This window comes from Oncorhynchus gorbuscha, linkage group LG02, assembly GCF_021184085.1.
Source record: "Oncorhynchus gorbuscha isolate QuinsamMale2020 ecotype Even-year linkage group LG02, OgorEven_v1.0, whole genome shotgun sequence".
NCBI classification, from domain to species: Eukaryota; Metazoa; Chordata; class Actinopteri; order Salmoniformes; family Salmonidae; genus Oncorhynchus; species Oncorhynchus gorbuscha.
In genome coordinates this window covers 67,097,080-67,241,258 of record NC_060174.1, presented here as the reverse complement: position 1 = coordinate 67,241,258, position 144,179 = coordinate 67,097,080, and the positions used below count along the sequence as shown (strand labels likewise).

General features: G+C 44.5%; 5 protein-coding genes and 1 long non-coding RNA gene across 12 annotated transcripts; 3 read left to right on the top strand and 3 right to left on the bottom strand.

Annotated features, from left to right (window-relative positions):
* The first annotated feature begins 38,947 nt into the window (after window positions 1-38,947).
* Window positions 38,948-63,262, top strand: LOC124007930 (lysine-specific demethylase 6B-like). 6 transcript variants are annotated; one of them, XM_046318840.1, is made up of 21 exons: window positions 38,948-39,103; window positions 40,395-40,641; window positions 48,480-48,636; window positions 52,455-52,578; window positions 52,668-52,718; window positions 52,844-53,075; window positions 53,205-53,465; window positions 53,733-53,888; window positions 53,979-57,124; window positions 57,212-57,338; window positions 57,546-57,651; window positions 58,090-58,295; window positions 58,390-58,628; window positions 58,743-58,811; window positions 58,904-59,052; window positions 59,140-59,254; window positions 59,416-59,603; window positions 60,697-60,838; window positions 61,003-61,129; window positions 61,274-61,450; window positions 61,548-63,262. In XM_046318840.1, exons 4-21 carry the CDS (start codon window positions 52,460-52,462, stop codon window positions 61,569-61,571), a joined length of 5,634 nt encoding a protein of 1,877 aa, XP_046174796.1. In that variant the 5' UTR covers window positions 38,948-39,103; window positions 40,395-40,641; window positions 48,480-48,636; window positions 52,455-52,459; the 3' UTR covers window positions 61,572-63,262. The 6 variants fall into 6 exon arrangements, with proteins under 6 accessions (XP_046174796.1, XP_046174788.1, XP_046174780.1 ...); XM_046318832.1 differs by having other exon boundaries at window positions 48,477-48,636; XM_046318824.1 differs by lacking the exons at window positions 38,948-39,103; window positions 40,395-40,641 and adding an exon at window positions 42,627-42,785.
* Window positions 63,263-65,046: 1,784 nt separating this feature from the next.
* On the top strand, window positions 65,047-67,901 carry LOC123994013 (transmembrane protein 88-like). The gene is made up of 3 exons (XM_046296495.1): window positions 65,047-65,581; window positions 66,586-66,971; window positions 67,132-67,901. The coding sequence occupies exons 2-3, from the start codon at window positions 66,597-66,599 to the stop codon at window positions 67,408-67,410; spliced, it is 654 nt and encodes a 217-aa protein (XP_046152451.1). The 5' UTR covers window positions 65,047-65,581; window positions 66,586-66,596; the 3' UTR covers window positions 67,411-67,901.
* A 3,156-nt stretch (window positions 67,902-71,057) lies between these two features.
* On the top strand, window positions 71,058-83,549 carry LOC123994008. Its single transcript, XR_006831558.1, has 3 exons — window positions 71,058-71,239; window positions 76,726-76,835; window positions 82,453-83,549. It is a non-coding gene; the product is annotated as an uncharacterized LOC123994008 (long non-coding RNA).
* Window positions 83,550-92,768: 9,219 nt separating this feature from the next.
* Window positions 92,769-97,755, bottom strand: LOC123993996 (procollagen C-endopeptidase enhancer 2-like). The gene is made up of 9 exons (XM_046296481.1): window positions 97,542-97,755; window positions 95,467-95,575; window positions 95,109-95,367; window positions 94,816-94,940; window positions 94,479-94,615; window positions 93,945-94,321; window positions 93,764-93,841; window positions 93,393-93,563; window positions 92,769-93,206 (listed from the first exon to the last, which is right to left on the bottom strand). Exons 1-9 carry the CDS (start codon window positions 97,649-97,651, stop codon window positions 93,076-93,078), a joined length of 1,497 nt encoding a protein of 498 aa, XP_046152437.1. The 5' UTR covers window positions 97,652-97,755; the 3' UTR covers window positions 92,769-93,075.
* A 6,951-nt stretch (window positions 97,756-104,706) lies between these two features.
* Window positions 104,707-113,542, bottom strand: LOC124007917 (period circadian protein homolog 1-like). 2 transcript variants are annotated; one of them, XM_046318804.1, is made up of 17 exons: window positions 113,326-113,542; window positions 111,769-112,378; window positions 111,384-111,637; window positions 111,130-111,251; window positions 110,829-111,030; window positions 110,328-110,708; window positions 110,055-110,208; window positions 109,665-109,908; window positions 109,406-109,520; window positions 109,023-109,292; window positions 108,756-108,914; window positions 108,326-108,652; window positions 107,131-108,185; window positions 106,864-107,020; window positions 106,564-106,747; window positions 106,166-106,316; window positions 104,707-105,998 (listed from the first exon to the last, which is right to left on the bottom strand). In XM_046318804.1, exons 2-17 carry the CDS (start codon window positions 112,068-112,070, stop codon window positions 105,576-105,578), a joined length of 4,500 nt encoding a protein of 1,499 aa, XP_046174760.1. In that variant the 5' UTR covers window positions 112,071-112,378; window positions 113,326-113,542; the 3' UTR covers window positions 104,707-105,575. The 2 variants fall into 2 exon arrangements, with proteins under 2 accessions (XP_046174760.1, XP_046174751.1); XM_046318795.1 differs by having other exon boundaries at window positions 111,769-112,375.
* Window positions 113,543-115,086: 1,544 nt separating this feature from the next.
* Window positions 115,087-125,221, bottom strand: LOC124007913 (vesicle-associated membrane protein 2). The gene is made up of 5 exons (XM_046318781.1): window positions 124,898-125,221; window positions 120,479-120,581; window positions 120,074-120,232; window positions 119,751-119,802; window positions 115,087-119,606 (listed from the first exon to the last, which is right to left on the bottom strand). Coding segments are annotated over exons 1-5 (333 nt in total). The 5' UTR covers window positions 124,900-125,221; the 3' UTR covers window positions 115,087-119,589.
* Between the last annotated feature and the right edge of the window lie 18,958 nt (window positions 125,222-144,179).

The following is a 144,179-nucleotide window of genomic DNA, read 5'->3' as shown; positions in this document are numbered from 1 at the left end:
CACACACACACACACACACACACACACACACACACGTTTAGGGATGAATCACAGCTGAGTAGAAGGATATGGGACCTGAGTGAGTGCAGCTCTGATGTTGGGTCTGGTCCCATGCTAAGAGAGGGAATGTTTAAGCATGCAGGTCCACACAGGGGTCCAGTGGGTCTGAGGCTCTATGTGTGTCTGCTGTGGTCCTAGCAGCTCCCCCTTCCTCACCCCTCCTCAGCCCTCCTCACCCCTCACCAGCCCATCTCTCCGTCACCTCAGGATAGAGCTGCAGGGATGAAACGCAGCCGAAGCGTTTGAAAAAAAGGGATTTTGAAATACAAAGGTCTCGGCAGACGTGTTTGAAAAATGTAGTTTGAAATGGAAAATGGAAAGAAGGATGGGTTATTCCTGCTCACAGACACAGAGTATCCTGGTCTTCCACAAGGGACTCCTATAAGCCCTGGACAATCAATCATTTAGATATTTATCAACTGCTAAACCAGATCTGATGGTTTGTTTGAAAGCAGGAAGGGGCTCTGTGAATCTCAATCAGCCACAATGGTCATCAAAGAACCACCATAAAGAGAGTTAGATATGAGTTCAACAGTCCTATAGCAGACTGTGTTTCTGCTGCAGGACAGAGCAGTCTTGATGAAATCCCACAGAAGGAACAGTGAGTACCTTTCTGATGGGTGCCGCCTCAAGGTTTCTGTTTTTCGGAAATATCCTCAGCCTCAAGAGATTTCCTTTGCTTTACGTCCTGAACCATGAAACAGTTCCCTTTAGCCTGGGGAAGGGTTGCACTGCGAAAAAGCAACAGGTGTGACGGGTGTCACAGGTATCAGATTGGTACATTAGGCTGATATTAGATCTTCAGACTGCAGTGGAGGCTGCTGAGGGGAGGACGGGTCAAAAAATATTTGCTGAAACGAGCGAATGGATTGACATGAAACACTTGGAAACCATGTGTTTGATACTTTTCTATTTACCTGTATAGTGTATGTGGACACCCCTTCAAATTAGTGGACTCGGGTCTTTCAGCCACACCCGTTGCTAACAGGTGTATAAAAAGCAAGCACACCTCCATGCAATCTCCATAGACAAACATTGACAATAGAATGACTTTACTTGTCACACGGAATGACGCTGGGGAGGCGAAGCAGGTACGGGGAGTAAAACATTTAATTATAACGGACAGAGACTAGACAGGAACAGCGTCAGAAACAAATTTAAAAGACAAAAACAATACAATGCAGCAGGGGGGAACAGAGCAGGGAACTGACAAATATAGAGGAGGAAATAATAAGTGATAAGTGAGTCCAGGTGAGTCCAATAACGCTGAAGCGATTGACGAGGGAGGGCAGGTGTGAGTGATGATGGCAGGAGCGTGTGATGCAGGGTAATCTGGCGCCCTCAAGCGCCAGGGGAAGGGTGGAGCGGGAGCAGACGTGACATTACTGAAGAGCTCAGTGACTTTCAACGTGGCACAGTCACAGTCAGTCTGTCAAATTTCGTCCCTGCTAGAGCTGCCCCGGTCAACTGTAAGTGATGTTATTGTAAAGTGGAAACGTCTAGGAGCAACAACAGCTCGGCTGCAAAGTGTTAGGCCACACAAGTTCACAGAACAGGACTATTGAGTGCTGTAGTGCTGAAAAATGGTTTGTCCTCAGTTGCAACACTCACTACCGAGTTCCAAACTGCCTTTGGAAGCAACGTCAGCACAATAAATGTTGGACCAGAGCTTCATGAAATGGGTTTCCATAGCGGAGCAGCCGCACATACGCAATGCCAAACATCGGCTGGAGTGGTGTAAAGCTTGCCGCCATTGGACTCAGGAGCAGCAGAAAAAGCGTTCTCTGGAGTGATGAATCACGCTTCACCTTCTGGTAGTCCGATGAATAAATATGGGTTTGGCGGATGCTAGAAGAACGCTACCTGCCCCAATACATAGTGCCATCTGTAAAGTTTTGTGGAGCTCTTTTTCATGGTTCGGGCTAGCTCCCTTAGTTCCAGTGAAGGGAAATCTTAATGCTACAGCATACAATAACATTCTTGACGATTCTGTGCTTCCAACTTTGTGGCAACAGTTTGAGGGAATACCCTTTCCTGTTTCAGCATGACATTACATAGCCCATTTAAATCTCATCCAATGTCTTCAGTCTTTCTAGTGAGGGTGATCAGGCCTCACCAGGAAGTCAGAACAGAGGTCATAGGTCAGTCAGCCCTATTAAGTATTTTCTTTCCCTGTTCTTCCAAAACCATTAAAACCATTTTTATCATTCTGCTTATCTGGTTTAGAAACAAATTTTAAAAAGACTACACAATAATTAAAAACACCCCCACAATAAAGTAAACATGGTATTAACACATCTATTAGTTTACATCTTCTATGATGGTTACTTCTTGTGCCTCTCTCAATGGTATCCAGAGTTTAGATATCCTCACACATGGTTTTAATATATGCCGATTTGATCAATTTCACAAGGTAGTGATACCCACTTCCCTGGAGAGTAGTTATGGTGTTTGTGTCTTTTAATTGGTCATGGCAAGCAATACTTTCAACATGTCAACCCATGAAAATCATATGGTCCATACGGCGTCAGCAGCAAGGCACTTCAGGCATACGCAGACCAACTCAGATTACCGTTCCAGAAGCTGTTCCAGCTGTCGCTGGACAGTAAGATGATTCCAGATGTATGGAAAAAGTCACTGATTGTCCAAGTACCAAATAACGATTTACACCCTGTAGCCCTGATACTTGTACCTATGAAATGCTTCGAAAAAATGATTAATAAACAAATTCCCTCTGGTCTTTCATCACAGCTAGATCCAAACCAATGTGCCTACCATGCCTCCAATGGGTATTGATGTTGTGTTACTGGTCATGCTGAACAATACCTATGAACCTAGTGAAAATTGTATTCAGTTCAACACTATCCAACCCCACCTACTGATGGATAAGATGGTGAATTTGGGTGTCAACTCTCTACTGATCAAGTGGATTAATAATTTCCTTGTGAACTGTACTCAACAAGTGAAGTTTAACTCTACCATCTCTACATCTAGAATGGTGAGTATATGAAGCCACGCAAGGTTGCATACTTTCAACAATACTGTACACACTGTACACAAACAATTATCAAATCTCTGACTCAACCCACAAATTCTTTAACTAGAAACTAGAAAATGTCACAATCAAATGCCGACCGTAATATCTCCCAATAGAATTCTCTTCAGTTATTGCCACAGCCGTATATCTCCCTCCTCAAGCCAATACTACAAATACTACAACAGTCCTCAAGGAACTTCACTGGACTTTAAGCAAACTGGAAACCATATATCCTGAGGCTGCATTTATTGTAGCAGGGATTTTAACAAAGCAAATTTGAGTAAGAGGCTTCTTAAATTCTATCAGCATATCGACTGTAGCACTCACGCTGGAAAAACACTCGACCATTGCTATTCCAATTTCCGGGATGCATACAAGGCCCTCCCCTGCCCTCCTTTTGGGCAAATCTGACCACAACTCCCTTTTGCTCCTCTCTTCCTATAGGCAGAAACTAAAACAGGAAGTACCAGTGCTAAGGACTATTCAAAGCTGGTCTTACCAATCGGAATCCACGCTTCAAGATTGTTTTGATCACGCGGACTGGGATATGTTCCAGGTAGCTTCGGAGAATAATATTGGCGTGAACACCGAGACCTACCCCAACCAGAAACTATAGATGGCAGCATTCTCGCTAAACTGAAAGCCCGAAACACCCCATTTAACCATGGCAGGGTGACTGGGAATATGGCAGAATACAAAATAGAGTGATTATTCCCTCAGTAAGGCAATCAAACAGGCGAAATGTCAGTATAGAGACAAAGTGGAGTTGCAATTCAACAGGTCAGACACGAGACGTATGTGGCAGGGTCTACAGACAATCACGGACTACAAAAGGAAAACCAGTCCGCTTTGAGGATAACAGTGCCACCGTCGTGGCCAGCTGCCAAGGACTGTGGGTTTACCGGTCCCCCTAGACCCACTTCAATTTGCTTACCACCCCAATAGGTCCACAGACGACGCAATCGCCATCACACTGCCCTATCCCATCTGGACAAGAGGAATACCTATGTAAGATTGCTGTTCATTGACAATAACTCAGCATTCAACACCATAGTACCCTCCAAGCTCATCATTAAGCTTGAGGCCCTAGGTCTCAACCACACCCTGTGCATTTGGGTCCTGGACTTCCTGACTGGCCACCCACAGGTGGTGAACGTAGGTAACAACATCTCCACTTTGCTGATCCTCAACACTGGGGCCCCACAAGGGTGCGTGCTCAGCCCTCTCCTGTACTCCTTGTTCACCCATGACTGAGTGGCCATGCTCACCTCCAACTCAAGCATCAAGTTTGCAGACGACACAACAGTAGTAGACTTGATTACCAACAACGACGAGACAGCCTAAAGGGAGTAGGTGAGGGCACTCAGAGTGTGGTGTCAGGAAAACAACCTCTCACTCAATGTCAACTAAACCACTGAGATGATTGTGGACTTAAGGAAACCCCCCTATCCACATCGATGGGACAGCAGTGGAGAAGGTGGAAAGTTTTAAGTTCCTACGCATACACATCATGGACAAAATTAAATGGTCCACCCACACAAAGAAATTTGGCTTGTCACCTAAAGCCCTCACAAACTTCTACAGATGCACAATCGAGAGCATCCTTTAGGGCTGTATCACCACCTGGTACGGCAACTGCACCGCCCACTACCGCAGGGCTCTCCAGAGGTGGTCTGCACAACGCATCACTGAGGGAAAACTACCTGCCCTCCAGGACACCTATAGCACCCGATGTCACAGGAAGGCCAAAAAGATCCTCAAGGACAACACCCGCCCACGCCACTGCCTGTTCACCCCGTTATCATCAGGAATACGAGGTCAGTACAGGTGCATCAAAGCTGGGACCGAGAGACTGAAAAACAGCTTCTATCTCAAGGCCATCAGAATGTTAAATAGCCATCACTAGCACTGAGAGACTGCAGCCTACATACACAGCCACTTAAATAAATGGAACACTAGTCAATTTAATAATGCCACTTTAATAATGTTTACATATCTTGCATTACTCATTTCATATGTATATACTGTATTCTATACTATCTACTGTATCTCAGTCTATGCCGCTCTGACATTGCTCGTCTACATATTTATATATTCTAAATTCCGTTCCTTTACTTACATTTGTGTGTATTGGGTAGTTGTTGTGAAATTGTTAGATATTACTTGTTAGATATTGCTGCACATCAGCTAAACACGTGTATGTGACCAATTTGATTTGATTTGAATTAATTATGTAGTATACAGTGCCTTTGGAAAGTATTCAGACCCCTTGACTTTTTCCACATTTTCACATGTTACAGCCTTATTCTAAAATGGATGACAGTCTGCTTGGAGTTTGCCAAAATTAACCTAAAGACTCTCAAACCATGAGAAATCAAGCGTCACGTCTGGAGGAAACCTGGCACCATCCCTACGGTGAAGCATGATGGTGGCAGCATCATGCTCTGGGTATGTTTTCAGCAGCAGGGATTGGGAGACTAGTCAGGATCGAGGCAAAGATGAACGGAGTAAAGTACATAGAGATCCTTGATGAAAACACGCTCCTGAAGGCTCAGAACCTAAGACCGGGGCAAAGGTTCACCTTCCAACAGGACAAAAACCCTAAGCTCACAGCCAAGACAACTCAGGAGTGGCTTCAGGACAAGTTTCTGTTCTGAATTTCCTTGAGTGGCCCAGCCAGAGCCCGGGCTTGAACCCCATCAAACATCTCTGGAGAGACCTGAAAATAGCTGTGCAGTGACGATCCCCATCCAACCTGGCAGAGCTTGAGAGGATCTGCAGAGAAGAATGGGAGAAACTCCCCAAATACAGGTGTACCAAGCTTGTAGCGTCATACCCAAGAAGAGTTGAGGCTGTAATCACTGCCAAAGGTGCTTCAACAAAGTAAAGGGTCTGAATACTGAATATGTAAATGTGATATTTCTGTATAAAAAATGTATACATTTCTAAAAATAAAAAAAATGTTTTTGCTTTGTCATTATGGGGTATTGTGTGTAGATTGATAAGAGAAAAAATAGAATAAGACAAAATGTGGAAAAAGTCAAGGGGTCTGAATCATTTCCGAATGCACTGTAGACAGCACAGGTGAGAGGCAGGTAGGGTAGACAGAGAAAGTGTTTGGTGGTTGCAGTCCTGTTCCAACCCTTTATGTTAATTTATTCAAATGTAAATGCACCCAGTATGTTTATGCAAATGAGGCACATACAGTACTAGTCAAAAGTTTGTACACACCTACTCATTCCTGGGTATTTCTTTATTTTTATTATTTTCTGTGTGTCAACTTTTGACTGGTACTGTATAATTGTCTTTGTTTTAACATAATTACAGTTTTAATAACCTGCTACAATAAGAAAATGTATATATGAGTGCATTTTAAAAGGGAAATTTGACAGTAGATTAAATACCTGAATACCCACCAAAATCTCTGAACTCAATATTTGTCAGTGCCATTAAAATGTTTTATGTGCTATAATTCAGTCAATATCTGATGGATTATAAAACATTTTAAAGGTTTGCAGTATCTTCATCCATTGTCCAGCTGAGGAATTTATTATAATTGTTTTTAAAACCTTTTAAAATCAATGACCGTTGCTAACCACATTAGTGCCATGGTTACAGGAAGAGCCTTATAACACTTTAAAGGTCATAACTGCAATGACCTACTGTCCTGTTACACTGGAGATCTCTGAGGGGAGCAGGTTCATACTGCTTCTTGTTTACTTTTCATTGGTAATACTTACTCAGAGTATCCCTAATATGGCCTGTAGTCAGGTTATGCTCCATTTGTTTTATACATCATACACAAAAGGGAGAGGGGTTTGTGGGTAAGCAGAGAGCTTTTTGTCCCATTTTTGTTTGCGGATTTGGAATGTAACTTCAAAATGAGTTTATGTGAGTTCATACAAAGCCCAAATGAAACCAAAAAACATTTATAACTGTTTGGATCAGCATCAGAAACACACTCACCACTTCCCCTCTAGAGATGTCTGCATATTACAGAAACACTAATGGGCTGGGGTCACAAGGTCAAGTATTGACCATATTTCAGAGGTGGTCGCCTGCTCCCTGCACTATCCGCCTGCTACACTTTGACCATCTCCTCCGTCTGCTACTCTTTGACCCACTTCGACCCTCTCCTCTCCTCTTCTCTACTCTCCCCTAATTTTCTCTCTTCTCCCATCCCCCTCCTCCTTCTCCTTCTCTAGATTAGGAGTCTGTCAGAGGAAGTCTCTAAACCTTGGCTGTGTGGGCTTCATTCCATCTGATGAGGAAGGAGGTGCAGTATGCAGGTCAGTAAAAGGTCACACAGTGTGGCAGAACACGAGTTAAGAGACATCTGTCGTGATTCCTGAGTCCAATGACTCTCAGACTGCACCTCCTCTCTGTCTCTAAGCCTCTTCAGACACCTCAGCCTCTTCAGGTTTTCTCATTTTAATTTCTCCCCAATTAAAAAACTTCAACTTGTTTTTCCGTAATTATAAAGTTGAGCACCATCTTCTCTCTGGCTATCCAATTACCCCAGCCAAGCCAGCATAAGCCACTTGCACTGGTTACGAGAAATCATCTTCCTAAGGCTGTCTGCTGATTAGTTTACTCTTAAACTGATAAACAGCTGTTTCCATAACCACACCTCAAAGGCTAAGGACTTAAAGACACAATAGTTATGGTATCGTATTGCTGTGTTACCGTATATAGGCTGACATGGCTCAAAACATGAATATCTAACACGATATCCATCATTGCGTAACACATCAAAACACTAGAACTACCTATTGTTCACCTAATACCTTTTTTGCACTGTTGGTTAGAGCCTGTAAGTAAGCATTTCACTGTAAGGTCTACACCTGTTGTATTCGGCGCACGTGACAAATCAACTTTGATTTGATTTGAACTAATCACTAGAACTAGATCCATCGGATCAAGTTGTCAGTATTTGTCAGGCCACTGATCCCCATGTTTTTCTTGATGAGAGATTTCCACAGTGCATCATAGTGACTGGCTTTACTCTCCCCTCTACAGACATACAGGAACATGTATACAGTGGAATTGATTTTGTGTGATTGCTGGGGACCCCCACAACAGCTACGCTCCTAAGACCACTCTCACCGTGTCAACATGAACAACTCCAGGGAAATACAATACATGCCTGCAGACCCTTACACAGGCATGGTCTACTACCCACTGCACCAACTACCAACCCTCCTTCTACACACAAAGACACCACTCACATGATCCTGTGCTATGCGTGTAAAACAAGGGTTAGTAGGCGGTCAGGTGGGGGGAATATTGTGGAGGGGGATGGCCAGGTTGATTACGGAAGCATATTATTCCTAGAGTGAGACTGTGACGCCTCCACAAGTGTGAGATGTTAGGCACATACATATATATGTCTGGTGTAAAGTTAAAAACTTAAACTTTTATGTGTCTTTTCATTTCCATGCTGTTATATTATGTATGGGTGTTATTTGCACTGGCAAATAAATCTAAGATGTCCGCCATTGCTATTTTGGTGGCTCAACCCTTTAAAGAGTGCATGTCCCTTTAAGAAAGGAAGTGTTCTGGGAAACATGGTGGTGTATACCTGGCTAAGGTTTTATTGCTGTTCAAAAGCCTTTTGCAGTCTAGAACAAACCATTAAATTAATATACCTTGCAAATGTGTATTATTTCTCACCCAACAAAGGAATATTATTTTTGTTGGTTTTAAAGGATTCCATGAACATTGAGCCATTCTGAGGAAATCTCTACAAGGTCGGATTTCTACTTTCTTCTATAGTCCGGTGAGATTTATCCTGTGAATGTATTTTTTCACACTCGTTATTGGATATATATATATATATTAGATACATATATTTGTGCATTTCTTGCTTTGGGATTGACTTTTTTTAAATTGGACATTGTGACTTTTGCGTTCGGATTCTAATTGGGTTTTGGACTTTGTCAACTTTATTTTGGAACTATTTGAAAGGAAGATTTTTATTTTTTATTTAAATCTAATTGGTAACTATGCGTTTCTTCTGCTCACTTGATATAATGCTGTCTGCCTTGAACTTTAATATTGCAACTTAGTTTGAGATCCAAGCTGATTGTTACAAGACCTACATACCCAGTGTTAAATAGTGTACCAAGTTCATATACACCTAACTAACAGAGAGAATGTCTGAGAGAACCATTAGGAGTAGAGGATGAACGAGTTTTAACCCTTTAACTGTCTCTTAAAAACAGTGTAGAACAATTATTTCACCTTAAATTCCTAGTTCTAACAACTCAAATAAGAACTCCCAATAGCATTTACAAATGTATGTTTATTTAGGAAATTACAGAGCTCTATCAGGTGGTTGAGTTGTCAAAAGAGGGTCATACCAGCAATGCCATATTAGAATGGCTATTTGCATAGCATTTTTACTAATCTCAAGAATATTACATAAATTACTTTGAATCTGCTTGAATGGCTTTTATAGGTAGGTTAGCATTGTTAAATGAGGACAGATGTCAAATTTAACCAAATGATTGTAACTTTGTGTCCAAATAATATTCAGATGCATTGAAAATAATGCATTTTCAGTTGGTCTAATGTTCCAGGTTTTTCCACCTGTTCAGACTACCTTTTAAGATAATATATGACTAAGTGCAATTTTTTTATTACTATTAAGGGCATTATTTTATAGTCAGAATATGAATTTATTGGCCCTATGGGGCATGAAATGTGGTTTAAGAAATGTGTTGCATAATTGTGTGTTGTCAACAATTCAATCAAATGTTTCACCAAAATAAATAAGATTTTATATATATATACACACACATCATTCTTTTTACTGACATCAACCACCTGGTTGAGCATATTTCATTTTTTAAATTCTAGCTTTTTTACATTTGAACATTGTATTTACATATTTCTACTCTTCAAGGTTTTCTACTAACAGGAATGGTGCAATTTTCACTCTTCACCAACTGAATTCCTGCCTTTTATCCCTTCTCTTTGATGGCTGATTTTGACCTACAGCCCTCTGAACGGGCAAAGTTAGTGCCACAACACTGCAGCAAACCGAAAGGATAAGCATTATGTAAATGAGTGTAGTTCATGTGAAGATCTTTTTTTCATATCCACTTTTAAATCCACTGTCAATTGAGAAAACAGTAAGAGTTCAACTGTCATAGCCATTATTAAGTCTCTTCTCTGAGAACTGTACTGCGGAAACTTAATAAGCAGATCTGTCACTTGATCCTAATCAGAGCATCAGCAGTGACTTAAAGCATTTTTGATGTGCTCGGAGAGTCAAAACAGACATTGAGCCCTAAGTTGTACAGGATGTAATTGTGCATTTGGAAAGTATTCAGACCCCTTCGATTCTTCCACATTTTGTTTCGTTACAGCCTTGTCCTAAAAGGGTTTACATAGTTTTCCCCGCTCATCACTCTACACACATTACCCCATAATGACAAAGCAAAAACAGGTTTTTAGAAATTGAAGGTAATAATATAAAAATGAATAACACATATCACATTTACATTACTATTCAGGCCCTTTGCTCAGTACTTCGTTGAAGCACCTTTGGCAGCGTTTACAGCCTTGAGTATTGTTGTGTATGACGCTACGAGGTTGGTACACCTGTATTTGGGGAGTTTCTCCCATTCTCCCATCTCTCCAGAAATGTTCAATCCGGTTCAAGTCCAGGCTCTGGCTGGGCCACTGAAGGACATTCAGATACTTGTCCCGAAGCCACTCCTGAGTTTTCTCGGCTGTATGCTTAGGGTCGTTGTCCTGTTGGAAGGTGAACCTTTGCCCCAGTCTGATGAGGTCCTGAGCGCTCTGGAGCAGGTTTTCATCAATCTTTCCCTCGATTCAGACTAGACTCCTATTTCCTGCCGCTGAAAGAAATCCCCACAGCATGATGCTTCCACCACTATACTTCACTGTAGGGATGGTATTGGCCAGTTGATGAGTGGAGCCTGGTTTCCTCCAGACGTGACACTTGGCATTCAGGCCAAAGATTTCAATCTTGGCTTCATCAGAGAGTCTTGATCTGAGAGTCCTTTAAGTTCCTTTTGGCAAACTCCGTGCAGGCTGTCATATGCCTTTTACTGAGGGGTGGCTTCTGTCTGGCCACTCTTCCATAAAGGCCTGAGTGCTGCAGAGATGGTAAGAATGACCATCTTGGTCACCTCCTTGACCAAAGCCCTTCTCCCCTGATTGCTCAGTTTGGCCGGGACGCCAGCTCTAGGAAGAGCCTAGGTGGCTCTAAACATCTTCCGTTTAAGAATGAACGAGGCCACTATGTTCTTGGGGACATTCATTTTTTGATACCCTTTCCTCGACACAATCCTGTCTCGGAGCTCTATGGACAATTCCTTCAATCTCATGGCTTGATTTTTGCTCTGACATGCACTGTCAACTGTGGGACCAGATATAGACAGGTGTGTGCCTTTCCAAATCATGTCCAATCAATTGAATTTACCACAGGTGGACTCCAATAAAGTTGTAGAAACATCTGAAGGATTATCAATGGAAACAGGATGCACCTGAGCTCAATTTCGAGACTCTTAGCAAGGGGTCTGAATACTTATGTAAATAAGGTATCTGTTTTATAAATTTGCAAACATTGTCAAAAACCTGTTTTTGCTTTGCCGTTAAGAAAATATATATATATATATATATACAGTTGAAGTCGGAAGTTTACATACATTTAGGTTGGAATCATTAAAACTAGTTTTTCAACCACTCCACAAATTTCTTGTTAACAAACTATAGTTTTGGCAAGTAGGTTAGGACATCTATTTTGTTCATGACACAAGTCATTTTTCAACAATTGTTTACAAACAGATTATTTCACTTATAATTCACTGTATCGCAATTCCAGGGGGGGTCAGAAGTTTACATACACTAAGTTGACTGTGACTTTAAACAGCTTGGAAAATTCCAGAAAATTATGTCATGGCGTTCGAATATCCTGAGACGCTAATTGACATAATTTGAGTCAATTGGAGATGTACCTGTGGATGTATTTCAAGCCCTACCTTCAAACTCAGTGGCTTTTTGCTTGACATCATGGTAAAATCAAAAGAAATCAGCTAAGACTTCAGAAAAACAATTGTAGACTGGTCTAGTCTGGTTCATCCTTGAGAGCAATTTCCAAAGGCCGGAAGGTACCACGTTCATCTGTATAAACAATTGTACGCAAGTATAAACACCATGGGACCACGCAGCCGTCATACCGCTCAGGTTGGAGACGCGTTCTGTGAACGCAGTATGAACGTACTTTGGCGCGAAAAGTACAAATCAATCCGAGAACAACAGCAAAGGACATTGTGAAGATGCTGGAGGAAACGGGTACAAAAATATTTATATTCACAGTAAAATTATGTCCTATATTGACATAACCTGAAAGGCCGCTCAGCAAGGAAGAAGCCACTGCTCCAAAGCTGCCATATTAAAATCTAGACTACGGTTTGCAACTGCACATGGGGACAAAGATCGTACTTTTTGTAGAAATGTCCTCTGGTCTGATGAAACAAAAATAGAACTGTTTGGCCATAATGACCATCGTTATGTTTTCAGGAAAAAGGAGGAGGCTTGCAAGCCGAAGAACATCATCCCAACCGTGAAGCACGGAGGTAGCAGAATCATGTTGTGGGGGTGTTTTGCTGCAAGGGGGACTGGTGCACTTCACAAAATTGATGGCATCATGAAGGCAGGAAAATTATGTGGATACATTGAAGCAACATCTCAAGACATCAGTCAGGAAGTTAAAACTTGGTTGCAAATGGGTCTTCCAAATGGACAATGACCCCAAGCATTCTTCCAAAGATGTGGCAAAATGGCTTAAGGACAACAAAGTCAAGGTATTGGAGTGGCCATCACAAAGCCCTGACCTCAAGCCCATAGAAAATCGGTGGCCAGAACTGAAAAGCCTGTGTGAGCAAGGAGGCCTACAAACCTGACTCAGTTACACCAGTTCTGTCAGGAGGAATGGGCCAAAATTCAGCCAACTTATTGTGGGAGGCTTGTGGAAGGCTACCTGAAATGTTTAACCCAAGTTGAACAATTTAAAGGCAATGCTACCAAACTTCTGACTCACTGGGAATGTGATGAAAGAAATAAAAGCTGAAATAAATCATTATCTCTTCTAGTGTTCTGACATTTCACATTCTTTAAAATAAAGTGGTGATCCTAACTGACCTAAGACAGGGAATAAGGCTGTTGTTGGTTCCACTTTTCTAGTAACACGGCGCCAACAGAGAGGGCTGCCTCGCTTCTAGTCCTTAGGAAACTTTGCAGTGTTTTGTTTTTTTATGTATTATTTCTTACATTGTTAGCACAAAAAATCTTAAATGTTATTAGATACAGCTGGGAAGAGCTATTGGATATCAGAACGACGTCAATTTACCAGCACTACAACCAGGAAAATGACTTTCCCGGAGCGGATCCTTTGTCCGAACCATCCAGGGCAAGAGGTAGACAGAGCAGTCTTCTGGTCAAACTTCAGAGGCACGCACACCACCCACCGCTTCCGAGTATATTTCTCGCTAATGTCCAGTCTCTAGATAACAAGATAGACGAAATTAGGACAAGGGCTGCTTTCCAGAGAGACATCAGGGATTGTAGCATACTGTGTTTCACAGAAACATGGCTCTCTCGGGGTATGCTGTCGGAGTCGGTACAGCCACCTGGATTCTTTGTGCGTCGCGCTGACAGGAATAAACATCTCTCCGGGAAGAAGAAGGGCGGGGTGTATGTTTCATGATTAATGACTCATGATGCAATTGTAACAACATACAGGAACTCAAGTCCTTTTGTTCATCTGACCTAGAATTCCTCACAATCCAATGCCGACCGTATTATCTCCAAAGGGAATTCTCCTTGGTTATTGTCACAGCCGTGTATATCCCCCCCTCAAGCCGATACTACAACTGCCCTCAGGGAACTTCACTGGACTTTATGCAACCTGGAAACCATATATCCTGAGGCTGCATTTATTGTAGCTGTAGATTTTAACAAAGCAAATTTGAGAACAAGGCTACCCAAATTCTATCAGCATATTGACTGTAGCTGCTACTCTAACTACCACAATGTCTACAAGGCCTTCCACTGCCCTCCTTTCAGCAAATCTGACCACGACTCCATTTTGCTCCTCCCTTCCTATAGGCAGAAACTCAAACAGGATGTACCCGAGCTTAGGACTATTCAATGCTGGCTGACCAATCGAAATCCACGCTTCAAGGTTGATTTGTAGAAGCACGGATGGCCCAAGATGGCAAAGGTAACTGAACTAAATGAATGCCACGTAGCCAGTCAAGGATCATATCAACTCCACCTTACCAGTCACCCTACACCCACTTCAATTTGCTTACAGCCCCAATAGGTCCATAGACGATGCCATCGCTATCACACTGCACACTGCCCTATCCCATCTGGACAAGAGGAATACCTATGCAAGAATGCTGTTCATTGACTACAGCTCAGAATTCAACACCATAGTACCCTCCAAGCTCATCATCAGCTTGAGGCCCTGGGTCTGAACCCCACCCTGTGCATTTGGGTCCTGGACTTCCTGACTGGCCACCCCCAGGTGGTGAATGTAGGATACAACATCTCCACTTTGCTGATCCTCACACTTCGCTGATCCTCAACACTGGGGCCCCACAAGGGTGCGTGTTCAGCGCAGGGAGAAGGTGAGGGCACTCGGAGTGTGGTGTCGGGAAAACAACCTCTCACTCAACGTCAACAAAACAAAGGAGATGATCGTGGACTTCAGGAAACGTCAGAGGGAGCACCTCCCTATCCACATCGACAGGACAGCAGTGGAGAAGGTGGAAGGTTTTAAGTTCCTCGGCGCAACAGCACCTCTTCAACCTCAGGAGACTGATGCACAATTGAGAGCATCCTGTCAGTCTGTATCAACGCCTGGCACGGCAACTACACCGTCCACAACCGCAAGGGTCTCCAGAGGGTGGTACGGTCTACACAATGCATCACTGGAGGCAAACTACCTGCCCTCCAGGACACCTACAGCACCCGATATCACAGGAAGGCCAAAAAGATCATCAAGGAAAACAACCACCCGAGCCACTGCAGGTTCACCCGGCTACCATCCAGAAGGCAAGGTGAGTACAGGTGCATCAAAGCTGGGATAGAGAGACTGAAAAACAGCTTCTATCTCGAGGCCATCAGACTGTTAAACAGCCATCACTAACACAGAGAGACTGCTGCCTACTTACACTCTTTAAATCTTTGACCACTTTAATAAATGGATCACTAATCACTTGAATGCCACTTTAATAATGTTTACATATCTTGCATTACTCATCTCATATGTATATGCTGTATTTTATAACATCCATATATTTCTATGTATATTTTAGATTTGTGTGTATTAGGTAGTATTAGGTAGTTGTGGAATTGTTATATGTTAGATATTTCTGCACTGTCGGAACTAGAAGCACAAGCATTTTGCTACACTCACAATAACATCTGCTAACCATGTGTATGTGACCAATAAAATATGATTTGATTTAACTAAATGTGGAAAAAGTGAAGGGGTCTGATTACTTAACGAATGCACTGTAGGTGTGTGTGCGTGTGTGCATACAGTACGTGCATGCGTGTATGTGGTGGACATTGTGTTCCTCCTCAGTGCCCCATCCATGACCTCCCTCCCTTTATTCACTCTATTCCACTCCTCCCAGGCAGTTAACTAATTGCAGATCTACTGTGAAGTTATCACGTAGCTCACCCAGTTGATGACCTGAAAAAAAGCAATTACCGTAGATGCAGAACTATAGACTGACTGTGTGGCATCCTTCCTCTATCCATCCTTCACTCACCCTCTCTCTGATTCCTCCTCTTTGTGTTCTCAGAGCGGTTGGGATTTTGCCACTCACTCAGAAGGATCACGTTTTAAAAGCAGACCCAAACCATGTGCTAGGGCCCAGTGGAGGCCGCTGAGGGAGGACGGCTCATAATAATATGGATCATATTAATAATAATGGAGTCAATGGAGTGGTAACAACCACATGGAAAGCAGGTGTTTGATGTGTCTGATACCATTCCATTTCAGCCATTATTGTGGTTGGAATTCCAGCCAATATATATATATACACTGAGTGTAGAAAAAACATTATGAACATGCTCTTTCCATAGTATAGACTGACCATGTGAATCCATGTGAAAGCCATGTTCCCTTAGAGGTCACCTGTTAAATCCACTTCAATCAGTGTAGTTGAAGGGGAGGATACAGATTCAAGAAGGATTTTTAATTCTTGAGGCAATTCAAATCAAATCAATCAAATTAAATGTTATTTGTCACATGTGCCGAATACAACAGGTGTAGTAGACCCTACAGTGAAATGCTTACTGACAAGCCCCTAACCAACAATGCAGTTTTAAGAAAAATAAGTATTCAGTAAAAAAATTAAAATAATAATAATAAAAGTAACAAGTAATTAAAGAGCAGCTGTAAAATAACAATAGCCAGGCTATCTATATACAGGTGGTACCGGTACGGAGTCAATGTGCTGGGGCACCGGTTAGTCAAGGTAATTAATGCAATATGTACATGTAGGTAGAGTTAAAGGGACTATGGATAGATAATAAACAGAGAGCAGCAGCAGCGCAAGGGGGGGGGGCAATGCAAATAGTCTTCTTATGGCTTGGGGGTAGAAGCTGTTAAGAAGACTTTTGGACCTAGACTTGGCGCTCTGGTATCCCTTGCTGTGGAGTCTTTGACAATTTTTAGGGCTTTCCTCTGACATAGTCTGGTATAGAGGTCCTGGATGGCAGGAAGCTTGACCACAGTGATATACTGGGCCGTACGCACTACCCTCTGCAGTGCCTGGAGTTCGGAGGCCGAGCAGTTGCCATACCAGGCAGTGATGAAACCGGTCAGGATGCTCTCGATGGTGCAGCTGTATAACTTTTTGCGGATCTGAGGACCCTTGCCAAATCTTTTTAGTCTCCTGAGGGGGAATAGGCTGTGTCGTGCCCTCTTCATGACTGGCTTGGTCTGTTTGGACCATGATAGTTTGTTGGTGATGTGGACACCAAGGAACTTGAAGCTCTCAACCCGCTACACTACAGCCCCGTCGATGAGAATGGTGTCGGTTCTCCTTTTCTTGTAGTCCACAATCATCTCCTTTGTCTTAATGATGTTTAGGGAGAGGTTGTTGTTCTGGCACCACAGGGGTAAGTGTCTGACCTCCTCCCTATAGGCTGTATCATCCTTGTCAGTGATCAGGCCTACTGTAGGACACTGTTGTGTCATCGGCAAACTTAATGATGATGTTGGAGTCGTGCCTGGCTATGCAGTCATGAGTGAACAGGGAGTACAGAAGGGGACTGAGCACGCACCCCTGAGGGGCCCCCGTGTTGAGGATCTGCATGGCGGCTGTGTTGTTACCTACCCTTACCACCTGGCGGCGGCCCATCAGGAAGTCCAGGATCCAGTTGCAGAGGGAGGTGTTTAGTACCAGGGTCCTTAGCTTAGTGATGAGCTTTGAGGGAATTATGGTGTTGAACTCTGAGCTTTAGGCAGGTTACCTTAGTGTTCTTGGGCACAGGAACTATGGTGGTCTACTTGAAACATGTTGGTAATTACAGACTCAGTCAGGGACAGGTTGAAAATATCAGTGAAGACACTTGCCAGTTGGTCAGTGCATGCTCCGTGTACATGTCCTGGTAATCTGTCTGGCCCTACGTCCTTGTGAATGTTGACCTGTTTAAAGGTCTTACTTACATCAGCTACAGAGAACATGATCACACACTCAGTCCGGAACAGCTGATGCTCTCATGCATGTTTCAGTGTTACTTGCCTCGAAGCGAGCATAGAAGTAATTTAGCTTGTCTGGTAGGCTGGTGTCACTGGGCAGCTCGGGGCTGTGCTTCCCTTTGTAGTTTGTAATAGTTTGCAAGCCCTGCCACATTCGACGAGCGTCGGAGCCGGTGTAGTACAATTCAATCTTTGTCCTGTATTGATGCTTTGCCTGTTTGATGATTTGTCTGGGGACATAGCAGAATTTCTTATAAGCTTCCTGGTTAGAGTTCCTCTCCTTGAAAGCGGCAGCTCTGCCCTTTAGCTCAGTGCGGCTGTTGCCTGTAATTCATGGCTTCTGGTATGTACATACAGTCACTGTAGGGACGATGTCATCGCTGCACTTATTGATGAAGCCAGTGACTGATGTGGTATACTCAATGCCATCAGAAGAATCCCGGAACATATTCTGTGTTAGCAAAACAGTCCTGTAGCTTAGCATCTGCTCCATCTGACCACTTTTTTATTGACTGAGGCACTGGTGCTTCCTGATTTAGTTTTTGCTTGTTAGCAGGAATCAGGTGGATAGAATTATGGTCAGATTTGCCAAGTGAAGGGTGAATGAAAGCTTTGTACGCATCTCTGTGTGTGGAGTAAAGGTGGTCTAGAGTTTAGTTGTTTTTCCTCTGGTTGCACATTTAACATGCTGGTAGAAATGAGGTATGACGGATTTAAGTTTCCCTGCGTTAAAGTCCCCGGCCACTAGAAGCACCGCCTCTGGATGAGTGTTTTCCTATTTGCTTACGGACGTATACAGCTCATTGAGTGAGGTCTTAGTGCCAGCATCGGCTTGTGGTGGTAAATAGACAGATACGAAGAATATAGATGAAAACTCTCTTGGTAAATAGTGTGGTCTACAGCTTATCATGAGACATGGATTGTGTATATGTGCCATTCAGAGGGTGAATGGGCAAGACAAAATATTTAAGTGCCTTTGAACGGGGTATGGTAGTAGGTACCAGGCACACTGGTTTGGGTGTGTCAAGAACTGCAACGCTGCTGGGTTTTTCACGCTCAACAGTTTCCTGTGTGTATCAAGAATGGCCCACCACCCAAAGGACATCCAACCAACTTAACACAACTGTAGGAAACATTGGAGTCAACATGGGCCAGCATTCCTATGGAACACTTTCGACACCTTGTATATGTTTTGTACAGGGATGCTGGCCCAAAAAAATGTTTTGCAGATGGATACACTGCTGCCATGAAGGAATGCACCTGATTGGCAATAATGTCCAGATATCCTGTTGCATTCAAACATTGCTCCACTTTTATCAAGGGGCCCAATGTGTGCATGAAAACACACCACACACCACCACCAGTTTGCAGTATCGACATGCGGCCCAATGTGTGCATGAAAACACACCACACACCACCACCAGTTTGCAGTATCGACACGCGGCCCAATGTGTGCATGAAAACACACCAAACACCACCACCAGTTTGCAGTATCGACACGCGGCCCAATGTGTGCATGAAAACACACCACACACCACCACCAGTTTGCAGTATCGACACGCGGCACAATGTGTGCACGTACTTGTGGTTTTCTCCATACTCTTTCGTTCCTTACCCCACTGCAATCACACTTTATTGTTTTTAAGCTGAAAGAAGTGGAACTCTTTAGGGTCATCGTCCCTATTTGTGCCAAGGTACGACGAGTTCTTTCTTTTGGGCACCAATGTTGTACTGGACTGTCAGTTGACTAACTGTAGCCCGTCTGTTGCTCCGCACAATTCGTGTCAGCCTCCTTTGTCCTCTTTCATCAATGACCCGTTTTCCGACCACTGGCCTCCCATTGGCTGGATGTCCTTTGGGTGGTGGAACATTCTTGATACACACGGGAAACTGTTGAGTGTGTAGAACCCAGCAGCGTTGCAGGGCTTGACACACTCAAACGGGTGCGCCTTAAACCCTTTTCTTTCCCATTCACCCTCTGAATGGCACTCATAGACAAGCCATGTCTCAATAGTCTCAAGGCATAAAAATACTTCTAGAACCCGTCTCCTCCCCTTCATTTACACTGACTGAAGTGGAGTTAACAGATCAATAACATCAATAAGGGATCGTAGCTTTCACCCGGATTCACCTGGTCAGTCTGTCATGGAAAGCGCAGGTGTTCCTCTGAATAGGCCTGTTGACAGTCCTCTCACGTCAGAGTTCTTAGAGATCACATTATGGTGTCCAGATGTTTTCAATCTCATTCCAAGAAATGAATCATCGTGCTGTTCGTGAAGTGCCCGCCAACTAATTGTGTTCATCTCTCTTCGTATGTCACCCAGAACAGACAGTGTGACAGCTTCATAGATTTTCTCAACGAATCCATTTACTGGATCTCTTGTTCTCTGCATAATTGAGCCTTTGTAACTCCGTGTGGCACTGAGGGGTTCAACGTAGATCCATCCCACAGTCATTCAGCTCTCAAAGGGTGTTCAGTCACCGTGAAGCCTCTGTCAGAGCCCCGAGGAGTTGACAGACTAGCAGGATGAATACTCTCCGAAAGATGCATTGTTTAAGTTGCGTCTTTGATTCAATCTGACAGTTGGATGAGATGACCGAGGCAATGTCATGTGTCCACACCGTTAGCGGGACCTGAACAGGAGTGCAGTTTCCTGCCGCTGTGCCCGTCCATCTGTCTCCGAGCATCCGTCCTCAAGCACGCACCCAAAGGACACTCACCCAACCATCAAGGCTTTGTCCTCGACTGTTTATTCATGGGCCAAAACCAGTCAGCGACACGGCAACTGTCCCTCTTCCAACAATGACAGAACAGGTCACTGTTTTTTTTTTCTCCCCGTGTGCGTGCGCTGCGTGTGAATGTGTTTGTGTGTGTGATCGATTCATAGTTTGAAGTCGGGTGTTATTGCTTCATTTGGTTTCTGCAGTTACACAGGGTTTCCATGAGTGCCTCTGTAGCATCTAAAAGTAGACTGTGTAGACATTCCTTGGTCCATACCACTGCAGTAGCCTATACATATTGTAAACATTTTCAAGTTTTTGTCAAGGATTTTTCAAGGATTTTCTTTTTAAAATGAAAAGTTTGTGAGGATGTTGTGATTTTGGAATGTGACCTCTCCTCTGTCATAGTCTGGCTTATTTCCACTATAATCATCTGTCTATTACTATAACATGAAGATACATTGCATTCAGAAAGTATTCAGACCCCTTGACGTTTTCCACATTATGTTACATTACAGCCTTATTCTAAAATGTATTCAATTGTATCCTTCCCTCATCAATCTACACACAATACCCCATAATGGCATCACAATACCCCCTAATGACAAAGCAAAAACAGGTTTTTAGAATTTTTTTTACACATTTCTCAAAATAAAAACGGAAATATCACATTTTACAAAAGAATTCAGACCCTTTACTTAGGACTTTGTTGAAGCACCTTTGGCAGTGATTACAGCCTCAAGTCTTCTTGGGTATGACGCTACAAGCTTGGTACACCTGTATTTGGGGAGTTTCTCCCATTCTTCTCTGCAGATCCTCTCAAGCTCTGCCAGGTTGGATGGGGAGCGTCGTTGCACAGCTATTTTCAGCTCTCCAGAGATGTTCGATCAGGTTCAAGCCCGGGCTCTGGCTGGGCCCTTCAAGGACATTCAGAGACTTGTCCCGAAGCCATTCCTGCATTGTCTTGGCTGTGTGCTTAGGGTGGTTGTCCTGTTGCAAGGTGAACCTTTGCCCCAGTCTGAGGTCTTGAGCACTCTGGAGCAGGTTTTCATCAAGGATCTCTCTGTACTTTGCTCTGTTCATCTTTCCCTCGATCCTGACTAGCCTTCCAGTCCCTGCCATTGAAAAACATCCACACAGCATGATACAACCACCACTATGCTTCACCGTAGGCATGGTGCCATGTTTCCTCCCGACGTGACGCTTGGCATTCTGGAAAAACGTTCAATCTTGATTTCATCAGACCAGAGAATCTTGTTTCTCATGGTCTGAAACCTTTAGGTGCTTTTTTGGCAAACTCCAAGCAGGCTGTCATGTGTCTTTTAAGGCCTGATTGGTGGTGTGGCAGAGATGGTTGGCCTTCCGGAAGGTTCTGTCACACCCTGACCTTAGAGAGCCATTTTATTTCTCTATTTGGTTAGGTCAGGGTGTGATGTGGGGTAGGCATTCTATGTTTTGTTTTTCTATGATTTTGTATTTCTATGTTTTGGCCGGGCATGGTCCTCAATCAGGGACAGCTGTCTATCGTTGTCTCTGATTGGGAACCATACTTAGGTAGCCATTTTCCCTCCTTTCTTTGTGGGAAGTTAACTTTGTTTGTTGCACATAGCCCTTAAGCTTCCCAGTCATTTTGTATTGTTTATTGTTTTTGTCGACATCATCCTAAATAAAAGGAATATGTACGCTGACCACACTGTGCATTGGTCTTCTTCATTCGACGTCCGTGACAGGTTCTCCCATCTCCACAAAAGAACTCTGGAGCTCTGTCAGAGTGACCATCGGGTTCTTGGTTACCTCCCTGACCAAGGCACTTCTCACCAGATTGCTCAATATGACTGGGCGGCCAGCTCTAGGAAGAGTCTTGATGGTTCTAATGCAATTGAGCTCAATTTTAAGTCTCATAGCAAAGGGTCTGAATACCTATGTAAATCAGGTATTTCTGTTTTTTTTTTTATACATTTGCAAAAATGTCTAAAAACCTATTTTTGTTTGTCATTATGGGGTACTGTGTGTAGATTGAGATTATTATTTTTTATTTAATCCATTTTAGAATAAGGCTGTAACGTAACAAAATGTGGAAAAAGTCACAGGGTCTGAATACTTTCTGAATGCACTGTATGATATCAGCATTATCTCATTCTATGAAGCCATTTGTCAAGAATCACGTTAATGGATACCCTGTGTCCTAAAACATCAGACCTAAAGTCTCCCTGTGATTCACAGTACTAGCATTGTGCTGTACTTTGAAGCACTATTTGGTGCTTAAATAATAGATCCTGTTGTTCATTGAAGCAGTAACTCTAAGATAAGGGATTGAGACAACAACGACCGTTGAGAGCTCCCCCAAGTTAGAAGTTGCTACCAGCTACATTCCAGGGATGTTTCAAGGGGTGTGTTATCTCACTAATTGGCAGATAAAGCTACCAGACATGTTGTTCTCTAGACCCAACTCTCTCTCTCTATCGCTCTGTATCTCTCAATCCCTATTCCCATTTCTCTTTTTCTGCACAACCCTTATCCATCATTCTCCTTCATCCATCTCTCATTCTCCTAGTTAGATAAAGGTTCAATAAAAAATATAAAAAATCTACCTTTCTCTCTTTGTCGCCGTATTCCTCGTTTTGGGCATGGTTGTCTTTGCACTGATTTATTTAATAACGTGACAACATCCTCGAATACTAAAAGCCTATAGGATTCTGTTCTACACACACAAATGCAGTCATACATTCACACGAATGAATCACGCACCAACACACGTACACACGCTCACACACTACCAGGTGCAGACCATCAAATGTTGACTACAGTGGCAGCCATGTGTCACATACTTGCAGGACTCCTTGTTAGGTTAATTCAGGCGGGTGGCAGTCTGTGGTGATGTCATAGAGAAAGAGAGAGAGAGAGAGAGAGAGAGAGAGAGAGAGAGAGAGAGAGAGAGAGAGAGAGAGAGAGAGAGAGAGAGAGAGAGAGAGAGAGAGAGAGAGAGAGAGAGAGAGAGAGAGAGAGAGAGAGAGAGAGAGAGAGAAAAGGCATTCTGTAAAGTAGTAATCCCAGAGTTGGATGAGCGACAGTGCAAGGTAATCTTCCCTGGACTGGGCGTGATACCAACCTGGACTGGGCGTGATACCAACCTGGACTGGGCGTGATACCAACCCGGACTGGGCGTGATACCAACCCGGACTGGGCGTGATACCAACCCGGACTGGGCGTGATACCAACCCGGACTGGGCGTGATACCAACCCGGACTGGGCGTGATACCAACCCGGACTGGGCGTGATACCAACCCGGACTGGGCGTGATACCAACCCGAAATAGATCTGAACCCAAATCCAAATTCCATTAATTACACTTGGATTGAGTCACATTGGATCATTAAATGTGGGGAACCGCAAGTCTTTCTGATTCATAATAACTCACAAGGGCATTTGACACTATTACAAAAAAAGAGGGATGGACAACTGGACAGCTATTCATTGAGTGGGCCTCTCTTTCTCACAAAATACACAGTATGCAAATCACCTGGCCGATGTCTTGCATACTAAACATCGCTCCTTTTCATTAAAAGGGGTTACACACCTGGACAAATAATATCTTTGTGTGTTTGCTTCTGAGAGGGGTGTACAGCTGTGGGAATTCAACATCTGTGTGTGGAGCTAAAAGAGTGTGTATCAGAGTGTCCTGTGCAGTGGGTATGATGCACAGAGTTTAGCGTTTGGATCAGGGCCGGCTCCAAGCATACCGACATAAGCAGTTGCTTAGGGCCCCCAGCGCTCTTTTTTTTGCAAGTTCGAAATTGAGTTGTGCATCAGCTTTTGTTAATCTTGTTATGTCATCCACTCAGTTAGCCATGTTAGCTAACAATTTTTTTTATTGTTAAATTATTCTAGCCAGCTATCTAAACTTATAGTAATCATGGCCGAATACCTTCACGCAGGACCCGTGCCCAGGGGCCCTGATTCCCAGGAGGCCCCCATTTGATTTTGTTAGTCACTCTCACTCGGATATCATTAACATGGCATAAGTCGTGGCAAAATGTGTAGAATTGCAGGAATTTAAAACTGAAACAATTTCTCTCCACCCCATGGCAAAATTAGTGGAATTGCAGGAAATGTACTTTTAAAGGGTACATTTGTCTCTCCGCCGTCAAGAGGGGGAGCCACTAAAATGTTTTACCTGCGAGGTGGGATGGCCCCAACCAAATCTCGCTTAGGGCCCCCAAAAGGCTATATCGGCCCTGGTTTGGATGTGGAGAGCACGCTAAAGCCCTGGCCTCTGACTGTTTCCAATCCACTGCAGTTTCCCCTGTACGCCATTGCAGGTAGGCCTGGGCCAGACAGGCAAGTCAATACCAAACGTCAGCTCCAAATAAGCCTGGCACTAGACATAATCCATTGTCACACTGGCTCACCACCACTCTCTCACCATGCTTTCATTTTCATATTTCTCCCGGTATTTGTCTTTCCCTCATATCTGCCAATTTCTTTTTCTGCCTGCCTCGGGGTGTATTTTCTGCGTCTCTGTTTGTGCCCATCTGCCTTTCTGACTTCCTCCAATTGATTCCTGTCTTTTCATTTCCAGTCTAAGAGGGTTTATATTTGCTGAGGTTTCAATAATGGGGATTTGTTGGATTATCTCCCCTGAAGGCCGAGTTAGAGGCTGTGGCCTCCCATATTAATATATCTGATGCAATCCTGGCCACTCACAAATGGGATGCAGCCTCTCCGTCGTAGATATTCAAAGGAACATTTAAGACGGTTTAGACAATCTTCCAAATTCCAGGGCGTCGGCTATTCAATTCTATTCACTTCCAAGGCGTATGCTATCCAATTCAATTCAATTCCAGGGCGTCTGCTATTCAATTCCATTCAATTCCATGGTGTCTGCTATTCAATTCCAGGGCGTCTGCTATTCAATTCCATTCAATTCCTGGGCATCTCCTATTCAATTCCAGGGCGTCTGCTATTCAATTCCAGGGCGCCTGCTATTCAATTCCAGGGCGTCTGCTATTCAATTCCAGGGTGTCTGCTATTCAATTCCATTCAATTCCAGGGTGTCTGCTATTCAATTCCAGGGCGTCTGCTATTCAATTCCATTCAATTCCTGGGCGTCTCCTATTCAATTCCAGGGCGTCTGCTATTCAATTCCAGGGCGCCTGCTATTCAATTCCAGGGCGTCTGCTATTCAATTCCAGGGTGTCTGATATTCAATTCCATTCAATTCCTGGGCGTCTGCTATTCAATTCCAGGGCGTCTGCTATTCAATTCCAGGGCGTCTGCTATTCAATTCCAGGGCGTCTACTATTCAATTCCAGAGCATCTGCTATTCAATTCCAGGGCGTCTACTATTCAATTCCAAAGCATCTGCTATTAAATTCCAGGACGTCTGCTATTCAATTCCAGGGCGTCGGCTATTCAATTCCATTCAATTCCAGGGCGTCTGCTATTAAATTCCATTCAATTCCTGGGTGTCTGCTATTCAATTCCAGGGCATCTTCCATTCAATTCCAGGGCGTCTGCTATTCAATTCCAGAGCATCTGCTATTCAATTCCAGGGCATCTACTATTCAATTCCAAAGCATCTGCTATTCAATTCCAGGACGTCTGCTATTCAATTCCAGGGCGTCGGCTATTCAATTCCATTCAATTCCAGGACGTCTGCTATTCAATTCCAGGGCGTTGGCTATTCAATTCCATTCAATTCCAGGGCGTCTGCTATTAAATTCCATTCAATTCCTGGGTGTCTGCTATTCAATTCCAGGGCGTCTTCCATTCAATTCCAGGGCGTCTGCTATTCAATTCCATTCAATTCCAGGGCGTCTGCTATTCAAATCCATTCAATTCCAGGGAATCTGGTATTCAATTCCAGGCTGAATAGAAGGAGCTGCTGTTGGAGAGCAGGGGAGGAGTCTTCCCTCAGCCTGCAATGAAACTGTCAGTATCTGGCTTGGAAAAATTGTTTAAGGGGAGCGGGAGCCTGAGTGTGTCTCTGGGTGAATGGCAGCCAGCAGCATTCATATGGCAACTGGTCCAATGAGTCTGACCCAGGGAGACAGTTGTGCACATCAAGCATTCCCTTTCCTATATATTCAAGCCAAATGTTGGTTTATGGTTTTACAGCAGGCTCATTCAAGGTCAGGCCCTCGTCTCGTCTCCCAAACCCACAGGAGCTCTGTTAGGAGCCTTGGATCCAGCCGAGTTCCAGCATGAGTTTCAAACCACCGCCTTGGAGATGATGACCACACAGAGCACCAGGGAGCATGAGCTTGACCTTCTAAAATGCTAATACGAACACATGAGCGTCTACAGGAAAGCATTGACATGTGGAAGTGCACGTTCATATGCTTCTCCTTATTCTATGAGAGAATGATCTCAACCATGCGTTTTGGCAATTGAGCATAATCCATGCCACAAGATATCACGTTCTGTTAGAAAAATAGATATCCTGTCAAAATGTTGCACGAGCCAACAGCTTGGAAACAACGTGAACATGATCATCTCCTTCGCAAGGGTCAGAGAGCTGTGAGCATGAGAGAAAGGCTGAGGGATGAGTAAGAATATGAAATATTGCCAGTTGTATCATACGTTGCTCTTCAAAGCACTGGAGCTCTCAAATAGAAAACAGTGAAAGCATATGTATTTGCTTCAGTGTTTAACATGGCGCATAAGGGTTTCCAGGAAATGTCCCAACCAATCAGCAGCAAGGACTTTCACAAGAGCAACACAAAGACTGTGACCTCAACATCTACAGTCAGAGAAAAGGCCAATACGAAACAGCCACAGCAGACAGACACAGCCATAGTGTTCTGTCCAGGAGCCAAGCCCAGTTCAAATTCCTGTCATCACTAACGGCCCAAACTGACTGTCGCTGTAATTGATGTATTCAAGGATTGGATCTACTGTCTAATTCAGACATAACTTTCACGTGTTCTCTTTGTGCTACTGGGGTAAGAGAAGATTCAAGGTGAGCTGTCAAAGCATTCTAAGAACACTGAGGCAACGCTGGTGGAAGAATCCCTGCATAAATACCGAGACACACTCGCTCATAATAATGGATGATCATCATGTTGATGGTGATTGAGGAGGAGGATGAAGGTGCAACAGTAATGGGTTTCTATGGGTTTTTGCATTCCTTGATCTTTCTATGATGGTCGCTTTCTACGAGGCATAAACTTCCAAACTGAGTATGCCACAAATGATACACTTTCCCTGACAGGCCAACTGCCGTCTCCTCAAAGTGTAATATCGCCCCCCGGTGTTTAGAATGAGCACTGCATGGCAGGCCTAGATTTGGACAACGGCATTTTATTTCACATCATCAACCACATTTTGACCGTCCATAATATATCTGCTGTATAAGAGTGTGTGTTTGACCAACGTACACTGTTAGTATAGTGAGACCTTGGGACGAGAAGGTTCTATTTGACATTTTTTGTTGTTGTCAAAAATGAGTTATTTACATATAATTGATCTTAAGATGGTTCTTCATATGTCGGTGAAGTATTTTGCAAAATAGAAAGTCATGTTTGCATCAACCCATTTGAGCTATAAGGTTCAATATGCAATCCAATCTGAACAAATACATCTCCCTTTAAGTATGTTTTAGGCTAGTCTAGCCAGCAGTAATGACACACACCGTCAGAAATCTTAAAGGAAGCTATGTTGCCACATCGTTGTTCCGTGATGACAGCATTTCATCTGATGATCATAATGTATTTCTTAATATAGTTGAAGATGTGTTCTGACTCTTATCTTGATAAAATAGTTTCAGTCTATCATTGATGCGTTCAAATAGCTACAGTTTTCTTAACTGAACACGTCTAGTTCCGAAGTGTCAGACAGAACCTTATAGTTGAACCCAGATTGACATTTCAGAGCCATAAGATTCTATCTGTGATTGCACGCCCCTAAAAAAATGGATTTACAAATGCCTCAGCATTTTGATACTCTGCACTTCAGGTATCCTTAAGGTGAGAACCTTAATGGGATATGAAAGAACAATTCAAAACAGTTCTGAGATCTGCGATGTGAAAAGTCTTATGCTCAATATCTCAGAACTATGCTTTGTGCAGATAGAACCTTATAGTCCCAAGGTCATGATACCAGTGTGAATGTGACTATATGCAGTGTGCTGTCAAACTCTATATGGGTGTGTGTGTGTGTGTGTGTGTGTGTGTGTGTGTGTGTGTGTGTGTGTGTGTGTGTGTGTGTGTGTGTGTGTGTGTGTGTGTGTGTGTGTGTGTGTGTGTGTGTGTGTGTGTGTGTGTGTGTGTGTGTGTGTGTGTGTGTGTGTGTGTGTGTGTGTGTGTGAGGTTTGCATGTGACATTCTCAGGTTAGATAACATGTAACACGTGAAGCTCTGCATGTTGTCTTCATCAAGGTCTCTTCTCCCTATGTATGAGTTGTTTGCCTGTGTGAATGTGTGATTAATAACCCCTCGTCTGTGCTGGAGGTCAAGAGTGTGTCTCTATGCTGAAGAGGCTGTTTCTCTCATTTCCTGAAGCATTTGGTATTCTCCCTCCACACACTGCCATGACAACGGCAGCCCTCCAGGCAGCCAGATAATAATGCTTCAGTATCTCACTATATGAACCCACTGCTAGCGTCTTGACCTCCGCTACTCAAACAGAACACTCTCAACATGTTACATGCAAATGAGGCCATTATTAGGCTAAACTAATTTCCTCTAAAGTGTTCCACTTATCCCTGAGCACAGTCCTCCTTGGACAATCAAATGTGCTCTCAGACTGTCGTGTCAGACAGTTGATCATTTGGAAAGTTACGTCAAAGATACTGGCAACTAACCCAAGATACACCACCGGTGTTGTTTCCAATAGAGAGCAAATGGAGCATAGTGGGCAGAACAAGCAAGGATGTGGGCACAGCCAAGAATGAGCAGGCGAGATCCCATTGGTGCGTCCTAGCATACATTTGCATTTTTCCATTAGGGAAGGCCTACTCTGTGAAGTGTGCAATAACTAAATTCACCCTTGCACTCCTAAACAATGACATTTTTAAAAGCTTTTATAAAAGTAAAAGTCAATTCTGTAACAGAATGTAGTTTTGGGAACAGAAAACAGTATTGAGATCTTATGTTTCATTGATTAGAAAATGAGTAGAATGTCGGCCAAAGTTAATCTAGCTCCATCTCCTCCTACCTCCCGCAATGGACTTCCTCTCATCACCATATTTGGTGGTGACAAGAAGTTCCAAACGTGGTTATGTTCTGCTGTCTGGGCTGCAACAGAATGAATGTACAGTATGTACAAGTCTTGACTGAGCATTTACTGTTGTCATGTCAAGATGTTGGTATGATGTGGTATCCTGGATACAAACTTCCCTTGTATGATGGAACCTTGAATACTAATAACTGAGCGAGTCATGTCATGATGGCATTTTCAGGTTATTTCAAACCTGCTTTGCATCTACAGTATATGTACTCCTTTATGGACTATGACATATTGAATTTGAATAAGTTTCAATTGGAAGGACAATTGAGAAGGGAATAAAGCAATGTGCTGTGACAGGATTTGTGTGTAATCCTTCTCTAGAGGGAAAAATACATCTTAGAATGTCGATTGAAATTGAGGAATCTTATGAATAAGGGAAAATTACTTCAAAGTGAAGTGACCTGAATCCCATTTGAATTAATTGACCTTGAGATAGAAATGGAAATGACTGAATTTGAATGACTGGTATCATGAGACAGCACATTATTATTTTGGCAAATCAAGTCAATCAGGAAATTAATAGGCAACATTTTGTAACATTATACTCTTGCAATCAGACATTTGATTGAGTTTCCCTTCTAATTCAAACACCAACATACTAGATAGCAGATAGGCCTAGAGCTGTACTCAATCCTGGTCCTGGGGACCCAAAGGCTGCGTTTACACATGCAGCCCAATTCAGATTTTCTTTCAAACGAATTTGTCTTTTGCCCTATCTGATCAGAATTGGACTGTCTGTGTAAACGCAGTCAAATGGGTGCATATTCTTTATTTTGCCCTAGCACTCACAAACTTTGTTCAAATAATCAACTCTAGGGCAGAAACTAAAATGTTCACCCCTTTGGGCCCCTAGGACCAGGGTTGAGAAACAAAAAGTACTGTAACAGCGTGGAGGTACCATTATTAGAGTAAATTAATTTGAGGTTGGTCAAAGTCCAGTTCTCGAAGTCTAGCCTCTTAGTCAGGGTTTGGTCAACAGTAGAGATTCTTCCAATTAAGTGTTTGTTGTCAATCAAAGACAGACGACTAGTTTTCATACACATTTTAGTTCATGTAAAATTGCACGACTAAGACAACAGCTACATTTTCAAAATGAATTACAGATTTCTTGATTTATCTTAGTTAAATTCAGACTATTTTAAGGAACTGTACTTGTTAGTACGGCGTCTCAAAAGGGACAAACAATAATATGGGCACTTTTTTCAAGCAAAGGTATTTTAAGGGAGTTTGCAAGCACAGATGTTCACTTTGCCGAGCCGAGTTCGGAGTAGTTCGAACCTGTGTATGCGGACCGCTCAACCCTAACCTTAGCCATAACCCTTACCTTAACCGTTTTAAATCTCAACTTCAATGGGTTGACTTCAGAGTTGGAACTTCCCAAGCATACTGTTTTCCATTTTAATGTAGTCAATTTTATTCTTCTTTTGTGTTTGAAAAAAGTGTGAAGCTAATTTTAGTGATTTTCAACCACATGCAGCACTGGAATCCTGAACCAAATTTTGTCATTCATTTATTATGGCCACTAGATGGCGGCAGTAATAGTTTAAAGCAGATTACAAACCACAAGACACAATTTGAAGAAGATAATGTTCTTCGAAGAAGGAGACAGCCAGCAAATGTATTTGTGTTTTGTTGTGTATTTGTACAAAGGTCTGCATAAGCACTTTAGTCTTTGATATTTATCCCTACTTACGTATTGTGTGAGGTTTGCCGTGCCTACCATTAAAGAGCACCTGCCGTTTAAAAACAACTTCTCACTTTGAAAATAGCTATGTGGCATCGATATGAGTCATAAACATTTATTGTAGTGTCAAAATGTACTACAGTGTAAATAGGATAATTTTGTTCATAAAGTCAGTCTCTTCCAAAACTGAAATTTGCGAGATGATAAAGGAAATTATGTCACGGAATTCCAGTTTTCCTTGGATTGGGATTATTTCAAACCTGCCTACAAACCCACAGCTGGCAGCACCCAAGTAAACAGTTCAGCTGCATGTCACCCGATTGCAAATGCACGTAGGAAATTTGGTTTGATTTTGGATATCCCCATGGGGCTAGTTGGGGACCATAAGTAAATTACACAATGTACATGGGACAATCTTAAAATTCCAATAGCTCCAATTTTAGTGACTTAAAACCCTCAACCAACTACAAATTGTATAAATTAATATACAAATATTGAAAGAAGTTTATGAGAAATCTAAAAGGTGTGCAAAATGAAAATATATTCTAATTTACATTGTGTAATTTATTGACGGTCCCTAACTAGCTGGCTGAGGCGAATTGGCAAAGAAATTTGGCTAGCTCTTCGCACCTGTGAACACACACAAGACACGCATATCACACCTCATCCAGAAACAAATTCGCGTTTAAATTCAGTCATGGCGCTAGCATTTCTAAATGACCGCTCTTTAAGATTTGCTTGGCCTTTTGAGATACAATGTTTACTTGAGATTTGAATATTGCACGTGAACACAGAATTGCTGCCTTTGTCCTGAAGACTTGATATCCACTATTAATCACCTTTTCATGGTCATCTACATATTCCAAGCACACGCGCTACGGCCCTAATTTAATCTGAATTCTTTGTAATAAAATCTATACTTTGTGACGATAACCATGTGTTGTGAGTGCCTGTAGTACTCAGTTCAAGTCTTAATTTACTCAACCCTATCAAGCCTGTGTGTGTACACAGGCAGCCCAATTCAGACAGAGAATCTGATAATATGACTTCGAATTTATACCACCTCCATATGAATTTGTTTACACAGACAGCCCAATCCTGATCTTTTACCCAATTATTGGCAAAAGATCTGATCTGGTTGGTCAAAAAACCAACAGTTGGGCAAAAGATCAGAATTGGGCTGCCTGGGTAAACGCAGCCTTTGTGGATTTAAATCATGATACAAACCCAATCCTCCATATGTCACTATCTGTCTGGATGCTCAGATCAGATTTGTTTTTACTCTAGAGTGTTTTTTTTGTTTTTGCACATGACCTTTCCAGTGGTGGAAAAAGTATCAAATTGTCATACTTGATACCTTAATAGAAAATGACTCAAGTAAAAGTAAAAGTCACCCAGTAAAATCATGCTTAAGTATAAAAAAGTATTTGGTTTTGAATATATTTAATTATCAAAAGTCAATATAATTGCTAAAATATACTTAAGTATTAAAAGTCAAATTAAAAGTATAAATTATTTCAACTTCCTTATATTAAGCAAACCAGATGGCATGATTTTTTAATTTTTTAATTTTATTTACGGATACCTAGTGGCACACTCCAACACTCAGACATCATTTAAAAACAAAGCATTTGTGTTAAGTGAGTCCACCAGATCGGATGCGGTAGTAGTGGTGGAAAAAGTACTCAATTGTAATACTTGAGTAATAAAAAAAAGTACAGATACCTTAATAGAAAATTACTCATGTAAAAGTGAAATATTACTTGAATAAAAGTCAAAGAACTTGGTTTTAAATATAATCAAGTTTCAAAAGTAAATGGAATTGCTCAAATGTACTTAAGTATCAAAAGTAAAAGTATAAATAATTTACACTTCCTTATATTAAGCAAACCAGACAGCACAATGTTCTTATTTCTTTTTCTTTTTTTACATTTATGGAGTAGAAAAAGTAGATTATTTTCTTTAGGAATGTAGTGAAGTAAAAGGAAAAGTTACTAAAAATATAAATAGTAAAGTACAGACACCCCCAAAAATGAAGTTCTTTACACCACTGTGCAGTAGGGATGACCAGGGATTTTCAAAATGTAACAAGTACTTTTGGGTGTCAGGGAAAATGTATGGAGTAGAAAGTACATTATTTTCTTCATGAATGTAGTGGAGTAAAAGTTGTCAAATATAAATAGTTTAGTAAAGTACAGATACCCCAAAAAACAACTTAAGTAATACTTTAAAGTATTTTTACTACTTTACACCACTGGCCATAATCATGACAACCACCCCAAAATTTAAAGGAACAGAGACAGGAAATGAGCATTTGTGTCTGTGTACTACTTCAGTGTGAATACCCAAATCTGATATGAGTTATTTGAAACTGATCTTGGACAGTCAGAAAAAAACATTTGGGTAGAGAAAGAAAATCAAATTTGGGTTCTTAGGGTGGCTGCATAAACACAGCCGTAGAACCTTTGGGTGTTACAGTTATGTGTATTAAGTATCTGGATACATGGGCCTCCCCTCAGTCTGGTTCCTCTAGAGCAGGGATCATCAACTAGATTCAGCCTGATTTTCTTCTTGAGTGGATGGTCGGGGAGCCGGAACATAATTACATATAATTTGTAGACTGCAAATTGACAGCAAGAATCCCAAAACATGCACTACCGTTCAAAAGTTTGGGGTCACTTAGAAATGTCCTTGTTTTTTAAAGAAAAGCAAAAAAAATTGTCCATTACAATAACATCAAACTGATCAGAAACACAGTGTAGAAATTGTTAATGTTGTAAATAACTATTTTAGGTGGAAGCTGGACATTTTTTATGGAATATCTATATAGGCATAAATAATACATACATACATAAAATACATACAGTTGAAGTCGGAAGTTTACATACACCTTAGCCAAATGCATTTAAACTCAGTTCTTCACAATTCCTGACATTTAATCCTAGTAAAAATGCCCTGTTTTAGGTCAGTTAGGATCACCACTTTATTTTAAGAATGTGAAATACCAGAATAATAGTAGACATAATGATTTATTTCAGCTTTTATTTCTTTCATCACATTCCCAGTGGGTCAGAAGATTACATACACTCAATAAGCATTTGGTAGCCTTGCCTTTAAATTGTTTAACTTGGGTCAAACGTTTTGGGTAGCCTTCCACAAGCTTCTCACAATAAGTTGGGTGAATTTTGGCCCATTCCTCCTGACAGAGCTGGTGTAACTGAGTCAGGTTCGTAGGCCTCCCCGCTCATACATGCTTTTTCAGATCTGCCCACACATTTTCTATAGGATTGAGGTCAGGGCTCTGTGATGGCCACTCCAATACCTTGACTTTGTTGTCCTTATGCCATTTTTCCACAACTTTGGAAGTATGCTTGGGGTCATTGTCCATTTGGAAGACCCATTTGTGACAAAGATTTAACTTCATGACTGATGTCTTGAGATGTTGCTTCAATATATCCACATAATTTTCCTTTCTGATGATGCCATCTATTTTGTGAAGCGCACCAGTCCCCCTGCAGCAAAGCACCCCCACAACATGACGCTGCCACCTCCGTGCTTCACGGTTGGGATGGTGTTCTTTGGCTTGCAAGCATTCTCCTTTTTCCTCCAAACATAACAATGGTCATTATGCCCAGAGAGTTATATTTTTGTTTCATCAGACCAGAGGTCATTTCTCCAAAATGTACGATCTTTGTCCCGATGTGCAGGTGCAAACCGTAGTCTGTCTTTTTCATGGCGGTTTTGGAGCAGTGGCTTCTTGCTTGCTGAGCGGCCTTTCAGGTTATGTCGATATAGGACTTGTTTTACTGTGGATATAGATACTGTACTTTTGTACCTGTTTCCTGCAGCATCTTCACAAGGTCCTTTGCTGTTGTTTTGGGATTGATTTGCATTTTTCGCACCAAAGTACATTCATCTCTATCTAGGAGACAGAACGCGTCTCCTTCCTGAGCGGTATGATGGCTGCGTGGTTCCATGGTGTTTATACTTGCGTACTATTGTTTGTACAGATGAACGTGGTACCTTCAGGCATTTGAAAATTGCTCCCAAGAATGAACCAGACTTGTGGAGGTCTACAGTTTGTTTGCTGAGGTCTTGGCTGATTTCGTTTTATTTTGCCATGATGTCGAGCAAAGAGGCACTGAGTTTGAAGGTAGGTCTTGAAATACATCCATAGGTACACCTCCAATTCACTCAAATGATGTCAATTGTAGTTTTGCTCCCAGACAAACTAAACAACTTCTTTGCTCGCTTTGAGGACAACACAGTGCCACTGACACGGCCCGCTACAAAAACCTGTGGGCTCTCCTTCACTGCAGCCAACGTGAGTAAAACATTTAAACGTATTAACTCTCGCAAGGTTGCCGGCCCAGACGGCATCCCCAGCTGCATCCTCAGAGCATGCGCAGACCAGCTGGCTGGTGTGTTTACGGACATATTCAATCAATCCTTATCCCATTCTGCTGTTCCCACATGCTTCAGTGTTCTTGTTCCCAAGAAAGCGAAGGTAACTGAGCTAAATGACTATCACCCCGTTGCACTCACTTCCGTCATCATGAAGTGCTTTGAGAGACTAGTCAAGGACCGTATCACCTCCACCCTACCTGACACCCTAGACCCACTCCAATTTGCTTACCACCCCATTAAGTCCACAGACGACGCAATCGCAATCACACTGCACACTGCACATTGCCATAACCCATCTGGACAAGAGGAATACCTATGTAAGAATGCTGTTCATCGACTACAGCTCAACATTTAACACCATAGTATCCTCCGAGCTCGTCATTAAGCTCGAGACCCTGGGCCTCGACCCCGCCCTGTGTAACTGGGTCCTGGACTTCCTGACGGGCCGCCCCCAGGTGGTCAGGGTAGGTAACAACATCTCCACACCGCTGATCCTCAACACTGGGGCCCCACAAGGGTGCGTTCTCAGCCCTCTCCTGTACTCCCTGTTCACCAATGACTGCGTGGCCATGAACGCCTCCAACTTAATCATCAAGTTTGCAGACGACACTACAGTGGTAGGCTTGATTACCAACAACGACGAGACGGACTACAGGGAGGAGGTGAGGGCCCTCGGAGTGTGGCGTCAAGAAAATAATCTCACACTCAATGTCAACAAAACAAGGGAGATGATCGTGGACTTCAGGAAACAGCAGAGGGTGCAGCCCCCTATTCACATCGACGGGACAGTAGTGGAGAAGGTGGAAAGTTTTAAGTTCCTCGGCGTACACATCACGGATAAATTTAAATGGTCCACCCACACAGACAGCGTGGTGAAGAAGGCACAGCAGCGCCTCTTCAACCTCAGGAGGCTGAAGAAATTCAGCTTGTCACCAAAAACACTCACAAACTTTCACAGATGCACAATTGAGAGCATCCTGTTGAGCTGCATCACCGCCTGGTACGGCAACTGCTCTGCCCACAACCGTAAGGCTCTCCAGAGGGTAGTGCACAACGCATCACCGGAGGCAAACTACCTGCCTTCCAGGACACCTACACCAACCGATGTCACAGGAAGGCCAAAAAGATCATCAAGGACAACAACCACCCGAGCCACTGCCTGTTCACAAAGTAGATGTTCCAACTGACTTGCCAAAACTATAGTATGTTAACAAGAAATTTGTGGAGTGGTTGAAAACGAGTTTTAATGATTCCAACCTAAGTGTATGTAAACTTCCGACTTCAACTGTAGACGTACAGAGGCCCATTATCAGCAACCATCACTCCTATGTTCCAATGGCACGTTGTGTTAGCTAATCCAAGTTTATAATTTTAAAAGGCTAATTGATCATTAGAAAACCCTATTGCAATTATGTTAGCATAGCTGAAAACTTTTGTCACTAATTAAAGAAGGAATCAAACTGGCCTTTAAACTAGTTGAGTATCTGGAGCATCAGCATTTGTGGGTTCGATTACAGGCTCAGATGACCAGAAACAAAGACCTTTCTTCTGAAACTCGTCAGTCTATTTTTGTTTTGAGAAATGAAGGCTATTCCGTCCGAGAAATTGCAAAGAAACTGAAGATCTCGTACAATGCTGTGTCCTACTCCCTTCACGTCAACAGTGAAGAGGCGACTCCGGGATGCTGGCCTTCTAGGCAGAGTTCCTCTGTCCAGTGTCTGTGTTCTTTTGCCCATCTTAATCTTTTATTTTTATTGGCCAGTCTGAGATATGGCTTTATCTTTGCAACTCTGGCTGGAAGGCCAGCATCCCGGAGTCGCCTCTTCACTGTTGACGTTGAGACTGGTGTTTTGTGGGTACTATTTCATGAAGCTGTCAGTTGAGGACTTGTGACTTCTGTTTCTCAAACTAGACACTCTAGTGTACTTGTCCTCTTGCTGAGTTGTGCACCGGGGCCTCCATCTCCTCTTTCTATTCTGGTTAGAGACAGTTTGCGCTGTTCTGTGAAGGTAGTACACAGCACTGTACAAGATCTTCAGTTTCTTGGCAATTTCTTGCACGAAATAGCCTTCATTTCTCAGAACAAGAATAGACTGACAAGTTTCAAAAGAAAGTTATTTGTTTCTGGCTATTTTGAGCCTGTAATCGAACCCACAAATGCTGATGCTCCAGATACTCAACTAGTCTAAAGAAGGCCAGTTTTATTGCATATTTGATCAGGACAGCAGTTTTCAGCTGTGCTAACATAATTGCAATAGGGTTTTCTAATGATCAATTAGCCTTTTAAAATAATCAACTTAAATTAGCTAACACAACGTGCCATTGGAGCACAGGAGTGATGGTTGCTGATAATGGGCCTCTGTACATCTATGTAGATATTCCATTAAAATCAGCCATATCCAGCTACAATAGTAATTTATAACATTAACAGTATCTACACTGTATTTCTGATAAATTTGATGTTATTTAAATGGACACAAATTGTGCTTTTCTTTGCAAAACAAGGACATTTCTAAGTGACCCCAAACTTTTGAACGGTAGAGTATAATGTTTGACTAACACAAACTCATTTGAAACCTTGCTTACATTTGTATATAATCAAGTTATGTCTCTCTATTAGGTGCTGGGATACTTAGGAACAGATTTCGTCAATTAAAATCCCTTGGAGCGGATTTCCTGTTTTTATTTATTTGTCTTATGTCCAACAATGAACGTTCCACACACTAAAGTACTTAAGGGGCCAAATAAATTCGCCCGCGGGCCATCAGTTTGGGAACCCTGTTCTAAAGGTTTCGTCCTTTCGTTTTTCCTTGGCACTGCTGTTAAGGGACCTCCGCCTAGTTGTTGTAAAGCCCTTTGTGACAACTGTAATGATAACATTTGTTTAACTTTGTCTCATCTGTGGACACGTGAAGCGCCACAGTCCTTATTTGGGAAATTTGACAACATCACCGCATGTCTTCTTCAAAATTCCGTGGCCCCATTTGTTCTGTTTCCTTAAGAGTGACAGTGCCAGCGTGCATCGTGGCGCGAGCTGTATCTCGTCCACTGAAGACCGGAGGAGTAGGTGAATTCTGCGCCATAGACGGAGACGTTCGTATTGAGTGGCTCCCATCATTGGCTTTACAACTGCGCAATAGGAAAGCTGAATCACTCATCCCGACTGTTTCGCTACTCAAATGTTTTCCATCTTCGTTTGTCAGAGGTAAGCTGGAGGGACAGTTATCGATAGCTATACTCTGCCAGGCTGTTTGTTTGAAAGGCTATTTGTTGTCTATTTAAGCGACGGACCTTGTTAGTAAACATTCTAATTCAGAAGCTTCTCTCTGTGCCATAACTTGATTATTGAAAAGCTTACATAATGCCGTTGAAAAGCCAACGATCAATCACATTTCACTCTTAATGTGCATGAGAAGGGATATATAGGTATCTACAATCAAGCTATAGAAATGTAGCCTACTTATTCAAGTTACATAAAACTATTAATTTAGACTATAATGCACATGTTATTGTAGGCTACTGGGCGATCCACCCTTGTGGGTTTATTTTAGTATGTGAATTTAGTTAACCAAGTTCCCCCCAAAAATATAACTTTTAGAGGACGTTTCCATAGGTGGTCATGCTATAGTGTTTTTTCTTTAATAAATTAGTTGGTTATTACTTACTCATTTTATGAATCATTACCATTCTCAAAATGTCCACTTGGTTGTGTAAATATGGTGTCGCATTATCACGTTTAAATGCCACGTGAAGTTGCGGCGGGAATTGGGAAATTAACTGAATGCGGAATTGGCATATTCCCACTCAATCTCACACACACACACTATTCCCAATTTGTTTCACTAGTTTCTGTGACGCAATATGGATTGTTGTCCACAAGGTGGCGATATCTGTGCATGTATATATGCCATATATATATATATATATATATATATATATATATATATATATATATATATATGCCATTTATATATATATGGATGATATAACTGCCTACTTTTGTGTGGAGGTCTATGATTATTTTTCGTACAGTTACACGTAGGTCTGTTTAGTGCAGATGATTGAATGTGATTATTGTCTAATGTAGATTATTACATATTTATTCTCAATTAGTGGTTGTACTTCACTAGTAATTAACTACATTTCTCAGGGTTTGGTTATTGGCCAGTTGAGCCATAATTAATTTTCCAAATAAGATACTAGATCATATAACTTCTGTCAGTACCAATCTACTCAGGTCTCAATTTAGTACTTCTCTATTTGTTTGTCATATAAAATGGGATCCGGGGAGGTGATCAGTGGGGTTACAGAACGTTCAAAATGAATGGTACATGGAACAGACATGATGATTCTGTCATGTAGGAAGTGTGCCCTCCTTAACATGAGCCAGCTCTCAATCTGTGTTACTCTCTGATTGAAATGATCAATGTAGTGTTTGCTCTAGTCAGTTGCATGCTATTAACACATGCTAATCGCTTTTTCATTTCTCTTGACAGTGGGTGGTGGCAGGTAACGAGAGGTGAAAAATGGCACCGCCTTTGTAGACACCCTATCAGACACCTACAATTGAGTAAGCACTTTCTGTGGGCCAATAGCAGAGAGCGATGCATCCACACCTAGGACAAGGGTGGGCCATAGGAGAAGAGGACAGAAGATGAGATGTCAGCTCTAGCCAATGGAAGACATGGTTTGATTGACTTGCAGAAGATGAAGTCCAACTAAGCCAATAGCCTCCAAGATGAGGTGCGTTTCCAAATCTGCTCAGCCAATGGGAAGGGAAATGTCATCACACGTTAAAGAGATAGCTCAACCAAATTATGAATAATTCAAATAGTCTTTGAGCGCGAAGAGATTGTCTGGTCCACATTCCTGTATACATAGCTACAGCCACTGTTTGCATCCTTTAGCATAGATAACCAAAATAAAGGGACCCATGATAGTAAATCGAACATGCTCTTATTGGCATTCACAAATCATCTCTTGCTGCAAGTCTCAATGCTTTGATTACAATCGATTCCCCGCCACAGGTTCTTAATGTTGTGTCTGGATGCACAGCACCGTACCATCCACATTATGCAGCCATAGCACACACCATGGCTGCCATTATGTTGTATGCAGTATGTATAGCTTATACAAATAAGTAGGCAGTGATTTGCTTTTCAAGATGCCCCAGTGGTAGACAGGGGCACACAGCATTCAAGCTGTGTGTATGTGTGAGAGAGAGCCTTGGGTGAGTGTCCATGTTACACGACTCGTACATGGAGGGTGTAATGTTCAGTTTCCATGGTGAAAATGGAATCCAGCCTCTGTGGCAGTGCCTGCTGATTGGCCCATATGGCCACATGGGGTTGTGCTGTGAGCAGATGGTTGGCCAATGGGGTAGAGGCAGCATTGGGGCTGTTGCTAAGGAGAGTCAGCTGGACTCTTTTCTCTCTCTCTCTCTCTCTCTCTCTCTCTCTCTCTCTCTCTCTCTCTCTCTCTCTCTCTCTCTCTCTCTCTCTCTCTCTCTCTCTCTCTCTCTCTCTCTCTCTCTCTCTCTCTCTCTCTCTCTCAGATCTGTCCTTCAGACTGTCTGTGTCTATCCACTGTCTCTGGTGTATTGGTTGATTAAGGGTGAAGAGGGGGCCAGTGAGAAGCAGCTCTACTGGGTGTGGGCTTTATGTCACGTAGGCAAGACCCTCCCCACATAAACCCAATGCCCCCTGCCCCACCTTCCCCGGCCCATGTAGCAGCCAGCTGACGTCCTGTGGGTCCAATGCTGGAGTCCAGTGCTACTGGCCTGGTTAGTCGTCCTCTACGACCCTTTGGTCATCCCTCATTCGAATGCCTGTCTGTCAGAGCCTCGCACATAATCACCACTGTCCTGATTAATCACACAGACATAAATTATTACACACATCAGGGCAGCATCCTACTTTACCATTATGACTCTATATTCCTCCAATATATTATATTAAGAGGATACAGTCTGACAGGTTTATGTCTGTTTTCTGCAAATGACTTATCACACATGTAATGTCTTACCCTCTGACATAATTGAAATCCCAGTCATTCCATAGCACTACTTGTGGTGCTTTTAAATTGCAGGTTTTGTGAGCTCTTGCCAAATACAGGGCATGTGAGTTTAATGTCTGAAACAAAGTGCTTGTCTCATACAGTATGGAAGGAGAGAGTCAGTCCGCCTGATTGGATTACAATGCAACTGATTCCAACATTTTGAATACGGTAAGGGAGTATTTAGTAGGAGTATTACTGTCAGTGCTAGAGGGCAAGTTCATAACTATCAAGCCATTCATGGAAACCTATACAGTTGCCAGTACTAAGTATGGAGGATGCAGTACGATTTGGGGAATATCTGCCACAGAGAAAATGGAGTCTTTGCTACCTCACTGTGGTGGTTTAAAAATAGCTGCTAGTTCTGTTGGCTTTATTCCAACACACACACACACACACACACACACACACACACACACACACACACACACACACACACACACACACACACACACACACACACACACACACACACACACACACACACACACACACACACACACACACAGAGAGGGGGGTGTCTCTATCTTTCACTCTGTCCTTGTCCCCTCCTCCTGTTTAGCATAGGAGGATTGGCATGAGACCCTCCTCCCTTATTGGCTGGTGTGAATTAAATGGCGGTGTGGGGGCCCGCCCCTTAGGTCTCTGCACGTGGATCAGTCTGCTGTTAGAGCCTGAGTATCAGAGAGGAGAGGAAACCAGGAGCAGAGGAGAGGGAAGAGAGGAAGAGGAGAGGATTGGGGGAGGAGAGAGGAAAGAGGAAAGGGAGAGGAGCCAAGGGGTGTGTGGAGCAGAAAGAACGAGTAAAAGAAGAGAACAAAAGGAGAGTGCAGGTAAAACAAGGAGTGTGTCTTGTCTGTTTCTTTGTGTTACTGTACAGAAGGGGTGCAATTGTGTACACATTTGTGCAAATATTGTTTTGGGTCATATATCGGTGCATGTTAGGACATGTCTTTTGTGTTGATATATTACCACTGCACATACTGTACTATTACTATGCTGTATGTCTGCAGATTGTGTGGCACAGTTATGCACTACGAGCACACACACACACACACACACACACACACACACACACACACACACACACACACACACACACACACACACACACACACACACACACACACACACACACACACACACACACACACACACACACACACACACACACACACACACACACTGTACATAAACACAGTCAGCTGACTTGTGCTGAAAGAATTTTAGAGTAATGGTTATTCCTGTCGTGTTAGTCTCTTTAAGCCTCTGTTTAGACTCAGGCTTTAACTTTGTGCTTTACAGCAACGCAGGGTTTGGTCCGTGTTGATGTGTGTGGTTTGGTTGCTGTGATACAGTAGTAAAACAGAGCGTAACCTTACATTTCCGTGCTGGAGAGAGTCCAGTGATTGCAGCGCGTGACCTTGTGTAGGTATTGATAAACATTGTGTTAATAGAAAGTTTCCCGATAGGGAGTGCAGCTTGTCAGTTTATTGCTGAAAGATGTTATTGTATTCCAAATTTTTTTTTTTTATGTATTGGATAAACCCAGTGTATTGTTCCGAATTTCTATGAAAATGCAGGCCTTTTTGATTTAAGCTTGCCAGGGGTTTTCCTAGTGTGCAGATCCCAAACAGGGAGCCTGGTAGTGGGCTAACTTGTCCTCCTTGTGCTAAAAATGGCCGAGCATTTTTGACCCACATTTAGTGCTGTATTTATACACTACAGTGACTCACTCTGGCAGCTGCAAATAGAAGGAGTAAGGAACAGCCTTGTTTGCCCTTGCTAAGTTACAATAACACACCCATGTGGATACAAACACATACTAACACCCTAACACACACACACTCTGGGCATCAGGGTGTATTTCTTCTCTGGTTTTTAACATTTTATTTCACCTTTATTTAACCAGGTAGGCTAGTTGAGAACACCTTTATTTAACCAGGTAGGCTAGTTGAGAACACCTTTATTTAACCAGGTAGGCTAGTTGAGAACACCTTTATTTAACCAGGTAGGCTAGTTGAGAACACCTTTATTTAACCAGGTAGGCTAGTTGAGAACACCTTTATTTAACCAGGTAGGCTAGTTGAGAACACCTTTATTTAACCAGGTAGGCTAGTTGAGAACACCTTTATTTAACCAGGTAGGCTAGTTGAGAACACCTTTATTTAACCAGGTAGGCTAGTTGAGAACACCTTTATTTAACCAGGTAGGAACACCTTTATTTAACCTAGGTTGAGAACACCTTTATTTAACCAGGTAGGCTAGTTGAGAACACCTTTATTTAACCAGGTAGGCTAGTTGAGAACACCTTTATTTAACCAGGTAGGCTAGTTGAGAACACCTTTATTTAACCAGGTAGGCTAGTTGAGAACACCTTTATTTAACCAGGTAGGCTAGTTGAGAACACCTTTATTTAACCAGGTAGGAACACCTTTATTTAACCTAGTTGAGAACACCTTTATTTAACCAGGTAGGCTAGTTGAGAACACCTTTATTTAACCAGGTAGGCTAGTTGAGAACACCTTTATTTAACCAGGTAGGCTAGTTGAGAACATATTCTCATTTGCAACTGCGACCTGGCCTCTTCAACTCTTCTGTGGTTCACCACTGGTCACCAACCAGTACATCCAACCACTTGACCATGCTGATTCTATGATGAGGTTAATATTCAGTACACCCAACCACTTGACCATGCTGATTCTATGATGAGGTTAATATTCAGTACACCCAACCACTTGACCATGCTGATTCTATGATGAGGTTAATATTCAGTACATCCAACCACTTGACCATGCTGATTCTATGATGAGGTTAATATTCAGTACATCCAACCACTTGACCATGCTGATTCTATGATGAGGTTAATATTCAGTACACCCAACCACTTGACCATGCTGATTCTATGATGAGGTTAATATTCAGTACACCCAACCACTTGACCATACTGATTCTATGATGAGGTTAATATTCAGTACACTCAGCAGCTGCCTGTTTTCCTCCCAAATAGGTTCCAGGTGGTCGGATTGGTCCGTGTGTTTCATTCATTTAGTGGTAAATATTTCTTTGTTATGAGAGACTCAGCAGTAGGCCAGGGTTAGAGGTCAGGGGTGAGGGGTCAGTGTGACAGCTTTCTGATGAGGTCCCTGCCCCTCTACTACCGCCCTGCGGGGTCACAGATCATAAAGTTCCTGCCCTGCTGATGCACTTGCCTAGTGATGATCTCCATGACAACCAGTCCTCTGCACATACTAGCACAGGCAGGCTCTCTCTGACACACATTACCGCACACACACGCAGACACACACTCACACTCATTTACTAACACACACACACACACACACACACACACACACACACACACACACACACACACACACACACACACACACACACACACACACACACACACACACACACACACACACACACACACACACACACACACACACTCCTTCATTGCTGTCGTCTTTGAAATGCCACCTGGTCTGTCGGTATCGTTTGCAAGAAAAGATGCCCCCCTCGAGCCCCCCTGTTCCAAGCCTGCAGTGGTACATTCCAGTACTTGTCTGAGGTCTGTGCTTTCTGGAGCATACAGAGGGAGAAGCCTCCATTTTGGAGAGAAAGAGAAGGTAGATGTGGGAGAGGAGGGGAGGGAGAGCGGGGCTGTGAGGTTATAAAAAGTTATTTTTAGAAAAGCTATATATATGAATCTCATACGTTCTGCTTGGTGTCAACTCAGGTCAGCATTTTACATTGTCTTACAGACATTGAGTACTTACAGTAGGCTACATACGCATCAGTGTCTCTGCCTGTTAACCTGTGGATGGGAGGCTGTATGTGTCAGTATCCGTTTGTCTGCTTGCTGCCCTGTCAGTCTGTATTCCAGGTTGATTTGTGTAGTTGTGTTTTGTAGGTGTCACTGAGAAGTGACGTCTCCCTCTTCGCTCAGTTCTCTTTCTCTATTTTTCTCTATGTGTCTAAATGCTCCACATGTTGACCTGGGAATGGGAGTTGGGTATCAGAGCCAGGTCTGTTGTGGTTTGGTGGTACAGCCCATCCCCCCCCCATATAAGATAGGATCAGTATGCTTCCTGCCTCCTCCTCCACTAAGCAGCTTATAGTGACCTCTGTCTGTCTGTGTGACTGCCCTGATTGTAGAGGCTCCGCCATGTTCACCCACACAGAAGGCTGCACATCTGCACTGGGTTGCTATGTCACCAGCAGGCAGATACAAACACACTGTTCAGTGTGTCAGTGTAGCGCAACGGGGTGAGCATTAATGCTGTATTGGAATCTGCTGTCTCTGCCTCTTTGGTTGAGGGACACTACTGTTCTTGTGTCAGTTGCAGAGAAGTTTTTTAAACATTTACATTGAACCTTTATTTCACTAGGCAAGTCAGTTAAGAACAAATTCTTATTTACGATGACGGCCTAGACCGGCCAAACCCGGACGACGCTGGGCCAATTGTGCGCCGCCCTACGGGACTCCCAATCACGGCCGGTTGTGATACAGCCTGGATTTCGAACCAGGGTGTCTGTAGTGACGCCTCAAGCACTGAGATGCAGTGCCTTAGACCGCTGCGCCACTCGGGAGCCCCAGTTGAAAGGCAGGGTTTGACAGTACAAAGACATTCTGCTCTAACGTCAACATTTCTGCTAACTTCAACACTCTAGAGACCGCAGAAGGATTATAGGATGATGTATGCTTCTATTGAGGCAACTCAAATTGGAGAATTTAAAGCATATGACTCCCATTGTCAGAAGACTATTATGCGTGGTATTATTATGCACCTTTTCAAGCAGGCTGGTTGAACACTGAGGAAAGCATGTCTGCTAATCTGGAGAGGTTAGTTACTTCCTGTGGAGTGTAAGGTCGTTCTGGGGGAGAGGAAGGGGCACTCTCACCCCTGGGGCTGACACCTGACTGGAGAGAGGCGAGATGGGTAAAGATAGAGGACGAGGGGGAGTTTACTCTATCATGGTTATTCAGCACAGGAGCTAGGGTTGAGCGGTATCCAGATGTTCATACCGTCATCCCGTTTCTGTACCATACCGGGGTACACGGTATTAACGGAAGTGCACACAAGGGGCGCAATTTTTGCTGTTGATGCACAAAACAATTTAGGCAACAGGGATCTTCCTCCAGGGGATTCGATGTCTCTGCTGTAACCAAGAAGCATGATCTTGACGTCTCGACACTCAACTAGCATATTAGCAAATCAAATGCATAGCTGGAGCCCTGGGCTGGATGTCATTTAGATTCCTCATAGTTATTAGAACGAAGAAGAAACACCTCGGTATACAGTATAACCGAGATATCGCACCAAACTAAAATGAACTTAAGTAATAAGTCAGTGGAGAAGCGTCTTGTTTTTAAGATGTGCAGCAGCGGGGATCTTTATGAACAACTTAAGGCCCATATCACCTTATTCTCTTAGGTGTTTTTCTTCCAAAGCAGATGTCAAAACGAGACGTATTATTGATAACAGATTTTAGTGTTGTTTTACTTCACACAATCCACAGAACAGGTTTTAGACTTGTTTCCCTTTCACACAACCCACAGAACAGGGTTTAGACTTGTTTCCCTTCACACAACCCACAGAACAGGTTTTAGACTTGTTTCCCTTCACACAACCCACAGAACAGGTTTTAGACTTGTTTCCCTTCACAGAACAGCATCAGAATTCATGAATGGGTATTGAGTAATAGTAATGAGAATTCCATAATAACAATGGCATTGACACTCGCAAATCTCAAGGGCCATTCACACACACACACACACACACACACACACACACACACACACACACACACACACACACACACACACACACACACACACACACACACACACACACACACACACACACACACACACACACACACACACACACACACACACACACACACACACACAGCGAAGAAAATTTGTCTCGGTAAGGCAGAGTCTTGCTCTTGGCTCTGGGGTAAATTATATCATTGGTTGCCAAGGATACAGGACACAGTCTGTGAGTAAGAGAGGGAAAGAGAGAGACAAAGAGTGCGTAGCAGACACGTGGAGAGAGATAGTAAGTGGGAGAGCGAGTGAGAGAAGGAGGGAGCTGGAGAGGAATCAGTCTTGTTGAATTGGGTCTGGAGTAGGAGAGGTGACGAGGCGATAGGGGAGGGGCCAGAGAGAGGAAGGCAAAAATAAATTACATCCGACTGGCTGGTCAAATGGGGCTGGGCCATCCTCACGCTCTCCCTCTCCCTCTCTGCTTTCTATACCGAGCCATTCGTTCCCTTTCTTTGTCTGTCTACTGAGGGGAGAAACGCCAGAGAGAACAGTGTGTGTGACAGAGAGGAAAGAGAGGGGGGAGAGGGGAGGACAAGAGAGGAATGAAAAGATGGCAGAATGGAATAGAGATACCTACTTTCTTTTTAGACAATAACCCCCTTTCATGTCCTCACATCTGTGTCCTACCTGACAGTGGTTTCTCCTCCCTCTCTCCTGTGTTTGTGGATGTGTGTGTGCTGGCTAGCAGAGGGAGTGGACGCCTGTTCTGTTTAACAGGACTTCAGGCTGAAGCTGAAGCTGAAGTGGGCTGCTGCCTCTGTCCCTGAGTGAGTGGCGTCTTCACACCGAGAGCACACAGACGGTGTCCCCTCCTCCCTCTCTCTCTCACAGCACTCAGCAGCAAGGTAAGACTAGAATGATCCTTCACCTCTCTCTCTCTCTCTCTCTCTCTCTCACACACACACACACACACACACACACACACACACACACACACACACACACACACACACACACACACACACACACACACACACACACACACACACACACACACACACACACACACACACACACACACATATGGGCAGGGGGTCACAGTAAAAAAACAGGTTTCCCTGGAGAGGGATATGTGTAAGTGAGGGTTATGTGTTTCCCTGGTGACAGAGACACCGGTTACCAGGGAGATTTAGTGAGTGTTGAGGACAGTTATTTCTCTGGTGACAAAGACACCGGTCTCCTTGGTGATAGAGAACGATAGAGGGCTGCAGTTCCTGAAAACTGAAGGACAAGTCTGCTCAGAAGCGACTGACTGACTGACTGAGCTAGTAAAGATGAAATGTGGAGCCACCCTCTTCCTCCACCCTCTACTAACTCAGCTGCACAGCTATACAGTCTCCATTTGTCTTATGAAATGTCCATTCTCTCTCTCTCTCTCTCTCTCTCTCTCTCTCTCTCTCTCTCTCTCTCTCTCTCTCTCCTACTCTCCCTCTGTGCGTTGGAATTCTGCTGTAGGATTGCCTCTGTTTTGCATTGCTTTAAGTAAACAAATATGCGATCTTATTCATTGTTCAGTGTCATCATACACACACAAGAAATGTCTACATGTGTGTGTTAGAGGTAGTGTGTGAGACACAGCTTGGGGTAGAAATGTAGTGAGGGGTGGGTGGGGGGAGTGCAGGCTTTTGTGCAGGAAATGGAATCATTATCGATTGCTATGGTGATCTCAGGCACCAGGCAGGCACCACTAGAGGCACACAGATCATTACTACTCTGTATACTGCACTGTGTGTGATGTGGTCTGGACAGAGAGGATGTAAGATGAGATATGATCTGTCTATCTAGCATGGTTTCATAGGAGCAATAAATTCTCCATTATTGTAAGTGTGTGTGAGTTTGCGTGCACGTGCGTGCATGCATGCTTAATGTTTCTGTCAAAGAGTATCCACAGTGCTGTGTATTTTGGCAGTTCTAGTGGATGAGTAAGCAAAAGTCTATGCTCTGCCTGTGGACTGTGTGTGTGTGTGTAGGGAGGATGTCAAAATACTTCTCCCCTACACACTCTCACCCACAACCCCCTGAATGAGAGCAATTTCCTGTGTGCTGACATACTATAATCCATCTGCGATCTCACACACACAGACACACATACATACACACACACATACACACACACAGACACACACACAGACACACAGACACACATACATACACACAGACACACAGACACACATACATACACACACACAGACACACATACATACACACGTGCACACACACAGACACACAGACACACATACATACACACGTGCACACACACAGACACACAGACACACATACATACACACGTACAGACACACAGACACACAGACACACATACATACACACATACAGACACACATACATACACACGTGCACACACACAGACACACATACATACACACGTGCACACACACACAGGGCTGATATCATGTAACCTTCTCTCAAGACCCCTCTATCACCTGCCCTCCTAATTCATTAAAGGTGCCTGGAGGCAGACGTGTATATGTACTCACTAGATCTGACATACATGATGGTGGTGCATGCAGGCCATGAAGCATAGATCTACAAGTGCTAGATTGGATATGCAACTTGGAAGAACCTAATAGAATCGAGAAATGAATGCATGGTTTCAACCTTCACAGACATTATGTATCATCTCTCTGGCGATATATATTTAATAGCTACATCTCATAGCATGGATTTTCTGGGTTCTTGTTTTGCCTAAATTCTTTGACGTCTTTTTTTGTGTATTCTCATTGGATGAGAGACCTGTCTGTCCCCACATAGACAGAGGATCACTTTCCCCATACCCACCCCCATCCATCCAGGACCCCTGTTTGAAAGAGCGATTGTCCGTTCTTCAGGAATGAAGTGCACAGAGGAGGGGCGAGGGGTGTGGCTGAGTGGCCAGACAAATGAAGGAGGGGCGAGGAGGAGGGGCGAGGGGTGTGTGTTTCTGGCTGCTCTACACACCGAGCACAATGTGTGCTTGTACTCTGATTCACTGGGTCACAGGCCAGTCCCATGGGTCGGAATATTTGGGTTTGACTGAATATAAAATGCTGTGTTTACCTCAATTTGACTCGATCCCAAACACACACGCACAGTCGCGCGCGCGCGCACACACACACACACACACACACACACACACACACACACACACACACACACACACACACACACACACACACACACACACACACAGACACACACACACACACACACACACACACACACACACACACACACACACACACACACACACACACACACACACACACACACACACACACACACACACACACACACACACACACACACACACACAGACCCAGTGTGTGTAGAACCTATTTTATTATTTGGTGATCTCTTTCTCATTACTCACACGTCTTAATCAACCCCAGCCCTCTCCCCTACCCGTACTCTACTGGCACCCAGGATCCTATAGATGGGCTAAGAGGTTATTTATTCAGTGTATAGGAAACGTAGGTAGCTGAAACCATAACAGGCTAAACTGATGTTTTAGTTTAGCATCATAGTGTCTCAACAGCAACATATATTCTAGTTTTCACCTGTCACTGTTACCACTACTACCACGCAGCTGAATGAACTGGAGTTGGTTTGCATATTAGACAGAGAGAATTTAGGGCCCGAGAGAGATTATTTAGTGCCTGTAATGACCTGCAATGTACGGCTGTCCTTTTGGAACATAAGATAAACATTCTTCTCCGTATGTGTGTTTGCATTGTGCTGTAGTACACAGTAGTATTCTAACATGAATGTAAACAGCCTGACGGGAAAGTCCTCTTTCACTGTCTACTTAAAGTACATTCATACACACAGACACACGCTCTCTCTCCATCTCTGTTGCTGTCACACACATCCATTTCCATGATCAACAGTAGAAGCGGCAGATCAGCACTGCCCCTCTATTCTCTCTCCGTCTCTGCTGTCTGTGTTGCCTTCATGTCCAGACTAGAATGGTTGGAGAAATAGAGCAGACAGGCCTTTATCAGTGGCTGGCCACGGGCTGCAGTTGCTGCAGGTCGCTGGTGATCAGAGAGGGGCTGGATGCAGGGTGCAGCTCTGGCTGACTGGTGACAAACCACAAACAGACATGAGTGTTCCAGCAGATTAGGAGGCAGACACGGAGAGAAAGTGAAACAGAAAAGGGGAGAGGAGAGTGTTGTGTGTTTTGTAGTTGCAGTGAATTGTATTTGTTGTCATTATAGGATCTAAGACCAGTACCTAAAGGTTGTCTATTGTTGGTGTGTGGGCAGTGGCAGTTGTCTGCTGGTGTAAGGAGTTGTAGTGCAGTGTTGGAGGTGTATTAACATGTACAGCGTAGCGAGTCTGCAGAGACTGTGAACGTCAGGCATGATGTGGTTAGTGGTTGATATTTTGGTGGTTTAGCAACTGAACACTAATCTCTCTCTAGGTTGTGGTTGAGAGTTATTGAAGGAAAGACAGATTGGTGTGGTTGTGGAACCCTCTCAGTTCTATAGTAGAGGGCTTCACAGACACAGACCGAGTGTGGAGAGTATTTCTACCTCTGTGTACAGTACTGTTTGTGTCCATGGCAACCATTTGCCTTCGTGTAGACTACAGTGTGTGTTCATGTGTGTATGTTTGCTCATGTTCTACCCTAGTCCAGTAAAAAGTGTGTTTTATCCTGTCTCAGGCTGAATGTATCACCCAGCAGAGCAGTATCATGGACGTAACACCAGGGACTCCTACCCTGCTGGAGGACCTCACAGAGGAACATGGGCCCCCGTCAACAGTCGCCCCTGGGGCCCTCCAAACAGGTGAGCCCTCTTCTTACACCACAGTCTACTGACACACCTGTGATGGAGTCTGTGCTGAGCCAATGGTAACCCTCCTTTATCTACTGTAGGTACACCGGAGGAATCAACCAATCCCAGCACGTTAACAAGATTTATGACAGGTGAGTGAAACATCTCAATTGTTCACATCTTACATTGAGTGCAGAGCACATCTTTGAAATGTTAGTCCACTGTCACCTTGCTGCAGTGGTCCCTTAGTGATCTCCACTTTCTCTCTGGAACGTAGAGGGGCCAGGCCCTCCTTCCATGTCCAGGGAAGGGACCCTCAGAGGGACCCGAGACCAGCAACACGACCCTGGGCCCAGAAAGACCAGGCTTATGAGACCCAGGGCTGGCACCAGGACTCCCCACGGTCATTTCAAAACCATGGTCGCAACCAGGGAGGCTACCAAACAGGACCGGGGGAATCCTACACCATCTGGGACTTTTACAACAACCAGTCTCCCAGAGTGAGAGGGGTAGAGGGCAGCCTATCGACAGCCTATTCTATACTCTACATAACTCATCATTTACTACATACAGTAGTTAAGTTTATGTCTTTTTCTTATTGATTGCATGACTTTAATGATGATAATTGTCTCTCTCAGTATGGGGGTCCCCACCAGCACCAACGGCCCAGAGATCCCCCTGGAGACCTGGGCTCCCCAGCAGAGAGGTGGGCCACCTCAGACCGCTCCAGGGCCTTCCCAGGCAGGATGATAGACCAGGGACCAGGACCATGGAAGCGCCCGCCCCCCCACAAACACCACCGTGGCCAACCTCCACACCGCTCCCCACACTCACAGCACTCTCCGCCCCCCAAGGAAGACTGCCCTGCCAAGAGGAGCAGGAGCTCTGGCCCTGAGCAGGTCAGTCATCACTTGAGCTAATGATCTTGTTTGCCAGGAGTGGACGGTCCCCGCCCACAGTTAGTCCTGTATCAATGCTTGAGGAACATGTCTACTAACCTGATCTAGGATCAGATTTCTCTACTGCTAAACTTAACCATGTATCTGATCCTGGAACAGTTGTCTGAAGTCACTCGTGTAGCTGTGATATTTATACAATAGCACCACCTTCTTGTAGGGATCAATACACCAAGACACTTACTGTTTAGTACTGTTCTCTCTCACCAGCCCTCTCACCGTGGCTCAAAGCATTTATCTGGACCAGACCAGCCACACTCACCACCCCACTACCTCCCTCCCAAACAAGGTTTCTGGAACCAATCATATGACAGACCTGGTTCTCGCACCCATGCTGACAGGAGGACCTCGTCTACCGAGTTACAAGTAAGTCGGTTAATAGTCAATGTTCTTTAAGAGAACAGTGCTCTTAAGACTACTCATTGATGAACAATCCTTTCTCTCTTGTTATTTCAGGAATCCATCAAGTCAAGATTAGGGCGTTTCAACTATAGTACACATCATTCTACCCATAGTCCAGTTCCCCAGGTCCCCTTCGATGGTCAAGGCCCACCTCCTTCCTCCTATCCCCGCCACCCTTCTCCATCCCAGCCCTGTGGCGGTAGCAGACCCCCCCACCATGGATCCTGGGTGGAGGTGTATGGCCAGTCCCAGCCCCCCTCCTCACCAGCAGAACACACCGGCGTGCCTTACAGCCAGCACCACCAGCGCCCCCCATCACCCCCCTCAGTACCTCAGCACAGCCCCCCAGCTCCACGCTCCCACAGACAGAAGAGGGATCAGACCCCCTCCCAGCCCTCTGCTACAGAGCCTCCCCACCGCAACAGCAGCCACAGAGTTTTAGGCTTCACAGCCCTGAGCTCCTCCTGCCCCTCTGGCCTCTCCAGCTCCACCACTCCTAGTAAGGCCAGTGGGAAGAAAGACCCTCCACCCAATCAGAGGAGTCCTGACACTGCCGCTGGCACACCCCATAAACGGGGACCAAGGACCCCCTCACCCAGTCCCACTCCTCCCCCTCTCTCTGCCTCCCGCACAGGGCTAGGCTCAGAAACCCAGACCCCACCCAGCTCTCCCCAGGATAGACCTACTGTCAACAACAACAGACCTACTGTCAACAACAACAGACCTACTGTCAACAAGCCAGGGCTTCAGCCTCATCGACACAAACAGACAGAGAGGACCCATAAGGATAAAGCAAGTCGAGCGGAGAGAGGCGAGGTGGGAAAGAGGGAACCAACGAGGAAGATGGAGAAGAAGATGGAGGAGAGGAAAAGGAGAAAGGAGAAAGAAGCGAAAAGGGAGGATGGGGTAAAGAATAAGTTGAGGGACAAGGTGGAGAGAAAAAATAGGAAAGAGGAAGGGAGGAAGATGGAGAAAAGGGAGGAGAGTCTTAGGGCTAAGCAGCTGGAGAAAGCAGAGATGGGATGCTCAAATTCCCCACGTGAATCATCCCTCACTCCATCAGTATGGCCTTCCTCCCCTAAGACTCAGTCTGGATCTAGGGTTCCAGGGAAGCCAGGCCAACCCTCCCAGACACCATCCACCGCTGGCAAACACAGACACAGAGAGAAGGGCCAAGGAAGAGGTCGAACGTCCCATGACCACAGCTCTCCAAATACCTCAGAGACAGTGCCACCTGCTGGCCCGCTTGCCGCCCATCCTAACCAACCCTCACCACATCCATCCAAACACAAAAAGTCAAGGAGGGGAGGGACCCTGTACAAGTCAAACCCAGCTCAACCCAAACACCCCGTCAAGGGCTCACCACTGCCAACTTGTCCCCCACCCACCACCACCACCACCATTAACAACAACATCAGCAGCACCAGCAAGACCAGTAAGAACAGTCCTCAGCCCACCAGCCCTCCAAAACCTTGTAAATGCAGCACAGAGGAAAAGGCTGATTCTACCCCCTCCACACTCTCATCCAAAACCCCAGCAGCTCCCACTGTGGCTGGGTCAGCGGGGTCCATCCCAAGCCAGCAGAACCAGACAGAGACAATGGGTGTGTGTCCAGAAGGGGGGGTCCTGCGGGCCCCAGATCTCCAGCCTGTGGCGGGAGTGGGCAGTGTGGAGGAACTGGGAGACAACCCCCCCGCCAGCCCCCCTGTGCTCAGCTGGCAAGGCTCCCCAGCATCAGCCCTGAGTGAGGAAGAAGAGGAGGAAGAGCAGGGAGGAGTGATGAGGAGACCAGTCCTGCAGCCCAGCCCAACCCACAGCCCGTCCATCTCACCCCCCCATGGGAACTTAGAGGAGCTCAATGAGAAGGCAGAGGGGGTCAGTGAGGGGAGGGGTGCTGATGAGCTTCGCCATAGCGACTTGGCCAAGCTTTATGGCCTGCCTGATACTCCCAATGGAGTGGAAGAGGAGGATGAGGAAGAGGAGGACAGTAGTGGGGACACTTCATCCAGCTCTCTGCCTCCCTGTCGGCCACACCTCCACCAGACAGGAGTGGCTGATGTCTTCAAGTCTTTGGCCTCGTTCCTGGGGGGCCAGAGATACACATATCGGGGCGGTCCATTTGGGCGTCCTCCTCCTAGCTCCATGGGAGGAGTGAAGTACTCTTCCTCCCTCGCCATGGACCCGGAAACCAACTGTCAGGACCAGCAGTGTCCCTCCCCGACATCTGACTCCACCACGCCCCCACGACTCACTACCCAATCACCCACTCACACTACCTCAGATCCGCCTTCTAAACCCCGTCCTCCCTTAGACCTCAACCAACCACAACTCTCCGTGGGGGAGCGCACGAAACAGAAGCACGCGAGATTGGAGGAGATTCAGAATGAGAGGAAGAAGGAGAGGACTAAGGGTGTAGACAGCGGGGAGACAGCCGGGTCTCTGAGCGCTGAGCTGAGGTTGACCACCACACACCGCCTGCCTGCCACCACCAAGGAGGAGCGGGGGCAGAGGGAGGTACGCAGGCGGACAGGCAGGAAGAGGGTACAAAGCGGTGCAGATGGAAACAGGGAAGAGGATGGGAAAAGGAAGAGAAGGAAACAAGATAGCAGTCATCAGAGGAGTGGAGGCAATGAAAAGAAGAAGATAGAAGAAAAGAGAGACAGAAAATCAGCCTCCTCCATTACGTTGTCCTCATGTACACCACCCCCCAGTAGCCCGGTCAAGCAGCTCAAAGACACTAAGAAGAGCCGTCCGATTCCGGGGAACCTCGGCCTCCAGAGCAAAGGCATCCAGGGACAGAAAGACAAGGCGCACACAGGAAACACTGAGCAGGGGGCACAATCGACAGTGAGGAAGGAGGAGAGGTGCAGTGAGCCTGAAACCATGACGGCCACACCAGGCAGCAACACAGACACAGTGGTAACCGCAACTAGCACCATCAACACTCCCTCTACTGCTACCCCCACCCCGGCCCCGCCTGCTGCCCCAGTGAGGAGGACCCCCTGTCCCCTGGCTGCTGCTGATTTCCTGAAGCTGAAGGCCCTGTCCATGGGCCCTCCCAAGGAGCTGAAAATCCGTCTGGTCAAGGTGGAGAGTGGAGACCGAGAGACGTTCATCGCCTCCGAGGTCGAGGAGCGCCGGATCCCCCTGGGAGAGGTCAGCATCAGACACACAGCCAGCGAGGTCATCAGGGCCTGCAAGTGAGTACACAGTACAAGGAAACGTGGGTCAAAGGACATCTGATTGAATTGTAGCTCTTCATCTGTCTCGTTCTCTGTCTGTTTCAGGGGCGCGAAGGTAAAGGGGAAGTTTCGGGAGTCCTATCTGCTCCGTGCTTTCTCTGTAAAGCCTGTTCTCATCACCGACCCACCCATCCCACGAGAGAAGCTTAACCCCCCCACACCAAGCATCTATGTGAGTCCTCACTTCAGGGGCGCTGCACTGCAGTTGACCCTGTGCTTCAAGCTGCCTTGGGGGGAAGGGGGATAAAGCAACACCAACAACAAAAGTTGATCTTCTCTCTTCCTATTATTCTCTTCTTCATTCTCACGTATCACAGTTCTGTATTTGCGCAACACGTTGTTGATGGACTTCTGTATCGTCTTGTCTGTCTGTGTCCAGTTGGAGAGTAAGAGAGATGCCTTCTCCCCAGTCCTCCTCCAGTTCTGTACTGATCCCAAGAACCCTGTCACTGTCATCCGAGGCCTGGCTGGATCCCTCCGGCTCAGTGAGTTTACGTATTTTGATGTTTCTCAGGGCTAGAACTTAAAGGGCAACTCTGTCACTTTTCAACTTCAAATTCTGTATCTCCGGCACAATACCAGTGTCTATATGTGAAAACGGTGCGTTTCGATGGTCTGTAGTTAAAAAGACAAGGTCCTAAATAATGCTTCTTCGTGACATCAAAGGGTAGGAATAAAAGTGTATTTTTTTCAATAGCCAGAGGGGGGCATTTTCTTGCTCCCCACGTCACTTTGAATGTCATATTGTTTGAAGATCACCGTTTTAAAATGTTTTCACTTTTGATCATGTCATCGGGTAGAACTTCTTAACTTTGTTTATTTTCTACAAAACGTTCAAATCATTTCAAATTGACTCACTATACAGTACCTCTCTTCTATCACTCCCTCTTTCTCTCCTTCCCCCCTCTCTCCCTCTATGTCAGACCTGGGTCTGTTCTCCACTAAGTCTCTGGTGGAGGCCAATGCAGAGCATGCTGTGGAGGTGAGGACCCAGGTGCAGCAGCCTGCTGATGAGAACTGGGACGCCACTGGTTCAGGCCAGACCTGGCCTTGCGAGAGCAGCCGCTCACACACCACCATCGCCAAGTACGCCCAGTACCAGGCCTCCAGCTTCCAGGAGAGCCTCCAGGTTGGGGATGTGCACATACACACGGTTCCATACATTTCCCCCCACTTCCTCTCTTTGCCCAGCTAAGTTCATGTGTACTTCTATGTGTCTACAGGAAGAGAAGGACAGTGAGGATGAGGATAAGGAAGAACAAGAAGAGAAGCAGGCTCCATCCTCTGACCCATCAACCACCGCTGCGTCTGGCGCCAGCAAAGCCAACCCTTCTGTGGTTGCTAGCAAAGCCAACCCTTCTGTGGTTGCTAGCAAAGCCAACCCTTCTGTGGTTGCTAGCAAAGCCAACCCTACTGTGGTTGCTAGCAAAGTCGGCCCTACCCCTATTGCTAACACACTCAGGTCAGAACATCCTTAATAAACTCTTTAATAAACCAAATGCAATACATTTCATCAAAACAATATTCCGAAGTTATTGAAGATGTTTTATTGAAATACACTTCCCCTTTCCTACAGGCCAGAGGCAAAATCGACTGGAAATATCATCAAATTCGGCACCAACATCGACCTTTCTGATCCTAAGAGGTGAGATTAGCTTTCCCCGTGGCAGATTGTTTCAAAGCTCAAAGGTCACCGTTGGAGAGGAAGTAGAGTGTTAAATGTACGTGTGTTACCAGGTGGAAGCCCCAGCTGCAGGAGCTGCTGAAGCTGCCAGCCTTTATGCGTGTGGAGTTCAATGGAAACATGCTGAGCCACGTGGGACACACCATCCTGGGCATGAACACCGTCCAGCTCTACATGAAGGTCCCCGGGAGCCGCACGCCTGGTCAGTGTTACCTGGGTGTGTTTTTAGGTGCGTATTGCACGCATCTGAACACGGGGCTTAAATATCTCCGTGTATGTCTGTTTTCAGGCCACCAGGAGAATAATAACTTCTGCTCAGTGAACATTAACATTGGGCCGGGGGATTGCGAGTGGTTTGCAGTCCAGGAGCACTACTGGGAGCACGTCAACAACTTCTGTGAGAAGTGAGTCATGAGGCGGTTTTTATTTTTGTGTGTGTGAGGATTTTGCATTTAGTTCAGCGTTTGAGCTGTTCTGCTCGTTTAAAAAAAGGCATAGCGGTGACCCACAGAGGATTTGAACCAGAAACTAGCCACTTAGATGCCATCTCTGCTCCCTCCTTCAGGCATGAAGTAGACTACCTGACGGGGTCCTGGTGGCCTGTTCTGGAGGATCTGTACCGCTCCAACATCCCGGTGTACCGCTTCATCCAGAGGCCAGGGGACCTGGTGTGGATCAACGCAGGGTCCATCCACTGGGTGCAGGCTGTGGGCTGGTGCAACAACATCGCCTGGAATGTTGGACCTCTCAACTGTGAGTTACTAACCGTGTCCAGCAGGGGAAGCCATAGATTGGAAATGGGAGCTGGGTCATACACAGTACAGAACAGCAGAGAAGAGTGTAGCTATTCTCTACCTCAGTCAAATTATACTGGACAAAAATATAAATGCATCAATTTCAACGATTTTACTGAGTTACAGTTCATATAAGGAAATCGGTCAATTGAAGTAAATTCATTAGGCCCTTGTCTACTGTGTGGATTTCACATGACTGGGCAGGGGTGCAGTCATGGGTGGGCCTGGGAGGGCATAGGCCCACCCACTTGGGATCCATGCCTAGCCAATCAGAATGAGTTTTTCCCCACAAAATGGGCTTTATTACAGACAGAAATAATCCTCAGTTTCATCAGCTGTCCGAGGGTGGCTGGTCTCAAACGATCTCACAGGTGAATAAGCCGGGCTGGCATGGTTACACATGGTCTGCGGTTGTGAGGCCGGTTGGATGTCCTGCCAAATTCTCAAAAACAACATTGGAGGAGGCTTATGGTAGAGACATGAAAATGTTCCACAGCCCCCCCACCCAAATGTAAAGCCCCCTTGGCCTATCCCTGTCCAGAGGTCATTACAATACTAGGCTCATGAACATTTAATTCTCTGACAACAGCTCTGGTGGACATTCCTGCAGTCAGCATGCCAATTGAACGCTCCCACAAAACTTGAGACATCTGTGGCATTGTGTTGTGTGACAGAACTATACATTTTAGAGTGGCCTTGTATTATCCTCAGCACAAAGTGCACCTGTGTAATGATCATGCTGTTTAATCAGCTTCTTAATACGCCACACCTGCCAGGTAGATCTTGGCAAAGGAGAAATGCTCACTAACAGGGATGTAACAAATTTGTGCACAACATTTGAGCGAAATAAGTATTTGTGCGTATGGAGCATTTCTGGGATCTTTTATTTCAGCTCATGAAACATGGGACCAACACTTTACATGTTGTTTATATTTTTGTTCAGTATACTATTAAAATCCCTCTCCAAATGTACTCTATAGTGTCTGAACATAGCCATTATTTGGCCTTAACACTGCTAATGTGAGCCTTGTGTGTCGTCTTTGCCCTTTCAGCATACCAGTATCAGCTGGCTCTGGAGCGCTTTGAGTGGAACGAGGTGAAGAAGGTCAAGTCCATCGTTCCCATGATCCATGTCTCCTGGAATGTGGCCCGCACTATCAAGATCACAGACCAAGAAACCTACAAGATGGTCAAGTGGGTGTGTGTGCGTGTGCGTGTGTTAGTTATACAAGACTGTGTGGGTGCCTCGTCACGTATCTAGTATGCATGTTTATTTCTTGCGACACCTTACCTTTCTTTCTCTCTCTCTCTCTCTCTCTCTCTCTCTCTCTCTCTCTCTCTCTCTCTCTCGCTCTCAGACATTGTCTCCTACAGTCCATCAAGCACATCCAGATTCTGAGAGACCAGCTGGTTGCTGCAGGGAAGAAGATCTCTTATCAGAGCCGTGTGAAGGACGAACCAGCCTACTACTGCAACGAGTGTGACGTAAGTCCCTCTCAACAGCCTGTGGATGTATGCCTGAATCAGACCCGCTATGAACTACCATGACCCAAGTATCTTACCAACAGAGTGTTGATGTATGCCTTTGGTTATTTCTGCAGTGAGTGATTGTGTTGTGTCTGTGTGCAGGTGGAGGTGTTTGACCTGCTGTTTGTGACCAGTGAGTCTGGCAATAGGAAGACCTACATGGTGCACTGTGAGGACTGTGCCCGGACTGTGTCCAAGAGCCCCTCGCTGGCTGGAGTTGTGGTGCTGGAGCAGTACCGCGTGGAGGAGCTGATGAGGACCTACGACAGCCTCTGTGTGGTGAGAGACACACACACAGTTTCTCTGTGCTGTGAGGTCATGTCCAGCCTATTTACCCCCCCTTTAAGACTTTCCTTCCTTCTCTTTCTCTCTCCAGACTCCATCACCCTGCTCCAAGTGAGGCCTCCTTCCTGTTGTCCAACAGCCATAACCAAAACTCCTACACAGTGGCAGCACAGGCGTCATCTTCAAGGAATACTACTACTGCTAACACTTGGTGAACAGCCAACCATGTTTACTCAGTGTTGTTTACGTCACCGTAAGATATCGTCCGTCAGCCAATTGAATTCCAGCTCACTGTCTTCCCCTCCTACCAGCTGCTGATTGGACTTGAGTCTTGAGATAGAATGACTAGACTGGTACAACTACTCGTTAAAAACATGTCAGACAACTACAGAAAATGTGAACATAGTTAGCACTGAAAAATCAGGTCTTATTTAAAACGGACACTGCTGTGATTCAAAAGCGTCAAGTAGCCGGTATATGGTGCATTAATTCAGGTACTTTTATGCAAATCCAATGGAACTTTTTTACACCAATCTAGTTAATCTACACCCATGAATTTACTGTGTTGCGACGCTAACAGCAGGGGAATCGCTTCACTAGCAAAGTAGCCAATAGTCTCAAATGAAATTACATTGTTTTGGTTTTGTTTTCTATTCAGGTCAACTCTTACATTTATAATTCCTGTCTGTCTACTCTTTGGGGTGCTATTTCCATTTCATTTATTCTGACCTAGGTATTTCAAAAGTTTAACCAGCCTAGAAGTACACCTCATTGGCCTTTGCGAACTGTATTTAGATGAAAGGGAAAAATGCAAACATGCAGAAAAGGTTTTCGAAAAGCATTAGGAATATTCATTTAAGAAATACGGGTTTACGAGAGGACTAATCTGGTTTCACTCTTCGTTGGAAATCGAGTCTGTTTTAATTGTGATTTTAGTTTTTGCATAATAATCCTAAATAATGTTTGGTAGAGAGAGATGTGATTGCTACAATATACCCTAAAGAGGATCCCCCTTCCTTTTTCTTTTGATAAATGGTATCGTTCTCCCTGTTTTTAAACCTCTTTTTTTGGGGGGTTGCTATCCTTCTTTTCTGGATTACAGAGAAAATGGAAGAATTGTAAATTGTGACTTTATTTATACATGTATATGTTTTGTTTTCTTAAATGTATTTATTGCATATTGATGGTGCTTCTCTGGGGACACCAGCTATTTTTAAAGTTTCCTATTGTGTGTGGACAGGGAAGGGTAAACAGGGGGAGGTTTGATTTTAATGGTGCTCAACCCCCTCTTGCCTCGCCCAACCCCTCACTAACTGTGTATAAATGATCTATGAATATAAGTCAATGAATATAACTGAAACCGAGAGGTTGGTGCTTAGAACCGCGTCATTACGCTTACTGGTAAATGAATAGAATGATGTCTTTGTACTGTATCTAACTGATAAAAACAATACCTTTTTTTCAACTTTTTTGCATTAATACGACATTCATAAAATTGTGACGCATTTGTGATTTTATGATGGATATTATCAGTATTTGTAGTTTTAGCCACTTTTGAACGAGACTTTTAGGGATGTATAGCGAGGTGTGGGTTTGGGTTCCTTCCGTGTTCTGTCCTCATGAGTATCATTTCAAGGTTGCAATCTTGCTCTCCTCTGACTGTTTATTGAAGCTGCACTGTTTTAAAAGAAGAAGAAAAACCTCCTATCAAAGGAGGCCTGATCCAGACCTGTCTCAAACACCCTGTGATGTTTCTGTGACATTATTGTGAGTAATATTAATCCAAATAAAATCAAAATGTTTGAAGGAATTCTTTGAGTTATGTTTGTAATTGAATTGGTTTCCCGGTATTGATAAGAAGCCTTGATCATTTCACAGAGTACGGTCTGATTTATGTCTGAGCCGCAACATCTCTATGGAGGGAGATGTATTCCATCCCTAGGATCTACCCTCTCTTCATCCCCTGCTGATGTCAACGCCCAGCAGCGTTTAGCCGTCATGTCTTCTGTCATATCATTATCCACGTCCTGCACTTTGCCTGCTTTGATACAGCACGTCAACCCGAATCTCCTTCATTACACACACACACACACACACACACACACACACACACACACACACACACACACACACACACACACACACACACACACACACACACACACACACACACACACACACACACACACACACACACACACGTCAGTGTTTGGATATGTGGCGACATAAGAGTGACTTGAATGGTCCTGCTCCCAGTTATTAAGAAAGAGAGAATGCTAGTAGCGTATTGTTTTTGATGTATCACTGCTGGGGACATGGGAATAGGAAACCTTTAGTTTGAAGAGGATGCAGGGACAACTCACCCTAGACCTACGGACAGAGCAGGATATCCTGGTTCCTAAGACAGGAAGACTGGTCTTGCTCGTCCTCCCGCAACCCTACACCTCTCAACATACACAAAAGGCTGTATTATCACCTTTCTTTCTTTCTTTCTTCTCCTCAGCCCCCCCCCCTTTATTCAATCTCTCCCTCTCATTCCAGAGGGAGCTCCTATCTGCCCCCTGAAGAAATAAACAAAACTTGCCCAGACTGAGATGAAGAAGAAAAAAAATGGGAGAAACATCCAATACTAATTCTGTCTCTTTGAACTAAACTCCCACCGGTCTCTTATCAATCTGGTGATCCTCTCCTTCTCCTGCCACATCACTCCGTTCTACCCCATCCACATTTCCTCTTCGTTCTCTGAACCTGGTGTTCTGTTTTTCATCAAGACGGCAAGTGCCAGTCCCCTTTTCCTTCTCGACCTTCAGCACAACATTAAAACAACTATGTCTTGTATGGCCCAGGCAGCCGCTGTCCCTACCTACCTTCTACATAGTTCATGTGTTCACTTCGGTGTTCTGTCCCGGGGTCTGTATACTATAGTGCTATTAGAAGCTACGTCTTATCTTTGTGCAATCAGTGAGTTCCCCTCCCCCCGTCATCTATGTCTCACTCAGGAGTAGATAGGAATGTGCGGATCTGACGTGAGAAACTATCCATGTTCTGAATAATGTATGGCAAATGTAAAACAGATGTACTGGATCGGATTATCTTGCAATGGAGACACATTGCAAAACGTTGACAGTTTATTCCGTCTTATCACCATCTCACTAAATTACACATTCCTGTTTTAAATGCTTAAATGTTCTTGCTTCAGAAAGTTCCACTCTACTATTTGTTCTCATTTCTTTAGGATTTTATTATCCACACATTTTCAATATTCGAATGCAGAAGTTAGTGGTTAGTGGTTGTAGTGACTTCAGCAGAAGGTAGTGGTTAGTGGTTGTAGTGACTTCAGCTGAAGGTAGTGGTTAGTGGTTGTAGTGACTTCAGCAGAAGGTAGTGGTTAGTGGTTGTAGCAACTGCTAGAGTCTGGCCCTCACCCCTGACTCCTAATCTATCCAAATAAACACTCTCCCTCTCTGGAGTGACTGCCTTCCCATCCCTCCCCACCCCCTCGCTCCCCACTGGGTGCAGGGGTTATCAGTGTAATCCCTCCTGTGTGCCCCCGCCCTTCCCAAATACCATCACCAACCCCTAACACACCCCAGCTGCCTCTGTACCCACCAGCACCACAGCAGCCCACAGACACGCACCCAGCAGAGAGGAGACAGGCAGGAGACAGAGGGGAGACGCCGTGACTAACCAAGCTGGAGTAAAAGTGAGGAAACGGCACGGCAGGAAATGAAGAGCCAGAGCCAAGCAGGAAAGCAACATTTGCCTTAACTCTTCAGAAGGTCGGATTCAGCACAAAGCAAAAGAGAACGATAGTCACACTGACTGAGGGCTGTGAGGGCACAAAGCATCTGCTGAATACCGGGAGTTTACCTTCTGAAAGACCCGGATACAGCAGAGAAAGGTCTGAACCCTCGACATAAAGGCTATTAACCTCCACCTGATCAATACCATCCCTCTGACCTCGGGATCTGGATGTTCATGCAGCGGAGGCCGACCTCTTCTTCTCGCCGCGGGCGTTCTCAGAGTGGGAGGACAGGTTAAAGAACAGAGTACATTCTCATCGTCTCACCGCGACTGTGAGAGGAGAGAGAGACAGATCCTCAGAACGACTCCACCAATCACACAGTGAGTAAACACATCTCACCGTGGTCGTTATGGGTGTCCAGGGATGAAGGAGGGACATGGAAACTAAAACTAAACATCCTAACAAAGATCATGGTCAACTCTCTTGCAGCGTGTAGTGTTTATGCTGCTAGTGCAGGTTTGGGTGTGATGAGACAATTAGCATTTGGCATTGTATTACAGAACAGTTGAATAACTTCAATTGAAGGGTTTTAATCCACCCGTTCATTGCTAGGTTCATATGGAGACTGAATGGAAAATGAACTATTTCAATCCATGATCCTTTTTACCATGATGTTCTCAGAGGTCATACATGCTGGTCATACATGCTACCTTCATCTCAATACCAACAGTCTAGTGTTAGATTTGTGACCATTACACATGGCTGAGGTACCACCCCACTTCTAATGACAACTGGAAAGTTGGGTGAAATATATAGATTTTAAAGGCCATTATAATGATCCATTTTCATTACAAATCCAACTTAGCTAAAGGTTGTTGACTGTTAAAATTAGCGGTAGAGGGTTTCTCAGAAGGGGTGTTTGAGGGGGGGGGGGGGCTCGTTCCTGGCTCATTGTTCTGAGACTGTAGTCATCCAGGAGACTGGGGGTGGGGCCAAGGGAAGTCTATTTCCTACTTCCCCGAGTTGCGCAGTTATCTGTGTTTTCTTTCCGCAGCTCTCACCACTGTACTTTAGGAAACTTTGCTACTCTCACTTTAATGGAGCAACATTCAGAGGCTTTTTTCACTCTGTTATGTAAAAACATGGGCATGCCAAACAGATTCCTTTCTGTAAAGGGGATTCATTATCAGGGCTCCCAGTCTATGTAACTGCAACTCCTAAGGCACCCTAACAGAATAGAAGTAATAGGCCCGCCCAATACCACTTAACCCATAACCAACTGCACTGCCACTAGTAATAATGATTATACCATTGTACTGTATGATATGCACATAAATTAATTAATTAATTAATTAAACAACCCTAATCATTTTGTTTTCTGAAGCCCCAGGGAGGATGAGTCTGTCGAGAAACGGGACCCTGGAGAAGGGCATCACCCAGCTGAATCACATTAATAATGGGGAACCTCTGTCATCACTGCCATCCCACCTCCAGCACACAGGCTCTGTGACCTCTGTGCCAAGGTCACCCACGGGGGGGTCAGGAGTGGTGGTGCCACCCCCGTACTCAGTGGCGGGCAGCGCATCAGGGGGTACAGACGCCCCTCTGGAGCTGAGAGGCTCTCTGGACTGCTGGGCGTGCTCAGTACTGGTGACGGCTCAGAACCTGATCATCGCACTGGTCAACGGCACGCTGGCCAGCATCGTGTTCGGCACCATCTTGACCCCAGCGCTGGTCATGGTCGTGTTTGGCTTCCTGTGTCACTCCACGGTAAGACTGCCATCCAGGAAGGAAGTCTGTGTGTCTCAGAGAGATAGAAACAGAGAGGAAAGAGTCAATGACACACAGGGAAAGAAAGAGCATGAGTCACCACCTGAACATTGCAGTGTGACACATGAGTAGTTTAAATATGTGTGTATGTCGTCCCCAGGTGCAGCCCAATGGCACGTCCCTGTACTGTTCAGACCTGCTGGATGACGGTGGCTGTGTGGCCCTGCTGGTGGTGGGCTTCATCCTGGTCACCCCCCTCCTGGTCCTGGCTCTGGCTGCCTACTGCCGCCTGGCCCGCCACCTCCAACTGGGCCTCTGTTTCATCCCCTACAGCAGGGCCGTATACAAGAACCTGCCTGCCTCGCGCCACCGTGGAGGGGACTGCTGCGGCCAGCATGGGGCCTCAGAGGGGGAGGGCAAAGGCAGTGTGTGGGTGTGAGTAGAGTAGATGTTGACCCAACCACCGATGCAGGGTCAGATAACATTTTCTTCCTCCTTATGGTGAAGGTTAGGATGGGGGTCAAGTAATTTGATCCTAGATCTGTGGATAGGGGCAACTTGTACTTTGAGCAGGGAGGGGGAGAATGTGAAGGAATGGAGAAAGAAAACAGAGCATGAGGTGTGGAGATTATGGACATCTTTCATATGTCTGTAGGTCTGGGGGTGGTGTGGAGGTGGATCTTACAATACACTGGTTCTTTTATAAGTAGAGAGCAAAGGTGAAGCTGTAAAAACACACAACTATGCTACATGAAGTACTATCAAATATCCCTGTAACTACGCTGTAATTCAATGTCACATTATTGCGTTTGTTTTTTTAAATATTCAATAATGCTGTACTTTTATTACTCTATGCTTGTTTAGAATAAAATGTTCCATCATATCGAAAAAGTTGCTTTGTGTTAAAGAAATAAAGAAAAGGGAATCAGGTTCTGTTGTGGACTGTGGCATGAAATGGCAACACCTCCCTCTAGTGGATCACAAAATGTCCTCTACCATGACATCACCTCACAAGCCTGTGGGATACCAAGGCTACCATCTCTCTGATGCCATTTGGCAGCTGTCAAATATTGACTCGTTAATCCAAGTTTGAAGGGAGTTATAGTCACAAATACATCCTATAAATGGTGTACAGAATAAATCAAAAAGCTTTTTATGACATCACTTCACTCAGTAACCTCATGACATCACTTCACTCAGTAACTTCATGACATCACTTCACTCAGTAACTTCATGACATCACTTCACTCAGGAAGGGTTTGCTTGGATTCGCTTGTTGGGCTTGAATAGAATGATGACATTCATAGAAAACTGTTGACAACCTATACTCATATTTTGTGGATAACAAAAACAGTTGTCATGCAGTAATAAATACATGAGTAACTTGCCAAATGTGTGTTTTTTTAAAGTAAGCTAAAACATTCAACTTCTGTCATGTTTATATAATCATGGCCTGTGAATAGCTGTTGTAACGTAATTGAGAATACCTGGAAAAAAATACTTTGAGTATATTACAGGCTTTCTAATTGCCCATTATAGCAATAGAATGGTATTAAATAGATAATCCCCCAAATAATATTATTAAAGCTATGCCAATTTCATATAAACAACTACAAAATAACCTATTTTCTCCCTGCCGGCTGTTGTGCTGTATGCCAGCTGTTGTGCTGTATGCCAGCTGTTGTGTTGTATGTCAGCTGTTGTGCTGTATGTCAGCTGTTGTGCTGTATGCCAGCTGTTGTGCTGTATGTCAGCGGTTGTGCTGTATGTCAGCTGTTGTGCTGTATGTCAGCTGTTGTGCTGTATGTCAGCTGTTGTGCTGTATGTCAGCTGTTGTGCTGTATGTCAGCTGTTGTGCTGTATGTCAGCTGTTCTGCTGTATGTCAGCTGTTGTGCTGTATGTCCGCTGTTGTGCTGTATGTCCGCTGTTGTGCTGTATGTCAGCTGTTGTGCTGTATGTCAGCTGTTGTGCTGTATGTCAGCTGTTGTGCTGTATGTCAGCGGTTGTGCTGTATGTCAGCTATTGTGCTGTATGTCAGCTGTTGTGCTGTATGTCAGCTGTTGTGCTGTATGTCCGCTGTTGTGCTGTATGTCAGCTGTTGAGTTGTATGTCAGCTGTTGTGCTGTATGTCAGCTGTTGTGCTGTATGTCAGCTGTTGTGTTGTATGTCAGCTGTTGTGCTGTATGTCAGCTGTTGTGTTGTATGTCAGCTGTTGTGCTGTATGTCAGCTGTTGTGCTGTATGTCAGCTGTTGTGTTGTATGTCAGCTGTTGTGCTGTATGTCAGCTGTTGTGCTGTATGTCAGCTGTTGTGCTGTATGTCAGCTGTTGTGTTGTATGTCAGCTGTTGTGCTTTATGTCAGCTGTTGTGTTGTATGTCAGCTGTTGTGCTGTATGTCAGCTGTTGTGCTGTATGTCAGCTGTTGTGCTGTATGTCAGCTGTTGTGTTGTATGTCAGCTGTTGTGCTGTATGCCAGCTGTTGTGTTGTATGTCAGCTGTTGTGCTGTATGTCAGCTGTTGTGCTGTATGTCAGCTGTTGTGTTGTATGTCAGCTGTTGTGCTGTATGTCAGCTGTTGTGCTGTATGTCAGCTGTTGTGTTGTATGTCAGCTGTTGTGCTGTATGTCAGCTGTTGTGCTGTATGCCAGCTGTTGTGTTGTATGCCAGCTGTTGTGTTGTATGTCAGCTGTTGTGCTGTATGTCAGCTGTTGTGCTGTATGTCAGCTGTTGTGTTGTATGTCAGCTGTTGTGTTGTATGCCAGCTGTTGTGTTGTATGTCAGCTGTTGTGCTGTATGTCAGCTGTTGTGCTGTATGTCAGCTGTTGTGCTGTATGTCAGCTGTTGTGCTGTATGTCAGCTGTTGTGCTGTATGCCAGCTGTTGTGTTGTATGTCAGCCGTTGTGCTGTATGTCAGCTGTTGTGCTGTATGTGAGCTGTTGTGCTGTATGTCAGTTGTTGTGCTGTATGTCAGCTGTTGTGCTGTATGTCAGCTGTTGTGCTGTATGCCAGCTGTTGTGTTGTATGTCAGCTGTTGTGCTGTATGTCAGCTGTTGTGCTGTATGTGAGCTGTTGTGCTGTATGTCAGCTGTTGTGCTGTATGTCAGCTGTTGTGTTGTATGTCAGCTGTTGTGTTGTATGCCAGCTGTTGTGTTGTATGTCAGCTGTTGTGCTGTATGTCAGCTGTTGTGCTGTATGTCAGCTGTTGTGCTGTATGTCAGCTGTTGTGCTGTATGTCAGCTGTTGTGCTGTATGCCAGCTGTTGTGTTGTATGTCAGCTGTTGTGCTGTATGTCAGCTGTTGTGCTGTATGTGAGCTGTTGTGCTGTATGTCAGCTGTTGTGCTGTATGTCAGCTATTGTGTTGTATGTCAGCTGTTGTGCTGTATGTCAGCTGTTGTGCTGTATGTCAGCTGTTGTGCTGTATGTCAGCTGTTGTGCTGTATGTCAGCTGTTGTGCTGTATGTCAGCTGTTGTGCTGTATGTCAGCTGTTGTGTTGTATGTCAGCTGTTGTGCTGTATGTCAGCTGTTGGAAAGTTCACTGCTCAGGGTCACCAAAGGTCAGCGTTGTTCTGCCTGTCATTCAAAATAGGTTATTCAGAAACATGCAGGTAAGGACACCTTTCAGACATGACCAACGTTTATGGTAGACTTTTGTGTTGGTTGAATGCACTGGTGTCCTCGTGTTGATGATGGACAAGATAATAACAGCATATTTTGACCTTGAAAAATAAAATAATAATTGTATCTTACTATGTGGAGGTATAATATGCAGAATAAAGTGTTTTACATATTAGTGTAGGTTAACACACCATCTTGACTAACATTGCATCCCTTACCAATTAGATCACCATTCATGTCCTTGTTTTTTACAGTTTTTACAAGGATACATAGCAACACTTCACTTGAGATCTATTTACTGCCCATACTAAATTGCCAACACACACATACACTGTAAGTGCGGGGACAGCGTCAGGGGAAGCATGTTTTGTTTTGTGGCCACGCGCTGAGGGATTAGCTATTTAAAGACGCAGAGTCGACAGTGGAAAATTTCCATGCCCTTGTTGTATCAATGAGAGAGTGATAGACGCTCTACCAGGGACAAGACAGGTTGCATTTACAGCATCAGCGGTCAGAGGAATGAGCTCTGACTGCCTCGTGACATCAAACCAGAAGATCAGACATCAAAAAGCAAATGATACCATTTTTTAGAGAACTCCAACCAAACCTACTCACAAAACAAGTTCATACCATTTTGATATTTTATTTACAGGTGAGTTATAGACTATTCTATTCTTTTGGCTATTCAATAGCACCATGACATACAGGGATATTTCAATGTTTTGTTTTCACATTTCGTATTGGTTGATGTAACCTTCATACAGTTATTGATTGGTTGTAGGGTATGGCTACATTTGACTATTGTGCTTTTTAAAATTTGAGTAATTGGGAAGGAGAGGGAGTAAGAGGACAAATATCTTAATGGCCCAATGCAGCCATTATATAAATATAATTTCTGGGTACCAATTAAATATCTTAGTGTAGTCTAATAGTTTTCCATTAAAATTGACAAGAAAATGCTTTTTTAAAGCAAAAAAGTATTTCTCAAGCAAGAAAACTGAAAACTAGCCATTGTCAGAGAGGTTTGGAACGCTTTTTGTTATTGGTCTATTAACAAATGTACAAAATTCCTGCCCATGCAAACCCGCTGAATAGAAGGTCCTGTGTAGATTGCATTTTCAACCAGCAACTTTCAGGAAATCAAACAATGATCAAATTTGTTCATACTTTTATAGTGTTAGTTTCATCAGCTATTGTACAATATGATACAAAACACAAGAAAACATCGTTTTGACTGCATTTGGGCCTCTAAAATATTTGAAAGGCTATTGAAATTCAGAATTATTGCTCTTACATGATTTCTTAATTTGGATATAGCCCAGGCCTACTTTATGCATGAGCTATTTTGTGCATAACAACACACAAAATCTCTCATTTTAAGATCAGAATTTAGAGAAATAAAAATGCAGTCATTCATTTCTGCATTGAATTCCGCTATGGGATACTGAGAGATCTGTCTGCCTTTCTCTGCGTAAATTGCTCTAGTTTCAATGGCAACAACAGATTATGCTACTGCCGGTTTATGTAACTGTCTTTTCAGAGAACGCAGTGTATCAATAGCCTACTGTAGCTTACCGGTTGACAGCAACAAGTCTGGAATGCGAACAAGTGTAGCACCCTCCGGACAGCACCTTTTTACAGTAAGCAAAGTAAGTGCACTTGCCCTGTAACCTTAGGGTTGCTGATCTCTGCACTTATTTGCTACACTGGTGGCAGCAGGACCCAGCCTTTGTAGTGCATCTGTTGTGCAGTTCTTATCCACCATTGGGGTTATTCCTGCTGGCCTGCCTCACAAAAGAGTAGCCTACAGTGTTTTGACCCTGCACAGATGTTAAGTCTGCACCCCCTAAATGTCTATACTTGTATCAGGTAGGACAATGTGAAATCATTGATATGGAACCTCACATTATTTCAGATTTGTGGGCACAAACTGAAATAGACCTAGGAAAACACACACAAGCAATAACAGCTTAGTTGGGCATGTGGGGATCACCATGGTGAGGTTGCCTTGTCCTGTACTGTAAAGGAGAGAGATCTGAGATTAGATCATCTTGTTGGCAGTGTTTTCCCTTGTTCTCACAATTCCCTGAAGAAACACGCTAAGCCTCCTGGGATTTGCTGCTCGCCATAATTTAAGGTTACTTTCGTAACCACGGTCCTCAGATAATATGAGTGATATGAGATGTACAGTGCCTTGCAAAAGTATTCATTGCCCTTTGCATTTTTCCTACTTTGTTGCATTACAGCCTGTTATTTAAATGGATTTTTATTTTTATTTAATGTAACGGACATACACAAAATAGTCCAAATTGGTGAAGTGAAATGAAAAAAATAACTTCTTTTTTTTTACGGAAAAGTGGTGCGTGCATATGTATTCACCCCCTTTACTATGAAGCCCATAAATAAGATCTGGTGAAATTGAGCTTTGTAGCCATCAAGGAAAGCGCAAACCCAACACCTTTCATCACCCCGAGAACACCATCCCCACAATGAAGCATGGTGGTGGCAGCACCATGCTGTGGGGATGTTTTCATTGGCAGGGACTGGGAAACTGGTCAGAATTGAAAGAATGATGGATGGCGCTAAATACAGGGAAATTCATGAGGGAAACCTGTTTCAGTCTTCCAGAGATTTGAGACTGGGACGGATGTTCACCTTCCAGCAGGACAATGACCCTAACCCTAAGTATACTGCTAAAGCAACACTAGTGGTTTAAGGGGAACATTTAAATGTCTTGGAATGGCCTAGTTAAAGCCCAGACCTCAAATCATTTGAGAATCTGTGGTATGACTTAAAGATTGTTGTACACCAGCGGTACCCATCCAAGCTGAAGGAGCTGAAGCAGTTTTGCCTTGAAAAATGGGCAGAAATCCCAGTGGCTAGATGTGCCAAGCTTATAGAGACATGCCCCAAGAGCTGCAGCTGTAATTGCTGAAAAAGGTGGCTCTACAAAGTATTGTCTTTGGGGGGGGGTGAATAGTTATGCACGTACAAGTTTTCAGTGTTTTTGATTTATTTCGAGTTTGTTTCACATGAAAAAATATTTTGCATCTTCAAAGTGGTAGGCATGTTGTGTAATTATACAAACCACCCAAAAAATATATTTTCATTCCAGGTTGTAAGGCAACAAAATAGGAAAAATGCCAAGGGGAGTGAATACTTTTGCAAGCCACTGTACACTACATGACTAAAAGTATGTGAACATCTGCTCAAACACCAAAATCATGGGCATTAATATGGAGTTGGTGCCCCCTTCACTGCAACGACAGCCTCCACTCTGGGAAAGCTTTCCACTAAATGTTGGAACATTGCTGCAGGGACTTGCTTCCATTCAGCCACAAGAGCATTAGTGGGGTTGGGCACTGATGTTGGGCGATTAGGCCTTGGTGACAGTCGGCATTCCAATTAATCCCAAAGGTGTTCAATAGGGTTGAGGTCAGGGCTCTGTGCAGGTCAGTCAAGTTCTTCCACACTGATCTCTACAAACCAATTCTGTATGGACCTCGCTTTGTGCACAGCGGCATTGTTATCCTGAAATAGGAAAGGGTCTTCCCCAAACTGTTGCCACAAAGTTGGAAGCACATAATCATCTAGAATATCCTTGTATGCTGTAGTGTTAAGATTTCCCTTTACTGGAACTAAGAGGCCTAGCCCAAACCATGAAAAACAGCCCCTGACCATTATTCCTCATCCATCAAACTTTAATGTTGGTTCTATGCATGGGGGCAGGTAGTGTTCTCCTGGCATCCACCAGACCCAGATTCGTCTGTCGGACTTCCAAATGGTGAAGCGGGATTCATCACTCCAGAGAACGAGTTTCCACTGCTCCAGAGTCCAATAACGTTGAGCTTTACACCACTCCAGCCGACGCTTGGCATTGGCATGGTGATCTTCTATGTGGCTGCTCGGCCATGGAAACTCATTTCATGAAGCTCCCGACGAACAGTTCTTGTGCTGATGTTGCTTCCAAAGGCAGTTTGGAACTCGGTAGTGAGTGTTGCAACTGAAGACAGATGATTTTTACGAGCTACAGCACTCGACGGTCCGATTCGGTGAACTTGTGTGGCCTACCACTCCATGGCTTAGTTGTATACTTTTGTATACAGTGGGGCAAAAAAGTATTTACTCAGCCACCAATTGTGCAAGTTCTCCAAGAGAACTTGAGAGAGGCTTGTAATTTTCATCATAGGTACACTTCAACTATGACAGACAAAATAAGAAAGAAAATCCAGAAAATCACATTGTAGGATTTTTTATGAATTTATTTGCAAATGATGGTGGAAAATAAGTATTTGGTCAATAACAAAAGTTTATCTCAATACTTTGTTATATACCCTTTGTTGGCAATGACAGAGGTCAAACGTTTTCTGTAAGTTTTCACAAGGTTTTCACACACTGTTGCTGGTATTTTGGCCCAATTCTCCATGCAGATCTCCTCTAGGGCAGTGATGTTTTGGGGCTGTTGCTGGGCAACACGGGCTTTCAACTCCCTCCAAAGATTTTCTATGGGGTTGAGATCTAGAGACAGGCTAGGCCACTCCAGGACCTTGAAATGCTTCTTACAAAGCCACTCCTTCGTTGCCCGAGCGGTGTGTTTGGGATCATTGTCATGCTGAAAGACCCAGCCACGTATCATCTTCACTGCCCTTGCTAATGGAAGGAGATTTTCACTCATAATCTCACGATACATGGCCCCATTCATTCTTTCCTTTATACGGATCAGTCGTCCTGGTCCCTTAGCAGAAAAACAGCCCCAAGGCATGATGTTTCCACCCCCATGCTTCACAGTAGGTATGGTGTTCTTTGGATGCAACTCAGCATTCTTTGTCCTCCAAACACGACGAGTTGAGTTTTTACCAAAAAGTTATATTTTGGTTTCATCTGACCATATGACATTCTCCCAATCTTCTTCTGGATCATCCAAATGCTCTCTAGCAAACTTCAGACGGGCCTGGACATGTACTGGCTTAAGCAGGGGGACACGTCTGGCACTGCAGGATTTGATTCCCTGGCGGCGTAGTGTGTTACTGATGGTAGGCTTTGTTACTTTGTTCCCAGCTCTCTGCAGGTCATTCACTAGGTCCCCCCGTGTGGTTCTGGAATTTTTGTTCACCGTTCTTGTGATCATTTTGACCCCACGGGGTGAGATCTTGCGTGGAGCCCCAGATCGAGGGAGATTATCAGTGGTCTTGTATGTCTTCCGTTTCCTAAAAATTGCTCCCACAGTTGATTTCTTCAAATCAAGCTGCTTACCTATTGAAGATTCAGTCTTCCCAGCCTGGTGTAAGTCTACAATTTTGTCTCTGGTGTCCTTTGACAGCTCTTTGGTCTTGGCCATAGTGGGGTTTGGAGTGTGACTGTTTGAGTTTGTGGACAGGTGTCTTTTATACTGATAACAAGTTCAAACTGGTGCCATTAATACAGGTAATGAGTGGAGGACAGAGGAGCCTCTTAAATAAACATTTTTGGGGGGGGGTAAAAAAAAAAAACAAATTCACAAAGGTAGTGCACTGGGCCTTTAATAGTCCCATATTAGCCCGATATAGCTATCTACCCCCAAACTACTTCCCGACAACATTGTGATTTTTTTAAATATTTTTTTTTACGTTACTTGATAACTCAACCACATGTGAATCTAAACTAGATGTTGAACTGAGGTCTGTGCCTAGTGGGTTATTTCATTTAAAAGCTCCCTTTGATGAATTGTCTTTTTTGAATCTATTCGATCTTCTGTCATAGCTGGAAGTAATAATTTAAATGGTTTACAGCCTCCAGGGTCCAAAATGTTAAGAAAATACCATAAAGCTATCTCTCTCTCTCTCTCTGTCTCTCTCTCTCTCTCTCTTAAACATAAAAACTATCAATATATTTTATTATGATAGTCCTAAAACCAAACCAGAATGACACATTTAGGGAAAGTTTGGAGTGTATCAGTTTTAGAAATGCATAACAACCCAATTTTGCTGGTGCAATACAGTTAGAGGGATGAGTAGCTCTTAAATTCCCTGAAAAAGGATCATAATTCATTTACAATATGGTTGTTGAAGTTTTCTCAGTTTTCAGGTTTTGAAAGGTATAGAGTGCTGCCCAGTGCTAATGCTTCTTTTAAATAACAAAATCCTTGTTCTCTCTTTTCAGACTGGCTCTTCGAGCTGCTGCGCCCATGGGTGTGAAGGTTCTCCAGTGTTTTCCCTGGTACAGGAGGTGTAAAGACAGAGGCAAGGGCAGACACTGCCCCCCTAAAGCAGGTAACAACACCAACTACAGTTTTTGCAGGAGTGTGATGCCTACAGTGGCTTGCAAAAGTATTCATCCCCCTTGGCATTTTTCCTATTTTGCTGACTTACAACTTGGAATTAAAATACATTTTTTGGGGGGTTTGTATAATTTGATTTACACAACATGCCTACCACTTTGAAGATGCAAAATACTTTTTTTGTGAAACAAACAAGAAAGAAGACTAAAAAACTGAACTTGAGCGTGCATAACTATTCACCCTCCAAAGTCTATATTTTGTTGGTCCACCTTTTGCAGCAATTAGAGCTGTAAGTATCTTGGGGTATGTCTCTATAAGCTTGGCACATCTAGCCACTGGGATGTTTGCCCATTCTTCAAGGCAAAACTGCTCCAGCTCCTTCAAGTTGGATGGGTTCCGCTGGTGTTCAGCAATCTTTAAGTCATATACCACAGATTCTCCATTGGATTGAGGTCCAAGTCTCAAATCTCTGGAAGACTGAAACAGGTTTCCCTCATGAATTTCCCTGTATTTAGAGCCATCCATCATTCTTTCAATTCTGACCAGTTCCCAGTCCCTGCCAATGGAAAACATCCCCATAGCATGATGCTGCCACCACCATGCTTCATTGTGGGGATGGTGTTCTCGGGGTGAGGTGTTGGGTTTGCTCTTTCCTTGATGGCCAAAAAGCAACATTTTAGTCTCATCTGACCAGAGTACCTTCTTCCATATGTTTGGGGAGTCTTCCGTAAAGCCCTGCTCTGTAGAGTGTACGGCTTAAGGTCCTATTGACAAGTACTCCAATCTCCGTTGTGGAGCTTTGCAGCTCCTTCAGGGTTATCTTTGGTCTCTTTGTTGCCTCTCTGATTAATGCCCTCCATGCCTGGTCCATGAATTTTGGTGGACGGCCCACTCTTAGCAGGTTTGTTGTGGTGCCATATTCTTTCCATTTTTTAGTCATGGATTTAATGGTGCTCCGTGGGATGTTCAAATTTTCAGATATTTTTTTAGAACCCAACTGTGATCTGTACTTCTCCACAACGTTGATCCTGACCTGTTTGGAGAGATCCTTGGTCTTCATAGTGCCGCTTGCTTGGTGGTGTTGCAGACTCTGGGGTCTTTCAGAACAGGTGTTGAGAACAGGTACTGAGATCATGTGACAGATCATGTGACACTTAGATTGCACACAGGTCTTTATTGAACTAATTATATGACTTCTGAAGGTAATTGGTTGTACCAGATCTTATTTAGGGGCTTCATAGCAAAGGGGGTGAATACATATGCACGCACCACTCTTCTGTTTTTTATTTTGACTCGTTTTTTTAAACAAGTAATTTTTGTTCCATTTCACTTCACCAATTTGGACTATTTTGTTCATTACATGAAATCCAAATAAAAATCCATTTAAACTACAGATTGTAATTTTGTAAACAAAATAGAAAAAATGCCAAGGGGGTGAAGACTTTTGCAAGGCACTGTATTTGTTTAGATCTTTTCAATGGGGCAAAGAGAAGAACACTGTGTTCATTAAAGTGGAACTGACAGCATTTTAACTCATCTGCAGATATGAAACAAACAGAGAGTCGTAATATCAGTTAAAAACATAAAAATCCCAGTTTATGCTACAAAACCAACTTCATAAGAGGTTTTGAAAATAAGTTATATTTAAGTCAAAAATTCCATGACGTACAGTAAGGCGTAGTTCAATGCATGATTAATATAATTACTGGTTTTCCCAAAAATACTGCTATCAGGTGGTAAATAACAGCTGGTCTGGAAAATTGTTTGTTGCTTCCACCCATTTGGGATGCACTGTTTTATTTTCAATTACTACATTTTATTTGGACAAAAACAGACGAATGTAACTAAGGCTGGGAATGTCAATATAATCAAACTAGCAAGGGCAATGATCACAAGTCAGTCATAACGTGGCTAATAGGCTAGTATATCTATTTAATTAGATATTTATTTAGCAAGTTAAAAACGCAGAGCCTAGTGTTTTATTTTTTATTTTATTTATTTATATATTTTTTCTTTTTTTCTGTTTTTATTATTGCGACAATAATAACAATATTACACATCAATATGACCCCCCCCCTTTTAAGTTTCACAAGTTTGAGGGATTTATACAATTGTAACAGTTCAATGAAAAAAAAAACTACAAAATAAGGAATTTTTCCACCTCATTTACATTTGTGAATATAATATTTGGCCAAGAGAGTAATAATGTTAATAAAATAGTTATGATCGCAATTACAAGGATAAGCATAACGCCATTCGATGTCATCAAAGGTAACATAGGTAATTCTGGAGTTTTTATACACACCCATTCATGAATTTCAATCCATAGTTCACTAGAATGGTGGCATGAAGAAAAATACATTCTCTATAGATTCTGAATCAGAATCAGAGGAACAAAAACCACAAGGCATTTTGTCAAAATGGAATCTTTTGTGCAAGAAATCATTAACAGGGTAGATAGAAGAAAACATTTTAAAATGAGTTTCTTTAACTTTTGGGATAACTGGACAAGTAAGGTAAAAGGGACGCTTTGAATTTACCAACAGACAATCTGACAGCACTCTGCGTTTACGAACGACCCAGAGTGCACTCTGAAACACAGTGATTTTATTTGTAAATCAAATGGGTTTACATTTTTTTAAATCCATCAGCCACCGGCCCAAGCTCCTAACCGCCAGGCCACCACCCACACACACACACACACACACACACAGTCCCCCCTCTCCTGAGAAAATAAGATAAAAATCAAGTAGAAAACATATTCCATTCCCCACCCCCAAGACCTCCCCCAGTAACCAAGAAAATGAACAAAAGACTAAAAAGACAAAAGACAAAGGAAAACAGAAAGCAAAAAACATCAAGGACAACTGAATATGTTTAAGAGCATGTATGGCACTATTTACATGTGTGTGTGACCATGTATGTGCACCTGTGTGCATTTGAATGAGTGTGTGTGTATATGCATGTGTACAAACACCTGCACAGCATCAGCCTCAGGCAAACCGGCATTAGCAGTAACAACATTGCCCCTCAGTGTCATTCAAACATAGTTTTTGTTATGTTTTATTTTGACTTTATTTTTGATACTTTTATCTTTGACCGTCATTCCATCCCTCAGCTTCCCTCAGTCCATCCCACCTATCTCTGCTGGCCACCCTCAGCCCATCCCACCTATCTCTGCTGGCCACCCTCAGTCCATCCCACCTATCTCTGCTGGCCACCCTCAGTCCATTCCCACCTATCTCTGCTGGCCACCCTCAGTCCATCCCACCTATCTCTGCTGGCCACCCTCAGCCCATCCCACCTATCTCTGCTGGCCACCCTCAGCCCATCCCACCTATCTCTGCTGGCCACCCTCAGCCCATCCCACCGATCTCTGCTGGCCACCCTCAGCCCATCCCATCTATCTCTGCTGGTCACCCTCAGCCCATCCCATCTATCTCTGCTGGTCACCCTCAGCCCATCCCATCTATCTCTGCTGGCCACCCTCAGCCCATCCCACCTATCTCTGCTGGCCACCCTCAGCCCATCCCACCTATCTCTGCTGGCCACCCTCTTCGGAATTCTATGCACCATATATCTTTCAGCTATGCTGTGATGTTTAACATACAATTTCAATCTATCTAATCGAATAGAATCCACAGATTGAAGATAAATATTTTTACTAAGAGTATTAGTATATTAGCTATTGACTGACCCGGTCTCTCCAGATCTCCCAACAGTACTACTTCTAGGGTCAATTTTAGATCAATGTTATGCATTTTCAGCCATTCCTGAACCTGAGAGCAGAAACAGGCCCCCTTAGTTGTCAATGAAAGGTATTTGGCATCGATCAAATGGGTTGGCAGGTAAGTTCCCATTCAGTTGTCAAAACGTGTCTTGGAACATGTGTGCATTGGCAGGCAAGCTGCAGAAGGAGGAGCAGGCTACTATTCCCTGTCGTTTATCAGTGCAATTTTCACGGCCAACTAGCTGAAAAAAGTTTGAGGGTTTATCTAATGTTCCCTCATTAGATTTTAGCTTATCTTGCTCTGGCTAGCATTAGTTGTTGAGGTTGTTGTTGTTGATGTGCATAACTGAAGGGGAGACTACTTTTCATGGTTGTTTGATCAATAGGCATGTCAAGTTCCCAAATGTAAGAGTCCTCCCATGGTTTTTACTGATTTGCAGAAATCCATTCAGATGTATTTTGTGGCTTTTGGAGAATGCTTTTCGAATGATCTAAATTGTGCTGTTGCTACTGCCTGTCATGGCTCTTTGTAGTACTGTGCTCCTCCCATAGTCTGTTCTGGACTTGGGGACTGTGAAGAGACCTCTGGTGTCATGTATTGTGGGGTATGCATTGGTGTCCGAGCTGTGTCCGAGCTGTGTGCCAGTAGTTCAAACAGACAGCTGTGTGCATTCAACATGTCATTAACTCTCACAAATACAAGTAGTGATGAAGTCAATCTCTTTGAGCTAGAAGAGATTGACATGCATATTATTAATGTTAGCTCTCTTTGTAAAACCAGGGGCCAGCCGTGCTTCCCTGTTCTGAGCCAAAAGTCCCTCTTTGTAGCACCTGACCACCTGACTGAACAGTAGTCCAGATGTGACAAAACTAGGGCCTGTAGCATCTGCTGTCACACCCTGACCTTAGTTATCTTTGTTTTCTTTATTATTTTGTTTAGGTCAGGGTGTGACAAGGGTGGTTTGTTTAATTTTTGTATTATCTATTTTTTTTGTATGTCTAGGGTTTTTTCTAGTCTAGGTGTTTATATGTCTATGGTTGCCTGTTCATCCTTGTCTCTGATTGGGGACCATATTTAGGTAGCCATATTCCTTGGATAGTTTGTGTGTTGTTATTCTATGTTTAGTTGCGTGTTTGCACTAGTCATATAGCGTCACGGTTCGTTCTGTTGGTTTGTTCAGTGTTCGTTCTTCCATTAAAAGAAGATGTACGCTTACAACGCTGCGCCTTGGTCTCCTCACTATGACAAACGTGACACCTGTGCTGTTAAGAAGGCAGAACAGCGCCTTATTATGGACAGACTTCTCCCCATCTTAGCTACTGTTGTATCAATATTTTTTGACCATAATAGTTTACAATCCAGGATTACTCCAAGCAGTTAGTCCACTCAACTTGCTCCACATTATTCATTACAATATTTAGGGTTTAGTGAATGATTTGTCCCAATTACAATGCTTTTATTTTTTGACATTTTTAGGACTACGTTATTCCTTGCAACACATTCGGAAAACTAACTGTAGCTCTTTGTTAAGTGCTGCAGTAATTTCAGTTGCGGTAGTAGCTGACGTGTATAGTGTTAAGTCATCTGCAAAACTCTCTGACATGTCGTTAGTAAAGATTGAAAGAAGTATTCTTCCTCGGGGTGTATATGAATAGATTTTTATAAGATTGCATGGTGCTAGTGCTGTCTGTTCGACTTTAAGGCCATTTACAATTGACTTGGATTGTAATTTTGGACTGACAACCCTTTGACAGTTCATCATCATCATCATCAATAGTAGTACAGTATGGGAATGTGACTTCCCAACAGAGATGAATGTCTGTATTAATGTAATATTAATGGGGTTTTAATCCTCTCATCTCTCCTTTTCCTGTTTAGTTCCATACATTGAAGCGGAGCCCCAGTTTGCCCCGACAACCTATGCCAGCGCTGGAGGAGGAGTTGTCTACTTTTCCCACAAGGCAAGAGTGGCCTACAGACATCAGATGGAAGGCAACGTTATAGATACCACCTACTGACCCCTAGCCTCATCCTGCAGCCCCTGCTGCCGAAACACAGACCTCAAAGACTGTCTGCTCAGAATCCTCTGTCTCACAACAGACTATATCCCAGTTCTTCAATGATCTTGTTTGTAGTTGAGGAGCTCAGTTCATCTCAATGTTAGAGATAGTTGCTTGAATGAAGATGGAGGCTGAGTAGCACTTTTGAGAACAGTCTGATAGGCATACGACATTTTTTGACAGAATTGGAAGAAAACACTTTTGTAGATAAGGGTAAAGAGAATGTGTTTACGCTATTACCTTAAAGTGCATTCTTCTTGTTTTATCATTTGTCACTTTATTTATTGTTCTAGGGTCAATGTTGAGTATTTATTGTTTTAGGATGAATGTTTTGCATCTAAATTACGTGTTGTAGTTGTCCATTTGCTGTAAAATCCCATCTAGCAACTGGTGTTGTAGACTAGTCATAACTAATGCAGGGCTATGCTACGATTCTACAACTGTCAATTATTTCTGTCACTTTATATTCTATTTGTGTTGTTTCTTTTGAAATAATGGAACAATACTAATGTTACATTACCAATAATGTAACAAGTATATTTTAAAATAGTGTTGGATAGTTGCAAATGAATTGTCTTGCAGTTTGATTATGGAACATTGCTACAGTGTCCGTCTAGTTCGGTCCATGTTCACTGTTATCCTATCACAGCCTTTCAATAGTTTTGAGTAAGAATGGGATATACTCAACAAACAGGCCTTTATGAGTAAGGGATAATCAACTAAAATCATGAACAACATGGAAGGTGTGTTCCAAGATGCGCTAGCAAGGTGGCATCTAACAAATGACACATTATTTTCCAGAGAACACAGAGCCCTGAGTTGATTATCCCTTTTATAACATGGCTCAGATTGTTTAAAAAAACATAATTTGTACATTTTTATTTAACCTTTATTTAACTATGCAAGACAGCTAAGAACAAATTCTTATTTAGAATGACAGCCTACCGGGGAACAGTGGGTTGGTTAACTGCCTTGTTCAGGGGCAGAATGACAGCTTTTTCACCTTGTCAGCTCAGGATTCAATCCAGCAACCTTACGGTTACAGGCCCAATGCTCTAACCACTAGGCTACCTGCAGCCCTGGCATTTGCCACTAGCAATGTGTTCACTTTCAGGTAGAAATGTGTTCAACATTCATTGAAGTAGCTAGCAAATTTACTAGATAGCTGCAGGAGATGCCTTGGTAACCAAACAGACTTGCTGGTTTAGCTAACCATCAGCTTGCTATTATGAAAATCAAATTCAACAATGCCAATAGTGTTTTCAATTCGACTTTCTTTCGAAAGCAGCTCAAACATAGAACATGAAGGAATTAACTATAGCCATTGAATTATACTATGCTGATATACTGTGCGTTATAGGGAATTATACAATGGGTGGGTCTGATCCTGGACACTAATTGGTTAAAACAGCATTCCAGCACGTGTCTATTCCCCAAATTACCTCAAGCTAAAGCTATGATATTGAAATGCCTATTTACTCTGTTCCATCTCACTGCGCAATCCACTGTCTCATCAGCCAGACAATTTATAAACTTCATCCCCACTGTAAAAAGCATCTAGACATTATCTCCCATTTCTTTTAAACTAGCAATCGGTTTTCAATAACAGAGATTTGTATAAAACTTGCAGTCTGACTCTCTGACATTTGCAACATTGTTTCATATTGAAATTCGATCTCTTGCTGTCCCATAGTAATGAACATGTAGGGGTCGGGAGTCGGGACGAGAAAGACAGGCAACTTTTCTCAGCCAGTCGAAATCATCAATCAGCTTCATTTTTACTAAATGCAGCTAGCTTGCAGTCTTTCCATCTTCAGTTTGAAGTGATTGTGTTAGCTGTGTTGTTGGCTAGCTCCTCTGAACAACAGTGCCCTGATGAGAGAGCACATTTTTCTATGCCAGGTGAAATCACGCATCATGAGCTCATTCTTATGAATGTATCCAAATAAATGTTACTGGAAAACAGTTTAAACAAATGCAAATTATTTTATTTTTTTAATGTTATTTTTTATTTAAAATCTTTATTTAACTAGGCAAGTCAGTTAAGAACAAATTCTTATTTTCAATGACGGCCTAGGAACAGTGGGTTAACTGCCTGTTCAGGGGCAGAACGACAGATTTGTACCTTGTCAGCTCGGGGGTTTGAACTTTGTCAGCTCGGGGGTTTGAACTTTGTCAGCTCGGGGGCAGCTACTTTGTTGTTATTCTGGCTGCATTGTTTGGCGTGACGGTAAATTAGCTGTAGTTGGTTAGCTAGCAAGCAAGGGATAATAACATATAGCAATAGAACATTTAGAAGAATGACTGGGTCATGTCCAACTGTCCATAGATACAGAACAAAAAGTCTAAACGACTATGTCACGTCTATGGCAACCGAACCGATAGAACAAACGACCAGCCGGCTTGGGTAGCAACCCTAGATATGTGTCAGGACTATATCTCATGGAAGGATGAAATAGTATGAATAAATTAATCAAAATAAAGTTCATTAAAATATGTCAATCATTATTTGAATATGTTGGTTACCCGTTGTATAAAAGTGATAATGCCCTCGAAGCCAGTGTTTGGAGGATATATTGACACGGTTTACCGGCCCTCAACTTAGTCTCGGGCCTAACACCCGTGCCAATATGTCCTCCAAACACTGGCTTCGAGGGCATTATCACTTGAATAATGCACGCTATAGAATTCCTTTCAAGCCAATCAGAAACAAGTATTCAAAAATGCAATGGTACAAGAGACGTTAGAAACTGAGTGGTTCGAGCCCTGAATGCTGATTGGCTGACAGCCGTGGTATATCAGACCATATACCACGGGTATGACAAAACATTTATTTTTACTGTTCTAATTATGTTGGTGATCAGTTTATAATAGCAATAAGGCACCTCCAGGGTTTGTCATATATGGCCAAAATACCGCAGCTATGGGCTGTGTCTAGGCACTCCGCATTGCGTCGTGGTATATTGGCCATATACCACACCCCCTCAAGCCTTATTGCTTTAAGTAAACACTGAAGATTAATACTTAGTGGCATGACTAAACTGGAGGGAGCTAGGGAGGTTCATTTGACTGAGTAAAGCTCACACAGACATGTTTTAGATACGAGAGGGCAAAGGGTTATGTAATGCGTGTCAGAGATAGAGGTGAGACAAAAGAGAGAAGATTTAGTTTACTTCCCTGGATAAATACTACAGTAAAACTATAGGTATACATAGTAATTGGCACACACATAACATGGTATGTATCAAACCTTTCAGGTAAACATCCATTCAGTATATTTGGTAACTCATCAATACATTTACATTTACATTTAAGTCATTTAGCAGACGCTCTTATCCAGAGCAACTTACAAATTGGTGCATTCACCTTATGACATCCAGTGGAACAACCACTTTACAATAGTGCATCTAAATATTTTAAGGGGGGGGGGTGAGAAGGATTACTTTATCCTATCCTAGGTATTCCTTAAAGAGGTGGGGTTTCAGGTGTCTCCGGAAGGTGGTGATTGACTCCGCTGTCCTGGCGTCGTGAGGGAGTTTGTTCCACCATTGGGGAGCCAGAGCAGCGAACAGTTTTGACTGAGCTGAGCGGGAACTGTACTTCCTCAGTGGTAGGGAGGCGAGCAGGCCAGAGGTGGATGAACGCAGTGCCCTTATTTGGGTGTAGGGCCTGATCAGAGCCTGGAGGTACTGAGGTGCCGTTCCCCTCACAGCTCCGTAGGCAAGCACCATGGTCTTGTAGCGGATGCGAGCTTCAACTGGAAGCCAGTGGAGAGAGCGGAGGAGCGGGGTGACGTGAGAGAACTTGGGAAGGTTGAACACTAGACGGGCTGCGGCGTTCTGGATGAGTTGTAGGGGTTTAATGGCACAGGCAGGGAGCCCAGCCAACAGCGAGTTGCAGTAATCCAGACGGGAGATGACAAGTGCCTGGATTAGGACCTGCGCCGCTTCCTGTGTGAGGCAGGGTCGTACTCTGCGGATGTTGTAGAGCATGAACCTACAGGAACGGGCCACCGCCTTGATGTTAGTTGAGAACGACAGTTTGTTGTCCAGGATCACGCCAAGGTTCTTAGCGCTCTGGGAGGAGGACACAATGGAGTTGTCAACCGTGATGGCGAGATCATGGAACGGGCAGTCCTTCCCCGGGAGGAAGAGCAGCTCCGTCTTGCCGAAGTTCAGCTTGAGGTGGTGATCCGTCATCCACACTGATATGTCTGCCAGACATGCAGAGATGCGATTCGCCACCTGGTCATCAGAAGGGGGAAAGGAGAAGATTAATTGTGTGTCGTCTGCATAGCAATGATAGGAGAGACCATGTGAGGTTATGACAGAGCCAAGTGACTTGGTGTATAGCGAGAATAGGAGAGGGCCTAGAACAGAGCCCTGGGGGACACCAGTGGTGAGAGCGCGTGGTGAGGAGACAGATTCTCGCCACGCCACCTGGTAGGAGCGACCTGTCAGGTAGGACGCAATCCAAGCGTGGGCCGCGCCGGAGATGCCCAACTCGGAGAGGGTGGAGAGGAGGATCTGATGGTTCACAGTATCGAAGGCAGCCGATAGGTCTAGAAGGATGAGAGCAGAGGAGAGAGAGTTAGCTTTAGCGGTGCGGAGCGCCTCCGTGATACAGAGAAGAGCAGTCTCAGTTGAATGACTAGTCTTGAAACCTGACTGATTTGGATCAAGAAGGTCATTCTGAGAGAGATAGCGGGAGAGCTGACCAAGGACGGCACGTTCAAGAGTTTTGGAGAGAAAAGAAAGAAGGGATACTGGTCTGTAGTTGTTGACATCGGAGGGATCGAGTGTAGGTTTTTTCAGAAGGGGTGCAACTCTCGCTCTCTTGAAGACGGAAGGGACGTAGCCAGCGGTCAGGGATAAGTTGATGAGCGAGGTGAGGTAAGGGAGAAGGTCTCCGGAAATGGTCTGGAGAAGAGAGGAGGGGATAGGGTCGAGCGGGCAGGTTGTTGGGCGGCCGGCCGTCACAAGACGCGAGATTTCATCTGGAGAGAGAGGGGAGAAAGAGGTCAGAGCACAGGGTAGGGCAGTGTGAGCAGAACCAGCGGTGTTGTTTGACTTAGCAAACGAGGATCGGATGTCGTCGATCTTCTTTTCAAAATGGTTGACGAAGTCATCTGCAGAGAGGGAGGAGGGGGGGGGGAGGAGGATTCAGGAGGGAGGAGAATGTGGCAAAGAGCTTCCTAGGGTTAGAGGCAGATGCTTGGAATTTAGAGTGGTAGAAAGTGGCTTTAGCAGCAGAGACAGAGGAGGAAAATGTAGAGAGGAGGGAGTGAAAGGATGCCAGGTCCGCATACAAACATGAAGCAGGTTTTCTAATGCCTGCATACACAAACGTATGTGGACACCCCTTCAAAATGAGAGGTTTTGGTTATTTAAGCCACACCCGTTGCTATGCAATCTCCGTAGATATTGCCAGTAGAATGTCCCGTAATGAAGAGCTCAGTGACTTTCAACATGGCACCAGCATAGGATGCCACCTTTCCAACAAGTCAGTTCGTCAAATGTCTGCCCTGCTAGAGTTGCCCCGGTCAACTATAAGTGCTGTTAATGTGAAGTGGAGACGTCTAGGAGTAGCAACGGCTCAGCTGTGAAGTGGTAGGTCAAACAAGCTCCCAGAATGGGACAGCCGAGTGCTGAAGCGGGTAGCGCGTATAAATCGTCTGTCCTCGGTTGCAACACTCACTACCGAGTTCCAAACTGCTTCTGGAAGCAACTTCAGCACAATAATTGTTCGTCGGGTACTTCATGAAATGGGTTTCCATGGCCGAGCAGTCGCACACAAGCCTAAGATCTCCATGCGCTATGCCAAGCGTCGGCTGGAGTTTTGTAAAGCTTGCCACCATTTTACACTGGAGCAGTGGAAACCTGTTCTCATCTTCACCATCTGGCAGTCCGACGGACATATCTGAATCTAGACGATTCTGTGCTTGCAATCTTTGGGGAAGTCCCTTTCCTGTTTTAGCATGACAATGCCCCTGTGCACAAAGTGAGGTCCATACAGAAATGGTTTGTCAAGGTCAGTATACAAGAACTTGACTGGCCTGCATAGGGCCCTGACCTCAACCCCATTGAACACTTTTGGGATCAATTGGAACGCCGACTGTGAGCCAGGCCTAATCGGCCAACATCAGTGCCCGACGTTACTAATGCTTGTGGCTAAATGGATGCAAGTCCCTGCAGCAATGTTCCAACATCTAGTGGAAAGCCTTCCAAGAAGAGTGGAGACTGTTATAGCAGCAAAGGGGGGACAAACTCCATATTAATGCCAAATAATTTAATATATAATTTGGAATGAGATATTTGAAAAGCACTTTTGGCTATGCAGTATATCTTAACAAACATGGAGATCAAATCATTTTTTGATCCACTTGCCTGTTTTATACATTTACCTGTTTCATAATCATGGCAGATTATAACAGCCAGTGGTTTCAATAACTGGTCAACCCACATGCAAATGTGAACCATATCAAGTGTTGTTATAACAGTTCTTATGTGTGCAAAGTCATTATGCAGATATTATATTAACACACATTATCATAGCATTATGTTGGCAGTATACCTGCAGCCCTGGATAATATGACTGGACTCCTTGGTTTCTAATAGCATAGCTCTACTTTGGCAATTCACATCATCCTGAGTCGTGACTTTCAACTGAAATGACAAAGCACAAAAATTACAGCAGAGTTTGGTCAAATGGTGGCACTGTTGCATCAGAAAGATGTTCAAAGCAGTTCCCTGTAGAGTCCATTATGGCGAATCCAGCCCTAGTAGACAATACCAAATAAGCATCACTCTGGAAATCCTTATGCATATGATCTTATTTTCATTTAAAAGGCTGTTCATATGTAGGATCTTAATTTGAGCCAGTCTCCTACAGCAGGAAAATAATACTGCAGAAATTGGAAATGTTAATTAGTATGTGGATTGTAATTAACAGGGATTTTTTTTGTGGTTGATACATGTTCTGTAAGGTAAAATTACATTTGCACAACTTACAGGAGCAATTAGGGTTAAGTGTCTTGCTCAGGGGTACATCTACAGATTTTTCACGTAGTTGGCTCGTGGATTCGAACCAGCGAACTTTTGATCACTCTTAACCGCAAGGCTACCACCCACTTTCGAAGAGGAAACTACAAACTTTAGAAGCCTTTTTAAAATCACATACACTACAAGTTTAAAATGTCCTGCAAAATTCTTCACCAATAGGGTGATCAAATGAAGATCCTACATCTATATGTGTTTTGTAGCAAGTAAGTTAAGCAATTGTGTATACCAGAGGAGGCTGGTGGGAGGAGTTATAGGGCAGGCTCATTGTAAATATTTTAATACCATTAATGGAACGGGATCTAACACAAACATATGGAAACCACGTTTGACTCCGTACCATTTATCCCATTCCAGCAGGGAGCCCAGTCAACAGCGAGTTGCAGTAGTCCAGAGGGAAGAGGACAAGTGGCTGGAGGACCTGCGTCGCTTCCTGTGTGAGGTAGGGTCGTACTCTATGAATATTGTAGAGCAAGAACCTGCCGGAGTGAGTCACTGCTTTGATGTTTACAGAGAACGACAGGGTGTTGTCCAGGGTCACGCCAAGGTTCTTTCCACTCTAGGCGGGCGACACTGTGGAGTTGTCAACCATGATGGAGAGGTATTTGTGCAGGCAGCCCTTCCCAGGGAGCAAGAGCAGCTCCATCTTGTCGAGATCGAGCTTGAGGTGGTGAGACAACATCCAAGCTGAGATATTTGCCAGGCACGTGAAAGGGGGAAGGAGATAAGCATAGCAATGATAGGAGAGACCATGTGAGGATATGACGAATCAAAGTGAATTGGTGTATAGAGAGAAGAGGCGAGGGCCTAGGACCGAGCCCTGGGGGACACCAGTATTGAGAGTATATGGTGCAGACACAGATCCTCTCCACGTCACTTTGTAGGAGTGGCCTGCCAGGTAGGATTCAATCCAAGAGCATGCAGAGCCTGAGACACCCAGTCCTGTGAGGGTGGAGAGGAGGATCTGATTGTTCACGGTGTCGGAGGCAGTGGATAGCTCTAGGAGGATGAGAACAGGAGAGAGAGTCAGCTTTGGCAGTGCAAAGAGCCTCCATAACACAGAGTAGAGCAGTCTCAGTTGAGTGACCCGTCTTGAAGCCTGACTGGTTAGGGTCAAGAAGATCATTCTGATAACGAGAGAGTTGATCACAGAAATCATGGTCAAGTGTTTTCGAAAGAAAAGAAAGGAGCGATACAGGTCTATAGTTTTTGACGTAAGATGAGTCGAGTGTTGGTTTCTTGAGGAGTGGAGTGACTCTAGCCATTCTGCAGCTAGTAGTCAGGGATGAGTTGATGAGAGAAGTAAGAAAGTGGCTTCAGCAGCGGATACAGAGGAAGTGAAGGTAGAGAAAAGGGAATGAAAGGATGATAGGTCGTCCGGAAGTTTAGTTTTACTCCATTTATCGCTCAGCTGCCCACAGCCTGCAGCCCTGTTCTGTAAGCTTGAAATGAATAACGCAGCCACGGAGCAGGAGGGGAGGGCCGAGCAGGGGGGGGGGGAAGGGGGACAGTACGAGTCATAGGATGCGGAAAGGGAGAAGAGTAGGGTTGAAGAGGCAGGATCGGGAGACAGAAGGGAGAAGGATTTAGCAGATGGGAGATATGATAAAGATTGTGAATGCGCATGACCATCTGGATAGGGAGCTGAACGGTTAGGATTGGAGGAAAGGGAGACAGAGACCTGGAGGTGGGTTGCAGTGAGATTAGTAGGTGAGCAGCCTCTAGTAAAGATGAGATCAAGCATATTGCCTGCCTTGTGAGTTGGAGAGGACTGGGAAAGTGTAAGGTGAAAAGAGATGAGTGGAAAGGGAGAGTTGAAAAGAAATTAATCGAAGGCAGACGTCGGGAGGTTGAAGTTACCAAGTACGAAGAGCAGTGAGCCATCGTAAGAAAATTAGCTTATCAATAATAATATAATAATAATATATTCCATTTAGCAGACGCTTTTATCCAAAGCGACTTACAGTCATGTGTGCATACATTCTACGAGGATCGAACCCACTACCCTGGCGTTACAAGCGCCATGCTCTACCAACTGAGCTACAGGATGTTGAGCTCATTGAGGAACCCTCCAAGGGCACCTAGTGGGCGATAGATGACAATAATGTTACGCTCGCGTGGACAAGTTACAGTGACAGCATGGAATATAAAATAAGGAGATGGACAGGTGAGATAGGGAGAAAAGAGAAAATCTCCACTTAGGAGAAATTAATAGACCAGTACCACCACCACAACGACAAGATGCTTTTAGACTATGAGAGATAGCTAAGTCAGATGAAGAGAGAGTAGCTGGAGTAGTAGTGTTCTCTGGGGTGATCCATGTCTCCGTCAAGGCCAAAAAGTAAAGGGACTGAAGGGCAGCATAGGCTGAGATGAAGTCAGCGTTCTTGACCGCAGATCTGCAGTTCCAAGCGCTGCCAGAGACCGTTGAGCATGCAGGGTACACTAAATTAGAAGGGTTGCTGCCAAGGTGTGGGGAGCTTCTATAAAGCCTTCAGTAAGAAGAGCGAACAGGTATAGACAACATACAGAGTTGCCAAAGCTACAAAAAGAGCAAAAAATGACAATCTGAAAATAACTAGGTAAGAAACTCAAGTGGTGTGGAGCCTTACTCTCTTTTCTTCCACAAACAACTCCTCAAACAACTCGGCAGAACTGTCTTAGTTTTGCGACAAAACTGCCACTGACACGACCACCGCTTACACAGCTGCCGCTGAGTAACCAGGGGAGACTGAAGTACTAACACTAACTGCTGATTGCCTAGGAGAGGTGAAACCCATCTCCCTCCAATACAGCCACTTACTGCCAAAAAAACAAGTAACAAATTGCCCTGTCCCTTAATCCTGGTTGATGTGTCAACAAGTATCTGCAAATGATGAGCAAATGATGAGCAGTCAGCAGTTCACACACCAAGTAGGCCACTAATTCTTTGAGAGGGTAGTGGCACCTGCTTTGTGTGTCATAGGAGGTTATTTTGTAAATCTGACCACTAGGTGGCACACCATCATTGTATTGCAGTAAAACTATACTGAATGGGACATAAAGTTCATGTAATAAACATATCAAACCAACACCATGTGTTATAAATCCTTTATTGAGAGACATCAATTACAAAAATAATATAATATATAGCCCTATTATGAGGTGGGTCAAACTGTTGTTATGTGATGCTTGTCATTTAATCTGAACCTGTGAGCGACCCATGAAAGGAGATTTTAGCAATTAAGTTAGTGTCATCAAACATTAAGTGAAAAAACAAGATAATTCACTTCATTGAGTACTCCTCAAGAATAAAAACATTTTTTGGGGTCACCGTAACCTTGCTCGTCATGGTATCCATGCACGAGGCTGAATTTCCCTGATTGGTGGACTGGGGTGTGAGGTTAGCATGGTTGGTTGCTAATATTGGTCAGCAGTTTGTGATGTGGGGCCTTATATGGGGCAGTGAAAGCCCCGGGAGCCATTGTTCCACGCCCATCCTCATCAACCTGGCCCATCAAGATGTAAGGCATTCCTGAGAAAGAGATTGATCAAAAATGCATTTATTAGGCAATCTGGCAATACTGTCTATGATGACACAACAGTCTATGCTGATAAATCAGCAGTGTGTGTGCATTTGTGCATGCATGTGTGTGTACATGTATGTGTTGCGTAATGCTGTACATGCCAGTCAGATTGTCTGGGAAGAAAACTAGGTTACCTTTGCGGATGATAGGGCACTTTTTGCAGGCTGACACCAGTTTGACAGACATGTTCTCTCCAGCCTGGGTGATGGTCAGCTGGCCAGCTTTGTAGGCCTTGATGAGAGACACACTGATATAGACACTGCCCTGAGGACCAGGGGTCAGCGCTGTCACCTTACCCGTGATCACTGAGTGTGTGTGAGAGAGAGAGAGAGAGAGAGAGAGAGAGAGAGAGAGAGAGAGAGAGAGAGAGAGAGAGAGAGAGAGAGAGAGAGAGAGAGAGAAAGAGTTAGTTTAGTTGCCTGAGCAATGCTGTGAATTTGTTATGACCTTAAATCGCTTGATTAATTTGGCTATCCAATGATGCTAGCCATCTAGTGGAACTCACCAAATTCACTGGCACAGAAACTGCTCTTGATATTTCCATCCCTCTTACATGCCTTTGCACACAGAGGGTTCAAGTGAACTAGAAAATACAAACATTGTTTACACACATAGCCACACAAACACACAGACATATGTATACATAAACTCAGGTCTTGCTACACCAGTTCTTCAGCTTCTCTTACCTGGCTTCTTGATGTCTGGTTTAGTAACTCTGACCCTGTCTGGGCCTGGCTTGTTTGGTGGGCGGGTCCTGACTGGTTTGATTGGTTTGGGCTTGGCAGTGGGCTCCTGGGGCTGTGGGGTTGGAGGGGCCTGGTGTCTGGTTGTAGTGGGTGGTTGGGTAGTAGTGGTGGTGATGACTGTTCTCTCAGACAGGATGGGTTTAACAACAGTCTTCCTGGGGACTGACTCTTTACGGGGTCCTGATCCTGTGTTGTCTACTGTGGGGGTTCTGGATCCGCGGGGGACGCTGGTGTAACTGGCCAGGAAGCCATCAGAGGTCACGCTGAGGTCAGACACAAATTGTACTAGGAGCACGTTCCCATTGGTCACAATGGTTCTGTGGGCAGAGAGTAATACAGAGGGAGGATTGGAAGAGAGTAGAGTGACAAGAACAAACAGATATACAATATATGATCATAGATGTAGACCACTAACAAGCATAATCATAAACACAGGAAGTGAGGCAAACACACATAGAGTTGTGTACCACTCACTGGGGGCTGACGTCTCCACAGTATTTTCCAATGCGTCGAGAGTCATCTTTTTCTCCACCGTTGAAGAAGGCCACGTAATCAAAGCGGCAGTAACTGTCTGACTCCACATCAAACTTATCAAACTTTACCTCAATCACCTAGCCCACACACAGAAATAAACAGAATGACAAAGACAACAACGTTACACACTAGGAACGTAATTTGAAACTCCAATACATTTATGCATATTGGTGCACATTTGGTTCTGTGGTTGGCGCAACATAGCGACAGCATCATTAGCAGAAGTCCATTAAGAATAAAGAGCTTGGATGGAGAGCTGAACATGATGACTAATAACCTGATCCCGCTCTACTGTGATGAGCCAGGAGCAACTGATGCCTGCTGGGTAATTCTTCTCTGGCCAGTTAGGTGTTTTAACTTCACCCTGGGCTTTTGTCATCTTTCCTCCACAGAATTGGGGCTCTGAAATGATTGATACACAGATCAATAAATAATCAGGTGACTAAAATATTTGACAGTGGGTATAAGCCTATGTTACATTATGTGAGCTAATAGACATAGGAAATGGCAAAGATGTTGTTCCTTAGAAAAAATAGAGAGTGAGAGCCCAAGTTATACTGTAAAGCTCACCATCCACATGTGGTTTTCCTCCATTGAAGTAAGCCAGGAAGCCCCTCCCTCCAGTCTCAGAGTCGCTCACCATCTCCAGCATTATGGTGTTGGTGGTGGAGATGAGAGAACCAGGCCTGAACGTTCCACAGAATCTTCCCAGCTTCTGCACCATGTTGGAGTGGCCATTGTACACATCCAGGTAGTCATAGCGACACATGGTGTCAGCCTCCAGGTCAAAGATGCGGAAAGAGAGCATGACCACATTGCCCTCTGGGACCTGAAGTTTAGAGAGAGGGCAGAACAGGCTTTAGATCAATATGTAGGTTAAATTCAGAGTAATGGTGAAGTGGTATGTAGTGCAGGGCCAGTGACTCACTGTAATGCGCCAGGTACATTTGCTGTTGGGTTTGTAGTAGTTTGGAAATCCTTCACTGCCCACAAAGCCTGAGTCTGCAACCATGTCTCCCCCACAGTGGAACACAGGCCTGAGAGAGAGTAGGGTGGGAAAAAAGTGATGTATTATCATGTACTGTACTTTATAAACGTTGGCTTAGGCTTACCACATCACTATCACTTTGGGAAATTTGTAAGTCGCTCTGGATAAGAGCGTCTGCTAAATGACTTAAATGTAATGTAATGTAATGGGAAACTCGCACATGTGCACACGCACGCACACACGCACACACGCACGCACGCACACACGCACACACGCACACACGCACACACACACACACACACACACACACACACACACACACACACACACACACACACACACACACACACACACACACACACACACACACACACACACACACACACACACAGTGTAGGCTAGTGCTGCTGGATGTAGACAGGGTGTAGACAGGTGTAGACAGGATGGAGACAGGATGTAGACAGGATGGAGACAGGGTGTAGACAGGGTGTAGACAGGGCGTAGACAGGATGTAGACAGGGTGTAGACAGGGCGTAGACAGGGTGTAGACAGGGTGTAGACAGGATGTAGACAGGGTGTAGACAGGGCGTAGACAGGATGTAGACAGGGTGTAGACAGGATGGAGACAGGATGTAGACAGGATGGAGACAGGGTGTAGACAGGGTGTAGACAGGGTGTAGACAGGGTGTAGACAGGATGGAGACAGGGTGTAGACAGGATGGAGACAGGGTGTAGACAGGATGTAGACAGGATGTAGACAGGATGGAGACAGGATGTAGACAGGGTGTAGACAGGATGGAGACAGGGTGTAGACAGGATGTAGACAGGATGGAGACAGGATGGAGACAGGATGGACACTGGGCCAAGTTAGTAGAGGTTAAGGTGTTCTTGACTAGAGCTTCATCAATGAGACCTCCCCCTAAAGAATTCTCCCCTATGTTTGTCCAAGTTTCTAACACAACCACCCAGTCTCCCCCTCACCCCATGCACTTCCACGTCTGCTCAAATAATTCATCCAAGCTTCTTTTCTAACGGAAAAATACCAAACCTGGACTAATACCAGAATACTTTCATTGTTAAATATATAATTGTTTGCCAGTGGCCTCACAGACAGTCATGGGGACAGACACATTGGAAACTGTCTGTACAGGAGACAGAGGTGCACAAAAGTAACTCATACATTTACATTACATTTAAGTCATTTAGCAGACGCTCTTATCCAGAGCGACTTACAAATTGGTGCATTCACCTTATGACATCCAGTGGAACAGCCACTTTACAATAGTGCATCTAAATATTTTAAGGGGGGGAGGGGGGGTGAGAAGGATTACTTTATCCTATCCTTTATCCTATCCTAAGTATTCATACCTAGTGTGGAGCATCAAAACAGATAGTAGAGACATACCAAATAAAACCCACAGACTTAGTCGTTACCATTATCACAACCGGAGGACAAAATAACTTTTCTAGGACTCCAGCCAACACTCAAGGCTTGACCTCAGACACATTGAGGAAGCGCCCAGTCTGTCACATTATATGAGCTCAGACATTCAGAACCCCAACAGACCGAGGCAAGCTGATGAAAGCTAAGATGTCCAGCCAGAGTCAAGCCATCCTGATCCAACCCCACACAGACACATACAGACAGACATACAGACATCAAAGCACTGACAACTGGGGCAGCTCAACCACATCAACACCATGGACCATTCACAACCCCAACAACAACACTGCCATACCCCTAAGCTAACATACAAATGCAGGAAGCTCCGATAGGAGGTTCAGAGCACACTGGGTGAAATCTGAACATGGCACACTCAAAACCATACACGCTCTGTATATGGTTATTTTATATTGTGAACCATATAAATAATGTAAACAAGTGCATCCTTGTGGATATTGCCACAGACGAATACACTGTGCATTCACCCAAATGGAGCTATCCACACTGTAAAGCCTCTTGCAAACATACATTGCACACACACCAACAAGCCCAATACACTCATATTCCCTACCTGGTGTAGTTAGTCTCTGGTTGCCTCTGGCTCTGGCTCTGGCCCTGTGCCCATCCTAAACATAGAGCCAGGAGCACAGAGAGATCCCAGATACAATGCTCACACTTCATGATGCCGAGAGCAGACACAGTAAGAGGGTAAACCAGAAGAGAGAGATGGGAGCAAGAGAGGGGAGAGCTGGAGAACAGGGGGAGGGAGCCACTGGAGAGGCATAAAGAGGGAGAGAGAGAGAGAGAGAGAGAGAAGGAGAGAGATGCTGAGAGGTTAGGAGCTGGAAGGAGACATGACGGGGGAGACGTCGCGAGGGGGAGGGGAGTGTTTAATTAGAACCAGATGCTGTCTCAATGTTAACATTGGCCTCCATGCAACAGAAGGGGTAAAAGGAAAAGAGAGAACGAGAGACTAACATCCCACAATGGCTGCACAAAAGTTTGTGCAATAGACTAATTCAAGGCCATAAATAACTGAAACAGCTTATTACCGTTGCACACAGAGCATGCTAAATTATAGCTTTTATCTTGGTTGTTACAAGGTTAATTACGGCATCGGTCTCAGTAGATCACAGAGTCTGCTGGATCATTATGATGCCTGGTTCCTGGCTGCACAGGTGGCGGTAGAGCCTGGGGTACCAGGTGGCGGTAGAGCCTGGGGTACCAGGTGGCGGTAGAGCCTGGGGTACCAGGTGGCGGTAGAGCCTGGGGTACCAGGTGGCGGTAGAGCCTGGGGTACCAGGTGGCGGTAGAGCCTGGGGTATCAGGTGGCGGTAGAGCCTGGGGTACCAGGTGGCGGTAGAGCCTGGGGTACCAGGTGGCGGTAGAGCCTGGGGTACCAGGTGGCCAGGACCATTACAAAGAAGGACACTTCTCTTTAAATTCCAGTGTGACTTTTTGTTTTGACCACCAGCTTGACTGATGTATTTAGATGAATGGTTCTTTATCAAATTTATGACACTTTTGATATTCATGAACAGCATAGGCTATTAGAACGGCTTTAGCCAAGCAACTTTCCAAAGTTAGATGAACATAAAGGTACACCCAGTATCTGAAGCCCCGTATTTATTTTTTACCATATTTCCCCAGCCCCCTAGAGCTCCTTTAGCGCCACAGACAGACAGACAGACAGACAGACAGACAGACAGACAGACAGACAGACAGACAGACAGACAGACAGACAGACAGACAGACAGACAGACAGACAGACAGACACACACACACACACACACACACACACACACACACACACACACACACACACAGACACACAGACACACAGACACACAGACACACAGACACACAGACACACAGCCTCCCAGTCAGAGTGTCTTCATCAGCCCTCACAATGCAACGAGATAGGGAACAACACCCCAGAGAGGCTTGGGGGAGTGTTCGCATGATGTGGATCTGTAAAGCCGACCCTTTCGCCTGCATCGCTGGGCTGGGGCCTTTAGAGGGGGTGCCGTTTCATACAGACCATAAAGACAGCCTCTTTCAGACGGACAGAGCAGTAAAACCATGACCAAAGAACATAGGATGTGGTATATGTTTATACATTCACATCCCCTAGTCATAATTACAGGTGGTCTCTCACTTTAACATGGATTCATGAACTATTGACTGATTGATATAAGCCAGAGCCTATGGGATTGCTTGAACTGCTTGAAATGTTGTTATGGTTGTGTTATGATCATTTTATGATACACCCCCCTATCAACAATGCTATGGCACAGCTGCTCATTAGCTTGCCTTGAACTCCCCAGTCAGTGTCTGCAGCCTGCTGTGTGTTAAGCTACATCTCTGATAAGAGGCTGAGACAGCAGGAATGTGGTGACGTGCAGAGTGAGTCTGCTGGGGGGCGGATGGCGTCTGTGTGTGAGGACTGCTGCTGCTAGAGCGGGGGAGCATGAGTGACCGTAACACCTGGCTGGAGTCCAAGGGGTGTAGGCCTCTGATTCTGCCACGACTCCAGAACAGTCCATCACGAGACACACATTCCTCCTGCAGGAGAGACAGCAAGGCAAAATGGGTAGTATGGGACTGTGGTAGGGGATGGAGGGAGGGGTGGATAGTTGGAAGATTCCAGGAGAAATTAACTAAGCCGATGGAGAAAATGGGGAGGGAAAATGGGATAGTTTAAATGCCACTGCAAACCGAGGATACTCAGCAGTGCAAGTATTTATGATGGAAATTGAGTCATATTTATTTCTTCCTGCTTGAGACGGATATCCCCCCTGCACACTCATATACACTACCGGTCAAAAGTTTTAGACACCTACTCATTCAAGGTTTTTTACATTTGGACTATTTTCTCAATTGTACCATAATAGTGAAGACATAAAAACTATGAAATAACACATATGGAATCATGTAGTAAACAAAAAAGTGTTTAACAAATCCAAAAATATTTTATATTTGAGGTTCTTCAAATAGCCACCCTTTGCCTTGATGGCAGCTTTGCACACTCTTGGCATTCTCTAAACCAGCTTCACCTGGAATGCTTGTCCAACAGTCTGGAAGGAGTTCCCACATATGCTGAGCACTTGTTGGCTGCTTTTCCTTCACTCTGCGGTCCAACTCATTCCAAACCATCTCAATTGGGTTGAGGTCTGGTGATTGTGGAGGCCAGGTCATCTGAGGCAGCACTTCATCACTGTAATTCTTGGTAAAATAGGTCTTACACTGCCTGGAGGTGTATTGGGTCATTGTCCTGTTGAAAAACAAATGATAGTTTCACTAAGCCCAAACCAGATGGGATGGCGTATCGCTGCAGTGCGCTGTGGTAGCCATGCTGGTTAAGTGTGCCTTGAATTCTAAATAAATCACAGAAAGTGTCACAAGCAAAGCACCCCCACACCATAACACCTCCTCCTCCATGCTTCACGGTGGGAAATACACACGCGGACATCATCCGTACTGCCACATCTCACGAAGACACGGCGGTTGGAATCAAAAATCAAAATGTTGGTCTCCAGACCAAAGGTCAAATTTCCACCGGTCTAATGTCCCTTGCTCGTGTTTCTTTGCCCAAGCAAGTCTCTTCTTATTATTGGTGTCCTTTAGTAGTGGTCTTTGCAGCAATTCGACCATGAAGGCATAATTCACACAGTCTCCTCTGAATAGTTGACATTTATTTGGGCTGCAATTTTTGAGGCTGGTAACTCTAAGGAACTTATTCTCTGCAGCAGAGGTAGCTCTGGGTCTTCCATTCCTGTGGCGGTCCTCATGAGAGCCAGTTTCATCATAGCGCTTGATGGTTTTTGCGACTGCACTTGAAGAAATGTTCAAAGATCTTGACATTTTCCATGTTGATGTCTTAGAGTAATGATGGACTGTCATTTATCTTTGCTTATTTGACCTGTTCTTGCCATAATATGGGCTTGGTCTTTTACCCAATATGGCTAACTTCTGTACACCCCCATACCTTAAAACAACACAACTGATTGGCTCAAATGTATTAAAAAGGAAAGAAATTCCACAAATGAACTTTTAAGAAGGCACACCTGTTAATTGAAATGCATTCCACGTGACTATGGTTGAGAGAATGGTTGAGAGAATGCTAAGGCAAAGGGTGGCTACTTTGAAGAATCTCAAACATAAAATATATTTTGATTTGTTTAACACTTTTTTGGTTACTACATGATTCCATATGTGTTATTTCATAGTTCTGACGTCTTCACTATTATTCTACAATATAGAAAATAGTACAAATAAAGAAAAACCCTTGAAAGGGTAGGTGTTCTAAAACATTTGACTGGCAGTGAACATGCATGCACACTGTCTGGAGTTGCAAAATATCTCCAACTAATTGGAGAGGAAATTGTTTTCAAGAAGAGATGTCTCAAACCGAACCACAGTGAGGGAGGTGTGAAATGGAGTGTGACAATAGCAACTGCTGTTCCCGGACGAATCATAAAACATCTCTTCTCTCATTGTGGTTTCACTCCGAAGGATTCGCTCCTGCTTAAAAAAGATCTGTGTCCACCACATGCACATGCACATGCACAGACAGAATATAAACTGCCTCACAAACATGTGCTCTTGCAATAAATACTTTTTTTTTTTAAACAAACCATGAATAAAACCTACTGAGTAATGGGTGAGTCAGGTTATTCAGAGAAATGTCCAAGGCACAGAGAAACAGTAAAGAGACACTGAAGTAGAGACAGTGTGGCCATAATTATGAGAATGAGGATGAACAGTATGAATATAAACAGTCAAGTAAACCCTGTGACCTGCCAACAGGCCACGTCTTTTGGGAAGTATTGTGTTCGGATTTGGATCGTATATCCTCTACCTTGGCAACAATGAGGGAGGTACGAACTTGAGACTCAGAAGTTTTTTTCTCCCAAAATGGTTATGTAACACACTATATCCGGTGTTTGTTTCCATCCAACTCAGGTCTCATGGGGAAATCCATGCTCTATATCAGATAATAGCAAATCAAGCAACTATGAAAATAAAAGGCTTAATGTGGTTTTAAAGAGAGAGGTTAGCATGAGTGCATTCTAGAATGCAGGTCTTGTTTGCTAATTGAACTCTGCTCCCAGGCTAACAACAAAATAGTAATGTGAGTCTCTGTTCAGCAGCCCACAGGTGGACAGTCTAGCATCTGTTGAAAGTACAGTTGACTTGCACAATGCCCTAACCATTTGGCCATGACTCTGTCCGTGGGTGGAAGTGAGAGGGCCAGTGTAAGATAAGTCCCTCTGCCTCCTCCCCCATGGTCAAGGGAGAATGCAGACTTAAGAGTCGAGGTCTTGTGGCTGTTTGTTACTACCAGCTGAGACCCACACTGGGCTAATCTGACCTAAGACCCAAGCAGATATTTAATCTGCTCTAAGTCACGCTGCCTGTTGCACTTAACCTGTGGATTTGGAGAGGGGAAGATTTCAGCAATTGTTTTGACCCATGCCAATTCCCTACTTTGAATATTACTTAGAACTGGAGCACTTAGGGATATAGATATATACTATAAATACAAAAGTATGTTGACACCCCTTCAAATTAGTGGATTCGGCTATTTCAGCCACACCCATTTCTGACAGGTGTATAAAATTTGAGCACACAGCCATGAAATCTCCATAGACAAACATTGACAGTAGAATGGCCTTAATGAAGAGCTCAGTGGCTTTCAACGTGGCACCGTCATAGGATGCTACCTTTCCAACAAGTCATTAAATATCTGCCCTGCAAGAGCTGCCCCGGTCAACTGGAAGTGCTGATATTGAGAAGTGGAACGGCTGGGAGCAACAATGGCTCAGCCGCGAATTGGAAAGCCATACAAGCTCACAGAACGGGACCGCCAAGTGTTGGAGCGCATAGCGCGTAAAGCTCATCTGTCCTCGGTTGCAACACTCACTACCGAGTTCCAAACTGCTTCTGGAAGCAACTTCATTGGGAGCTTCATGAAATGGGTTTCAATGGCCGAGCAGCCGCACACAAGCCTGAGATCACCATGTGCAATGCCAAGCGTCGGCTGGACGCTTTCTCTGAAGTGATGTATTACGCTACACCATCTGGCAGTCTGACAAATTAATCTTGGTTTGACAGATGGCAGGAAAACACTACCTTCCCCGATGCATAGTGCCAACTGTAAAGTTTGGTGGAGGAGGAATAATGGTCTGAGGTTGTTTTTAACGGTTCGAGCTAGGCCCCTTAGTTCCAGTGAAGGGAAATAACGCTACAGCATACAATGACATTCTAGACGATTCTGGCTGGTCCAGACCGGACCAAATCTGAACAAAACATAGTAATCTATGTTCACATTTGGTCCGGACTGGACCAAAAACCAATGTCCGTGGGTGTGGAAATCAAGGCCGGTCCAGACTGACCCAAAAAAAAAGAATTCCAAAAGGCATTGCTTACTGAGGTGTAGCCTACAGTGTTCCCTGAAATTGAATTTTATGAATGCCCATCTACAACAAACACAAAAACACACAAAAAAGACATCTGGACATGACAAAAAAAACACATCCAAAAGACGTCGGTTCGTGCTTACCATGTCAGCCAGCAATAACATTTTTAAAATGAAAAAATATTTGTAATTTTGAAACTACACTAAAAGTGCAGTAACTGCAGTCGACTGTGGTATTTTGGATGCAGTATTTGCAGCATATTGTAGTTATACTGCACTCTAAGTGCAGTCTTTCTTTGTTAGGGTATGAAGGCCCATCCATATGGTAGGTCCACCATTTGTAAAAACAGGCCGTTGCATTGGCTTTATTCATCCTGATTCCTGCGACTAAACAATTTCTCGTTTTAAGCTCTGAATATCAGCTACCCAACTCTTTAGGACTTATCTTGTGCCTATTTGCTATGTGTTTCCACAGCTGGAAAGGCAGAAGTATTTTCTTTTTCACTATGATCAGCTTATCAAACATTTTACGGACACAAACTTGAAACCACTGATCATGAGAATGGGGTGAAACTCCTGGACAACAGTTGTGATTGCCCGTTCCGTATTGTCCATTCTACATTGACCGGTCCTGTTTTCAGGATATGTTGTTTGTTAACGGTAATGATTTATTTGATTTAGGTGTAAAAAGTGTCCTTCTCAATACATTGGCATTCATTTTATCTCCAGCCTGTAGGCTACAGAAAATGCCACATACTCTTTCTACCATATCCTGTATCAACAGCACCCTGGAAAGGCATGCTGGGAATGGACAAACAAAATATTTATTTTCCTTTGACAAAGTGGGCCGCCGTATCAGCGCTCACTCAAAAAAAAAAGTCATATTCCACTGGTTGAGAGAAATTGTCATTGTTTTTGGGCAGAATTATGTGAGGTTTTATTTGTTGTTGTTGGAGGTGCGTCTTGGCCAGTTTAGCTCAGAAAATGCCGCCCTCGCCAATCTTCCGCCCTCGCCGGCCACCTAATCTGGCCTAATGAGCGGGCCGGCAGTGCTGGCTATTTAAAATGACTTCAATATGTTCGAATACCTAGCTAATCTACCGTAGACTATTTCAGAAATGTAATGTTGTATCACCAGTCAGGCTGGACCTGGAGCCTTCAACCAACTGTCCCCACAACCTCTGGTGGCAGAGAAAGTCAAGGAATAATACTTGACTAGATGATTTTAGCTACACTGATGCCCTTTGCATACGTGAAAGAATATAAACTACACACCACAAATTCTTCAAGACGGACAAAAGAAAACAGAACCAAATTACATTTCACTTTTTAATATGAATTACATACCAAAATCCCCCCCAAAGAGTTGTAATAAGTGACTAATCCTTTTATTTACAGTAATGAAATAGGGAATAAGGGGCAGACTAACTATTGATAGAACATATTGACCTTGACCAACTGCATGATCAAGGCCTGCTCCTCCCCATCATCAACAAAACTGGCTTCATTGTTGTTAACATGGGAATGCCCATCTCTGCTCCTGACAAATCTGAAATAATATTTGTACAGAAATACCCTTAACTCAAACAAAACAGGGTATTTCTTTTAACATGGTCTTTATGTATTTTGTGTATTTCTCTGGAGATGTAAAAAAAAAAATAGGATATTTCCCCAATAATGGCTAAAACTTTACATATTTTTACAACGATTGTGTAAAATTAACCATTCAGAACATTACATGACAAAACAGCCCACAGAAAACTGTATGTCAGCTCCTGGTCGGTGGTATACTGTAATATACACATGGTACAATATCAGAAATGACTTAGAAAATAATTGAAATAAGTATTCTACCAAATATATTTTTCTAAATGAATTTGCGATTTAAAATGGCTCACAATAGATTTGACGTCATTTTCCAATATGGACATTGGACAAAAATTATATTGCGTTGATACACACAATAACTTGTAAAACTATCAAAGTGTCACTATAAGGGGAGAAAAATCCCAAAGCAGTGAATTACAAATGGAACATGTCTTCAGTCCTCAGACAGGGAACCAAACATGCCAATTAAATATTTACTAAGGGCTTCCTTTCCATTTTTACACTTAAAATACATTGAATATTTACACCTTAGATTCCATATACATTGAGCTACATTCTCTATGTCTTTAAACAGGATCAGGTATTCTTTGACTCCTTATCCATGTTCTCTTCTTTGTTCAAACACAACACATTAACAGTGACCGTGGCTCCCGGTTGTCCCAATGCATTGCGTTTTAGAGTCATTGGCCATATAGAACTCCTTGGTTGCTGTTTACAGCCAGAGTCCCCTTTCTCTGTTCCGGATGATGATGTCACCTCCAACTCTTTCACTCTGGTGTCCCTACCGTCTCGTTCCTGCTCCCCTTGCCACTCACCCCTTTTAGTCTCTGTCTGGGGTGCTGGTGGTGGTGGGATGGAGGTGTCATATGTGTCTGTTGCCATGGTAACAGGGGTCTCTTCCTGTAGCTGGAGGACCCTTGTCAGATCCGTGTCGTGCAGCTCCACATTAAAGGGCCGGGGGGCGGAGGAAGTGGGAGGAGAACCGCACCCTGTACAAGTCTAAACACAAGCAGGGGGACAAGAGTTGAATAAACCCGTTCTTCACAAGTATTTTATTTATTTATTAATCTCCACTGTCATCTATACTGATTCCTGTGAATCTTTCTGGTCTGAGAGAGGCGGGGTTGTAGCTACGGTCTCCAGTATGTGTCTGTGTGCTGACTTACAGGGCTGTTGATGGCCTGTGGCAGGCGTCCGGTGCCCATCCAGGGATGGACCTGGATCAGCTCTCTCTTCTGCTCCTCAGTGAAGCGCGGCTGCTGTTTCTGCACCGCCCTCAGTATCATACCATCCTCCCTGAGAACAGTCTCCTTGTCCCTTTAAAAATCACACACACACACCGACACTCTTTCACATGTCCATAGATATGCCATAGTCTGTAAAAGGTGTATTAGTAGCAGAACGGTGAGCAGGCATCTCTTTTTCATAGTCTGTATGAATAAATAATATATAAATATACTACTACATCATCATTCATAAATACAATTACAATAGTATTTCATATTAATCATGACTACAATTGCCATGACAACAGTGTAGTGCAGTTACCATAAAGAATTCTTACCTGGTGGGCATTTGGTACGTCATCATAACCTTGTCATCCGTGTTGGCCGTAAGGAGCCAGATAGGGTCCTGAAGGACATATTTAATGAGCTGGGCCTCTTCAGCCCCCCCTGGTGCCTGCTTATGGAAATGGTCGTTCTCCGACGAGTCAACGCTGCCAAAGTATTTGCTGGTGTTGCTACTTCCTGTGGTTGAAAAAGGAACATGTTCAGTTCGTATCATGACATATCAGTCACAATATATAAACATCCTTTACCAATCACAGTGCTAACAAGAATAATCTGGGAGGTGTTAAACTCACTTGTGCCACTCCCTGAGGTGCTGCATCCATTAGAGCCAGAGCCTGAGGACCCGGAGGCAGAGGCGGCCGAGCCGGTGCCTGAGCAGGCGTCCTCCTGCAACAGTAGGTCTAGCAGGTCACTGGAGGTGGACATTGCGTCCTGGTCATCAGCATTATCCTGGAGGAAGAGAACACAGGAGAGACAGGGGTTAATGACTAGAACTCACTCGACTCAAATGAACCTTTTGGTAATTATATTTTCTAAATGGATTGCAGTTTAAAACTCACGTTATCGTCCTCTCTGTCGTCACCCTTAATGCTTCGCTTAACAGAGGCTTGACCTCCGAACTGTGATACCGAGCCAGGTGGGGGCAATGTCTGCTGCGCCCCTGTCGACATGCCCTCCTGGCGGTTGCCTGGCAACTCCTCCAGCTGTAGCAGGTTGAGGGGGGAAGAGCATCGTGACTGGAAGAGGGGCGAGTCTGTCCCCTCCAGGGGGGCTTGGCACGTGGACTGAGGGGTGCTGGAGCGGGAGTTGCCACGTTGGACAAAGGTGGGATCCATCTCGGGTAAGGCAAAGCTGGGAATCTGAATGGGATTTGGGAAAGGTAATGCTGGGCTGGGATCGTAACAGTGTTGGGGGATCATCGACAGAGTCGGTTTGACCTGTGACGGGTTGAGTTGAGCTAGGGCGGGACTAACACGAGGCATGCCATTCATCTGCATCATAGCAGGGTTGAACTGAGCCAATCCAGGATTGAGTTGTGGTAGTGGGATAGTATGTTTGAACAGCGGTAGTGCTTGGTTAAGTTGTGCCATACCAGGGATACCGGGGCAAAGGTTCGGTATGGTTGTGTTATACTGAGGCATGGTGGTATTGAGCGGTGATACACATCCGTTGAGTTGAGGGAACATGTAGTTGGGCAGAACAACCATCATTGGGGGAGCCAACGGCATGGTATGCATGGGGTACGGTAAGCCTGGCTGGGGGCTGGGGTAGCCCATCTGCATGGCATTGGGGTTCACTCCGGTGTGGCCCAGGACTTGTTGTTGCACGCTGGGGTAGAGTGGGAAGAAGGGCAGGACTCCTGGAGGGTACTGGGCCACGGCAGGAGGGAGACTGGCCTCAGAGGCGGGCCAGGAAGAGGACGAGGTCAGGGGTCCCTGCATCATCAGGGGTTGACCCATGGGGAACGTGAGGCCTTGGGGCCCCTGCCCTTCCCTCCTGAAACTACCGTTCATCCCACGCTGGGAGCCCTCCTGCTGGTGCTTCAGCCTCTTTCCCCCACGGCCCCTCCTCCGTCCATGACCACCTGCTGGGTAGTCCTTTGAGCTGCACACTCCTGAGACAGAGACACATAGAGAGGGAGAGACACAGAGAGAACACAGGGGTGAGCTGCATGGAAAAACAATGGTCTCTCATTCATATTACCTTTCACAGTCATAATAAAAACCACATCTCCACTTGAAGTGTCCGTCTTACCTTTGGGTGTGGTGGTGAGTCCTCTCAGAGGAGGAGGGCCAGGGTCCAGCACGCGGAGCTGTCCCAGGTCTCTGAACCGGCTCAGGAACACCTGTTCCTCCTGCTGGGTGTGGGCAGACAGCACCTCCTTGGTCAGACCCAGGCGGCCAGAGCATCCAGCTGACCTGCGGCCGTCCCTATCGGGCTGGGCAGGGCTGGGTGGTGCAGGGCTGGGCAGGGCCAATGGCCGGGGGGTCACTAACATTGTGATGGCGTTGTTAGTGGCTGGGGCTGGAGAGGTGACGGTGAGAGTGGGGGTGGCTGGTGTCTCCTCCATCATAACTATATCTGCAAGGAATAAGGTTGACAATACATCAGAGATGAGCGATAAGAGACGGAGGCCAAGAAGAGAGGAAAACAAACAGTCGGACAATAAAGGGATGTGACCAACCTGACTCTGGGGGCTTCTTGTCACCTACGTGGACAATGGTGCTGCTGAAGCTGCATTGGGACGTGACAGAGACCACACTCTCAGCCTTGCAGTGCAGCGCCAGAGGGCTCATCTGTGGCCCCCCTTTAGACCCTTCATTACTCTGGGGGCCTTTGAGATCTGTAAGGAAACACACAGTTAAGAAACCAAAAATACATGCAGAGCATAAAAAAAGGCATTAAAAAAAAACATAATTTGAGGTGTTTCAATGTGATCTTTATTGTGTACCTTTAGCTGTTCCAGGCAACTCCCTCTGCTTGTCATCATCTGACGTTGATGACGTGGTGCAGGAGGAGGAGCCACATTTCCTTTTCACTGTGTTGGGGACGTTGCAGCTCTCCAGGTAGCGTACGATGCTGTCCAGACAGTTGACCTGCTGGTAGGAGTAGTTGGCTGACGGGTCTTTCCTTGACTGCACGGAGGCCAGGGTTTTAGTTGGCCCCAGAGCTCCAATAGGTCCCAAGTCCTTGTTTAAATTCTCTGGCACCACCAGGGCTCCTGAGAGGAAGAAGAACCGCATTATCTACGCTATACATTTCTAATTGGGACATTTTATGGAACAAAAATCCTAAAACAAACTCATTATTTTTTAAATAATTCCAGGTGTTTACCAGTGCTGGCGTGTTTGCAGAGTGCTGGGCGGTTGCGGGACTTGGTGAAGACCTGCTGACCATTGGTCTTCACCATGTGGACGTCCTTACACATCTGCTGGAATGTCATCTGCTGCTGTGGAACAGAAGATGGGTGAGAATTAGGCCTAGTTACAAACTAGTCAAACATTACAAACTAAAATGACCCTGTTCAAATCTTGTTACCTGATCAAATAGACAACAGAAACATGCGTGAGATTATGATTGCGTTAGTACTCACTGGTCTCTGGATGGTCTTCAGGATGAGCTCCTTGGTGGAGGGGCTGTTGCTGCCTGACGAGGAGCCTGGGCTGGGCCTCTGTGGGTGGGATCCGTGGGAGCTGCAGTAGCCCTGGGAGCCACCACTGTGGACAGGCTGCACCAGCACGCGGTGGATCTGCTCACTGAGCCTGGGGATCTCTGGAGACATGGCCCGCGCCTCCACCTCCACAGTAGGCGTGAACACATCCTCGTTCAGGGGACTCCTGTAGATGAGGGGAGAAGGACAAGGGAATGGGGTTTAGAACAAGACACGGCTTGATAGCTACACAAATAGGTTACAGAGCAGTTCAAATGTGGCTATTGCAAGGTTGTGAAGGTCATTGACGTAGCAGAGAGGTCAACTACTCACGTTCTGACTTTGTGTCGACCAACGATGAAGGCCACTTTGCGGCTCCAGGGGTTAACGAAGGAGGACCAGCTGGTATCTATGGTGAGATACTCCCCGTTCCGGGCACACATACGCAGGGGCGAGTGTTCAAAGGGCTGGCCCGCTGACTGGAGAACTGTGCGGAGAACCAAATATGTTAACATTTTGATTGAGTATAAGAACATAATCATTCATCCACAGTTTATGAATCCTTACAGAACGTATAAGGCATGACTGTTGGACAGGAGTACTCACTCTTCTTGTGTATGGCCACCATGACAGGCCTGTCATCAGGGTGGAGGTACATGAGGACAGGGGTCCCAACCAGGTCCTGGGGCAGGTAGCCTAGCAATGGCACAGCCCTTTCATCGACTTCCTGAAAGAGACAGCTGGGGGTGTGGCTAGTGGTGAAAATCCTCTTGTCAGCTGGGATACGGGGAGCTTCATATCCTGAGTGCACCTTCTCAGCGATGAGCAGGCAGCAGGGCTGTGACTGAGACATATCAGAGTCCCGCAGTGTCAGCTGGTAGGGGGTCATACGGAAGGGGTAGTACCGCACCTCCCCATCGCTGTCCCTCCCACCACTGATACGGCAGAACATGGATTTCTCCTGGGTGCAGTCCACAGGGGAGGTCACTGATGGAGATAAGAGAGAGGAGAGATATTAGCACCACAACAATATTTACATCACATACACAAATGTGATGATCCATTTCCATGTGAATTCAGAGCTGAATTAGAGGTGTGGAAACTTACTGGAGCCAGTACAGGAGGCCCAGGGGGGCAGGCGGCAGGGAGCCGTGCTGCTGTAGAAAGTGCTGACGTCCTGGGGGGCCAGCAGCTCAGAGAAGAGAGCTCCCTGTAGTCGCTCAGGTTTAGTGCGCAGCATGGGAGAGGCCTGGGGAGAGATGTACACCACCTTCCCAGAGAGGAAGGACACTCCAACAGAGAATGTGTCCTGTACAGGAGAAGAAACAGAGTGTCAGAACAATGTTCGGTTGGGTTTAAGACCTGTTAGTCTGGTTCTAGTAGACAAAGATTGTTCTCTAGTTCCTACCGTGTTCTGGAGTGTGTATTCAGAGGTGATGTTGTCCAGTTCCTCTGTGGTGAAGGCTGAGAGGTCCAGACTGCAACCGTGGCTCTCTTCCACACTCCACTGGTGGTAATACTCCTGATTCGCTAAAAACACACACACACACATTCAGACAGTATTAAATAGCTATTATAGATAGAGAGTAGTCATGCTATTTCATGCTAAAGCCTCGCAGTATACATGTAGCAGAAGGCATGGCTGAAAAGGCAGTATCTTACCTCTGACTTGTTTGACACAGTTGAGAGCGTACTGCAGGGAGGCCAGAGTGCTGGAGCGGCCTTTTGTCCGGTGGTCTGCAGGCATGCGGATCTTCAGCTCCTTCAGGGCCTTGAGCAACTCTCTCTGGGTCTGCAGCCGGGCCGGCTGGCCACTGCTGCAGCCGCTGGTGGATGGGTGGTCCTGCTCTGAGCTGCCACTCAGCAGGCTGTAGACCATAGAGCTGTTGGGAGGGGAAGTGCTGTGGGAGTTGGAGCTGACCGGCCAAAATAACATGATGTTACTATCACTGCTGAGCATTCATTACAATAGTATAAGCGGTGTCTACCGGCTACCATCTGTACATGGTTGTGGTGTTTGGCGTATGTATTCTGTTAAACTTTTTACCTTTTGCTCTCGGTTGTCTCCATGGCAGAGTCCTTCCCATTATGGGAGCTGCTGCAGGTTGATGCCTCATGCCCCATGTGACCTTCCACTTCTCTCTCGGCTGAGTCGTTCCCGCTCAAGTGGGCATCGGTGTCATCAGAGTTTGAGGACTTGCCCCCAGACCGAGTCCTCTGTCCATTCCCATTGGAGCTGCCAGTCTGACTCAGTCCAGACTCAGCCTCTTGTCCTGCCACCACATCTTCTGCTAAACCTACTCCAATAGTGTCATTTCCAGAAGTGGTGTATGCATTCTCTTCACTCATAATAAGCCGTATGAGTGATTGACTATTGCTGTATGACAAAAAGTATCTGTCAAAACAGAGATGTGATACCCTGCCACTAGGTGGGGCTACTAAACTTAGATTGAGTCATGGCTTGGAAAAGCAAAAATGAGAGAGAAGATATGGACAAAGTATGGACTGTATCTCATTGATCTTGAGTTTTTTTGTCAGGTCAAAGCTTATGAACCTGACAGGCCAATTGAAGAGAAGAGGGCCGAGCCTTTCTTTGTCCGTTTGCTCTTCCTCGTGTGTCCACACTCAGTGCACTAGATGATTCGGTAGGATACCTGCTAGAAGAAATCATTCACAATCATGAGTGGTGAGTCACGTGAGATCATGAGTCAGACATCTGTGTAAACACTAGTACATCTAACTTCACTACAACATTACCAAAAAAACACATCACTGTAAAGGCAATAGTTAACTCAAATCACATATGTACATAACTAAATTGCTTGATTTCAAGTCGCCTAAAGTCATGTGTATCCAAGTATGGACAGGCTCAAAGAACTTGATCTCCATATATAGGACATAAAAATAAAATCCCTGTCAAGAACCGTAAACTGACAATAACAGGTAACCAAATGCTAGAGAAAGTGACTTTGTAGTCCATTTCTCTATCTGGCATGTCTTGTGGGTTACTGTAACTAACAGGATGACACCGCTGTGGGATTTATTGTTGACGACAGGGAAGGCAACGTGCCTCTACTAGACTAGGGCACATAGCTAGCTAGGTCCCGAATGAGCTCATGGATTTTTTCTACTTTACACAATCCTGGTAAAAGATGAGTCTCGCTTGTACGAAACACGAACTGACCAATAAATATTAAACTGTATCTAGCTAACTAGATTCACACACACACACACACACAAAAAAACTTGTTTTACACTCTTGCCATGCCACAACAATGCTTCATTTGCTAATGTCAATGCTGATCATTTAAAAAAAAACATAAACATGTAACGTTAGCTAGATTCTGGGGCTCCCGCGTGGCGCAGCAGTCTATGGCACTGCATCTCAGACCCTGGTTCGATTCCAGTCTGTATAACAACCGGCCGTGACTGGGAGTCCCAATCTTTAGAGTTTGTCCGGGGTAGGGCGTCATTGTATATGACAATATATTCTTAACTAACTTGCCTATTAAAATACATAGATAATTGTAAGCTACTACAACCAAATAGCTAGCTAACGTTAACGAAACCATAGTTAGTTCTTGATCAGAGTTGACATTCTCACCTTATTCCATGAAGAGAAAATACGTTCCGAGGCAAACACTATTGAAACTTATTCCACAGTGTATTCAGTAGGTTTACAATTATTATTATTTATTTATTTTAATTGCAGAAACCCGAAATGACATCTTCAGCGACCTGGTCCAATGTTAACAGACTGCAAGACAAGTAACACACACACTGAACAAAACCGCACATTGTATTCGCAGTACTGGGAGGGAACACGCAAAAGCACACGTGATGACGCCCCTTGTCTGCTCCCATGTGTGGCATTGATTGGTCCTCAACTGACTCCGACTCTGCTCGAGCCAAATATACCACGCCCAGCGAATGCATTCATTGGTTGAGTAGGGCGGTGTCCTGACTGCACGGGGCTCTTCTATGCTTCTCTATCACGTTGCCCCAGCGGTGCTCTCCGTTCAGAACGTCAGAAACAACATTTATTGGCAACGTGCCACTGCCAATGTTCTGAATTAATGTAATTTCTTTATTGTTTCCTTGCGTGTTTTCCCTAACCACGAAACAGGCATGTTTACGACTTTTCTTTGTATAATTTTGAGGCATGGATAAAATATATATATTTTTAAATGTAACCTTTATTTTTAACTGGATATGTCTGAATATGGATATGTCTGACTCAATTCCAGACATATCCAGATAGGCCTACGTACTACAACCCTAAATTACACTAAATAAGTGCACAAATGCTACTGCAGCAGTATGACTAGCCACACACATCAACCCCTTCCTCTCCAAAATTCTACCCTACAGCCATAATTCTACCCTAAAACTGTAATTCAATCAAATAGGCTTACATTGTCAATCAGTTCCATTCCCTAGATTTTGTTTTTTGATTGTAATTGTTCCTAGATCCTTATGATACCTTCATTCTTTATATTGTTTAGATTCCCTTTGGGACATTAAATTGTCCTCTCATCTAACCTCTCCTGGGCAGTAAACATCATCAACATGTGTTGTGTAGCTGGACTACTGGGGCTGACCATATGGAGTAACACATGGGGTGACATGCATTCAGAAATTCATGAAGTAAAACTCTCTAGACATTGTGAGGGGATATATACCTCAACACTCATGGCAAACCAATGAAATGTTGAATAGAACCTATATTTCCTATGACAAAAGTGTATACATCTGTGTTATAATAATTCTATGAATGTGCTGCCCAGTCCAATTACATCCAACTTTGTCTGAGTGTACTGACCACACTGCTTTCTTCTGCCTTGGTCCTTTGGTTCATGCAATGATTCCTTTTGGACTGGATTCACATTGTTGGTGATCTGAACACTCAATAAATGTCATCTTGACTAACGTGGATGGGCAATCTTCCACAGTAACCCTATCTATCTAGCCTAAATATAATTGTAGATGTTCCACATCTTCTCTCCAGGACGATTGGGCCCTAAATAGGTGAGCGATTGTGTGTGATTCATACATTCCACGTAGGCTATGAGATACCTGGCTATCTGCAAAATAAGAGTTGGGGAGGACAACTTACACTGTAGATATTTCACGTTGTTGGTGTGCGCTTCATCTATTTCCAGCTTAAATTCCAGTGAGATATACCATCCTGTCTTGATGACATATGTAGTCAAACAAAATATTTTGGTTTGCATCACAGTTCAATTATATTTGGACCCATTTTAGCATAATTTTCTTTAATGTCATCATTGTTTTTAAACACGCACACACACACACACACACACACACACACACTGGGAACAATAAACACAGGTCATCAGAATAATCGTTTTTCCAATATATATATATATATATTTCCATGATGTTCATCAATATAACAAGACATTGATCGATTTACACTACAATTGTTTTTTTATGTACTTCTGGTTTTCAATTGGTATCCTGTGGTACATTGTAATCCACCTTGTTTTTAATATCCAATCCCATTCAAAACAAAAACATAATAAATAAATCAAATAAAACAGACTGAACCGAACACATTACCCATGCTCCCCCAGTCTATTCCCTCCTGAAAGACCAGACAAACAGAGGTAATGTGGACTGTAAACCTCCCCAACACCAGTCCCAAAAGAACAAAATAATATTCCCTCCACAAAATGAAGTTCAAACAAAATATAAACATAGTAACAACAGAGGAATCTGTCTTGAATTGTACACCATTCTAAGCCTTCTGGACATTTGTTTTCCCAGTAACATCCCTTCTTCTTGACTTGGTTGATACGATTAACATAGAGAACATGTCTTTATTTAATCTTTCCTTCTCTTCCGATGTACACACAACCTAAGCCAATGACATCATACCAAAGTTATTACTAACTTTATGCAAAATACAAAGGAAACATTTTATCCAAAAATAAAAAAGAAATGTAATGTGTATTGGTGAGAGCATTGTGATTTTATAGCCGACCTGTGAAGGATCAGTGCCTCAAAAGGTTCCCTCCTATGTTGAAGTCACTGAACACCTCTTAGTGTTAGCAATAACACAATATTCTCCACCACATCCTATCCTAGCCCTCCCAAAATACACCCAGAATACAACATAAAAAAAGAGTCAGGACATTAAAAGTTGCGCACACCCATCCTTGCGGAACAAAAAAAAGCAACAGAAAATGAGCACTCACATAACATCAATTTGTCTATTTTTTTACATCTAAATTTGCTGAGCACTTTAAGGACAACCCTTGGATTTGTGAACAGCACAGGAGTCCTACCCCGACCAGTGGTGTCATGAGATAACTCGAAGGTGGCATTCTTTTTTTTGTCACCTTTTTTGTCACCTTTTTGTCACCTTGCTATTTTCCAATTTTTATACAGCTTTCGTGAATTTTCTTGACCTCACCCAGTAGATTTTGATGAACTGTTCTAATCTCCGACCTGAAGAAATAGGACCCCCATCCCCCAAATACACCCCCACACTACAACACCAGACAATACAGACTTTTTTATGCATGTTTTGTTTGTTTTGTTTAACAGCTATAGATAAAGTTAATATTTTATTTCATCTGTAAATTGTTGTCAGCACGACAGCGACACACACAAGGAGAGGAGTTGTGCTATTATTGTTATAGGAGCTTGTGTCTAAAGACTTGGTACAGATTAAAGTAGTCTTATGGAAGGGGGCTGAAGCAAGTCTTTTTGTAGGTTTTGTTTCTCTTGCATATCTTCAAATAGCACATTATGTCATCATCTATTTGCCAACATGAGCTATTGAATAAGATCTGAAAGGGTTAAACGGTCATGTGACTTTAGGTATTTTAGGTTAAGGGTACGCTTTCAAAAACAGGGGAGTAAGGATTGCTGTTAAAGTGACTCGGGTAAAATATGTTGTGTCCCTCTACTTGTTTTTGATGGCAGTTGGCAGCAAGAACATATAGTCTTTGGTAATTTTCCTCTGAATTAGTTTTGCTCTAGTTAGGTAGAATAAAGAGGAAGGGTGGGGCTGGGAGATAGGCTTTGCTGGGAGATAATGTGCTAAGGCCATTTCCTTTTACATGTGTCTGATAGAGATAGTTAAAGAGCAGGAGATAACAATAGAATGAGAAAGAGAGAAAGAGAGAGAGCAAGGAAGTATATGTGTGTGTTATGTGTAACATATTATAGGTGGTTGGGGGGGCTCTGCCAGTATACATGTAGTATAGGAATATTCCTTGAGCACAAATATGGAAAATCTTACCAGTCTGAAAGATAGTCAGTGGGCTGATCTGTTACCTCCCCACTCTGCTCATCTAATTTAGTTGTCATGGAAACAGCTTGCCCTCACCGCTGATGTCTAAGCGGCCAAATCTGTCAGGATAAACTAGGGATATTCCCAGGACGGGCAGAGCTTCAACAACACACACATCCCCAGTGTAGGATCCTGAATCAATGAGGAGAAATAGGTGGGAATGGTGGGACAGAGGCCAAGAGGTCGGGTTAAGGTGGCCTAACCTATGGGAACAACTGTATTCTCCACAGGTCCAGTGGTCTTTCTGCTACTACTCATAAAGTAGACTAACAGAGCTGGCAGATATATAGCACTAGAAACCTGTGGAAGCTGCTGAGGGGAGGATGGCTCATAATAATGGCTGGAACGGTGCAAATGGTATGGCATCAAACCATGTGTTTCCACTCATTCCGCTCCAGGCATTACCATGAGCCCGTCCTCCCCAATTAAGGTGCCACCAACCTCCTATGCTAGAAACAGATAGCACTAGAAACAGTTAGGCCTATACAGGGGCATGGGACAAGAGGTGACCATGCAAGAGCAATCCACTAAGAACAAATCAGTAAGGGCACCAAAGAGAAAATGGCAGAAAACAAAAGCTTCTCCCTAGTTGCTTGGCAGTGTTTAACTTACAGAGCTGAACCACAAAAATGCACGTACACACACAACACACAGAGGCAGAGAGGAGCTCACTGCTCATAGCAGTTAGTAAAGTCCTGATTGAGTTCAGTCTCCTCTTTACCTATCTGCTTCAAACAAACACACAAATATACTATATAAAATATACGCTATTACTATGTTTAAAAAAGAAAAAGACAGTAACTAGGGAGAAAATGTAAGAAAGATAGAGAGAGAACCAGTGCACTAGCAAACGCTCCCTCTAGCTTGTGTGTATACTATGACTGCTTTTCATGACGATTCTTGGAAAGTTCACTTAAGGTTTACAGCAACTCTTAATCCGTCAACGAAGCTGGCCCCCATGGGCCAAGTTAGTCCCTTTCTCTAGATCATCATTTTCTACTACTGTATGTCCATGCCAGTTGCTTCATCCATCTTCATACTTCTACCTTCACTTTCAAATAAGGCTGAGTTGTCTGTGTATGTGCTCATCAATAGGTGAGGTTTTGCTGCATGAGGTTCTCTCTCGGCCGGTCATGCTGTTGACCAGCCAGACAGCGGTCATGCGGTTGACCAGACAGACAGCGCCATCAAAAACAAGGCTCTTTGTGCATTTCACACCGCCTCCCCCTTTTCAGTCAGCCTCTCCCCCTACACAAAATAAAGAGTGTATGGGAATATTTTGACCGTAAAAAATCATCAATGTGATACGTTTTGATCAGAGACTAAGGCTTTACTGTGTCCGCATTTTTGACCCCTTAGTGTAAGTATCATTTTTAGCTATTTGTTAGTAATGACATCTCTGTAGGATTTGGTGTATTGTCACAGCAACGTTATGCAATGTTATGTTGCTGAAATGAAAAAATGAAACAGGTTCAAATCCTGATCCACCAAACAAAAACTAGCAAGCCCTCATTTTTTTATATCAATATTGTTATTTTTCAACTCTGGCTTGTTAGCTTTGATATAATATTTATGATCACTTCTAAATATATATATTTTTAAAGACACTTACATATACATGTGCTACACTGACAGCATTTGTACTAGACAGCAATGGAGGAATGTTCTCGAAATAAGACACTAAATAAGTCAAATGAAAAACATCTACAGACATTGGTCCAATTCCATTGGCAGTTAATAAAGAGAAGGTACATGATCGGGAAAAGAGAAACAGGCAAAGAGAGACAGAAAGAAAGAGGAGGAAGAAAGGATTCCAAAGAGACAGTATGGCTAAAGGGTGTAGGAGAGAGAAAGAGAAAAGAGAGAGAGAAGCAAAAGATGGAGAACAGGATGGGAATATTGATTAAGTACCTCGGTTAAAGGAGACAAACTCCACTGTGCAAAGATGCACCTATACTCTGTGGGAGACAGAGCAAGACAGAGAAAGCCAGAGACAGGCAGAGACAGTGAGAGAGAACGTGCAAGATATACACACTCTGATTAATAGGCAGTAGTTCAAATCTGAAGCATAAGTAAAATTAATACAAAAATTAAAAAATACAAAACGCACACCCACACACAACCTACAAAAACATTATATCAGAATAAAATTCCTACAAAGAACTATATATATATTTCATATCTGGTATATAACAATTATCGCCAGGGTCATCATTTTCTTTTCTGTCGTTGTCATCAGTAACAATCACAACAAGTATTGGGTTCTGAGTATGAATGACGGATTAGAAAAGCAGGAAGTATTTACAAAGAAGGCAGGGCCACAGACTCACAGGACGAAAATTGACAGGGATCCAGAGGTGAGGAGGTGGAAGCGGGGGCTGAGAGGGTTCAGGGGGTTCTGGGCAGGGTCATATTGAGACTATTTGGGGAGCAATTTAATGAATTCATCATCAGTGGAAATTTTTGTTGTTGTTGATTTGAAGGGTTTTCTCTTGCAAGGAAGCGGGCAGTCTCGTGTGCAGACTGGGGTCGGAGCCACTCATCTTAAGTGCTGAAGTAGACTAGAGAGAGAGAAAAACAGAGAGAGGGAAAGAGAGAAAGAGAAAAAGGGAAAGGGATGGTGAGAAAAAAAGACTAATACTGAAGCACAGAGTATATCTTAATTCAAACTGCCATGGTAGGGAGAGTGTGGGTGTGACCCTTACCGATGATGACGATGAGGACAATCGCACATATCAGCCCCAGGATAATCATCATCTAGAGGAAGCAGAGTTTTGTATGTTTTAATGTATTATGGAGCCCCATTGGCTGCTGCCAAGGCAGCAGCTACTCTTCCTGGGGTCCAGCAAAATTAAGTTGGACATGGAGAGGTAGTAAAACAGGGGGGATGGGACATGTGGTAAATCATGAGCTACAATCCATTTCATTATGTTTTAACATTCATCTTGAAAGCCTCAAAGGAAATTACTATTATCATGAATAAATGTGGACCAAAGTACATCTTTATGTATCTCAATGTAGCCCTTACCTTGGCGTTCTTCCACCAGTACTTGTTCTTGAGTTTTGCAGCACTGGTCTCGAACTGTGAGGCTCCAGCCTGCAGGGCATCGGCCCGATCATCTAGCTCTGACAGTTTCTGATCACGCTCCAGAACCTTATCCACGTTTACACGCATGATATCCACCACCTGGGGAGGGCAGACACACGGGCCGAAAACAGGGACAGGGTAAATCCCTCAATCAACTCAGACTGAGTTGTGTTATCTCCACAGTATATTTACACAATGTATTGACTGTTGACCTAAGTGTGTTGGACATGCATTCATCCAGTCCATGTCGGCTTGTGACTATTTACAACGTGTGAAGAAGGTTCCGATATTTCTGTGGGTCAGTATGTGTGTAATACAAGGTGAGTGTGTCTGCATGTTCCTCACCTCATCCACCTGAGCCTGTGTCTGTTGCAGGCGGCGGTTGCTGGTGAGGTTTGGAGGGGGCGCCGCTCCATCTGCGGGGGCGCCGGCGGCAGCTGGGGCAGACCTGTCAATCAAACACAACTCGTCAGTTTATTCACCTTCAACGGCGTATGAATGACCGTGTAGTAACGCATGCATCTACTAAATAGGCCAACCTGTCTCTTTGGAACATAGAAGTAAAAACAAGTTACTATCAAATCATGGCTGATTGGAATTATCCACCGTCACAGTACTCACTGAGGTAGAATCTCAACGTTATAGGTTTGAATCAAGTCAACAGCTTCATGATGACTGAATGATTGGAAAAGGAGGCAGAATATCTCTCTTTAATGAGCCTCAACAACAGGCTGAATGGTTTACTAATCCTGAATTAAAAGGGCCTGGATAAAAGGATCCACCAAGCATGAAATACAATTATGTGCATCCGCTTTGCTTACGGCCCTTTCCAACTGTATCCATAACACACACTACTAAAGCACATTCAAAGCTGCTCTGAATTAATTAATTCAAACCATCACTTTCTATGTTCCAAGAAGGCTTCTACATCTGAAAGCTGAATAAAAAGCTGAATAAATTGATAAATAATGCTCTCAATATTGCCAGAAATAAAATGTTTTACAAGACAATAAAAATAAAGCTATCTGTCCTAACTGCACCCTCCTCAAGAAAACATCAAGATGACCACGAAGCCATATATTCTGCATACCATATCTGACAGACACCATCCTATCCTACAACCCTCCGCTGGGCATTGTTAGGGTTGTGCTAAGGGGAAACTAATGGACGACAATCAAAAGTCCTGAAGCAATTACTACATGTCTGGTCCTATCAATCTATTCTGACCATCTATGTTGACCATCTACAACTGAGTACAGTAACTCACTCTTTCTCACCAATCTATCTGAATGTGGTATCTTTATTTTCATTATGATCTCAATGCAGTTGTTCTCTTTTCTAAACCTTGACTATAGACTAGATTAATCTACCATTAGGCCTAGTTGTAGAAAAGATGAAAAGGCACTGGAAAGCCTACTGGCAAGGCCAAAAACACTATGACGCAAATGTGTATGCTGGGTAGTCCTTCCTTTGCATGCCCTCATTGCTCTGATAGTTCTGCTGAATTTGTGTTAGTAACTCACTGTGTGGACCATGGAGCTGAGCTGTGTTAGTAACTCAATGTGTGGACCATGGAGCTGCGCTGTGTTAGTAACTCACTGTGTGGACCATGGAGCTGCGCTGTGTTAGTAACTCACTGTGTGGACCATGGAGCTGAGCTGTGTTAGTAACTCACTGTGTGGACCATGGAGCTGCGCTGTGTTATCAACTCACTGTGTGGACCATGGAGCTGAGCTGTGTTAGTAACTCACTGTGTGGACCATGGAGCTGAGCTGTGTTAGTAACTCACTGCGTGGACCATGGAGCTGAGCTGTGTTAGTAACTCACTGTGTGGACCATGGAGCTGCGCTGTGTTATCAACTCACTGTGTGGACCATGGAGCTGAGCTGTGTTAGTAAATCACTGTGTGGACCATGGAGCTGAGCTGTGTTAGTAACTCACTGTGTGGACCATGGAGCTGAGCTGTGTTAGTAACTCACTGTGTGGACCATGGAGCTGAGCTGTGTTAGTAACTCACTGTGTGGACCATGGAGCTGAGTAACATACGTATATCAAAGAGGAGGCATCCTTTTGTGTCTTACTGTGGTAATAGAGTATATTGTGTCCCTCCAGTATTTCCAGCACCCATGTAGAGCAATAGTCATGTAACTGTAACTTCAACCCCATTTATAGTTCACGTTCTATAAATGGATTCAGGCTTTAGTGAAGTACTAGTGTTCATAATATCTTTAGGCTACATACTGTATGTGAGAGTGAGTATCAAGCTTAACTTGGTATTTAATTTTAAGTGTCTGTAGCCTTTTCATTATAGTACTATCATAGGTTCACAACTTAAGGATAAGTGGGCTGTAAATAATGCACAGCATCGACCATGAACCGCTTTCAATCTCGTTTCTCAACTACATCTTGAGGTTGCGTCCTGCCTGTAGTGACCCCCTTCCTCCAGCAGAGTGAGACAAAACTCTGTATAAAGGTCACCTTTAAGGCCGTGACACACAGAGCTAATCCTCATGTGGCTACAAATCCTTCTGTACACTCATGTTTTCAGTTGCATTTGTCAGTCCAAAGCAAGCGCTGTCTGGAAACACTAATTTGATGTGTTGAGTCACCTTGCCACATTAATCATTATGCTACCCAACTCGTATGTGGTCTACTGGGAGCCTCCATTATGTTGATGTTTAGGACGTGTTCTTTCTCATGTCGATTACAACAATTCAATTTTTAGAGGCCAAATCCTACCCAGACTCTTTCACCTTCTCTGCGGAAGAGGCCATCGTCATTGTGCAGCGAGCAAACGAGAGATGAACGATGGACGAGGACGTTATTGGCAACTCCCCTAGTGTGTTTTGTACATCATCCCCCACATTGCTACAACAACCATTGTTTTCTCGGGGCCTCAGATAAAAGAAGAGGGCGGATTGTGTGTGTGTGTGTGTGTGCACAGTGACGGGGAACATATTCAAAGGGCACGACGAAATGGATTGTGTAGGCTTTCAAATAAGAGTAATGGAGTGTCGACAGCAGTCTGGGGGGAACCCAGGGCAAGGTCTACCTCAGATTCACAACGTCCTCCACCAACAGGGTGAAAAAAAATGTCCCCTTGTCAAGACCATGGCCAGTAAAATGGTTTTATTCCCTTTGAAAACAGCTCGCATGCTATTCTGAATTATTATACAGACACGACGATCGGCCTTTTGTTATTAATAGGCGACAACATTAATCAAGTCTTTCTTTCCTGCTTTATTGGGCTGTATATGGCCGATTGCCATAGACATGTTGATGAAGCTTTTACAAATCGTCTCTCACGCACGAGACAGCACGCATACACACCATAGCCACAAAAACAGTGGACTCTAGTCTACAAGTCTGTTTCAGCACTGTTGGGGAAGACAGCGACAGGCAGCGCTGTCCAGTGCTGGCAACGGCTTTGCATAGTTCCCAAAATTTGCCTAATGCAGTTAGCTTTTTTATTTTTATTTTTTATCAAGGGGGGTTTCATATTTGTTGAAAGGGTCCTCAATGTCGTCTAACATCAATGTCACCGCCAGTTTATCGCGGGAATTACAGTGAGAAAATAGGATAAAAATGTATATGGCTAGATTTGTTTATCAACAGCATGTTGACGATGTAACGCTAACATTTGTTGCCTGGCCTCAATGAGATGCTGTCTGTTTCAGCAGCTTGTTTGTATGCACGTATCGACAGAGAAGAGAATGCCACGGCCATCTTCCCTGACAGTGAAAAACACCTGCCTCCTGTAGCCTAGCAGTCGCTAAACAAAAACAACCTCAGACGACTGAACCTGGTATAGCTTGTCAAGGAAAGGAGCGGAAACGGCCACATCCCCGGTGTACCCTTGAATCATCAAATTAAATAGGCTACATTTAATTGCCCGTCCTTGCTTGACAATCGACAGATATGAGCGTCAGTTACCCCCACCCCCACAGTTGGTTAGCAATATCACGTAGGCTAAGCCCACAATATGGCTAATGATAGTCGACCCTACTACATCCATTACATCCAAGATAATATGGATGTGTTGCTTCTCTAAGAAGATGTTCAACATGTTGAATGGGAGAAAATGTGTTATTAGGTCCAAGTTGCTTAGCCTATGATACGTGTATATTTAGCCGTAGGCCTATACATTCATCTGTGGCAGAAACCAATGCATACGTCCAAATAAGCAAATGAGATATTTGTAGGTTTCTACTTTCAATTCCAATTTTCAAATGGATATACATGCGAATACACGGACGTCAACCCATTCAAATCAAACCAGTCCAATCTGGAGAAAAGGCGTGCGTGTCCAATTCCAATGATAAGAACATATATATTTTACATTTGAATAAATATAACTCATCATAACTAGCCAACATGACTGAATATTTCGTAAAGAAATGTGGCTGACAACAGGGCCAACCAACCGACGCCTATGGAATAGACTATAGGCGAATGTTGGATGCTATTTAGCCTATGTGTATTGTCAGTAAATGTTCATAAATAAACATCCCACAGTAAATCAACACATTTATCCTGTAAGTATAGGGTTCTTTAACCCTGACGCACGATTCAAATGCAATAGGCCTATATGCCTTGGAGACCATGGTTAAGTTCATTTCCTTTCTAAAATCATTTCTGAACAACAAATAGGCTTGCATTCTGCTACCCAACGAGCACGGATAAATAAATACACATAGGCCTAGACATAACAACAGGCACACAAAGAAAATAAACGTCACACAGAGGCAACAGTGTGATACTCACATTTCTTATGGTGGTTTATTAATGCAGGCTACGCAAGTCCGACTGGAATGTATTTGCCTAATAAGTGGCTGTTGAGTGGGTTGCCTTCAGCGCTCTTTTTCCCTCTCGCTCCCTCTTAGTCGATTCACTCTTCTGGCGTTTTCAATAGGAGGGAGTGATAATGTTTACCACCAAGTTGATTTTATTCCCCCGTTGTAAATATTCCCCTTTTCTCAGTTCGTGCGCTTATTTTATGCCGCACCTCGCCAATGTATTTGTATAATAACTCAGCTACCACTGGTCTCCTCTGTGTCACTACTGTAATGAACAAGTAATAAACACGCTTGTGTAAGGAGAACAAAGATGGCTTGATGACGTCATTCACCATCCAGGGAGCCGCAGGTTGGAAGGGTTTTGTCTTTTCGTAGCAGGTTTAGGATCATTTACTCAGCATGCTAGGCGAATTAACGTAACCGGTTAGGAAAATTAGGTTATATTTAGGAAAAGGGTTAGGGTTAGCTAAAATAAAATAAAACATCTACGTTTGACTTCAATTTGACAAAAACTGTGTCCCATCTAGATAGGACCTATTGAAAAGGGTGGGGAACCCTAACCCCTATGCTTACACTACCTACAACCCTTACCTAACCTTAACCTTTAGGTTTTACATTTCAACTTTAATGGCGGGGTATGGACGTCCCAAGGATCCCGGATTGCACAACTGTGACATGGCAGTGTGTCCATGTACAGTCAAGCGTTAGCAGGGTTTGATCAATTTTGAAATCCACATAAATTATAACGTGATTAAACTATGTCATTGAAAACCTATGCGATTAGTTGAAAGGGCACAGTAGCCTACTGTCATTTTGATGGCGGAAGACTCGTTTGAGGTGGATGAAACGTCAACAAAATGGCGTTCCTTGAAAGGGGGTGGGGTGAAACTCCAGCCTAACGTTGAAACTCGCAGGTTAACCCCGATCATTTCGATGTACCATCTACCGGTAGGATATGAACATTCCAAATGGCAACATTTGAAGCCTACCAACCCAACATGGTAACACTACTGATTGGTTGTGCAAGAAAAAAATAATGGTAAAGAAAACGCAGAGTGAATTCGGAAAGAGTGGGACATCATATAAACTGGAACATCTTAAAATCCTGATGCGTTTATTTCTTGCTCCGAAATTTCAGATAGAAAATGGGTGTAGTTATACAACGTGCCACGTTCAACCAGTTGGCAAATTGGAAATCTCTGAGTTTCCTAGTTCCAACTAGTACGTGACTCTGCGTAAACACAACAGGAAGCACATTGTAAAATCATGGGGGGCAGTTTGAATGGTAGGCCTAATGTCGCATTCATATTCTAGTCAGAACTAGAAACTTTGACATTTCCGACATGCTAACTGGTTGTAGTTATACACCTACCGTGCTGCATTCAACCAGTCGGACATTTCAGAGTTTCCTAGTTCCGACTAACACATGAAAGCGGCTAGTCAACAACAAGACTCAGGCCCTCGCATGGTTCTGGCTGGGATCTTACCTCAGGACTCTGAGGCTGATCCCAGTCGACCTGCGAGCCCCAGTCTCTTTCCTGCTACCCCCGCACTACGCCCATCTCCAGAATTTTTTAAGACATTTTAAACTGGAAAAAGAAACAGTCACGTTCTTAATAACAAAAAAAACGCTCTCTTCTCTCTCTTGTGCAGGATCGGGAACCAGAATGTCCAGTGCGCGGGCTCGCTATAGGTGAGCCCACAACGGTTTGGCGCAACGTGGCCCATCCTGCTCTCCTGAATCGGCATCGGGACCTGTCCTGGATGGTCGCCCACGAGATCCTCCCGGTCAGGGCCGTTATGCACTCACAGGGCATGGCGAGGACATCCTCGTGCCCCCGACCAGGCTGCGGCCAAGAAAAGTCGGTGAGGCACATGCTCTGGGAGTGCAGAGCCGCCAGGGACCTGTGGAAGGAAGCAGGCCCCCTGATCACCTCGTGTCTGCCAGCAGGGGAGGACCTAACACCTCAGCTCGTGCTGTATGGGTTGATCCGAAGGCCCATTCCATCAAAGACCTTCACCAAGCTCTGGCCCACCCTCACGTGCCTGAAGGAAGCACTGTGGTCCTCCCATAACCTGCTGGTCGCGAAAAACGTAGAGACCACCCCCCAGGCAGTGGCCATGGTAGCCACAGAAGCCCTGTGGTGGTACAGAAGGAAGGGGGCCTCGACCCCAGGCAAAGGGTCCCCCACAACACCCTAGGTCCCGGCGGCCACAGCCTGACAGCGCTGCCCTAGGGCGATGCGCCTAGGGGAGGGATCTCCTCTGGGCCCCGAAGGACGGGACGATGATCTATTCAGAAGAGCAGGATGAGGTGAGCTTGATAAAGACTCACCCCGCTCCTGTACAAGGGACTGAAGACAGCCTTTTAACAAAGTGGCTTTTTAACATGTTTTTCATGTCTTAAAAATGTTTTACCTTTGTTAGTACACATTTTAAATGGCTTTTACAGATTTGATGTTTTTACAAGGAAAGTACTTTTATTCATGGTTGTTTTCATTGGTTTTAACAACATGTACTTTTTAACAAATGTAAATGTAACGTTCAAATGCTGTGTTTTATGCTTTGTTGCCGTTTTTATGTGTATAAATTATGTAAAAAAATGTATACGCTGTTTTTAAAGGAATTGTGCCAAATAAACTTTTCCAAAAGAAAAAATGAAAGCGGCTAATAAACCAACTTTAGACCATTCCAGCCGTTACAATGAGCACGCCCTCCTATAGCTCCTCCCAATGAGCACGCCCTCCTATAGCTCCTCCCACCAGCTTCCTCTGGTGTGTACGTTGTGCAATCAATTAGTGAGAGAGAGACTTAAATATTACGTTCATTCCACTGAATGAATCGCTGCAAAATTGGTTCCTGTTTCAGTCATCTCTTTGGTCACATTGGCGTGGGTCAAACAAAAGCATCCCAATGATTGGTTGACAATAGAGTCTCCCACAATGCAGGCGATAGCTGTTGGTGAAGAGTAACTGCAGTCAAAACCTCATGACCTTTGAGCACATGATTTTTGTAAAGTTCATGCAGTAGACATGTAGGCGCAAGTCTGACCATTTTTGTCCCCATAATGCAACACGCCTTGAAAGGCGGTCTTAACAAAAGTGATCTGCTCGAACGCACCCACACCCTTTTCACAGCACTTCCAAACAAAGTGATTTTAGTAGCAGGTTAGGAGAGTATTTTCCATAACCGTAACTCTTTTGCTCACCTTAACCCCAGTCTTCTTACCTGTTAAATTAATTATTCTAACATGCTGCTAAAATTCTCCTAACCTGCTACAAAAAGTCACATAAAAGAGGATATAAAGTGCATATAAAAGAGGATCAGTGACATAGCTTTTTTCTGTTTTGGCTAGAAAACTGTCACATATAATTAAGATTGACAAATTCTGATGTGAATGTGCATACTATACTGGTGCATCAAAACACATTAAAAAGTTGGCTATATTTTGTAAATCTTTTTTTTTGTCCCACTTTACCAACCATAGCTAGCTAAATTAGGACAGCGTTGAGTAGCTAAAGTGGGACAGTCTTATAGGCTTTCCCAATGGAGGAATGAGATCCAGTATACATTAGAGACCCCATGTACTTAGGTTAGGCAAATCAAATCCAATTTTATTGGTCACATGCACATGTTGAGCAGATGTTATTGCGGGTGCAGCGAAATGCTTGTGTTTCTAGCTCCAACCGTGCAGTAATATTGTTACGGTTTTCTTCCGTCGAAGGAGAGGAGGACCAAAATGCAGCGTGGTTATTTCGATGCATGTTTAATAAAAGATAAACATGAACAAATACAAAACAATAGACATACTGTGAAAACCTAAACAGCCTATCTTTTTTTATATATATATATATATTTTTATTACTTTCAATACCGTTCATTCTTTACAACTCAAAATTTTCATACATACTCCAATAATGGTATTTTAATTTAACTAAACAAAAACCCCAAACAAAACCTCAGGGGAGCATCTTCCCTCCCCGTCACCCTACAAACTACCTTGCCCTATCTCCCCGTCCCTAATCTATCCCCTTACAAATCTAAATGACACCCAGCCCTAAACCCCCCTTCCACCTCTCCCGAGCAGCATGCTGCCCCCACTTCCTCTCCTCCCTCTTCATCCTCCCCCTCAAATCTCCTTCCACCCTCCTCACTATCCCTTCCACCCCCCAATCTCTCACTGTCTTCACCATGTTCTGCCTGGCTTCCCACAGCCCCCGTTTAAAGAGACTCATGAGAAGCCAGAGCAGAAACCTGTCCCTATCCGTCCCTCTCGCTCTCCCTACACCTCTCTCTAACCTGGCCCACGTCAATACAAAATCCCCCACCAAACCTAACAACACTCGTGCCCTAGCCCATACTACTCCGGCAAAGGCACAGTCCCAAAAGACATGGCACACAGTCTCCTCCCTGCCACAAGAGGATCTTGGACAGGTGGGGGGATTGCACCAAACTATACCGGTACATGATGGAACGTACCGGCAAGCACTTATGGAGGCTTAACCAATTCAGGTCCTTGAGCCTGTTGTCCAGACCCCGCGCCTGCACTCCCTCCCAGACCACTTCCGAGATGCCCACTACAGGCGCCGGACTCCCTGCCTTTCTGACCTCCTCATACAGGTGCCTGTGATCTAAACCTATTCGGGCAACTTCAACCTCAGGGTGTGTACGCTGCCACTTGGCCGCATGACCAAAGTGCCACGGCAGCTGTTCCGCCAGAGGACCCGTGTTAGACCACACCATTACGTTTCTCGCCTGATACGAGAAGAACACCCGCAGGAGGTAACCGGACGGGTGTATCACTGGATGAGCAAGCTCCGTTAACAAGAAAGAAACAAAAATTGCGTCCAGCTTGAGGGGGAAATGTGGTATCCCCCTACCTCCCTCCCCGATGGGACAGAGCATGCGTGCCCTGGCGACCCACTCGCACCTGCCACTCCACATAAACTGAGACAAGCCGGCAATGGGTAGATGTACGCCAAATACAAAAGAGACGGCAACACATCTACCTTTAGGACCAGGACTTTGCCCATAAAAGACAAATACCTAGCCTTCCACATTGCTAGCTTCCTCTGTACCACTGCGATGCGCATGTTCCAGTTCAGCGTCGCTGAGCCGGAGGTCTCAAAATGGACCCCGAGAATCCTCAGGTCCCCCTCACAGAGAGATAACCCCCCCGGGCATATCTGTTCTACTGCGCCATCTTCCGAAAACCCTGACGGAAGACTTTGCATGGTTCAGAACCGCTCCCGACGCTCGGGTGAAATCCCCAAAGATGGCAAGGGACCTTGTCAGGCACGAGTCCTTGCACAGCAGCAAGGAAGTGTCGTCGGCGTACTGCGTCATCTTAACACGCAGCCCACCACTTCCAGGGATCAGCAAGCCTTCCACCCCTGTGTCTGCCCTAATGGCAGCCCCCAGAGGCTCCATGTACAGAACAAAAGAGGAGAGCCGAGAATGGGCACCCCTGCCTGACCCCAGACGAGAGGTCAAAAACGTCACCCAAGTGACTATTTACACTAACCCGGCACCCCGCTCAGACATATAATGTACGAATCCATCCTATGAACTTCTCCCCAAATCCTAATCGACCTAACACTCTGAATAAAAAGGATCTATTCACGCGATCAAAGGCTTTCGCCTGATCTAGCGCTGCTACCATTAAAGGCAATCCTCTATCTTCAACCCAAGCGATGGAGTCCCTGATTAACTGTAGGTTCCATCTAATAGAGCGGCCCTCTACCCTGCATGTCTGATCCTCATGGACGACGTAGAGAAGGGCTGTGCGCAACCGGTCTGCTAAAACCTTTGCAAGTAGCTTGTAATCTACACACAGCATGGTCAACGGCCGCCAGTTGCCAAGTTCTGTTACTTCCCCCTTCTTATATAAAAGTGACAGCACACCAACAGCCATTGATCCCCCCGGGACCCCCGTCTCAAGGATGGCCTTCAAGACTTTGAGGACCACTGGTCCAAGTATACCCCAAAACTTGAGATAAAACTCAGCCGGCAGCCCATCCATCCCAGGCACCTTCCCTTTTCCCATCCTCCTAAGAGCGCTCTCAACCTCTTCTATTGAGATCTGGGTCTCCATCACTTCTCTAATGTCCTCCGGCAACCGCCTGGACAAGTGTTCTAAAAACACATTTCCCTGCTCTACATCTATTTCCCTTTCCTTAAATAAACATTGGAAATGATCAGTTGTCACCCTGACCATATCCTCTGGTTCTCTAACTATACTACCATTTTCGTCCCTAACGCCATGCATTACCTTCCTACTCCGTCTGGCCCTTACCGACTTAAAGAACTTGGGAGAACAAGTCTCATTGTGTTCTAGAAAGCCACTATGCGCACGCTCCAGGAAAGCTCGAGCCTTCCGCTCCTGCAACTCCCTGAGCTGCGCCTTTAGGGTTGCGGATCTCTCCCAGTCAAACGACCCGCCGAGGTTGCCTGCCTCGTACTCGAGTTCAATTAACCTTTGGATAGAATCCACCTCCCTCCTCTCCTCCCTTTTTTTCCTCTTGCAATACCCTATTATAAAAGCCCTAATCCTCACCTTAACTAATTCCCACCACTCTTAACACCCCCTCGCACATAGACCGGAGGCCTTCAAGCCTCCAAAAGAAACCAAAAAACCCGTCAACAAAAGCCTGCTCCTCCAGCACATCCCGATCTAACTTCCAGTACCCCCTACCAAAGAAGCAGACTGGCGACCTCACCTGCAGGAGCACCCCGTCGTGATCCGAAAAGAAAACAGGCAACAGCCGCCCAGACAACTTACCCAAAGACCTGGGTACAAAAATATAGCCGAGTTGCGCCATGTAGGGCCGGCCATTTTCGGAGTAGTGTGCAGGCCACCATCAACCAGACCATGGCATGCCATTAGCCCGGTGATGGCGCCTGTACTGCTATCCCCCCCCCTGTTCCTAAATCTGTATTAAAATCCCCCCCTATCACTAATTTCCTATTTGTGACACACAGGGGCGCCAGACAGTCCACCATCTCCCTCCTGTCTGCCACCACCTGTGGCCCATACACCACCACTAATCTAAATTTACAATCCCTTATCGTAACATCCACCCCTATAACCCTCCCCTGCATCACCACAAATGAACCCTCCACTTTTACCTCCATGTGCCCACACTAAATCCCTAACCCCGATGATTGCACCCCCCCCCAATACCCCAAACCGACTCCCCCTTGTCCCACTCCCTCTTAAACCTACTAACAACCCCTCCATCCCTCAGGTGAACCTCCTGTAAAAAACAAAAATCAAACCCACACCCTCCAAATAACTAAAAACCGCCCTCCTCTTAACAAAATCCCGTAAACCCCTTACATTTAAACTAACAAAAGTAAAATTAGACCCCATGAAAGAATAAAATAAAAACATGTAATACACTCAAATACTAAACCCAGACAGAAAAAAACAAAAACAGGAGAAATCACTCTCTTGACCATCCCCTCCTTCTCATTGTCGGCCAATCGCACCCTCCTCTTCATTCTCTTCTTTGGTGATGGCGGCAGTGGAGAGATACCACCCTCCCCCCCCCCTCCAGCTCCTCCACCATACCCCTCATCTCTTCCACCAGGGCACTTTCCCCCCACTCCACTTGCTCTTCCACGGTCTCCTTCTCCACCACCCCTCCCTCGCTTTCTTCTCTCTCATGCTCCTCCACTCGGTTGCCTTCTTCCGCCGCTTTTCCTGGTTCTCCTACTCCCGTGCCTTCCGTTTCCTTCTCTCTTCCATCCGCCGCTTCTTGCTCCTCCTCCTTCCTTGCGACCCTCCCCTCTGGACCTGTACTCTGGTCATGAGGCATTCTTCCTTCCCCTTCCTCTTCTTCCCCCATCCCCCGCTCCTGCTCCCCCCCAGCCACAGACGCGTATGACCTCTGACGAGCCGGGCACCCCCGCCACAGGTGTGCTAACGAGCCACACCCGTGGCACGCCTTAGGCTCGTCACAATCCTTCGCCTCGTGCTCCCCAGATCCACAAAATCTGCATTTTCTTGCACTGCACGAGGCGAAGATATGGCCATAGGCCATACAGTGCCTGCAAAATGGAGGCTGACGTGCATAAAACAACATCCCCCTGTCAGCCCCCAGGGGAGAACATAGCAGGAGGATGGAGGTAGCCACCATGTCCCTTTGGGTCCTCCCTGAGAAAGGCCTGGAAGCCTCTCCTCCCATTCCAAAACCCAAGGGAGTCTTTGAGGTGCCTTGCTGAGGAGACGTTATCCATGTATCTCCCCAGAAAGGCCCTCACCTCTTCGTCCTTAACGTATGGGTTGTAAATGTTGACAGTTACAACCCTAAAGTTGTTCTTCGCCAGGCTTGTTATTTCATAGTGGCTCATCGGCCTCTCACCTCCCACTGCTCTTGCCCTTCTCAGGATATCATCGTGTTTCTCCTCTGTATGTAGTGCCACGTCGTATGCTCCCTCCAACGAGTTGCCTTGGAAACAAAACATGTCCTTCACCGTCAGCTTTAGAATCCCCATCAATATTATCCTTCCAAAAGTTTCCCGTTCTAAAGGCTCTAACTCCTTTTCCTTCCAAGCAAACGGAATCGTGTTGGCCAGCCCAATCCCAGGGACCGACCGTGTTGATGGATTTTGCACCATCTCCGTAAGGAGAATGGCACACCCATCTCATGTTCTCTTCTCTTCCAAAACAAGGAAAAAATAAAAACCAAAGTGACCGAGCCTATCTGGTGCAAACTAACACAGAGACAGGAACAATCACCCACGAAACACTCAAAGAATATGGCTGCCTAAATATGGTTCCCAATCAGAGACAACGATAAACTCCTGCCTCTGATTGAGAACCACTTCAGGCAACCATAGACTTTTCTAGATAACCCCACTATACCACAATCCTAATACCTACAAAAAAAACAAGACCAAACACACCACATAATAAACCCATGTCACACCCTGGCCTGACCAAAATAATAAAGAAAACACAAAATACTAAGACCAGGGCGTGACAAATATCTAACATGTAATATCTAACAATTTCACAACAATACACACAATACAAACAAATCTAAGTAAAGGAATGTAATTAAGAATATATAAATATATGGATGAGCAGTGTCCGAGTGGCGTAGACTAAGATACAGTAGAATATAATACAGTATATACAGTTGAAGTGGGAAGTTTACATACACTTAGGTTGAAGTCATTGTGCCCCAGGACTACCTGACATGATGACTCCTTGCTGTCCCCGGTCCACCTGACTGTGCTGCTGCTCCAGTTTCAACTGTTCTGCCTTGTTATTATTCGACCATGCTGGTCATTTATGAACATTTGAACATCTTGGCCATGTTCTGTTATAATCTCCACCCGGCACAGCCAGAAGAGGACTGGCCACCCCACATAGCCTGGTTCCTCTCTAGGTTTCTTCCTAGGTTTTGGCCTTTCTAGGGAGTTTTTCCTAGCCACCGTGCTTCTACACCTGCATTGCTTGCTGTTTGGGGTTTTAGACTGGGTTTCTGTACAGCACTTTGATATATCAGCTGATGTAAGAAGGGTTATATAAATACATTTGATTTGATTTGATTTAAACGTGTTTTTCAACCACTCCACAAATCTCTAGTTAACAAACTATTGTTTTGGCAAGTCGGTTAAGACATCTAATTTGTGCATGACACAAGTAATTTTTCCAACAACTGTTTACAGACAGATTATTTCACTTAACACTTAACTTAACTCACTGTATCGCAATTCCAGTGGGTCAGAAGTTTACATACACTAAGTTGACTGTGCCTTTAAACAGCTTGGAAAATTCCAGAAAATTATGTCATGGCATTAGAAGCTTCTGATAGGATAATTGACATAATTCGAGTCAGTTGGAGGTGTACCTGTGGATGTATTTCAAGGCCTACCTTCAAACTCAGTGCCTCTTTGCTTGACATCATGGAAAAATCAAAAGAAATCAGCCAAGACCTCAGTTCATCCTTGGGAGCAATTTCCAAACGCCTGAAGGTACCACGTTCATCAGTACAAATAATAGTACGCAAGTATAAACACCATGGGACCACGCAGCCGTCATACTGCTCAGGAAGGAAACCTGTTCTGTCTCCTAGAGATGAATGTACATTTGTGCGAAAAGTTGCAAATCAATCCCTGAACAACAGCAAAGGACATTGTGAAGATGCTGGAGGAAACAGGTACAAAAGTATCTATATCCACAGTAAAACAAGTCCTATATCGACATAACCTGAAAGGACGCTCAGCAAGGAAGAAGACACTGCTCCAAAACCTCCATAAAAAAGCCAGACTACGGTTTGCACACGGGGACAAAGATTGTACTTTTTGGAGAAATGTCCTCTTTGTCATGTTTTGTCATATATTGTCTTGTCCTTGTGCTTTCCCTTCTGTTCGTTTCCCCCTGCTGGTCTTATTAGGTTCGTTCCCTTTTTCTATCCCTCTCTCTCCCCCTCCCTCTCTCTCTTCTCTCTATCGTTCCGTTCCTGCTCCCAGCTGTTCCTCATTCTCCTAACTCACTCATTTACTCTTTTCACACCTGTCCCCTATTTTGCCCTCTGATTAGAGCCCTATTTCTCCCCTTGTTTTCCGCTTCTGTCCTTGTCGGATCCTTGTATGATGTACACTGTTCTGTGTCCTTGTCTCGCCCTGTCGTGTTTTGTCTCCTTCAGATGCTGCGTGTGAGCAGGTGTCTTAGTCTGCTACGGTCGGTGCCTTCCCGAAGCAACCTGCAGTCAATGGTCGAGTCTCCAGTCTGTCCTCGTTACTACGAGTGGATTTAAGTTTTTTCCTGTTTTGTTTTCTTCTTGATTTTTCCAGGATTATTACTTTTGTCATATACTGGAATAAAGACTCTGTTTTCGTTAAGTCACTTTTGGGTCCTCATTCACCAGCATAACAGAAGGATCCGACCAAGAATGGACCCAGCGACTATGGATTCTCTCTACTCTACTCTCGAGTTCCAGGGAGCGATGCTCGGCAGACACGAGCAGGAATTGTCTGCTGCTCGGCATGCCGTTGAGACCCTGGCCGCTCAGGTCTCCGACCTCTCAGGACAGTATCAGAGTCTTCGTCTCGTGCCACCAGCTACTTCCGGGTCTTCCGAGTCTCCGGAACCTAGGGTTAATAACCCACCATGTTACTCTGGGCAGCCCACTGAGTGCCGCTCCTTTCTCACCCAGTGTGATATTGTGTTCTCTCTCCAGCCCAACACATACTCAAGAGAGAGAGCTCGGATTGCCTACGTCATATCACTCCTTACTGGTCGGGCTCGGCAGTGGGGCACAGCTATCTGGGAGGCAAGCGCTGAGTGTACTAACGATTATCTGAACTTTAAAGAGGAGATGATAAGGGTTTTTGATCGTTCTGTCTTTGGGAAAGAAGCTTCCTGGTCCCTGTCTTCCCTATGTCAAGGTAATCGATCCATAACGGATTACTCTATAGAGTTTCGCACTCTTGCTGCCTCCAGTAACTGGAACGAGCAGGCGTTGCTCGCTCGTTTTCTGGAGGGACTCCACACTAAGGTTAAGGATGAGATTCTCTCTCGGGAGGTTCCATCCAGCGTGGATTCTTTGATTGAACTCGCTATTCGCATTGAACGATGGGTAGATCTTCGTCACCGAGCTCATAGAAGAGAGCTCGCGTTAACTGTGTCCCCCCTCTCTCCGACACTACCATCTTTCCCCACTGACTCAGTTGTTGAGCCCATGCAGCTGGGGGGTATTCGCATTTCGACTAAGGAGAGGGAACGGAGAATCACCAACCGCCTCTGTCTCTATTGCGGTTCCGCTGGTCATTTTGTCATTTCATGTCCAGTTAAAGGCCAGAGCTCATCAGTAAGCGGAGGGCGACTGATAAGCGCTACTAGACTGTCCTCTCCGTCAAGTACCTGTACTACCTTGCCGGTCCATCTACGCTGGACCGGATCGGCAGCTTCCTGCAGTGCATTAATAGACTCTGGGGCGGAGGGCTGTTTTATGGACGAAGCCTGGGCTCGGGAACATGACATTCATCTCAGACAGTTAGGGGAGCCCACGGTCATGTTCGCCTTGGATGGTAGTCCTCTCCCCAGTATATTATGTGAAACACTACCTTTAACCCTCACAGTATCTGGTAACCATAGTGAGACCATTTCTTTTTTGATTTTTTGTTCACCTTTTACACCTGTTGTTTTGGGTCATCCCTGGCTAGTGTGTCATAATCCTTCTTTTGATTGGTCTAGTAATGCTATCCTTTCCTGGAACGTTTCTTGTCATGTGAAGTGTTTAATGTCTGCTATTCCTCCTGTTTCTTCTGCTCCCTCTTCACAGGAGGAACCTGGTGATTTGACAGGGGTGCCGGAGGAATATCATGATCTGCGCACGGTCTTCAGTCGGTCCAGAACCAACTCCCTTCCTCCTCACCGGTCGTATGATTGTTGTTCTGATCTCCTCAAGAAGCGTTTTGCATCCGCTCCTATCCTTGTTGCACCTGACGTCACTAAACAGTTCATTGTCGAGGTTGACGCGTCGGGGTGGGCGTGGGAGCCATTCTGTCCCAGCGCTCCGATACTGACGATGGGGTCCACCCTTGCGCGTATTTTCTCATCGCCTGTCGCCGTCGGAACGTAACTATGATGTGGCTAACCGCGAACTGCTCGCCATCCGTTTAGCCCTAGGCGAATGGCGACAGTGGTTGGAGGGGCGACCGTTCCTTTTGTCGTTTGGACTGACCAAAGGAACCTTGAGTACATCCGTTCTGCCAAACGACTGAATGCGCGTCATGCTCGTTGGGCGTTGTTTTTCGCTCGTTTCGAGTTCGTTATTTCTTATTGCCCGGGTACTAAGAACACCAAGCCTCATGCTTTATCCCGTCTCTTTAGTTCTTCTGTGGCTTCTACCGATCCCGAGGGGATTCTTCCTGATGGGCGTGTTGTCGGGTTGACTGTCTGGGGAATTGAGAGACAGGTTAAGCAAGCACTCACTCACACTCCGTCGCCGCGCGCTTGTCCTAGTAACCTTCTTTTCGTTCCTGTCTCTACTCGTCCGGCTGTTCTTCAGTGGGCGCACTCTGCCAAGTTAGCTGGCCACCCCGGCGTTCGGGGTACGCTTGCTTCTATTCGCCAGCGGTTTTGGTGGCCTACTCAGGAGCGTGACACGCGCCGTTTCGTGGCTGCTTGTTCGGACTGCGCGCAGAATAAGTCTGGTAACTTTTTTTCTGCTTCTGCTCCTGGTCTTGCTGGGTCTCAGTCTGTCCCCAGCCACCGCATCTCTCCTGCCCTTGCTGTGTCTCAGTCTGTCCCCAGCCACCGCATCTCTCCTGCACTTGCTGTGTCTCAGTCTGTCCACAGCCACCGCCTCTCTCCTGTTCCTGGTCTTAGCCTTGCTGTGTCTCAGTCTGTCCCTAGTTTTTACTCTCCTGACCTGTTTCGTCCTGTTTGCTCTAAAGCTTACAGTTCTCTACCCGTGTCTCATTTTTTTAAGAGTAGTAGCCCTAGATTCCCTCTTCTTCGTCTTCCGTTACGGTCCTGAGGAGAGGAGTTGGGTCCTTTCTCGGGACGTGCTGGACCGTTTGTGATCTATGATTTCCTCCGTTGCCGCCAGTGTTCCTCCTCGAGTGCGCCAGGAGGCGCTCGGTGAGTGGGGGGGTACTGTCATGTTTTGTCATATATTGTCTTGTCCTTGTGCTTTCCCTTCTGTTCGTTTCCCCCTGCTGGTCTTATTAGGTTCGTTCCCTTTTTCTATCCCTCTCTCTCCCCCTCCCTCTCTCTCTTCTCTCTATCATTCCGTTCCTGCTCCCAGCTGTTCCTCATTCTCCTAACTCACTCATTTACTCTTTTCACACCTGTCCCCTATTTTGCCCTCTGATTAGAGCCCTATTTCTCCCCTTGTTTTCCGCTTCTGTCCTTGTCGGATCCTTGTATGATGTACGCTGTTCTGTGTCCTTGTCTCGCCCTGTCGTGTTTTGTCTCCTTCAGATGCTGCGTGTGAGCAGGTGTCTTAGTCTGCTACGGTCTGTGCCTTCCCGAAGCAACCTGCAGTCAATGGTCGAGTCTCCAGTCTGTCCTCGTTACTACGAGTGGATTTAAGTTTTTTCCTGTTTTGTTTTCTTCTTGATTTTTCCAGGATTATTACTTTTGTCATATACTGGAATAAAGACTCTGTTTTCGTTAAGTCGCTTTTGGGTCCTCATTCACCAGCATAACACTCTTGTCTGATGAAACAAAAAATAGCATCATCTCAAGACATCAGTCAGGAAGTTAAAGCTTGGTCCCAAATGGGTCTTCCAAAGTTATTGCAACATGGCTTAAAGACAACAAAGTCAAGGTATTGGAGTGGCCATCACAAAGCCCTGACCTCGATCTTATAGAACACTTTGTGGGCAGAACTGAAAAAGCATGTGCGAGCAAGGCGGCTACCAACCTGACTCAGTTACACCAGCTCTGCCAGGAGGAATGGGACAAAAATCACCCAACTTATTGTGGGGGCGCTTGTGGAAGGCTACACGAAATGTTTGACACAAATTAAACAATTTAAAGGAAATGCTACCAAATACTAATTGAGTGTATGTAAACTCCTGACCAACTGGGAATGTGATGAAAGAAATGAAAGCTGACATAAATCCTTCTCTCTACTATTATTCTGAAATTTCAAATTCTTAAAATAAAGTGGTGATCCTAACTGACCTAAGACAATGAATTGTTGCTCTGATTAAATGTCAGGAATTGTGAAAACTGAGTTTAAATGTATTTGGCTGTGGTGTATGTAAATTGCCGACTTCAACTGTACAAATGAGATGAGTAATGCAAAATATGTAAACATTATTAAAGTGAATAGTGTTCAATTTATTAAAGTGGCCAGTGATTTCAAGCCTATATATATAGGCAGCAGCCTCTAATGTGCTAGTGATGGCTATTTAACAGTCTGATGGCCTTGAGATAGAAGCTGTTTTTGACCTCGCCTTCTGGGTGAGCCTGACAGGATGCTCTCAATTGTGCATATGTAAAAGTTTGTGAGGGTTTTAGGTGCCAAGAGAAATTTCATCAGCCTCCTGAGGTTGAAGAGGTGCTGTTGCGCCTTCTTCACCACACTGTCTGTGTGGGTGGACCATTTCAGATTGTCAGTGATGTGTATGCAGAGGAACTTGAAGCTTTCTACCTTCTCCACTGCTGTCACGACGATGTGGATAGGGAGGTGCTCCCTCTGCTGTTTCCTGAAGTCTTTGTGGGGCCCCAGGGCTGAGGATTAGCGAAGTTGAGGTGTTGTTTCCTACCTTTACCACCTGGGTGCAGCACGTCAGGAAGTCCAGGACCCACTTGCACAGGGCGTGGTTCAGACCCAGGGCCTCAAGCTTAATGATGAGCTTTGAGGGTACTATGGTGTTGAATGCTGAGCTACAGTCAATGAACAGCGTTTTTACATAGGTAATCCTCTTGTCCAGATGGGATAGGGCAGTGTGCAGTGCGATGGCGATTGCATCGTCTGTGGATCTATTGGGGCGGTAAGCAAATTGAAGTAGGTCTAGGGTGGTAGGTAAGGTAGAGGTGATATGATCCTTGACTGGTCTCTCAAAGCACTTCATGATGACAGAAGTGAGTGCTACGGGGCAATAGTCATTTAGTTCCATTACCTTTGCTTTCTTGGGTACAGGAACAATGGTGGACATCTTGAATCATGTGGGGACAGTAGACTGGGATAGGGATAGCTTGAATATGTCTATAAACACACCAGCCAGCTGGTCTGTGAATGCTCTGAGGACACGGCTAGGGATGCCATCTGGGCCGGAAGCCTTGCGAGGGTTAACACACTTAAATGTCTTAAAAGCCCACAGTCATTGGTAGCGGGCCGCATCGGTGGCACTGTGTTATCCTCAAAGCGAGCTTGTCTGGAAGCAAGACGTCGGTGTCCGCGACATGGCTGGTTTTCCTTTTGTAGTCTGTGATTGTCTGTAGACCCTGCCACATACGTCTCGTGTCTGAGCCCTTAAATTGCAACTCCACTTTGTCTCTATACTGACGGTTTGCCTGTTAGATTCCCTTTCAGAAAGAATAACTACACTGTTTGTATTCTGCCATTTTCCCAGTCATCTTGCCATGGTTAAATGGGATGATTTGCGCTTTCAGTGTTGCTCGAATGCTGCCACCTATCCACGGTTTCTGGTTAGGGTAGGTTTTAATAGTCACAGTGGGTATAACATCTCCTATACACTTCCTGATAAACTCAGTCACCGTATCAGTATACTCGTCAATGTTATTCTCAGAGGCTACCTGGAACATATCCCTATGTGAGAAAGCTGCTCATTGACTACAGCTCAGCATTCAACACCCTAGTGCCCACAAAGCTCATCACTGAGGTAAGGACCCTGGGACTAGACACCTCCCTCTGCAACTGGATCCTGGACTTCCTGATGGGCTGCCCCAGGTGGTAAGGGTAGGCAACAACACATCTGCCACGTTGATCCTCAACACATGGGCCTCTCAGGGGAGCGTGCTTAGTCCCATCCTGTACTCCCTGTTCACCTACGACTGCGTGGCCATGCATGACTCCAACACCATCATTAAGTTTGCTGACTACACAATGGTGGTAGGCCTGATCACCGACAACAATGAGACACCTAATAGGGAGGAGATCAGAAACCTGGCAGTGTGGTGCCAGGACAACAACCTCTCCCTCAATGTGAGCAAGACAAAATAAATGATTGTGGACTTCAGGAAAAGGAGGGCCGAACACGACACCATTCAAATCGACAGGGCTGTAGTGGAGTTGAGAGTTCAAGTTCCTTGATCTCCACATCACCAACCATCTGTCATGGTCCAAACACACCAAGAAAGTTGTTAAGAGGGCACAACAACACATTTTCCCTATCTGGAGATGAAAAATATTTGGCATGAATCCCCAGATCCTCAAAAAGTTCTACAGCGGCACCATCGAGAGCATCCTGACCGGTTGCATCACCGCCTGGTATGGCAACTGCTCGGCATCCGAACATAAGTGCATCAGATGACCTGGCCTCCATAATCACCTGACCTCAACCCAATTGAGATGGTTTGGGATGAGTTGGACCGCAGAGTGAAGGAAAAGCAGCCAACGAGTGCTAAGCATATGTGGGAACTCCTTCAATACTGTTGGAAAAGCATTCCAGGTGAAGCTGGTTGAGAGAATACCAAGATTGTGCAAAGCTGTCATCAAGGCAAAGGGTGCCTACGTTGAAGAATCTCAAATATAAAATATATTTAGATTTGTTTAACACTTTTTTGGTTACTACATGATTCCATGTGTTATTTCATAGTTTTGATGTCTTCATTATTATTCTACAATGTAGAAAATAGTAAAAAGAAAGAAATACCCTGGAATGAGTAGGTGTGTTCAAACGTGTACACACAAAAACACTATATATTTTTATATATATAGTGTGTGTGTGGACTATATGTACACACTATATATACACTATATATATAAAAGTATGTGGACACCCCTTCAAATAAGTGGATTCAGCTATATCAGCAACCCCCTTTGCTGATAGATGTATACAATCTAGCACACAGCGATGGAATCTCCATTGACTAACATTGGCAGTAGAACGGCCTTACTGAAGAGCTCAGTGACTTCAATGTGGCACCGTCATAGGATGCCACCTTTCCAACAAGTCACTTCGTCAAATATCTGCCCTGTTAGAGCTGCCCCGGTCAACTGTAAGTGCTGTTTTTGTGAAGTGGAAACGTCTAGCAGCAACAACGGCTCAGCCGCGAAGTGGTAGGCCACAAAAGCTCACAAAATGGGACAGACGAGTGCTGAAACGCGTAGCGTGTACAAATTGTCCATTCTCGGTTGCAACACTCACTTTGGAGTTCCAAACTGCATCTGGAAGCAACGTCAGTACAATAACTCTTCGTCGGGAGCTTCATGAAATTGGTTCCCATGGCCAAGCAGCCGCACAACGTAGAACATAGTAAAAATAAAGAAAACCTCTGGAATGAGTAGGTGTGTCCAAACTTTTGACTGGTAATATATATACGAGGTGGTGTCAGAGGAATGCCCAAAAAATGGTCAAAGATTCCAGTCACCCAAGTCATTGACTGTTCTCTCAGCTACCGCACGGCAAGCAATACTGGAGCGCCAAGTCTAGGTCCAAGAGTCTCCTTAACAGCTTCTACCCCCAAGCCATAATAATGCTGAATAACCAATCAAATGTCCACCCAGACCATTTACATTGACACCCCCCTTTGTTTTTACACTGCTGCTACTCGCTGTTTATTATCTATGCATAGTCCCTTTACCCCTACCTACATGTACAAATGACCTCGACTGTATATAGCCTCGTTATTGTTATTTTATTGTGTTACTTTTTATTACATATTTTACCTTAGTTGATTTAGAAAGTATTTTCTGAACTATTTATTGATCTGCATTGTTGGTTAAGGGCTTGTAAGTAAGCATATCACGGAAAGGTCAACACCTGTTGTATTCGGCGCATGTGAGAAATAACATTTGATTTGATTCCCTTTACCACATGCAAATGCCACCGTATAGCCCTTAAGTGTAGCCATGCAGCCTATTTTGGCGGTTCACAATATCGGCCGTACGGATGTGTAATGCGGGTGGAGGAAGCCAGCCGTGCCCATCCAGGGGACGTCAGTGGAGGACCCGGCTGAGGAACTGTCTACGGGGCACGTTCAGTGGAATTGCATCTCTCCTTGAAACTGAGCCAGAACAACCGCTACCCTCCCTGTCATCCCTTTCTGTACTAGACATTGTAAAAAAACAAACAAGGGAACCTGGGGCATGCAGGCATCCTGGCTGGCATGGCACTGTTGACGGAGCAGCAAGAGGCTTTACGACAGGAAACAGTTGGCCAGCGCACCAACCCCAACTGGCACATCATGAGGAGAGGGAGATGGACGGACAGCAATTATGGAGCAGTGGTTAGGGCCAAGAGTTGCTGCTAAAAAGGGTTCTCAGATCACAGTCGCTGGATAGGGTGTCGTATGTAAAGTATAGCTCCTCCTGTTTTCAGGGAAACCAATGGTCCAACAATATTCCACATAGATCACACACACACTCTAGGCTCCCAGAATAGGTTATATTACATACACGTTTGCTCAAAGCAGCCAACTAAAGTAATGTAGTTGACTTTGTCATGGGCACAGTGGGAATTTATACCTGTGAATCTTACCTTGTGTCTTACTTGCTGAAGGCCCCAGTCATCCCTGCCTGTACCTGACATTGTTGAAATTCAAGTGAACTCTGAATAAAGATCATTCACAAACAATATGCTCCTAGAAT

Bases quoted from the DNA above. Each gene is read 5' to 3' on its own strand.
- LOC124007917 (XM_046318804.1), bottom strand. From the start codon at position 112,070: ATGAGTGAAGAGAATGCATACACCACTTCTGGAAATGACACTATTGGA. The intron at 106,748-106,863 runs GTGAGTTTAACA...TTTCAACCACAG, and splicing joins CACCTCAGGGAGTGGCACAA to GAAGTAGCAACACCAGCAAA. The intron at 105,999-106,165 runs GTAAGTCAGCAC...GCTTGTGTTTAG, and splicing joins CACAGGCCATCAACAGCCCT to ACTTGTACAGGGTGCGGTTC.
- LOC124007913 (XM_046318781.1), bottom strand. The intron at 120,233-120,478 runs GTGAGGAACATG...TGCCCTCCCCAG, and splicing joins CACAGGCTCAGGTGGATGAG to GTGGTGGATATCATGCGTGT. The intron at 119,803-120,073 runs GTAAGGGCTACA...TGCTTCCTCTAG, and splicing joins ACTGGTGGAAGAACGCCAAG to ATGATGATTATCCTGGGGCT.
- LOC123994013 (XM_046296495.1), top strand. From the start codon at position 66,597: ATGAGTCTGTCGAGAAACGGGACCCTGGAGAAGGGCATCACCCAGCTG. The intron at 66,972-67,131 runs GTAAGACTGCCA...TGTCGTCCCCAG, and splicing joins GCTTCCTGTGTCACTCCACG to GTGCAGCCCAATGGCACGTC.
- LOC123993996 (XM_046296481.1), bottom strand. From the start codon at position 97,651: ATGAAGTGTGAGCATTGTATCTGGGATCTCTCTGTGCTCCTGGCTCTA. The intron at 94,941-95,108 runs GTGAGCTTTACA...CAATCATTTCAG, and splicing joins AGGAAAACCACATGTGGATG to AGCCCCAATTCTGTGGAGGA. The intron at 93,842-93,944 runs GTAAGAGAAGCT...TGTATTTTCTAG, and splicing joins ACCAGACATCAAGAAGCCAG to TTCACTTGAACCCTCTGTGT.
- LOC124007930 (XM_046318840.1), top strand. From the start codon at position 52,460: ATGTATCACCCAGCAGAGCAGTATCATGGACGTAACACCAGGGACTCC. The intron at 58,629-58,742 runs GTCAGAACATCC...CCTTTCCTACAG, and splicing joins CCTATTGCTAACACACTCAG to GCCAGAGGCAAAATCGACTG. The intron at 60,839-61,002 runs GTGGGTGTGTGT...TCTCGCTCTCAG, and splicing joins GAAACCTACAAGATGGTCAA to ACATTGTCTCCTACAGTCCA.